The 144179-nt window shown below is 36.1% G+C and overlaps 1 protein-coding gene and 1 non-coding gene across 2 annotated transcripts; both read right to left on the minus strand.

The window, feature by feature from the left end:
* Positions 1-21224: 21224 nt before the first annotated feature.
* Positions 21225-91011, minus strand: LOC150097996 (xibalbin-1-like). Its single transcript, XM_090406373.1, has 4 exons — positions 91004-91011; positions 48624-48725; positions 38150-38210; positions 21225-21678 (listed from the first exon to the last, which is right to left on the minus strand). Exons 2-4 carry the CDS (start codon positions 48703-48705, stop codon positions 21540-21542), a joined length of 282 nt encoding a protein of 93 aa, XP_090262499.1. The 5' UTR covers positions 48706-48725; positions 91004-91011; the 3' UTR covers positions 21225-21539.
* On the minus strand, positions 32997-33078 carry TRNAS-GCU (transfer RNA serine (anticodon GCU)). Its single transcript has one exon. It is a non-coding gene; the product is annotated as a tRNA-Ser (tRNA).
* Positions 91012-144179: the final 53168 nt, after the last annotated feature.

Here is a 144179-nt window from a genome sequence, read left to right on the forward strand (position 1 = left end):
CAAGGTAAAAAACTTTCTACGCATATATATATATATATATATATATATATATATATATAAATCTATCTCTCCTTCCCCGTCTCCCCTCCAAGCTGTTATCATCCACTACTGCTGGAGTTGTGCCATAGAAAGGTTTGGAGAAATGTGATTCGAGGCCTCAGTAAATTTCCACCCTCTGTAATTGGGTTGACAGTTTTCTCTGGTGGCTGACATCATGTGTTAGTAAATGGCTGCCTCTCATTCAACTTCTCCAAACAGTGTAGTAGTCCCTTGGAGCTCACCTTTCTCCTGAACATAAATGATGTTCTCCCATTCACCCCTGATGCTATCCACAGCTTTTTTGATGCCAGTACACTTCATTCTTTGTACTTATTAGATAAACCATGTAGTTGTTAGACATCCCAAGTTTCAAGATCAACTGCTACCAGTGTCTTAAACACTAATGTGATTGCATCCTATCATGGGGTTAGGATAACGTCGTCACCTTCAATTCTCCCAAAAAGCAGTATTGTCATTTAGTTGTCAAGATGTGATCTGAGGTCACCTATTCTTTGACCACAGTGATATATAATTCACCAAGATAAGATATGCTGCTTTGAATGATTTATCTTACATCCCTTGGCATAAACATAACAGTAGCTTCCTCATCCCCCCCCCTTCTATAAACGGTATTGATTCCCATTCAAGATGCCATTTTTCATCTGCTCAAGTACCGATTTAATATAAATCCCAAACAACAGTTCGCACGTTTGGGCTAGCACACCAAAATTCTCCCTGAAAATTCACAATGCTGTCTACAGGAGATTTGGCCCATATACGAGCCCTCTTTGAGGAGCTACACTTCAGCTAATATCACTCAGATTATTTCAACTTTGGTTCTTTTATGGAGGTTCTTCCGTGAACACTGTTCCCTAAACTTGCAACTTTCCTTCATTTTTAAGTTGAGCCCGTTAATATAACCCAAAGCTCTATAACTTACTTTTGCGGCATAACTGCAAACACATCAAACCGCTTCTCCTCTTTCGCTTTTATTCCATCTACCTCACTTCTCTAGAACAGCCGTCCTTAAGAAGCATTTCAGCGCTGCTAACTTCAATTCTTCAAAAAAAAAAAAAAAAAAAAAAAAAAAAAAAAAAAAAAAAAAGAAGATTTTTTCTTTTGCAACTCACATACTCACACGCATGATGATGTGCTAGAGGTTTTCCTGTCTACTGTGTGTGTGTGTGTGTCTGTGTGTGTGTGTGTATATCAGGAGTTACATTCAACGTGTGCTAGGTGTGCAGTGCACACAGAATAGCAATATCATGAATATTATATTTTTGCATCTATTCCTGTTAAAAGTTCTCCCCGTTGTGTCCTGGCTTTGCATAATTCCTAAAATTAAACACAATACACTAATGCTTCATGAAGAGGACACTTTTCGAAGCGACATTTCATCACATTCGCGTTAATAGCCGAGTGTGCGGTCACAAATACGAACACCTTCGAACCCTTAGCGTTCCAGTGGTTTTAAAGCATCTAGAGGGCGAGGCAGGGCGTGCGCTATGACTATAGCACCCAGAAATCAGTGGCTGTGATTGGTTATTGTGTCAACCAATCCAATTGAACATTGTCGTTTATCATAAGTTGCTGTGTTGGTTTTTTGAGTTTCATCTGTTTTGTGTGCGTGAGGTGTGAACTGACGTGTTTAGGAAAACACGTCAGGTCACATATTTTTACCCATATTTATAATGGAAAATGTTGGCGATCTTCTGAATGTCTCATATTCTGTCAGAGCTTTCGCGGATTGCATGATTATAGTCGAAGGAGGTTGGAAGTTGTATATACATAAGAAAGTAAAACGAGTTAGTTCAGTTTTTCTTTGGTTCAGTCCGCAGAAATAATAATTTCCCAAGTGATTACTTTTTACGATTTCTGTGATTTATTGTATGGCTGTATGTAAATGTATCAAAATTCACATTATCCCTGTCTCACTTTAGTAGTATTTGCCAATGATAACCTAATCTCACCACGAATCATAAAAGTTATCCCGCAGTAATTGCATCGGACCAATTAAGATGAATGCTGATGAAGCTTTCATACGTCGATAAAAATGCAATCATGGGGCCAAATTGACGTGAATTTTGTAGCGCGGGTTGTGTAAGCACACAACCGCACACCTAACCTAAATGGGCATGAGACGTCCATACTTATATTCACACACACACACACACACACACACACACACACACACACACACACACACACACACACACACACACACACACACACACACACACACACACACACACACACACACACACACACACACACACACACACACGCGCGCGCGCGCGCGTTCATAGAAACCGCGTCACCTGACATTAATATAGTTTTTAGTAGTTAAAAGGTAATTTTCATTGGTTTATCATTAGATATTTCTTTGTATTGCATCATCTATCATTCCCACAGCTTTCTGTATAATGTATTAGTTGCTGCTGTTGTGTCAGAATTTTTTTTTTATGCTGTAAATAGACAGCAAGAGCCTGTGTAGCTCAGTGGATGTGACGTTTGCATACGGCGCTTGGCCGCACGAAGGAAGACTTGGTTTCGAGTCTAGTCGGCGACTAGAGGAAATGTTTCTAAGCCTTTCGACCGGTTCCCGAGTTAGTCGATCTCTGGCACGGGCAAGCGGGTTTTTCCTCCTGAAACTCGAGTTTTTCGTCCCGTAAACTCAAGAAAATCGACCGTAGAACCCACATTATTTCAGACATTAAATATATTGTGTTAGGGTTAAGGACCACGAGATGGCGGCACATTTGAGCCGTCTCTCTTCACTGTGTACCGCTTAATTAGTGATAGCCTTGGGCCATCTATCTCTGATTGGTACCAATGGAGATTAAACTGCCCACTCAGTCTCCAAAAGTTTGATAGGGTTAAATGGCGTCGCCTACTCCCATATACGGGAATAAAAATGCGTTAGCTGATGATTTGATTTGAAATAGACAGCAAGAGCTTTCATAGTTTCGTGCTGGGATTGCTATGGCTAGTTACATGCAGTTAACCTTGCAGAAAAAGTGTGATTCAAGCTTTGAATAGAGAAAGCTGTTCCTCTCGTGAAATTGTTAAAGGGGGTATCCTGTACTCAATGTACGCTTGCTGTCGAAAGTGAAGGAAACTGGATCTACTTTAAGAAAGAAGAGGACAGGACGAAAGTCAATGTTTACACCATATCAAGTTCGAGTTCAAAAGCTGCTCTGCCTGAAAAATAAGAAAAAATATCTTACTTCCACAGAAGAAGACTTCACTTAAAAAACAGAACTTAACTTCCTGAAAAACACCTTCTTAAATAATGGATATTCATCTCGTAACATCTCTAAACGTTTGAGACCATGCCAACAACCTCGCCAAGAAGATGAATCCAACCCCATCACTCACACATACAGTTACCATTTATTAGCTCTCTTACCCCAAAACTATCTAGGATTATGAAGAAATTCAACATAAAGACCGACTATACAACTCTGCCAAAACTTCGTTCTTTTCTGAGTCGACCGAAACCAAAACACTACCAACTGCATTTTCCTGGTGTTTATGAAGTTATGTGCGACTGTGGTCGACCTTATTTTGACCAGACAGATAAATCTATTTCACTACGTCTTGAGGAACATAGACGTGACATCTCCTACAGTAGAACACGAGCGAGCACCCTTTCCAGTCATGTTCTTTTCTCTGCCAACTCTAACCTCGAAGAACGTCAACACCAAGTTGATTGGGACCGCACAACCAATTTATATATATGTAAGGATGAATTTGAAAGACGAATTATAGAATCCAAAGAAATAGTTCGGGACCCTTCACACATGAACAGCAATCAGCAATCTGAGCTACAATTTGCCTGATTCCAATAGCGCAGTAATCCAGTACTGGTGCTCTAAAATTATCTGTCACACACATTCAACTCACAGTAACAATATCATGCGGTCCCCTATTCAAATAAGACTGTTACTATTCTTCTTCTTTTTATTAAGCTGGAAAATCCATGTTTATATTATATATATATATATATATATATATATATATATATATATATATACACAATTTAGAAACACATATTGCATTTATTGACTTTGAAAATAGAATGACCAAAAAAAAAAAGCACTTGCGATCCCTACTTTAAAAAAAGGTAGTAGAGATGACCCTAAAAATTATAGATGTATGAGTATTCTAAATTCCTGTTACAAAATATATACAGAATTTTAAATAACAAACTAATAAAATATTCTGAAAACTTTATTTTAGAAGTACAGAATGGATTTAGAAAAGTACTATCATGTATAGACCCGGCCTTTTATCTAAAATTAATAATAGAGAAAAGAAGAGTATACAATTTAGAAACACCTATTGCATTTATTGACTTTGAAAAAGTATTTGACAAAGTTAAAAGAGGCATTTTATTTAACATATTACTAGAAAGACAAATACCAAATAATATTCTAAAAGTTATCGTAAGTATATATGAAAATAATCAAATGCAAATAAGATTAAATTATGAACTATCATAATTTAATAGGGAAAGATAAGCCAAGGAGTCCGACACTCTTTTTAATATCTACTTAAATGAAATAATAATAAAATGGAATAAAAATTTCTATCAAGGTATTAAACTTTCTCCTGTGAACTTAAACACTCTCCTTTTTGCTGATGACCAAATAATAATTACAAATTCTGAAGATAACTTACAGAAAGATATTTTAAATTTAAATGAGATAGTCAAAGATTATGGAATGATAATATCAACAGAAAAATCAAGAACGATGGCTTTAAAGGACAAGATTTGAAATAGGCATTCAAATTTAATTATCAATTTTTAATTTCTCACGGGCAAGGTGTATCGTGCCATGTAGAGTCACATCTATGTAACCGGTATAAATTGGAGGAATATCCCAATTTACCAATGCAACTGTGTCGGGATGAAATGGCTTCGAGAACGGAATTAACGGAGTTTGAAAGAGACTTTGTGATAGGATGCCATGCTATGTCATGTTTCAGGCGTATTTCTCTGCACGTAGAATGCAGAGTTTCGTACACCCCTGGAACAAGAATCTGCAGAAAAGTATTCAGTGCAACTGTGTTCGAGTAGCAACCGAGTCTTAACACAGGTTTCCATGATAAGAACACAAAATGCAATAATCCAAATTATCAGAACCAACATGCAGTGTCATCTTCAGTAGTGCAAACAGCATGTACAGTTTGGAAAACTGTGGTATGGAGCAATGAATCGCGCTACACCCTCTACCGAGCAGATGGACAGGTATGGGTGTGGCGAATGCCTAGTGAACGTTTCTTACCAGAATGCGTAACTCCAACTATGAAATTTGTAGGTGGTGGCGGTGTGATGGTATGGTCATATTTTTCTTGGTTTGGTCTCGGATCTCTGTTTGTGGCGCCACATTGAACTCCGAGAGGTATGTGAACAAACATTCTGGACAACATTCCTACTTTGTGGCATTTCTGCTAAAATTTTCCAACTGAAAATTTCAGCAAGACAATTCACCATATAAGGCTGCTGCTGTAACTGCGTGGTTTGTGGACACGAACATCGTCACACTTGACTGGCCTCCACACAGCTCATCTCAATCCCACTGAACATTCGTGCGATGAACTGGATCATCGGATGAGGTCAAGGGACATTCGACCCATAACAGTCCATGACCTCATACATAACTACAGGAAGAATGGTCTCAAAATTCCCACTCATTGCTATCGTACGCTTATGGAAAATATGCCCCGTAGGATTGCTGCGGTCATCGCAGCGAAAGGATTTCCTACATCTCATTGAGCTCTCTTGCTGTCCTCACACTATGGTGTTCGTTGACTTCTTTCTAAACAGCATATATAAAGTGAGACAGAGGTGGAAGCATTGAAGTGAAGTTGTGTTGTCCAGATGAATAGCCTAAGTGAATGACTAACAAAATCTATTACCATTTGAGCAAGGAGGAGCAAGTTTTTTTTTTTTTTTTTTTTGGCATTTTGTACGTATAGAAAGTGTTTCGAATTTGTCGATTTCATTACAGACGTTAAGGATGAGAAGCCTGTGCAGAACTGACTAGAACGTTTTTCTAGACCTTTCTACAGATGGTTCACGAGTTAGTCGATCTTTTATGCAAACAATTATAGTTTTTAGACACTGGAAGTCGGGTTTTTCATCCCGCGCAATGAAGAAATTTGATAAAAGAATATACTATTTCAGACAAGAGTATGAATATTATAGTTTGGAGATGGCCGCATTTGTTTGCCATACTCTCTTTCTCTGTCTCTCCGAGATCGTATAAGTCATCAATAGTCCTGAACATAGTTATCAGGTGGAAACCTCAACTAGTTTCCAAAGAAAGTTATCTTTTCGAGAAAAATGTATATTTTTAATGGTTGGAATGGTATATTGAAAGTGGTATAGGTTAAGTGTGAAGCTGGAGATTTTGTTTAGTGCGATTTAAGATATGCTGAAATTTTATCTTGTACTAGCTTAGGGCAATTGAAGAAACTTGGCTTAAATTTCTCCAGCCTGGTTGGCCGAGTGGCTAGCGTATCCGCTCTCCATCCAAAAGGTGCAGGTTCGAATCTTGCCGTGGGGATCGATGTTTGTGATTGTCTGTGAAAATATTAGTGGTGGTGGTGGTGGTGGTCGATAGCTGGCGTTGGTGTATTTGCAGTTAGTAGTATGGGTGGCGGTTCTGACAAAATGCTTCCAGTGGGCGTGGCTTTTCCCTGAGGGTATATGTGTCAATGGCTTCAGCTCATAGTACGGGTGGCTCTTCTGACCAAATGCTTCCGGTGGGCGTGGCTTTTCCCTGAGGGTATATGTGTCAATGGCTTCAGCTCATAGTACGGGTGGCTCTTCTGACCAAATGCTTCGGTGGGCGTGGCTTCTTGACGTCATTGTGAGTGACGTCATGGGTGGCGGTTCTGACAAAATGCTTCCGGTGTGCGTGGCTTCCTGAGTCAGGAATTTCCCTGGGAGCATATGTGGTCAATGGCTTCAGTTCTTGTGTTTGGTTTCTTTGTAAATAAATGTCGTCATTTGTTATTTGTAAATAAGTGACGTTGTTGTTTTGAATGGAAAAGGGAGATATATTAGAGATAAGGATTCGTGTTGTGATTGGTGGGACAGTTTAAACCAAATGTTTCCGGTGTGCGTGGCTTCCTGAGTCAGGAATTTCCCTGGGAGCAAATGTGGTCAATGGCTTCAGTTCTTGTGTTTGGTTTGTTTGTAAATAAATGTCGTCATTTGTTATTTGTAAATAAGTGACGTTGTTGTTTTCCCCCCCCCCCCCCCACCCCCCCCCCCCCCCACCCCCCCCCCCCCCCACCCCCCCCCCCCCCCACCCCCCCCCCCCCCCACCCCCCCCCCCCCCCACCCCCCCCCCCCCCCACCCCCCCCCCCCCCCACCCCCCCCCCCCCCCACCCCCCCCCCCCCCCACCCCCCCCCCCCCCCACCCCCCCCCCCCCCCACCCCCCCCCCCCCCCACCCCCCCCCCCCCCCACCCCCCCCCCCCCCCACCCCCCCCCCCCCCCACCCCCCCCCCCCCCCACCCCCCCCCCCCCCCACCCCCCCCCCCCCCCACCCCCCCCCCCCCCCACCCCCCCCCCCCCCCACCCCCCCCCCCCCCCACCCCCCCCCCCCCCCACCCCCCCCCCCCCCCACCCCCCCCCCCCCCCACCCCCCCCCCCCCCCACCCCCCCCCCCCCCCACCCCCCCCCCCCCCCACCCCCCCCCCCCCCCACCCCCCCCCCCCCCCACCCCCCCCCCCCCCCACCCATAATATATCTCCCTTTTCCATTCAAAACAACAACGTCACTTATTTACAAATAACAAATGGCGACATTTATTTACAAACAAACCAAACACAAGAACTGAAGCCATTGACCACATATGCTCCCAGGGGAATTCCTGACTCAGGAAGCCACGCACACCAGAAGCATTTTGTCAGAACCGCCACCCATGACGTCACTCACAATGACGTCAAGAAGCCACACCCACCGAAGCATTTTGTCAGAACTGCCACCCCTACTATGAGCTGAAGCCATTGACACATATACCCTCAGGGAAAGCCACGCCCACCGGAAGCATTTTGTCAGAACCGCCACCCATACTACTGCAGTTCGTTGTAGTTGGTGAATTGAGTGGTGGAGACAGAGAGTTGCAGAGTAGATGCTCTCCCTCGATGAGTCTTTGGACTCCTGGGAATTGTCACGTAATAATAATAATAATAATAATAATAATAATAATAATTTTATGTACAGTTGGGAATTTAATCAAAGCATTAATTCCTGTAGGTATTATTTTAGTTATTCTGTTTGGTTGGATGAAAACTTTCAGTTTTTCTGTGTAACTCAGTGGAAGTGGCATATACATTCCTTAGAGCTTGGCCACCCAAAGAATGACCTAGGTTTGATTTTGGTTGCTGACTAGAAGAACTTTTTCCTAACCCTTTCATTGGCTAGTTACCGAGTTAATCAATGTTTGACACTGAAAAACCGGATTTTTCCCCCCCGGAAACTAACACAATATTTTTGATGTTTGGAAAATATTCTGCAGTCGATTTTCTTGAGTTTATGGGACAAGAAACTAGCTTGCCTATGCCAGAGATCGACTAAGTCAGGAACAAGTCGAAAAATCTTTGTAAAATTTCCTCCAAGAGGCGACTAGAATTGAATTACGACGCTCTTTCTTCAGGCGATGGACGGCACACGCCATTCCACTGAGCCACAGAGGCTTCTTAACTTAGCATAAATGCTGATAAAAATAATTATTCATGAATACGCTTCATTCCCTAGTGGTAGTATGTGAGGTAGTAGGGATTTATCCCCCCACTAACTTTAGAGAGTAGTCAGTAGCTGGCCGTTGCTCTCAGCAAATTGGCGAATTGCTCCGAAGACTATCAAGTGATTTTAGTTGGTCTTGGAAGGAGAGAAGTACAATTAACAAGTGCTTCCACCTAGTGGTCCAAACTCTAACTATGATATTCTCTGAAAAATAAACTGAAGAAAATCTACGGTAGATTTTCTTCAGTTTATTGAATGAAAAATCTGATCTGAGTTCCCAGCATGAAAAATCCCACTTTCACATGTTCAGAGATTAACGAACCCGGGAACCGGTCGAGAAAAAGGCTTAGAATAGATTCCTGTTGTTGACGACTTGAATCAAATTTAGAGCGTTTGGTTTTGCACCCATAGCACTAGGCGGCCCAAAGATATCATGTTCTGAGTTTGATTCTAGTCATTGACTGGAGGAATCTATTCCAAGTCTCTTTGCATCCATATGGAAATTGCTCACTAGTATAAATTGTCAAAATATTCTTAACTACAACGAAGAAGTAGGTGTCCATGTGGTTTGAGGAAGAGCTTCCGCTTCTGCTTCACTATACCTCCAGAAAAAAGTCAGTTATAATAGGTTCAACTCTAATTCCCTCTGAAAAGTAGTTTTTCTCCCCCCCCCCCGACAACTTGGTTTCCATCATGGCTTTTCATCAGCACAGCAAACTGTGCAACAGGTCCTCTCAAATTTTATTTTAACCAAGTCGGTAGTGATAGATGTTATGGATTCTTTATTCACATTTCACTCATCTGCTATTATTCTTAGTGTGAATAGCAGTCAATTATTAGTCATTTGAACACTTTGTCCATCAGAAATATTCAGTAGTCTACTTCGAGGATCGTCTAAGACTTAGTCAATGATCTCATCATCGAAATGTTCTTGCTTTGGACTGTCGCATCCTTACGAGCTGTTCGTATTGTAACCTACATAAAAATAATAATAATAATAACAATGTGAAAAGTAGGTGTTTGTATGCATCGTGGTGACGGTTCTGGTTCCCTTGCGCTATCCCTCCAAAAAAAAAAAAAAAAAAAAAAAAAAAAAAACACGTTATACCGTTCTAGGTCTTTCAGAAAAGAAAAAAAACCTTAAGGTTTAAGGATTGAATTACTAAGGTCGCAATTTTTGAATCTCCAGCAACCCTGCCCTGAAACGATAATCGTTCTCTGTAATACATGTAATTGAGGAACTTTAATGACTAGAATGCGTGAGATACGAAAATAGGAAAAGCTATTTATTTATTAAACGCTCAACTAATTTTGTCTTCTTAAGAAGACATTGGGTGCATAACATGAAAAAGAAATACAAAAAAACTTCTAATTAATTTAGCTCAATTAATTAATTGAGTCATATTAATTAATTAATGAGTGAAACTTAAATAATTTGAAAATTTGAAGCTTTAAAGTTAGAACAGTAAAAATCATCGGGATCTAAATTTACGCTCTCTCCGGATAAGATTATTATTAACAACTCCAGTTACCAACTTTCCATGTTCAAAAGGATATCCTTAATAAAGGGTTTATTTTGTTATGTCACCGAGATCTATTCCAAAGTAACTGTCTAACTTATTTAAAGTAAAGCGCCAATAGGCTTCATTTCGGCGATGTAAAACATTATTTAAATTAAGGGGATATTAAATCCCACATTGTTTTAAAACCGAATAAGAAACTCAAAGATCGGAATCAAAGAGTTTCATGCCGAATATAGTAACTATAAACGTATCTGCGACTACTAGCGTAAGCTAAAGCACGTAGTACAAACTAGGGAAACTCGTTGCAAAGGTGGAGAAAGTTCTGATCGCCATTCTTAGTATTTTCCATAATGTAAAACCCATCTCCTAGAAGATGTATGATGTTATACATTATGGTGGCGGTCACTACCCAGACCGGTTTCGATCTTTATTGAGATCTCATCAGTGAGTAGCTAGACCAAAGTATAATACTAAGGGGATAGCGAAAAGAACTTATATACTTTGCTATACGAGTTGTCAAAAATTTGCACCCATAAATTATTTAAAGTAAAGAGCCAATAGGCTTCATTTCGGCGTTGTAAAACATTATTTAAATTAAGGAGATATTAAATCCCTTAGTATTATACTTTGGTCTAGCTACTCACTGATGGGATCTCAATAAAGATCGAAACCGGTCTGGGTAGTGACCCCCACCATAATGTATAACATCATACATCTCCTAGGAGATGGGTTTTACATTATGGAAAATACTAAGAATAGCGATCAGAACTTTCTCTACCTTTGCAACGAGTTTCCCTAGTTTGTACTACGTGCTTTAGCTTACGCTAGTAGTCGCCGATACGTTTATAGTTACTATATTCGGCATGAAACTCTTTGATTCCGATCTTTGAGTTTCTTATTCGGTTTTAAAACAATGTGGGATTTAATATCCCCTTAATTTAAATAAACTGTCTAACTGTTACTACAAAAATAGAGAAAGCAAGTTCGTACCTTCCACCTAAAGAAGTTAATTAGCTTCATATGGAATCCATCTTCACGGTTAACAATGCAAAACCACCAATAGATAATGTTACTAGGGCAGAATGTGATGTGAAGCAATGCCATCAAACATCTACAGAAGATAACATAGGATATTATAATTCTGTCTGCAGACGAAGGTAGCTCGACTGTCATACTAGATACTGAAAAATACAACAAAATGTTACAACTGCTACAAACAGATACGTATTCAATTCTTGAACGGGATCAACTCATGAACTTCATAATCGTGTAACAACTCCTGACGACCACTTCAGAATTTCCTATCAAAAGAGAAATTAAGATTTTCTCTTCGTTCACTTCATCCTCCCATCCCTTAATTATATGGTTTGCTTAAAATACATAAAGAAAACGCTCCACTAAGACCCATCGTAGAAGGAATTGATTATCCCACATACATGCTTTCAAAGCATTTGGCCAAAGTTTTGAAAACTTTAACAGGCTCGACCATTCCTTTCTCAAGAATTCTGAACACTTTGTTTCGACTGTTAGCGGCATGCATCTTCTAATGTGCCTACAGAGGAGGTATTAATTATTTTAAAAGATAAGTTATCAAAAAAAAAGTTATGCCATTCCTAACCCATTGCATAAATTCTGGTTATTTTCTTTTTAAAAATACTATTTACAAACAGAACTTCGACGTGGCCATGGATAACTCATTATCTGATATATTATCAAATTTATTTAGAAACCTTTGAGGAAAAAGCAATCAGTTCCTTCCCATTAAAGCCAAGGTTATGGAGAGGTATATTTTCTTAATTTGGAGCTATGGACCAGGTTCCTTAAAGGAAATCCTGAATCATCTCAACAATCAACACCCAAGAATACAGTTTTAAGTTAAGGGGATAAAAAAAATCCCTCATTATTTTATTTTAAAGCCGGATACGAATCTCGGAGATCGAAATCTAAGAGTTTCATGCCGAAGAACTATCGGCGAGTCCAGGCGTAAGTGATCACCTGGGTAGTAAACACTAGGGCAACTCGCTGCAATGGTGGAGCAAGATACTTCACTATCCTTAATATTTTCTCATAATGTAAAACGCAGCTTCTAGGAGATTAGGAGATGTATTACTGTTTTGCATTATGAGGGGAGGTCACTACCCAGACCGGTTTCGACCTTTATTGAGGTCTCATCAGTGAGTAGGTAGACCTGGAATACCAAGGTTTGAGTGAACCGAACTTAACATATACCCCCACTAACGAATTGCCGGAGTGGTGTACATATATATTATTATTATATAATTATTACTACGTTAAAGAGCCAAAAGGCTATTTTTCTGGCGGCGTGAATTAAGTTACTCAGGTGATCACTTACGCCTGGACTCGCCGATAGTCTTCGGCATGAAACTCTTAGATTTCGATAGATTTCGATCCCCGAGTTTCGTATCCGGCTTTAAAATAAAACAATGAGTGATTTTATCTCCTTAACTTAATTTACCCCGCCGGAAAAATAGCCTCTTGGCTCTTTAACCCAAGAATACAGTTTACCTCAGAATTGGAAGCTAACGGTTCTCTCCCGTTTCCGGAGAGTTCCTGAAGATCTATATCTATAGAAAATCCCACACATACACAGCAACTTACATGCAGTGGTGCACCCAGAGGGGGACCAAGGGGCCCTGGAACCCTCAAAGAAAAAGGAAAAAAAAAACACTAGAAAATTTTCCAAAAATCTTTTCCTAATTAAAATAATTTTTTTTATTTATGTTATATCGTGTCTTCTATTTCTATACTTATGAATTAGCGGTCACATAAGGTGAGAATACTCTAGCTCTCAGGAATCACGGCTGCTGTGAACGCAAGGCGAACGAAGTAGTGCTCGGGACGATCGAGCGCTTCTTCGTTTGCCCGAGCTCAAGTTGTGGTATGAAATATTTGAAAAACCGTTTGCAATAGCTTCGTGAAAAAATGCCATTGATGAAGTTTCGAAGTGTGACAAAAGGATATATCCTAACATCTATAACTTATTAAAAATATTTGCAACTTTTCCGGTAACAACATGCGTCAGTGAAAGGTTCATTTTTTACCTTACACCTTTTAAAAACCTATTTCAGTCTACCGTGACACAATCAAGATTGAAATTACTGGCTTTGCTATATATACACAGAGAGAGATTAATGTAACCACGACTGAAGTAAATCAAGAGCTTTCTAAAAAGAAAAGAAAACTGGATTTTATTCTTTAAATAAATTTTTATAATCACCTAACGAATTTTATTGAATTTGCATTAAAGATATTTTCATCCGTTGAACTCGGCTTACCCCAAGATTACATCTGGAGTACACCATGCACAATCTCATAATTACCCTTCTCAAAAGCTTGGTATCATATCTACATTAATAAACGTACTCGCTCTCTCTTTTCTCAGCGAAGAAGAGATAACCAAAGAACTGTAGTTTCTTCTTACAAAGTTTCAGGATAACTGTTTTTTAGAAAAACAGTTATCCTAAACTGACTATTAGTAAGCTACCATTTAATCCACTAGGTCCGTTTTACCAAAGTTAGCTAAAATTCTCTAGAAATTTAAAATCAGCCATTCTTTCGCCCCTCTATCCAAATTCCATTCCTTATTCGGTACACTTAAACATGACAGCGTAAAGTATCCCGGACGTGTAACTGCGATGTTCCCTTATTATGGTCAGATGGAGAAATCCATCGGGTTGTGTATGGAAGAGCATGTGAGAGACATGACGTCTGGCAGAACTACAGCTAGCGCACTATCTTAATCACCTTCTTAATTCTGCTCTTCATAACAATAAAGATTCTATCACTCATTCAGTGATTTATACATATAGATTTTTTTTTCTAAGTTCGTACATCTGACATAAGCATCCGTGTGAAATTGCAAGCAATTCTATCAAGTAGTTTGTTTTATACAGCTGTCTGAAACAAACGTGTTGTCTGTATCCCTTGAAACCGATGAAATTGAGTATCGTGCGGTTATAAAATTCTTTGTAAAAGAAGGTGTAACGCCAAAAGAAATTCATTCGAAGTTCATAAAAGTTTATGGGCACTCTTCTCTTTCGTTTTTGACAATTAAGAATTGGACTTCCGAGTTTTTAAACGTGGCCGTACCAGTCTTGAAGATGATCCACGTGAAGGACGTCCAAAAAGTGTAACAACACCAGAACTCGTTGATCAAGTGCACGATATGGTATTGGATGACCGGCGAGTCAAAGTGCGTGAAATTGCTGAGACTATAGGCATTTCAAAAGAACGTGTAGGATATATTTTGCATGAAGAATTGCATATGAAAAAGCTTTGCTCAAGATGGGTGCTGTCTTGCTCACAGCAGATCAAAAACGCACTCGCATGAAAATCTCTGAACAGTGCTTGGAGCATTTTAACAAGAATAGAACTGATTTTGTGCTTCGATTTATTATTATGAATGAGACTTGGATTCACCATTACACACCAGAATCCAAACAGCAGTCAAAACAGTGGACAGAAGCCAGTTTTTCAGCGCCAAAGAAGACAAAGTCGGTTCCAATCAGCAGGAAAGGTCATGGCATCGGTGTTGTTGGTGTTGTTGTTGTTTATTAATTATCTTGAAAAGGGTAACACAATAACCGGGGAATATTATTCCGATCTTTTAACCAGACTAGACGAAAAAATTCTTGAGAAAAGACCCGGTTTGCAGAAGAAAAAAATCATCTTTGATCAGGATAATGTACTTGCCCACAAAATTGTTTTGGCAATGGGAAAATTAAGGGATCTGCACTATGAACTATTGGAACATCCACCCTATTCCCAAGATTTGGCTCCCTCTGACGTCTGTCTCTTCCCAAAACTAAACTCTTCCTCGCTGGCCAGCGTTTTTCTTCGAATCAAGAGGTGATTGCCGCTGTAGAGGGATATTCTGCAGATCTTACTGTGAACCACTACACGGAGGGGGGACAGTGGTGATGGCGCATCGCTGGAATAACTGTATTAGTCTTAAGGGAGATTATGTTGAAAAATAAAAATAATTTTTAAATTATAAATTCGTTTTTTTATTGTTAGGCGAGAACTTTTCAAACCACCCTCCTGTGTATATATATATATATATACACGAGGGTGGTTTGAATATATATATATATATATACACACACACTCAGAAATTAAATTTTAATAAATAAAAATATAAAAAGAAATTAATAAAACCGTCGTGTGTGTGTATATACTAGACGGCTTTATTAAATTATTATTATTTTTTACATTTTTACTTATTAAAATTTAATTTTAATAAGTAAAACTGCACTGTGCAAATAAAATGAATCCTCGAATGCCGTTTATTTCTCGGAGGAACTAGGGTAAAACTGTTTTAAACCTAAGTAATTTTAAAGAAATCGTTAGGCATTTAGTCTAACCTGTGATGGTCACCGATATTTGAATTCATGGTTACCAATAATTTAGAAGATCTCGGATGAGGGTGCGGAAAATAGTCGCCACTATCTCGTAGTTTTATGAGTCGATTTTTCTGAATTGCAGTGGTTAAAACCCGAGTTTCTAAGCAAACAAATGTGTACTTACCCGTGGCAAAGACTGACCTCAGGAAGCAAATGAAAAAAAAAAGAAAATGACCAGAATACGTTCTTTTAGGTGGTAACTAGAATCGAACATGTAACGATTATCATCATCTATCTACCTAGAAAAATTACTAACAAGGATGTGCACAAGCACCACTTTCACTAGTTGATAACATATATAATCAAGGGTTTTCCAGTCACTAATCCAGTGAAATCCGTATTGCAGAACTTCATTTCATTAAGAATTTCATTAACATTCGAATACCTTACTGAAAAATAAGTTTCGAAATATTTTCAAATTTTGAAATCATCGTTTAGAAATCCATTCAAAATATTTGAATTAAAATATTGATGTTAAGAGTCGTTGGTTAAGTCAAGAATACCATATGAAACGATATTACAAATATAATAAATTATTAATTCAGTGGGAAATTTACAGAACAAAAATCAAAGAAATTTAAATTCGTTTTTAATTTATAGCTTTTATTTTTGTTTATGTGCTTTATTTTTTAAAATAACAATCATCATAAGTGAAGTGAAACGATTATTATTATTGATTTTTTAAACAAAAATGTATGCATACGCTTGGTTTGGTTATAATTATGCTAATCTTTTTAAAAAATCAGCATACTGTGTAATACATATCAGTCATTATAAATGTTTATAATGACTGATTTTTTTTTTTTTTTTCTCGTAATTTGTGATTCAATCTTTGACCATCGCCTCGGATCATTGCTTTCCCCCCCCATCTCTTCATTCTAGGTGAGAATGGAACGGGTATACAACATACAATTTCCATCATCTTAGCATTTCTAATCCTAACTAGGAAATTCTTTGTCTGTCTATATGTATTAATAGCGTGCTCCATTCCATGATCGATTTTTCTTATATATATACAGGTATCCTTGCTTAACGCGGTTTTGCCTAACACTGGATTTGATCAACACGGGATTTGATTAACGCGGCGAAATTAATTGCGGTAATCCCTTGATATACGCGGCAAGAGTTTTGATTAACGCACCTTTAACCCTGCGGAGCTCGCAGCTGATCTGACAGATACATGCAAAATGTTTAATATAAATATCCTTACACATTCAGTGTATAGCTTGGAGGTCATGAGTAGCTGTGCATTCTTATGTTACGAGTGATATTCCGCACTATTTTTTGCTGTCAGTTTGGTTTAACACATTTTATGTAATGGTTGTGATATTTGACAATAAATTGTATCTGAGAGATACCGCGATCTACGATGTCAGTATAGTATGATTTAGTTTTTTTTATATTTTTTTATTCTTTGTTCAATAATTTCTAGATTGTAACTGAAAATAAATAAACCATCATGTATTACTGAAATAAAGAGCCAAAGGCTTATTTATCATACATGTCCTCTAGGAGATGCGCTTTACATTATGGAAAATACTAAGGAAAGTGATCTGGAACTTACTCCACCTTTACTACACGTTGCCCATAAGGTTGATTATGCTTGCATCCACCGAAACGTTTAGTTTCTATGTATTCAGCACGAAATTACACGAACTCTTGTAGTTTCTATATTCTATATTATTTCTATATTTCTATATTCGCCTTTGAAATAATGTTGGATTCAATATCCACTTAATTTGTACCATCATGTACTATAATTGCAGTGTTTTCTCTTTATGTTTTATTGCATTTTAGCACATACTAGTAATGAATGTATCTCTCAGATATACCCACGACCTACGCTGCAATTTTTACCACCGCGAGCTCCGGAGGGTTATATTTACCACGCAAAAACATGCAAGCCTAGTGGCGTGAGCATGATGACGTCATTCCTCCCACGCAGCCTCCTACGAATTATTAATACAGTAATCGATCATAGACGAATTGTAATATTTACCATTGATTATTGGATTTGATTAACGCGATTTTGATATACGCGGTATCATCAAGGGATTAATTAAAATTATATATCTGCGTCAAAGATAAACTAATTCGCGAACCTGCTGAAAAAAGGTCAAGAAAAAGTTCCTAGTTTTTATGAAAATTAAAAACAAGTTTTTAATGTTGATACTCTACTCAAGGATGGTGGTGTCCTGTTTTATATATCGGGAAATTGGCTGTCCTGTTTCGTAATTAACTGTTAAATTCTTATAAATTGAAAGTTTAATTTAAAGAATTGAATCTAAATTCTTTTAATTACATAATACTAATATACGTAATTAACTGATAAATTGTTTTAAAATTTGCTTGCTTACTTATTATTATTATTATTATTATTATTATTATTATTATTTGCATCTTTGGCATGGATAAACAGTACTTTTGTTTAATTTGTTTATATTGATCATTTGTGATTTTATGAACGTCTTCTTTCAATTTTTGAACACTTTAGGCGTTGTGAGCTTCCAAGTGACTGCTTACGGGACCTTCTACAACCTGATGTTCCTTTTTTTTTTTTTTTTTTTGTGCCGGGCACTGACTCAGCAGGCATTCAAGGACTAAGAAACGACTAACTTCAGGTGTCATTTACTGATTTTGTTCCTATTATGACTCTTTCTGTTAGAATTCTGACCTTATAATATTACAACGACTATCAGTATTAAACTATAAGTATTTCTCTCAAAATGGAAAAGTGCTATGCAGCCGCTGTAATAAGAACCTTCCTGTCCATGGCGATCACGTGCAACGTCTTGGCTGCAATGGCAATTTGCACTACGAGTGTTCTGGTGTATTCGAAAATACATGGAAAGCGAAATCTCTAAAATTTAAGTCTTATTGGCGCTACAGCTCCTGCAGAGAACGAACAAAACCAGCAAAGCAGAATAAGACCTAAAACCGGTGCGGATAAAGCACTGAATAAACGCTACTCTGCCGAAACACCTGATACAACAGAAATATCTAATAAAGAATTAAGCATAATTAGATCACTCCGAACTCAGGCAATCCACAGCAAAAGGAATCCAAACACTAAAAGAAATTTTCAACATGGACAAACAAGAAATAAAAGAACAGTTAGTGACGTATGAAGAATTCTTAATATTTTGCAACACTCGGTTAATGACATGAAAGAAAACACAAACGTGGCTAAATAAAGAAAATAACAAAATAAGAGCTGAATTAGCCGAAGTGAAGACAAAAGTTGAACAGTCTCACCAATGCATACAAATTGAAGGCACTCCGGAGGACAACGCAGTAGAAGTGTGAAATTAGAACTTACCAGTGAAGAAATAAAATCTAGCCACCGGATCCCAAACAGAAGAAAAGATTACCCAGCACATGTAGTCTCTCTTGCTTCCTAGCAAACACATTAATATATGTAGTATTAAAAAATATTGGTTGTTACTTCAGGCACATCTCAGTGAACACATAGCTTATATAGATACCATAACCATAATATTAACAGAAACTTCCTTAACCAACGAGGAGATTCCACTGTACAACATTAGCACCTTCCAAATGTACAGTTACTGTCGTGAAAAAAGAAAAGGTTGGGGAGAGATTAATGTTTACATTATATAGAAATACACAGTAAATAAGTTAAAAATGAAATTTCAGACAGCCGAAAATATTTGCCTAAAATTGTATTAACGGACACAGTTTCATACTGAACTCCGTTTATACACTACCACCAGATGAAAATCCTAAACTATTCCTAGACGAACTAGAAACCTCTCTAACAAAGCTAAACAACAATCTTAATCAACCTATAGTTAGTTTGATTATATATTATATTACCTAGAATCTTAATTAACCTAAACATCGAACCTAGCATAACTACAGCTTATTTAGATATACTAACCAACTTTGTCTTAACGGCAACTATTTTATCTTATATCAAAGAAGAAATGATAAATGAAAACACAGCGCAATCCTGTATAGATCATATGAACGTTCGTGTCAGAGATAACAAACTTTTAGGAAATAATTCTGAAGAATTGTATGATATCGATGTGACAAAAGTCATATCGATGTGTTGTATATACAAGAAAGTTACCCGGAAATTAAAGATTCGAAACAGTAAGGATTCACCTCCATGGCTAAGCGACGATATACTACTTAAAATACACAATAAAGATCATTTATGGCATTAACTCAAAAGAAATCCGTATAATTAGAGTTTATAAAGCGAATATACAGAAAACAGGAACAAATTCCAATCAGAAATACGCCGAAATAAACGTAATTGTTACACCAATAAAATAAAATTAAATGAAGGAAAAATTAAAGGAAGCACTCAATGAAACATCACCTCTTCCTCCTCCCTCAAAGACTATACTCCAGAACTTTGTTGAACACGGTTTAAGTTACAAGCAACTAGAGGGTAAATTTAATGATACTTTTAAGGAACAAATTAAATTTAAGGCGAATTATACCCGATCTTAGAAAATCAAACACCAACGCTATCCAGACAGGAAAAAGACTTCCTGAAAAACAGAACAAACATTACAAAAATAAATCGCACCTACAGTAACAGAACTGAGATTAATGGCATTCCTTAAGGGACAATTCTATCGCTGTCTTTTCAACATTTTTGTAAATGATTTCTCCAACCTACAATACGCATCACATCTATCACTACCCAGATGACAAACTACTCATATCCATGCACAAAACAGACTTCAGCATAATTACTGATTGATTCATGCGCAATTCTGTTGTAATAAACAGCAATAAATCTCAACTCATCATTAGAAACGCTCGGATGGCAACAGATCTCTTAGACATATCACTGAAGTATCATACGTCACATTGTCCAAAGAAAACTAAAACCTATCTTTGCCCTGCAGTCCAGAAAGTTACAAACACCGAATACTTATGTCTGCACTTTGATCACAATATGAGATGAAACAGACAAATTAATTGCATATACAAAAACTGCGGATATTGTTCTTTAAAATGCACTACTTACAAGACATAATATCTTCAAATACTAGGAAAATCATCTACAAATCTCTAGGCGAGTCTATAACTGATTTATCCAAAATTAAATTAAAATCATTGCTGATACTATATGTCTATGCATATGTAATATAAATGTATATGCAATGTAAATGTGTATGAATATATACGTAATTATATGCACAATCGTGGTCATGCACATGAATTTTTAGCTCTTTAAAATTCTTATTATACATATATGTTTATAAAAATTGAATGTACCAAATGTCTTAGTGAACAGAAAATGTAATATTTTATGGATGTATATAAATATGTATATAGTTGCTCCATACGCATGATGATGCTAATAATTATTATGTAGTATTATGCATATAACCTGTATCCATGTATGTACTTGTATACACATGCGTGCACATGTATATATTGTACATAGTATGTATGTATGAGCAATAAAAAATTTATTGAAAAAAATTATTATTATTATTATTTATTTTTCGGAAAGAATGCAGCAGTGTTTTAATCTCTCTCTCTCTCTCTCTCTCTCTCTCTCTCTCTCTCTCTCTTTCTCTCTCTCCCTTTTTTTTATTAAGCTTCAACAAGAAACACACAAAAGCGATAACAGTTTTGCTAGTTGTTTTGAATACAGTTAGGTTGGTGGACAAGAACGATCACAGAGATCTTTTCACATGATAACGTAGATTTAAATTTCTTTTCAATCATTCAGAGTTTTAGGCATTCAGAGAACCAAAAATAGTCATATTCATCAGTCAGAAATCCATCTTTCAGTTATTTTCCCCATTTCTGAAACAGTCCCATCCTTTGGCATCGACAGTTAGTTCCCCATAAATTACATCTGCACGAAGAATTGTAACAACAATCAGAGGGTCGTTGATCGCAACTTCCTCCACGTCGGATACAGCTCCTCCTATATCAGTTAAAAAACAAAACAACACTATAAATGTTTGTCATAAAAAAAACTTTATTTTATTTCAGTTTTAAACTATTAAATTTACATTTTATTTTTCACCCATATGTGAATTTGGGTTGAGATGAATAAAATTTCTCATTAAATTTAAATTTAAAGAGAAATAAAAGAGTGTCCAGAAGAGCGACTAATTTAACCAAGTTTCAGAAACCATTCTCAAAGAGATTTAATAAAAGGTTAGGTGTCATCATCTCGGTTTTAAGACAGAAAAATATATAATAGTAATAGACCTTGTAGCTTTTGTGAAGAAGGGGCATGTAGGATTCTCTTTTCGACTTGGTTTTCCATACTGGCTTGTATTTATTTATTTGGAGAAACCTATCAAATTCTTTTGTTTACTTTAGGACATGTAAAACTGTTTTTTTTTTTTTTTTTTTTTTCAGTTTGAGCTCAACAGTGTCCCGATTTAAACTCATGTGTAAAACATGCAGTTTTGTGCATTTTAATTTTAAATTATTATATAGATTTCTATGCATTTTATCGATCAAAATGCGCCGTATATTTTATCTATTTCAGTGCATGTAAACACTTGTATCGATAAAGTAACAACATCCTGTTTAGTTAAAGCTTCAGTCTTGCGCAAGTATTGTTACATTGTTTGGTATACTGGTGCGAGTGTTGTTGTTCTACTTTTGCAAATTAGTAATCCAGGGACTACACACCATACGACTATAAACTTTGAAGTCCGTTAGATATAGAACTAAAATATGCATTTTAAAGTCTAAGTCTCGGTCCGGATTTATTTCTCTGTAAGAAAATGCCTCTCTGTCTCGCTTTGCCGTGAAAGCTTGCAATGTGGGTTACTAAGAGTGTACAGGGCGAGGGACCTTACGATGCTTATTTATAGTTGTTCTCTTGGGGACAATAAAAAATTGTAGCCATGCCATTGGTAATAAGAAAGGACTTCATCCATATGTTCGTAACAATAAATGGCGAAGAAAATGTTTTATTTATTTATGTAGCAAAAGTAAGAAAATGTTGATACATTTTCTTACTTTTGGGATCACAAGTTTAGAGTAGTTTATTCATAGACGCCGCCTGGCGGAAACTCCTTAGTATAAATTCTACTTATATACTTATATCCTACTTATATCCTACTTAGTATAAATTCGGTAATGTAATTATAACAGATAAATCAAATCTCCAATACCAGCTTACAAAATTACAAGAAACCTGCAGAAATTATAATGATTATAAATTCAAATAAAACAAAGATAATGAAAATTGAAAGACACTCGGAAGTTATTCAGTTAACTCTTAATCAGGAAACCATCGAACAAGTTAATGCTTTTAATTACCTAGGAGTATATTTGACTTCGAATTGAAATGACAAAGCAACAATAAAACACAGATTCTCCATAGCATGGCCAAAGATAAATAAAGTTAATAAAGTCTGAAAAAACAACAAAATTCTTAAAACTCTAAAAATAAAATTATGCGAAAGTATAATACTGCCAACATCTTTATACGGAGCAGAACCCTAAACCTTAAAAAATAAACAGAGAAGAAATTGGCTTTCGAAAGGGTATACTTCAGGAAAATCACCTGGCATATAAGGGCACTATGGAGGGGTACAAGACCCAGGAGAAGACCAAAATTAACATGGCATAAAGTCCTTAGAACCGTATCGGACTTTCAAAGCTCTTGGCATATGAAAGAGTTTGCTTTGGACAGAAAACGGAGGAAGGCTCGTCCATGTGGGACTCAACCCTTCTTGAGGACGGAAGAGAAGAAGATAAATTCTATACAATGTTTTATTTATGTTTCAGCCATCTTACTGTAGATGTTGATTAGATTTTAACGATAAAGATGCGAACACAAATTGATAAGAAAATAACTATTCACTTAAATGCTAATATTTCGCTGGTATTATATCCAGCATCTTCAGAGCATACAAACAAAGTTTGTTACAGTAGCGAGACAACCGCAATCTGGTGTAACAGTGGGGTTAGCATGAGTAATTGTAGCGTGCAACACAAAGACGAAAGTCCTGATTAGGCGCCATCTACGTTATAAAAAAACAAAAAACAAAAAAAAAGGTAATTAATTCGGTCTTAGGATGACTGTCTCCCAAATCTTTGGTAGATTTATACAGCCACACTTGTTGAAGTTTGGAGTATGTTTCAGAGCTTCTGTTGATTCTAGGAACAACCTCTCTGACTTGTAAAAGCTTCTATGCAGTACTTTTGTTTTTTTAATTGATCCTGTGTGCAGGGGTATCAAAAACATGGTCTGCCAGACCCTACTTGACATAGCGAAAGTGCCGGATATATATATTTTGTGTTCACTGAGGCGGATGTCCACAGTTGAGTCTGTGTTGCACGCTACAATTACTCATACTAGTCCCACTGTTACACCGGATTGCGGTGGTCTCGCTACTGTAAGGAACTTTGTTTGTATGCTCTGAAGATGCTGGATATAATACCAGCAAAATATTAGCGTTTAAGTTAATAAATAGTTATTTTCTTATCAATGTTCGCATCTTTACCGTTAAAATCCAATCAACATGTGTGACGAACACATAACCCTTTCCACACGATATCACTGTAGAGTTTTGAGAAGCGTTTCTCGCATATTTTCATGAGCTTCTTCCCATCTGTGAAACTTAAACACACATCCTTGTTATATTCCCATGATTTTTCGACTATTTTTCTTAAAACGCAAATCTATTCCTAACATACCTATTTGCTACGAACCCAAATTATTCTTCCTCTAGTTTCTCTATCACAATTTTCTTAGCCTTGCTCAAAGCATGAGTGCATAAATCTTAACTAGAAGACTTCGTCGGATTACTCTTCTGTGATTCAATTTTATATCTTTTTTATTGATGAGAACCATAAGAACTCTACTCCAATCATTGTGAATTCGATTTTCTTAGCAGGCCTTCTGAATTATGCAGTGCAACAACTGCAGTACTCCTACACCTACAAACATGAACATTTCTTGTTGAGTATTATCTAATTCAACTGCCTTTCTATGTCAGAGATTTCTGATATTTTTTCTACTTCGAATATTGAAATTTAGTAATGAATATTCTGGATATTTTCTATTATGTTTTGTCCATTAAATGTTATCAAAACTCTTTTCAAGTAATTAGTCCAAACTATCTTCCATTTATAAGTCAACTTTATTCCTTGCAATTCCTGTAACTGTACACTTCCATTTCTCTGGTTTCTCAATTGCTCAAGAACTTAAAATTTGCTACATTCATTATATTTGTCTCCGATATATATTCTTCCCAGTGCTCCCTTAGCTTTTCTTTGAATACTTTTAGACACTGTTTATCTTCCTTCGGTTTCCCCCCCCCCCCCCTGTAAGGGAACATGCTCTAACTTACTTGACAAGAACTTTCAGTATCATTTCTTCTTTTCATTTGCAGACTCTTCAACTTCTTCTGTCCACCAAAAAGTTTCGATATTTCTGTCTTTCTTTCCAGACAACCTTAATACATGGAGGAATCAATCATTTCTGTTTTCAGATTCTCTGATTACATCTCTGTGGTTTGATTCTTGTTTCGAAATGTTTCATTTCCCCCAGTAATATTTGCATATTTGAGTATGCAGTTCACCTCTGAAACTCACTTCCTGTTTCGAATCCTGTTGTACTCTTGTGTTCTGAACAAGACAAAATATCACTATCAACAACAACACGATCAATACGACTTTTCTAATTTCTTTCTTTTTCCTCTCTTTCTTTTTTTCTACAAATGAAATAACACCACCTCCATGTTAGGAGGTGGTGTTATTTCATTTGTAGCTTTGCGCGTCTCTTCAAATATTCCCAAATCATTTCTTATGTCTGGCATTCATTTCCTAGTCCGCTGTTTATTTCGACAACAACCATCTTTTCCTTACTCTTTATGTCATCTGCCCATAATGACTCGAAAAACTGTAGAAAATTTCTTTCTTAGTTCTTTCTTGCGCACGAAGATACTTCATGCGCAAACTTTGTTTGCTTACGCTTGGGTAAGAAATTGAAACAAGAATATAATTTTTGTCCAGTATAATTTACTTTGCAACCAAGAGGAAAACCTTCTGCAATCTCCTTTTATCTAAAGTATTTTAATTACTTGTTGATATACCATTTTGCTACTTGTATATGAAACCTGCATTGACTTAAGCTACGTGTTTTCCTGGGATTAACTTACAGTTTAAGAACAGTTCTTCGAGGGAAAATTCGCTGAAAATTAATCACCAGAAAATTAATTCTTCATTCGACAGAAATATCAAAGAAAACTCTTCGCTAGAAAATTAATCGAAGGAAAAAATTCTTCTCAAGAAAATTCTTTACGGTGATTATTTTTCGCGAACTGATTCTTCTTCTCTATATCAATTTTAAGGCTGATATCGAAATTATTATTATTATTATTATTATTATTATTATTATTATTATTATTATTATTATTATTATCTCTAGACTCTGCTGAAGCTGTATATAATAATCTTAAACTTGCATTTAACAAAATATAACAAAGCATTAACAAAAATAAAAATACGCCCCCAAACGAAATAAAATCCATGGATAACAGACAACATACTAACACACATACAAAGAAAAGATGCCCTATGGAAACAACTTAAGAAGTCGCCAAACAATATAGCTTTAAAAGCTGAATACAAAAGAAAACGGAATCTCCTAACAACCCAGATTAGAACGGCAAAAAGAAACTATTACAGCAACAAATTAACAACAGCGCAGAATGACATAAAGGAAACCTGGCACCTGATTAATGAAATGCTGGACAATATACACAGAACCACTCCTTCAGAAACAATAAAACACAGCTTTTCCTGCGACCCCAAATCCTTCAAACAGTTGGCAAACAACTTTAATCAGCACTTCGTGAACTCTGTCCAAAAGCTACAAGAAACAACCTTTCCTCACACAAACAAACATTCTCCACTAGGTCCACGAGCAACCCAGTCGATGTGGTTCCCCACAGTAACAAAAGAAGAACTATCACTGGCAACTCAACAAATTAATCCTAACAAAGGACCGGGGATAGACGGAATCAGACCAAAAGACATCAAGAAACACTCAACCGACCTACTTCCAGTTATACAAAAACTGTTAAATAAAATCTTCGAAACGGGACACATACCTGAAACACTGAAGACTGCATTAATCACACCCATACACAAACAGGGAAAAAGAAACATAATAAGTAATTACAGACCTATCGTCACGCTGCCTGTAATCAACCAAATCATGGAGCGCATTGTACATCAGAAACTCTCCACATACGTTGAAAAATTTCAAATCATACCCAAAACACAATATGGCTTTCAAAAAAAATAAAGGAACAGCAACACTCCTGGAAGATTTCACAGATCTAATAAACGCTGCATTGGATAAAAACAGAATAACATTAGTGGTCTTCATTGACCTAACAAAAGCATTTAACACACTAATACATAAAACCTTGTTAACGAAACTTACCCATATTGGAATTGGAGGTCGTCTACTCCAGTGGTTTAAAGCATACACGAAAAAGAGAAAGCACATCACACGTACAGGATCAGCACACAGCAAAGAGGTACACGTAACCTGTGGAGTACCGCAAGGAGCTGTCCTATCTCCCATTCTATTTAACATATACACACACGACATAAGCCAACTCCCCCTAAAAGTAAAATCTTCCAGTATGCAGACGACACGGCCATAGTATCCATTCACAACAATGCAAATATCGCTTACAAAAATATGCAACACGACATCAATCAAATCACTAACTGGTTAACCGAAAATGGCATATATATAAACCCCTGGAAAAACAAAGCTAATGATATTCAAAAACCCCCAAACCCTGCCCATAGAAACTAAATATCTCACTATCAAACATTCATCCTCCTATACACAAAGTGCAGAACCTAAAATCACAACCATCACACAGGTGAAAACAACACGCTATCTTGGACTTCACTTCGATGCTGATCAAAGTTGGAATAGCCATAGAAACTACCTACATACCAAGCTTAGGATAATAGCAAGCAAACTATACAGATTAAAAGACATTGCCCCAACCTACATAAAAATACTAATCTATAAAGCATTATGTGAAAACATTTTAAGATATGCAATCACATCATACGCATTCTGCGCAGACCACAGACTTAACAGGCCACAATGGTTGCAAGATAAAATGATAAAACTGATATTCTGGGAACAACCCACTCTTATGCAGGAAGCACGGACAAAACACAAAATATTTAAGGTGAAACACTTACGCCACTACACAGTCATGTTAAAACACTACTACAGCCCAACATATAGAGTAACCAGAACAACATATCAAATAACAAGACCACAGTTAACAAACTACATAACATATAAGTACAACAATCACCACGGCAAAGCCACCCGAAACTTCTACGTACCTGACATGATAAACAAACTGCCGTTCGAAAACAGAAACCTAGGAACATACAGAGAGCTGAAACAGGCACTATATAAATATTATAGCGAGAATGAAAATTAGAGCAATTCCTGTCTCTCTCCCCCACCATATCCCCCACCACACATGCACACACACACACACAAACCTATGACAACCCCCCTCTCAAAAACTATCACTACAAGAACACAAAGAAACAAACACACCACGTCTAAATCCAACCCTATTTGCACACACAAAAAAAAGTTAAACAGTAATAGCAGTCGAAGTCTTTCAAGCACATACCAACAAACAGTAAAATCAACACCTGGCTTGTGACCAGTATAGGAACACAACCATGAAACCACCACCCTCTGTCATCTATTATTTTCCTCAGATAAGCTCTGCTAAGCTTCGAGGAAGAAAATTACTAACTTGCAAGAATCTGTTATACACACTTGTAATGCGTTATAAATATTATATATATATATATAATTACTACAGCAACTATGTATGCAATTCATCTGAGACATAAAAAAAAATAATGATAATAATAAATAAATGAATAAAATAAATAAATTATTATTATTATTATTATGTATATTCTAAAATCAAAAATTCTGTATAATCCTTATAGTAATTACTGTAAATATTATTATTGTATGTAACTTATACTGAGACATAATAAATTGTTTTTTTTTAAAAAATTATTACTATTATACTCAAGATAACTATTGTATATATGTATGTGTAAATATTTTAGCAGTGAACAAAAATATTGTTTATTTAAAAAAAATTATTATAATTTAAAAATATTAATAACTCGCCAGTATTTGTTATTCACAATTTTAATGCATTATAAATATTATGTATATATATATATATATATAAAACTATTGTTGTATCTATGTATGTAATTTATCTGAGACAATAAAATGTTTAAAAAAAAAAAAAATTAACAAACGTCCATGGAGAAGTCAAGTGACTGATCGCGGAGGTCCCTTTGCATATGTAAAACAAATGCAAAGCAAGAAATATTTTAGAAAAAGATATATTTCTTTTTGTATTATTGTTTATCTGCTTAGATTTAATTTAGTTTTTTTAATAATATTTTTATGGTGTATAAAGCGAAATTAATATGTTGTATTTTATTTATCGACGGGTTCTCTAATTTTTGCTTATTTCTTAAAATGTTGACCATTTTTTCTTACTTAGTACAATTTTATTACTTAAATACTTTGTATCGGAGGGATATTAGTTTTACAAAACTAGCATAGGGTGGTTAGGGAGTAAGGGAACCAAATTTAAGACTGTTCATTTTTTTTAACCCTTACTTATGACATTCATCCAGATATATTTTTAAACTAATTCGAAAGATGAAAGGTTTTCAATTACAGGATACGCTTATATTTTGGAATTAACTTCACTTTTTCTGCATTGTAAAAGAGATTTTAAAGGGGCTGTTATTGTTTTACAGAGCTAGTTTAAGGGTATACGCGCACCTTTGAGTAATTATATTAATGAAAATGACGGTAAACTTACATAAATCATTTCTTGATGTAAATCGGCTTATGCAAAATCCCCATCTACGGCTGAGCTACTAGTCTTCACTTTATTTCCAAATATTAGTTTTCGAAAATAAGTTGAAACGAGAAAAATATTAAAACTGATATTTGATAAATGTCTTCTTGACTGAAAAGCGAGGAAAAAAAAAAAAAGTAGAGGAGCATGTTTCCAAAGTGAGAGGCATGCACCTAGCGAGAAAGGCTCCTCCTGATTAGAGACGCTTTCGACATATCGTAAAAAGATTCGGCGCATCGTCAGTAATTATGGAAATGATTTACGACAACTTGCACATTTTTAAGATTGTTAATTATTGCTTTTTTCATTATGTTTTATTTTCCTTTTGAAATGCACTCTGACTATAAAGTCACGTATAAACATGCGACTTGATTTTAAAATTTTCAATTCTAATTTTTGTATATGTGCCTTTTAAGTTATTCTTATCTATCATTTCATCATTTATCGTCATAATTATAATTTTTTATTAAATTAAATACTTACGGGCTTACCATTTTTTTTTAATGAAAAACATGCCAGTGAATTTTTCTGCGATGAATTATTGGTGAAGAAGTTTCCGCGAAGAGTCGTGTGGGCACGAACTGATAAGCTTTTTTTTCCTTGCTCGAGTTAGTTTTTTAAAGTAATGGCAATTTTGCACAAAGCTCTACAGATAATCATCTTTATACACTAATCAATGAAATATCAGGTAGCAAGTTTTATATAAAAGCAACTATTTTTACTGGTGGTGTAAAATTGTTTCTATATCACAGGATTCTTTTAGTACTATGATTGAACTTTCCTATAACTATTTCTTATAACTAAACGTAAAGCTTTTAATTTTTTTTTTCTGTGATAAGGGTGTCAATTCCCTGAAATGTGCGAACTCTAGTAATTGAAATTTCAGCAAGTGAAGAGGCGAGAAAGTGACTTAGGTTTTAAAATAGATAGTAGGGGCTTATAAGATACTGCTTCATGCGGGGAAGGAAAAATACTTGGTTGTATTTAAAGATGTGGAAACCAGGTATAAATATAATCGAGGTTTTACATTCCGGGGGGGGGACATTAATTCCTGTAATAGTAGGATATCAAGTGAGAACAATGAAAATCGAGAGATTTTCAAGGGAATACAATATGTAGAAAGCAGCGAAAAAATCCTTATCCAGTCATTTTCAAAATGGGGTAAAATCAGTAATCCCTTGGGCGGCAAATGCCTCAAAGTTAAATGTTTCAGCTGTGTAGAAATCTGAAATATAACTAGAAGCGTTCCCAGATCTTCCATTTCAGTCTAGCAATGAGGCACTTGCAAAACTATACTAAGCAAAATCACAAAAAAGTGCGCGACAGCATCGATGGTTCTCAATACTTTGTTGACTTTACTGGCGACGAGAGTACCAGTAAATGTCATCAATTTATGTTCCTATCCATAACTGATGTTACTGTATGAAACAGCGCAAGTTTCGTATCAATTTTTCTGAGTTATAGGGTTAACAACCCAAATTTCTTCAAAAAAAAAAAGAAAAAGAAAAAAGAATCTCACCTAACCGCGTCAGTGATCAACTAACTCTAAACTGGGTTAGAAAAAAGTTCGCTTGTTGGTCAGTGATCTGCTTTCTGTGGTTTGATTTTAGTCATCGACTGAGGGGAGGTTTGTTTTCATTTTTCAATATGTATACCGTAAATAATATTACGGAGGATGACGCAAAAAGTACTTGTATAAATACAGGTATGATGCAGTAAAAGTCATATTTTTTTAAAGTGTTGTTTTAATTCTTTTAGATAATCATCTAAATGTATCTTTTTGACACAGGGAACTATCTCTTATGCGGTAATTAATGGCAGTATTGGTATATCATATAAGTTTTTGAGTTCGTCTTTTAGTCATTCTTTGTGTGTTCCAATAATAAAGTTGTTTTTTTCGTATAAAGCTGTTGCTTTATACTTAAAAAAATATTTATTATTTTTATTTTTAAAGCAACAGTTTTATACTGATTATTTTGTAATATTATTTCTAAAGTTCGTTGTCAGGTTCGATGGATGCATTCGTACATAAAGGAGATGTAGAATTTACAGCGTAGACACTCTAGAAACAGCTCTTCATTATGGTTCAGTATTATTTTCTGTCTATACAAGACATTATAGCAAATGCTGTTTGTAGAAAATGCCACGCATATCTCATTATATTTTACCGATGGCTATGATACTCGCACCATTTTTTCGAGAGTGAATTAGCAAAATTTATGTTATCTTATCTTCTCACCAAAGAAGGGATAGACTGCATCTCTTAACACACCAAGGAGAGTATAAAACGTCTGTAAGTCAGCCTATTTTGGAAATACTGTGTATATATTTTGTTGCGAGTTAGTACTGTCAATAACAAGAACAGCTCCTCTTCGGATTTTTAAATAAAGAAGAGAACGTGTTTGTTTATTTTGGATTTATGACGGAAGCAACTAAGGCTATGAGACCAGTGTTTCATAACTAAATACATGCGCTCTTGTTGCGGGTTTTCTTGTTTTGCGGGAGGAAAAACACTACCGCCTCCAATCTAGGTTAACTTATCTTTAACTGAAAAACAGTAAAGGTTTTTTGTATCCTAGACCGGATTCGGACCAATGCTTTTCAATCAAAAGGGCATTCAATACCGACTGAATTACCGAGGAGAGAAGAGAGAGCATTTAATGCTATTGAAAGTTTAAGAAGGATTATGGTTTTCGTGTTGGACACTTTTTTGTTTAATTTCATTTATATTCATTGTTATTTTAATGTAAATCACATCCACCAAAGTCTGCTAGACTATAGTACATTAGTATAAGTACTAGGCTGCTAAAAAGTTAAATGCTGTGGAAACTTTGTTCTCGAGACCATTTGAAGCCACTTCAGGCCTTCGATAAGCAGGATCGTAGTCTCACTCGGATCTCTGATATTCATGTATTATATGAAGATCACCTAAAGACATTACCATTACAATACAATAACGTCCTTCGTTATAAAGCATTACGTGTCATGTCGCTCCATTCCATGATAGAATCTGTTTAATCACAAGTTTTTTTTGTTTTTAGTTATTATTATTATTATTACGGGACACCTCCAGGGAGTCCAAAGACTCATTGAGAGAGGGCACCTACTCTACAACTTCACCACTCAATCCACAAAGTAAAACGAACCGCAACTACACCAGCGCCATCTACTGCCCACCAACACCACTAGTATTTTCAGAGAAAATCACAAACATCCATTCCCACGGCGGGATTCGAACCAGCAGACTTCTGGATGGAGAGCAGATACGCTAACTACTCGGCAACAAACAAAAAAAAAAAAACATCGACGAGGATGGGATTCGAACCCACGCGGGGAAACCCCAATGGATTAGCAGTCCATCGCCTTAACCACTCGGCCACCTCGTCTCATCGAAATCAATGCATCATAATTCATTATTTTAATAATGTAATTTCATCTCTTCACAGAGGTTTTAAAGTGATTTAATGAGTATAAATTTTGCCACAATGACATAATTTCAATGGACGTATTCATTTTAGAAAAATGCATGTGAATTGGTATGAGTTCTACATATTTTATATGATTTTAATAGTATACCAATATAATAGTCTATTGATAAATTGAGTTTAGAACACTAAATTTTCAAATGCTAAGTGATGCAACAGAGGCGTGTAAAGAATGAATATTATCAGTTCAAAAGCCATTCAATCTTACTCTGCCGTTTCTACATAAAGTCTTACTTACTACATAAATACTTAAATAATGCTGAAATGCTTATTACTAATAAGATCCTTATTATTATTATTATTATTATAATTATTATTATTGGGAAAATTTCTCCCATAGGAAAAGGCAATGTTCACAAATTAATTTAGCAACAGATAAAAACTCCTTTATATTCTTGCATAGAGAGATTACGCATTCTCAAAGGGAATTCTCAAAAAATTGATATTTTACAGAAATATAGTATTTCATAAAAAAAAGTTACTAATTACTTGTATTCTCATATTTCTTCTTTTATTTATTCAAATTTCATCCACAAAATATTAGAAGCCTATGGGCTAAGGTTTCAATAATATTGAAATTCACAGATATTTGGAAAAGTGTGTTTTTGGGAGACTTGTTGAAAGATCGGAAGGTAAGTACGCTACGAGATTGGCAGATGTTCCCATAATTAAATTGTATTCGTCTAATTTGCGTTATATACACATATTTACATGTCGTCATACTTTTATCACTATTACATCTTGCACCTATCCAGTATTTTATCACATGACATACACAATAGTAATAATGCATTACAGTTGTGCATAATATTCTCTCTCTCTCCTCTCTCTCTCTCTCTCTCACACACACACACACACACACGTATACCCAACCTATTCCCAAAAAGGAAGATATAACTCAGCCATCAAACTGTGGTCTCATACAATGGATAAAGTCATCTTCACAACCTAGAGGCTCGCCAATTAGTTAGTGATTAGCAGTATGGATTCCGCTTCTTTTATTACAAAGCATATCTTCAAAGCCAGCCTTACCCACTACTGAATATATGCTATGGAAAGGTTTGGAGAAATTTGTGTGTTGCCTAATTTCCCGGACATATCAATCAGATCTTGTAGAGAGGTCTTCTTACTAAGTTACAACATTATAGTCTGACTTCTTCCTTTTGTGAATTAATAGATGGTAGATGGCAACTGATGGCGTGTCATAGATGGTTTACTCTTTTCGTATGTCGCACTTTTCTCCTCATATGAATTTATCTTGCTATTACGCCTGGAACGTCTATCAGCTTTGCTAATAACGGTGCACTTTCTCTAACCAGGTATCTTAAACGTTGATCTCCTTCTCTTGTACAGTGATGATAACCTAGTGAATTTCAATTATAATAAAACACAGTCATGTCTTATTTATGGAAGCGAGACCTTAGTTTTTTCTCTCTCTCCAATACTTTTTATAATATTCAGTTCTCTAATCAAGATCGGAAATCTCTTCTTGCGCGGATTCACACATTTAGTCTTTTCCAGCATAAATACATCCGTCCGTAACCACCTCAGTCTACTAAAAATGTGTTCTCTTTTCTTCAATGCACCATTTCTGTACAACTCTTAATACTAAATAAATCCCAAATCAGCATATTTTAGCATAGCTTCTTATTTTTCTCAATGCATTTTTGCAAAAATCTTCCCGAGAATCGTTAAGGCTGTCCAGAAGAGGGCAACACTTTATAGATGTTGACTTCCGCAGACTTCCTCTTTGAGCTTTCTCATGGACGGTCGGTTTTTACAGTCTTTTCTATAGATATCCTTAACTCACTAATTAATTGTGTGTATCTCTTTCCTTCGGAACAGCCTTCCGTACAACTCACTACTGCAGCAGAAGAAAGAAAGAAGAAACCAAGATATTCTTCCCAACTACTTCGCTCATCGGAGAGCAAAAGGACTTCCAGAAAGATATTTTTAGCACTTAATATATGTTTATATAGAAGTAAACTACAAAGCATGAATTTGCACACACATCAGGTTTCCTACGACAAGCCCTAATGCACTTCCCGAATAATGAAGCCATAAACAACTTGCTGGAGATCATTAATGTAAATATAAATGGAATCATGCATGCCTTCTACGTATCTGTCTCGTCTCAGTGTTTTTATTGCCAAGAAGTAATGATATAAGGAAGAACTGTCCTTATACTTTCGGTGTGACATCAACAGATACTTCAACCCAGAGAACAGCCATCAGAAACAGACATGCTGCGCAAGGCAACGTTTTTTTCTTGTAATTTTTCTTGTAAGAAAAATCAAAGTGTGAAAAAAAAAACCCACCTCGAATGCTGACTTATAAACCTGAAACACAAAATCATGTACCGGAAAAGTATGACTGCACGATGAAGGCCTTTCATCTGAAGGAAAAGCAGGTCTGGCTATCAATGAAACTTCATAACATAATCTACCTGGCTGACTGCTTGTGAATATCGGGAAAGAGGAATTACTGAAACGCAACAATTAAACTCACGGGCTTAGAGCTCTAGAAGACTCAGAACTACAGCGGGTAAATAGTCCTGTGTTTAGTACAGCCTCACTTAACTTCATCAACTAAGGAAACTCAAAGGTTCCAGGTAATGAGAAAGAAATAATTCCTGTATATGACGGTCTAGAAGATGAAAAAAGTCTGAAGGCACATTAAACACTAATTCAAGAATGGTTATCCAAGCAAGAAACAACAGAAACGATGAAATCATGGTAACCAACCTGACATCATAACACTCTAAACGTTGACACAAATTTAATCATAAGATAGGTAAATAGAACAAATGATCATCCGACAACTCAAACAACTGCTCCAGCACCTCCCTGAAGAAAGCCTTGAATATCAATCCGCCCTCCAAGCCATACAAACAAGCACAATTAGAATTGCTTGCCAAAACTGCACTACTTAGATCATGGCACATAAATATAAACATCTCAGAGGCACCCATGGGAAAAAGTACGCCAGGCAGCAGCATCTCGGCTACCAGAATTCAGGGCAGTAGCGTTACAATGAAAGTGAAAGTGAAAGGAAGCTGTTTGAGACCTCATCGGTCTTCGATTAACTAGTTTGAGCATTTTAAATAACGAAAACTTGATCAAGAAAGAGCCTTTGACAAAAAACTTTCAAAGGATAAAGCAAGGATGCCCGCTCTCTGTACAATTGTACATGTTAGCCATTGAGCTAATCTTCACAAAAAATGCATAAATACTCTGTTCTGTAAACAAACCCACATACAAGACTTTCAGTTGAAGATCAGTATCCTAATATATGCTGATGACGTCAGAATCGTATACGCGACGAGGTAGAAATGAAAGCAATCCACACAACACGCAGACTATATGCACAAGCCTCTTGTGGAATATTAAACTCGCGGAAAACCATTCGCTTGTGAGCAGGCACATGAAAATCCAGAACTGGCACTCCTATCAAATGCAGGTGGTCAAGCGAAGGACAAAAGTACTTAGGGTTCTACTTCGGTACACCAAAATTTATAACATGCTCAACTGAACACAGTTGAAAAGCCATTTCAAAAACGAGATAGCTGTGTAGCTCAATTCAACGCTACATTGGAATCCAGTGTGTGCCATCTTTTAAAATGGAGAGGAGAAGATAATAAACTTTCTTATATAGACAAGAAGCCAATAAGAACTGCAGTGCACCCTCCTTATCGAGAGAGAGAGAGAGAGAGAGAGAGAGAGAGAGAGAAATTTATCCTTCCTGTCCTCTTTACTGGCAGTTACTATTTCATAATTCAAATTCTATGTTAATCTTTTTAATGCGTAATTTAAAAAAATGTAAATAGTTTGTTGGGTCTATTAGATTTGGAGTATTAGATTTAAAAATAATAAACATTTTTTAGTGGTTACCGTTTATAATTAACTATTTTATGGAGCCAACAGATAACGGACCATAGGACAAACTGAACAGACGTCTAAATACGTATTTTATTTTTATTACTGGTGATTCTTGGGCGAAGAAAGTTTCTTTTCCAACTATCTAAGTACGTACCTCATTTGTTTGGCAACACGAAAGAAGTTTCACATCTTTATACCAAGACTTTTGTTTTTATGAAACTGCATACCACTACAATATTTATCTTCCTTTAGTTCTCTTGGTTGACAGATATGAATAAAAATCGTAGGCACCAATTTCATTTTTTGTTGTCAAAGATTTGTGTTACGACCACTATTGGAAATACGTTATTCCTATTTTGTTTTTGGCTTCAGAATGAGGAAAACAATCTTCTGGTATTAAGAAAATGTGAACTTTGTGTCTCATGCGTCACCGGTTGGCCACAGAAAAAAAATAAAAGTATAGCGAACAATGAAAATCAATAAGAACCAGCTCATCTATGGAAAGCTCATCTTGCGCTTCTCACATATACACAACTCATATGAAAGGTAACAAATTTATCAGTGCCCTCACGGTCACCCGAATCTCGTTATGAGCAAAGAATGCGTTATTATATTGAATGCCAAAGGCTATAACAGTGGGTAGATAGCCACTTTAGGGATTCTTTTTTTTTTTTTTTTTTTTTTTTTTTTTTTATTCTTACGTGTTGTTTCGTCCGCACTCGGAACTGCCATCTACAGCAAAGGGGAAACGTTAATTTCACCACGAACAACAGCTGATTGGCTAGTTTTCTCTTTTATCAGGTGGGCAATGCCATGATTTGATTACAGGTCCGATATATTGAAGTTGGAAGGCGAAGTCCTAGTTTGAGAGCAAGTTGCTGCAATGATTCTATTGCGTGTTTTTATTTATTTAGTTTCTTTTACGTCTGAAAGAAAAAAATGTAAACATAAAGCTGCAATAAATTAAGTCAAAACATTTTTTTTTGGTAAAGACATCATTTGAAAAATATATTAAAGTCGAATAGAATAATACATTAAATAAAAGATTAACTTAAAACAGTGAGTCTTAAATAATCTCATTAACTGAAACTTACTTTCGAGTATAAGAAAGAAGGCGCGCAAGATTTTCGTTGTAGTCATCAGGAAGCTGGACGTCTGTAAAATATTCATTTAATTATATGAAATGTACACCCTAAAGGGAGATTGCATTAAAGTGTAACAGATAAAGATTTATGAATTCCAGTGAGTTTAGAATTATTATTATTATCATAATTTTTTTTTCAAATTCAACACTAGTCACCTGATACGTTTGTCCTTTCGCTACAAAACGTTTGAGAGAAAGGATCTGGAGGATCTCTTTACAGATATGGCATTTATGTATGTTTATGATAGAAATGTAATGTGCTAAATGTCTAATTCCAAAGGTGATATAAACATTCTCCAAATATATATATATATATATATATATATATTCTCTTCTTCTCTAAATATCCTTAAGGAGAATTAAATCTTTTCTAACACTCATTCATTTGGACGCCTTTCAGTATATATGATATCCTCAACACCCTTCTGTAACACCAATCTCAAAAACAGCTATCCTTTTCTTATCTGACTTCTTTAGGTTCCACGTCTCACATCCATAAGTCTCTGTTGAAAAAAAACTGCATCCAAATTCCTCAACTTTATTTCCATGGAGAAAGATCCATCCTTCCAAATGTTAGACGTCTCTGACTGTTGTTGTTTTAGCCATTCCTAACCTTTTTCTGACATCTTCTGAACAGCAATTCTTCACATTAATAATGTGAAGAATTGCAGCCAACAAACAGGGAAGCTCTTGAGAAACACGTGTACCTTAATGGAGAAAGAATTGAAGAAGTCAGCAAGTTTGAGTATCTGGGATTCATTATTATTATTATTATTATTATTATTATTATTATTATTATTATTATTATTATTATTATTATTATTATGCGACACCTCCAAGGAATCCAAAGAATCATCGAAGGAGGACACCTACTCTACATCTCTCTATCTCCACCAACTACAACTAACCGCACCTACCGAATCCCGCCTTGGGCATGGATGTTTGCGATTGTCTGTGGAAATACTAGTGGCGGTGGCGGGCGGTAAATGGCGTTAATGTAGGTGTGGTTAGTTGTAGTTGGTGGAGATAGAGAGATGTAGAGTAGGTGTCCTCATTCGATGAGTCTTTTGGACTCCCTGGAGGTGTCGTATAATAATAATAATAATAATAATAATAATAATAATAATAATAATAATAATAATAATAATAATAATAATAATAATAATAATAATAGTGAATCCCCGGTACTCAAACGTGCTGACTTCCTCAATTCTTTCTCCATTAAGGTACACTTGTTTCTCAAGAGCTTCCCTGTTTGTTGGGGAAAGTAATGGTGGATTACCCTGTAAAAATCTCACCAGGAATTCTTTGTGGACAATGCCTACAAAGTCATCTACGGCCGGAAACGGCTGAAAAGGAAAAACCAGTTGTCTTAGACCTGACTCGAATTCAGAGCTTTCAGGCGGAGTATAGACATAGAGGGAATGAACGAAAAAGGAAAAGAAGAAAAATATTTTACTTAAACTGTAAACTTGGGGGTGGCTGGCCACTTCACATGTGTTAACAGATTTAGAAACAGATTTATGCAGATGTATTTTACACATTACTTACGCAGCCTAAGTAATGTGTAAAATACTTGATCAAGTTCGTCATCACGTGTCCTAGAAAACTATTTAACAATGTTTCTGGTCAGTAACCGGCAATATTGTTGATCCTAATGGAAAAAACAAAAAATCTTTTGGAGTTCAACAAACGGCTTATTGTGGGTGCCCATCTGGCTGGAGCCATGATTTTGAAAACAGTAGAGCTGACTGATTTCTTAAAAGGTGAGAAATCCTGGGTGTATAATCAGTGGAAAAATAACCCACTTTGAAAAATAACCACTGTGGTCCTATGACAATCTGTCAGGAACGAGATAGCTATCCTCTGAGAAGGCTGGTACGGATAAACAGTACTTACTGTGTGCTGCAGTTGAACGAAGCATTTAATGAAGGTAGTTCCAGACCCATATCTCACCGAACTCTGCGCAGGGAATTGAAGAAGATCAATATTGACAGTGGCGTGCCTATACAGAAATCACCGAGTTCTGCGAAGAACCGGAAAGTTCCCCTACAGTGGTGTCAGGAACATCATAACTGGACACTGGAAGACTGGAAAAAAGTCATGTTGTCCGACGAGTCATGGCTAAACCTGTTCTGTACCGACGGTAGGCAGAGAGTTTGGAGGGAACCCCATGAAGCAATGAATCTAGCTTGCTTTGTAAACACAACTCAATGACTTGGAGATGTGTGGGCATGTTCTGTGGTATGGAACGGATCCCCTGATATTGCTGGAAGGTCGGCTGGCATCTACAACATACCCCTAGGAATATGTGAATGTTGTTGTCAATCAAGTCAATCCTGCAATGTTGACTTTTTATCTTGCAAATGAATGTTGTTTCATAGACGACTGCTACTATCCATGGCTCAAGAATTGTTCAGCGGTGGTTCAGCGAGCATGACAGCGACTTCCATCATCTTCTTTGGCCACCACAAATCCGGATTTAAACTCCATTAAGAATGTAGGACGAGACGTTAGAAAAACAGATCCGGGAGTAAAGTTTTCTTCCGTTAAAAACAGTTAAAGGACTGTTTTTGCAAACGCCTGAAATGTTGTAGATGCAATCCAACACCGTGTGGAATCACATATTTCAGCACATATGCCAATCGACATATCTGCTGAGATTCGGGATAATTTAGTGGCCAATATGTGTTGTATTACAGTCACAGGTCCCAACTCTAAACGGATTCAAGCCATCCAGTATTATTAGCAGCACCACCTTCTCTCCTATCCTGTCTGTCCTTCCTAAAATGCAATACCCTTTATATTCGATACCAGTTAGTATATATGCTTCTGACTGTCAGATCTCAGTAATGCCTATTGAGGTCCCAATGTATTAAACAAGGCAACAAACTCTGCACCTTTGTTTCTGATACTCATAGCATTCGTTTACAGACATACTACGCTACCTGCAAGCTTTTTTGGTACTCTCAATAACATAGTTGAACAACTTGCAGATCTCTGTTCTTTTCTAGTGTCTTATTTATGTAAACATCTTTGCACAGATTTTCACCATTTCTCCCATCATAATTTACTTTACTTAACTCTCTGTGTTGGATCTCATACCAATTAATAATTTTTCAAGACTTCTGATGCCAAACGCATTCAAATCTAGGCCGTCCCGATTATACAAATCCATTCTTCCATGAAACTCATTCCACACATCCAAAAACTCGCATTCCTTCTACGTATCCTGCTCACCGAATCGTTTGCAATTATAGCCTATCTTCTTAATTCATTTCTATCATATCTAGGTCATATACTTACGATTTTCACTTTCTACGTTTCACTCTTCACTTTATATTGAACTTCTTGCCACTTAAGTCGTTCGTACGTATTAGAATTACGACGATTTTAAATGTTTTTAATTTTCTCATACCTATTTATACGCAGATACATAACAACAGCGACAATTCAACAATGAAAACTTGATAAATATGCATACATTTTCATACAGCATACATAAAGTTTAATTAACTTGTTCTCCAGCCATAATAACTATCTAATTCTGTCTTAAAGTTACACAAATTCACTGCTTCTGTGATTCTATGAAGGCGATTCCCATATTTTTTTTATCAGAACAGTGAAAATTGAATTTTGTATATTTGTTCTAATTTTCTTGTTGACTTTATTTTTATTATATCTTCTAGTTCAACCAATTGGAGCAATGGGCCGCAATCAATCTGATATATTTTTCCTGAATTAACTTATAAACCGCAACTACATCTTCCTTTTGTCTCCTGTTATAGATAAATTCACCAGACTGTAACTAACCGACTGATTTTCGTAATTATCATACACAGACCTTCTATACACTTAATCAACGTTCTCTGATTGCAATCGATTTTGATGACATCTATTAAAAACTTTGGTGAGTAAAACTGGGAGCCATAATCCAATCTTCCTCTACCTAATGACTTATATAATGGTATTATTACTTCTCTTCTCCTAAAGGCGAAGCTTCTTTTAATTAATTCCAGTCTGATAAGCTTTACTAATTAAGATTCCAGAATTTAAATTCTCTATCAACCAAAATACCAAAATCTCCGTATTCATCAACTTTTTCTAGCGCCAATCCATCTAATATTATCTTCTTACCGAAATATTCTTTTATTTTTTCATGTTAATTTTTAAACTTCATGATTTTCTCCATTATCTCAATATTTTAAGATGTTCATGTAAAGAAATTTAGATCATTTGACTATTCTGTTCAACTTTACATCATTAGCAGAATGAGAAGATTTACTCTTAATATCTGAACTGAGATCATTTATCAATACACTAAACAAAAGGGAGGTATTAACACCGAACCCGTTGCATCCGCTCCTAACAACCTGGCCTTTTGAACACTCCAAGTCTCTTCTCTAATTACCACATCCTGTCAACTGATTTTCTACCCATCTCACATCAGTATCTATTTAGTGCATTTTAATCAGCAAGCTGTTATGTGGAATGCTATCAAAGGCTTTTCTGAAATCCAAATATCCCACCAGAGCCATTAAATTAAGCTATTTCCCTCGTGACCTCGTTATAAAGAGTGAGCTGATTTTTCTTAACCAATGTCCACCTTTATGAAATCACGCTGTGCCACTCTCAAGTGATTATTGTCAACATTATTGTGGATACGATTTCTAATTAATTTTTCCATTATTCTGTCTATTACACGAAGAAGACTTAGTGCTCTATAATTCTACGCTTTATGTGATGACACATCTTAATTCACCCTTACGAATTTCCAGTATCAGAAGGAACCATTCTGAATCTTAGCACTTACTAAAGATGATCAAAAGTGAACAAATTAATTATGACACAACTTTTTACTGTCAAGGGAGAGATATCATTTGTCATGTGATTAGAAATTGACATGAAATGATATTTCTCCCTCCTCTATCATGTATTCGGCAAATCTTGTCCTTCAAGCAGTGCTTTCTGTTCAAATTAATTCTTATTATTTATTAAATTATTAAAATATTTATATTAAACTATTTTGCATCCTCAGCTAATCATGCGAAGCTGTTCCAGATGAACTGGCTACACTCAACTCGTTAGTATTATTCTTCCGTTTTTTTTACATATCTGTAATGGGGTTAATCTAAGTAATCCCACCTGAAATGGTTCAGAGTTTGCTTGTAATCTTTAATTAATAGATTCATTAATTCTACTTATTGCTTATATCTTTCATTCATTCATACTGATATAACGGATAGGCACTCTCCATAGATTTTCTTATATTTCTTTAAGAGGTTAATTATTCCTTCAGATAAGTCCAGGTTGATTAGAAATTTTTACCTAAGAATAAATTTAAACATTAAATTATCAAGAAACTCATGGAATAAATTAAGATAACTTCTACAATTCATTAATAACATAACCGCATTTTAGCGCACTAATTTATTAAATAATGATCCAGAATTAAAATAAAAGTTAAAATTTTATAGGTTTGTGGTTTAATTCAAGCTTATGGATCACTTATATTGCATCGATTAAACCTAATTGATTCCCAAGATTAAATCTTTGAAATGAATGCTATTAATCTAAGGATTAAAACTATAGTATCAAATATAAATAGTCCTTTTACAAGTAAAAGTACGAAGAGCTCGCCTACTTCTTAATGTGTAATCATCCAAAACGGCACCAAAAATATATTATTATTATTATTTGACACCTCCAGAGAGTCCAAGGACTCATCGAAGGAGGGCGCCTACTTTACAACTCGGTCTCCACCACTCACAATCCACCAACTGACTACACCAACGCCATCTACCGCCGACCACTACCACTTCCACAGACAATCACAAACATCCATGCCCACAGCGGGATTCGAGCCCGCAGCCTTTTGGCTGGGGAGCGGATGCGCTAACCACTCGACCAAAATATAACAAAAATTCTCTCGCTGCGGGTAACAAATTTTAAATAGATTATAATAATTGCAGCTTGTGTGGTCCAAAATTGTTCACCAGAAAGTGTTTAGTAGAAATATTTCAAAGAAATGGTTTTTATTCCTCAATTACTTGATTTTCGAAAACCTATCATCTCCAGGATTATCAATATAGAATGAATGGTAGTTTAAATTTATTTCCTTAACTAATAATTTTTCGGAATTTCATCATGTGTATTATAGAAACCTTACGTAGCCCCTCGTACAACTGCTCACACGAAAAACTTGTCCTCTCTACTCCGCCTTGCTCCATTAGAGTATGCTACTTTTCTGATATAAGGGTTTCTAACTTTATAGATAAACTCTCTCTCTCTCTCTCTCTCTCTCTCTCTCATTCCTCCTAGTTGAAAGAGCAGCATAGCTACTATCACTGAGTTGATAAATGGTGTTCTTGACGAATGTGAAACGACTACCGTGTTTATCAGAGGCCTGGAAGGTGAGTTAGCTTGCTCCATACTTTCATCCTATTGCACTGCATATATGGAACACATATGTGCCATATGTGTCACTCTTTGCTGTTTTGAAATTACTGTCGACCTGCGCCTATTAATTGTCTGTTTCGCTATCTAACAACAGAGTTTAATTTACACGCTACAATTGCACTAAGTTAGTAAACTACAGTTTTACATTAAAACGGATTTTATGCAGTGTATTTTAGCATAGTTGCTGGTTTGTTGTTCCACTATATATCTTGTAAGTGGATGAATAATGCAGACTCATTTTCTATACGCGTAGCGAAGTATTATTAAACTCTTTAGGGACGGAAATGCATTAGCCACGAGACCAACACTAAATGGGAGTACTTGAGATTTAGATTATAGATAAATGTTTGTAAATGCATCATACCTTAATTTGAACATTGTGCTTCCAGAAACAGATCTCTCTATTCCAATAGCATATGCGTACATCTATACATAAAGAAGTGGTCGGATATCCATGGTTAGTTACCTCAAAATGATAGCACTTTTAATGGACAAGTGTCCATGTTTCATAAAATATTGCTGTTTCATGAGAGTGGGGTAGTCTAACTAATTACCGGAATTATGAGTTTAAAAATGCCAGATCGACAGAGTTTAATGTTAAGTGAGAAAAAGGTTTCAACCAAGTGAGACGTGAAGATGTTCTCTTGCCATTTCTTAAATAAGAATAGTGATGGTTTATAGATTTTGAGAACTTAAGTTCTCAAAATAATTAATAAAAAATTAGAAAAGGCCACATATTCATACACGTAAGAGGGACAGTTCTTTCGATGATATCTTAAATGATGTAATCGAAAAACTGGGATTGGATAGTTTAGAGGCGTTCCTCTCTATTTTTAGGGTATGTTAAAAGTAACAGTTGTAGAGATCATATCACCCTGTCGTGACAATGTTTTTTTTATTTTACTTTTTATTTTTCTTTGTATACTTCGTTAGGCACTGTCTGATGAAGACCAATCGAGAACGAAGGTGCCTGTAACTCCCCTCTGGAAAGGGAATCGAAGATTCTTTTCCTAGGTTTTATCAGTGAGCGGAGACTGGAAGTTAGAATCTCCAAAAAGAGAAGCTCAGAAAGCCGGGGATCGGCCAAGAGTTTGGAGTATACTAAGCAAAGGAAAGAGTCCAGAAGTGCTCTTTAAATTATGTGGGAATTATATAAAGGCATCCCTTACATTATTTGTACTATATTAATAATACTGTACTCATTATTATTCAGATTAAAACATGCTAAATTACAAAGCAGGAAATTATGACCAACTGAGGAGTGTTCCGAGTTCAACGTAATGGTGTCAATTGCTGGATGGGAAGAATAACGACAGTGTATGGGAAGCATTTAAAATACTTACATAATGCAATATCAGAATGTGTCCCGAGAGTTTGAAGAATAAATAGGGCAGGCGCCAAATGGATGTGTAATCTTATCAAGTATGATATTCGTAAGAAATGGAAGATGAGGAAGGAATATCGAGCGCATAAAGATGATGTCCATTATGAAAATTATAAGCAGCAGGCCAGAAGAGACGCAACTGTTGATCAGAAAGCTAGGTCTGAGTATGAAAAGAAACTGGCCCAGCAAGCTAAAGATAATCCCAGAGAATTCTATCGATATGCTGCAAGTAAATGAAAGAATGAATATGAAAGAATAACTTTACTGAATACAGATGGTGTGAGGGTGATAGATGCAGAAGGTTGTTCAGTTAATGAGTGTCCATTATGTTAAACGATATCAACCTGGTGTATGCAACATTGAACTCACTGGTACCTCTTCAATGGATGAAAAAACTTAGGTTTATACACCTGAGTTTCAAAGGTATAAGGAGGAGTATTAAAGCTGTTGCACAAATTGAATAAGAATTCAGCAATGGGATATCAGCACCGAATAGTCAGTTCAGCTGAACAAAGAGTGTTCAGCTGAACTAACTATTCCTTTATTTAGGCTATATAATTTAAGTCTCACAACAGAGAAGATTCCGCAGGAGTCGAAACAATGTATGGTAATCTCATTGCACAAGGGTGGTGCAAAGACCAGTATATCCAATTATTGAGCAATCAATATTTCAGGAGTGGTGGCGAAGATTTTGGAAAAGTTGGTTGGGGGCTCGCATTCAGAAATGTGTTGACAGAGAAACTACTTTGCAACGAACAGCATGGGTTTACTAAGGAAAAGTAATGTTTTAGCAACCTTGCTCACATTCTTTAATAATGTTATCATTGAGCTAGACAAGAGGAATGAATACCATGATACTTTTGGATTTTGCCAAGGCTTTGAAAAAATACAGCATGGAAGACTGTTGCATAAATTGGAGAATATGGGTTTGGGTTATACGTGTAGAATATTAGCCTGGGTTAGAGGATGACCTGACTGACAGATATCAAAAAGTGTTATACGGGGAATGTGAGTCTGCAAGGTTTAAGGTAACAAGTGGTGTACCAAAAGGATCAGTGCTTGGTCCACTGTTATTCAATCTGTACATTAATGATATTGGAACGCATATGACAGGCAACATACAGTGATTTGCTGATGATGAAAGAATAGGTAGGGTAATCAGGAATGCTGCTGATATGAAGTACTTGCAGAATAATTTGAATAGGCTGGAATTGTGGGCATGGGGAAATGGATGTTCAGTTCAATGTCAGTAAATGTAAAGTCATTCACTTCGGCGTGATTAGATATCCAATGTTGTATTATATTGGTAGAATTATTCTAGAAGAAACTGATCAGGCTAGGGATATTTGAATGTTAGTAGATAGGAAGTTGAAGTTCACCGGCCATCTAACAAAGATTACAAATACAACTCAAAAGATAATTGCAATGCTGAAACGAACTTTCACATGAAAAGATAAGATGTCATTTTGCCTCTTTACAAGGCCTTGATAAGACCTCATTTGGACTGTTTGCGCAGTTCTGGTCTCCTGGTTTCCGTTGTGATTCTGATACAGTGGAGAGAGAGAGAGAGAGAGAGAGAGAGAGAGAGAGAGAGAGAGAGAGCAACGGAGAGTGTTAAAATGATACCAGGATTGTGGAATATACTGAGTATGAAAGAAGAGTGATATAATTGAGCCTAAAAACTTCTGAAAGGGTCATACAGGATTTCAATTGATGGAAGTTTTCAATTTATGAGGATGGGAAAAGGACAAGAGGACATCCTTGGAAACTGAGAATGAATGCCGCTAAGAAGCAGGTAAGATCTATATTTTTCTCTCAGAGGGTGGTGCGTGATTGGAATGGATTGCCCTTAGATTTGTGAGTACAAGCATTGTGAATGGATTGAAGAACAAGTATGATAGCTGGTGTGCGTAGTATGTGGCCTCCCTTCATGAGTCGCTGACTCCCTGGATGTCTCTAATAATAATAATAATAATAATAATAATAATAATAATAATAATAATAATAATAATAATAACAAACGAAAATACGTGCCGTGTACAAAATGTGTGCGTGCGGTACTGAGGTGATGGCTGAAAATTCAGAGGGATTTCATTGTCATCAGCTAAGTGCATGATTCTAAATATCAGACAGCAAACAACCTTTATTCTTCGTTTTTTTTTTTAAATTTACATAGCGATGCATTTCAAGAAATATTCCTTATTTTTAGAGGAACAGAAAAATCAGTCGACAAATAATTGGTTGGAATCGTTTGAAAAATTTAATGTGCAAAATTGTGTAGAGCATTTTGATTTTGTCCCTCCCTCATATTCCACTCAGATATCGCGTAATTTAGGCAGCATCTACGTGGTTCCTAAATTCCAAATTTAGCCAATTGGGCTTGATAGAATAAATTATGGTCCTCCTGTCGAATAATGGTTGAACAGAAAATTAGAACTAGAGTTATAGCATACAGAACTGTAGCTTTAATGATTTTTAAAATAAGCTTAGTCAATGAATGTCTCTCTCTGTTTCTCTACAGCATGTTAAAAGTTGTTTCTCTGGCTTTAATATAAAATTGTAACTACGTAAAAATACTCACCTTCCACAATGTATTGAGAAACAACAAGCGAGTCAAGCAGCAGCATTAAACAGAAAACTGTCACAATTACGCAGTTCTTCATCTTGTTGTTGGTTTCACAATCTACGATAAAAAAGAAAAGATAATTGAAATTGCATTCTTGTGATAATTCCGTTTTTCTGACTAGTACTGCTTTCTAACAATAGACGACTGCGACAAAATCCCTTCATTTATATTTTTATGTGTTTTTTTCCGTTTCTTATCTAGGTTTCTTATATTTCATTTCATGTCGTTTCTTATAACGATACTCTTATATATGAATTCTGAGAGCGAGAGTAATTTTCCAAAAGTGAATCAAATTACGACGTCGAGAACCTACGGACAAATTAAGAGAAAATTGCTTTTGTAATTTTCAGATTCCTCAAGTCTACTGAAGTCTGTGAAAAGTCTGAAAAATGTAATTTCGACATTTCTCACATACTTTCCTTTACTCGGAATTTTGTTATTATTTTATATCACCGCACTTTAAAATATCTATTTTTTATGTACGATTCCACCAGCTGATTTTTATTATTTATTTACTTATTTGCTTATTTAATTAATTAATTTATTTATTTACTTATTTAATTATTATTTATTACTTATATATATATATATATATATATATATATATATATATATATATATATATATATATATATATATATATATAATAAGTAATAAATAATAATTAAATAAGTAAATAAATAAATTAATTAATATATATATATATATATATATATATATATATATATATATATATATATATATATATATATATATATGTGTGTGTGTGTGTGTGCCACTTTTCCGAGAGGAAAACCCTCCACTCTTCTTATGAGATTGGCTAACTCACCTTTAATTGAAAAGTCGTCATAAAAGTTCTCGTCCTCGACGGAATTCGACTCGGTCTTTTTAAACCACTGGGCGTCGACGATATGCAACGTATGTCGTTTATGTAGGTTTCCGATTATTTAAATTATGTGTGAACATGCATACATCGTTGTACGCTAGGGTGCTCTTCGTTTGGATGCTTCGCTGGCCATCTCTGGGAAGCACTTAAATAAATTCATGGTGAAATTAAAAAACATTTCCGAAGATTTTCAGCTTTTCTTTCTGTTTTGTCATAGCTTTATTTACAAGACACATTCTTGTGTATTCAGAGGAATGTGTCTTGGTTGAACGGATCGATGTAGTGATCTTATTTGGATCAAAGCAGCAAATGCTGTTATAATTTTATATTATTTAACGATCTTATCCAGTTTTTAGGAAAAATAATTAATATAGGAAAGAATACTAAAACCATTGACTTCTAAATCAATGGCGATACAATTAGTGCCTTAGTTGGTACGGAGTCTCGAGATGGTGTTTTCATTATAACCATTATAAATTATAGTCCTTTTGGCTAGTTATTCCTCATCAGTAATGACACGATAGGCTCTTGTCACCAGTGCCAACATGACGCCCAGTTTTTGAGGTTCATGATGGTGAGAAGGGATATGTAGATATTTTTCTCTACGGGGCTAACTTTCCGAGGATATTTTTAATTTACCAGATTGTTTAATTAGCTTTAAATCCAAAGAACAAAGCAAACTATTGGACTCTAATTCATAGGTGAATCTTACGTTGGAATGTTGGTTGCTAAGGTGGTTGAGAAAATCAAAAATTGACACTTTTCCGTGGCTCCAAATTAAGAAAAGAAGATCATCGATTTATCTCTTCCATATTTTTGGTTTCAGATGGTATTCTTCCAGGATCTTCGTTTTAAATTTCTCCATATAAAGCTTTGCTAATACAGAAGAAAGCGGGCTGTCCATGTCTAGTCCTGATGAATTTTATTTATATATGGTTTCATTGTACAGTTGAAATAGCCAGATGAGATGCAGTGTTTGAGAAGTGCCATGAGTTTCTCAGAGAAATTATTCTGTAGTAATACAAGTTAATCAGTCGGGACTATCGATGTTATAAAGAGTGTGTCTGTTTCTTACGATAAAGTACCAAAAAGACAAAGTTAAAAGACAACTGAAACATCTACTTTCAGATATAATTTTTGGAATTGCTAGACAACACTACGAATGTGGTCTAGAGATCATGAAATTATTCAAGCTAAATATATTGGAATCATTTTTAGGAGAAAATTGCCATGTTATGCATATTTATGTCTTGTTTACGTCTAAACCCGTTCAGTATATTGTGAGAAAAAAGTATTAGATAAAATTAGCAAAATGATCACCGAATGAACTAAGGCTAAGAAACATTCAGTGTGTCCTGAACTTAACTGTGTGTTTAATCGGTTTAATTGGACTTGATTGCCTGTTCGTCTGCAGTTTTCATGGAAGATAAAGATCTTCCTTCTTCTGAGATTGATTATCTACAGCTAAGTTAGAAATAGCTAAAATGTTTATCATGAAGATAGGATTCGAACCAATTTCCTTCTATCCAAGAGGTGTGCTCCATATCCACCAACCTCCCGCGTAATTACGATAAAGATGTGACATATACTCTTTGGTTAGAAAGCAAATCCTTTATAAGACGCCAAAACCTTTATAAGAGATTTTCAGTCGAAGGTGCGTTAGCTCGTCTCGTATGGTGGCAACTATAAGAGGTGCCAGTATATTATCTGCTAACGCAGTTAACAGACAGTATACTGGCCTTATTAATAAACCTAATAGAATCTGAAATGATGCCAAAGAATTTGGATTAGGAATAGTTACAATTATGCTGAAACATCCAAGAACAAGGCGATCTTTATTAATGACAAAGTTCAGTCACCTTGTCAATAATTAACTATACCACTCCAAAGCATATCTACAGGCTTTATCAAACTGCGGAGAAAATCAAGCAACAAAACAATATTCCTACCTGAGTTTAGCAATTGAGCGTACCTGACAAAGAAAAAAAAATGCTTAGCTGGGATATATGAAATACACGAGCTTATATTGTGATAAGCATCAAAACCTGTCATAATATTAGATAGAAACGGACCTGTCCTGAATTTTTCTTGGAAAATAAATGCTACTGAGGAAATTCCAAGGCTCTTCTTCGAATGATTGAAGAACATCCTTGTAATTTCTTAGCGGAAAGAATGGTTTTGGATTAGAGTTGATTACAGTTCTACAGAAACAGCAGAAGCTAGCATCTGTAATGAGATAAAACTTAAGTTTTTCGGATTGAAAAGCCCTCTCACCTCTGTATGAGATAGACAAATTCATGTGACTTCAGCTGATCTGTCTTTATAATGGTTCCTCTTGTCCTTGATGACTAAACTTCAATTCTGAAAGCCTTTCGAGAATTAGAATTAGAAATAGAACTCATTAGGATCAGGTGAAAATACAACATGAACACTTTTTTTTCATTCTTCCTTTTCATTCGTATTCAGGTGGGTAAAGTTTCCATTGCTTCCGCTTAGTATCACCATATACACGCTATTTAAAATGCCTTAAGTAGACAATAATGATCTGGAATAGGAGTAATATTTCTTATTGTACCTATCAATGATTTCCTTTGTGACTGCTTCCCTGATGAAAGTGCCTCATATTATGGGCCTCCTGACTCTTTTTTACTGCTACGTTTCTTGACTTATTGCAACAGGGATCGTATCCAGAATATTGCTGTTACCAAATATTCAATAAATATCAATTTTACGCTGTTTCTTGTCATGTAGCTTAGATGCTGAAAGCTTCTTTTTGATGGGAAGATGCGGTTGCCATAGTAACAATTTCGTCCGTAACCTCTCCACTCTCATCGATACACGTCTTTCCCATGGCAATTATGACATAATATGATTTTCTCGTATGGTTACTAGGAAGCTTTATACCTTTTGATTTACAAGCAGTCGAGAGGTTAGCAGGACTAGCGAAAGAGCAATATTATGACGGCAAATGAGAGTTTCACAATTTTTTTCAAGATAATGAAACTTGCAGCTGTCTTTTCATCTCATGCCACTGTGTCCATTCCTCTTGACACTAGCAGTAGTAGCCGCTGCCACGAAGTTATTATATATCTAACGACCTGTCTCACCGATAACACCCTCATATCTTTACTCCTAGCAGTGCTTATTCCGACTTAATGCTGTATGTCGACTGAGTAGTCAGCGAATGACAGATGTAATATATCCGAATATTTTTCAATCTGGAGTGAATGCGTGCAAACAAAAGATAATGCATCCTCGAGATACATATCAGGAGCGCCCATATTAAGTACACAGAGATTTGTTTTAAACCAGTTTTAAGTAGGAAGGCGCAGTAATCCAAACCCATCATTCGGAATTTAACTTGTACCGAAAAGCATCGAAATTCAGTTTGCTAAAATGCATATCATCTGTGTTGTGTGTTAGGATTAATGTTATGCTAATTCTCGATTCGAAAATGCAAGCACTGACTGTTAATTTAGAATTAAAGCACTTACGCAAACATTCATCTCCTAATACTTGGTCCTTTTTTCTTTGTTCAAAACTGTTTTCCAAACAATTCATGAAGCTAAACAATTTCCTTTCGTACGGTATACTTTACGCAGTTCACAAGTATGACTAAAACACCTTCAATATTCCGGGAAAAAGTTTTTATTTCATTAATTAATTAATTATTACTATTACTTCCATGGACGAACTGCTCCATCTTAGCTCTCCTAGCAGAAGATATACAAGACAAACAAAAGAGAATAATTTTATTTAAGTTTGTCAAAATATACTTTGAACAAAACCAAAAGAATCGTTTACATTTTTAAAATGTTATAACATATTAAGAACAAAAATGCATAGAAAAGAAATATTCCTTTGTTGTTACAAAGGAAATACTACAGTCCTCGGAGGCTTCATTACACGAGAAAGTTCCTGATGTCTGAAATCAGAAGATGCGTATCACTTGCGTTCTGTGAAAGGAGGTAGAATTTAGGCTCTTCACGGAGGTGAACTTCTACCAATAGTCGGTTGTTCACCTTCCTCTATATAAGCTGCATATGTGGCGTTTGCTGCGACTCAGTGATTGATATATATTTCTTTTACGTTTTTTATCAAATCTGCAAATAAGAACTTTAGCAGTGACGAAGAGAAAATTAAGCATGCTGTGTCGTCTCTGATTCGTGTGGGGAAGATAGTAGCGAGTTAGATTATAGATACTACACATAGTTCTTAGGAATTATGTGATGATCGCTTTCTTCACTGGACTCATCGACTATACGAGCTCAAAATTCTTTGGAATGTTGCAAATGAGGTAACGATTCGTCCTAGTCGATTTGTGGAGCTAAGTCGGGATAGATAAGATGTTAAGCAACAAGACACGCTGTATATTGTTGCTTAATATAAAATATGACACATATAAATGTATAAAGTATTTTACCTTGGGTATAATAAATGTTAAAGATACCAAGCTATTTTAAACCTGGTTTTACTCCATTTCTATTATATCTTTGTATTATATTGCCTTTAATACAAAGCATCATACATCTCCTCCAGGAGATGTGCTTTGCATTAAGGATAAATATTAAGGTTAGTGATCAGAGCTTATTCTACTTTTACCGTGAGTTGCCTTGGTCTTGCACTACGTACAGGATCAGCTGGACTTGCAACACTTGCAGGCGCAAACTTGACTTGTTTGTCTGTTTGCTTACTTGGGAAATGGAGTAAAACGAGGTTTAAAATAGATTGGTATCTTCACACACACACACACACATATATATATATATATATATATATATGACAAAAAATACAATAAAATTGAATATAACGAATTATCAAAGGTATTAAACTCTCTTACAGCATGAATAGGCATTCCGTTTTTTTTTTTTTTTTTTTTTTTTGCAAATGCCGAATTAATAATTGCTAATTTTGAAGATAAAGCTCAAAAAACTTAGTAACCAACCAATCAAATATTTCGGAATGATTATCTCAAAAGAAAAAAAAAACGAAATCACAGGTGTTTTGTATTTTTGACATTATCAGTGTTTGAAAGCAAAGTCGGAAATGCATTTCTCACTTTTTCCTTTCTCTTAGTAGAGATCATCACCTTGTTGCTCTCTGTACCTCTCTCTCTTTTTTTTTCTTTTCCTTTCGTGTTTTTTTAAACGTCTAAAATTTTTATCCATAACAAAGTAAGCGTGGAGTGAATCGTAAATGTCAAAGAATGACGCACATCTTACTGCGGTATGGCTAAAGGTAATTGCACTTTTTTAGGGAGAGATAGATATAGAGAAAAGAAACACGATTGCAACTCGTGACGGCTACATGGATTGCACCCGTAATATTCAGATGATTAGACAGCAATGTGGATGCTGAATGACGCAGACAGACCTCCTCCGGCGGCTTTGCGCTGATAAGATGAAGCACATTATCATATATCGACCAGATTCTCTTGTTTACAGAAAACCTCCCACGCTGTTCTTTAGTTATTTAGTTAATGGGGAAGTTTTTTGCTGCTTACGTGGGAAAGTGCTTTACAACGAATGCTAAGTCAAGTTTATTTTCTATTTGTAAGAGTCATTTACTATATCGTGATATTTTATGTATACATTCCCTCTGTGACATTCATTGTACTTTCTCCAAAGGCTCTTTCGGTGGTATTGTGGTGCTATGAGGTTAAATGCTAAAGATATTCAACAGGATTTCATACGACACACACACACACACACACACACACACACACACACACACACACACACACACACACACACACACACACACACACACACACACACACACACACACACACACACACACACACACACACACACACACACACACACACACACACACACACACACACTTTAAAGGTACAAAAATACACTATATTGACAAAAGTATTTGGACACCTTACTTGCCATATAAATTTGGGGTCCTGCCACATGAAAATATTCAGAGAGTGTACGCCTAAGTCTAGTAATAAAATGCGGGATGTGCTGCATGTTTTGCACTGTACTCGATGTCAAGATGCCGCTGAAGTGAGAGACTTCTAACGTGGGATGGTAGTTAGGTGTCACATCAGTGGTCTTTCTGTCCATGACATCGCTACCCGTCTCAGTATACCGAAATCCATCGTTGTATATGCCATTCGTAGATGGAAAGTTGATGGTGCTACCACAGCATGAAACTCTCCGGGCGGCCACCGAAGCTCATTAACGGAGATCATTGAGCTCTGTCTTGGAATGTGCGAGCATGTCCGCACACCAGCAGCGGACCTAGCAGTTAACCAGAAAAATGCTGCAGGAATATTGGTCAACACTAGAAGTGTCCCCCGAGAGTTACATGCCTTAAGTTACCACGGTAGAGCTGTTACGGTCCAGGAATGGTGTGGAAGACACCATTCCTGTATCGTAGATAATTGGAAAAGGGTTCTGTGGAGCGATGAATCATGCTTCCAAATGTTTCACTCTGATGTGTTTAGATCTGGAGATTACCCGGGGAACGGTTCCGGCAGGACCGCATCGTTCCATTGTCAAGTTTGGTGGAGGCTGGATAATGTTATGGGGGTGTTTCAGTTGATTGGGCTTGGTTCATTGGTGAACGTGTCCAAAACCATGACTTCTGATGGCTACCTGGAAATCATGGACAAGTTCATGCATCTGACGCTGTGGAAGTACTTCGGCAATGACCCTTTCATGTTCCAGCAACACAATGCCATACTGCACTGCACTACGCGTCCGAGACCGATTTCCACAAAACAACGTTGCAGTGTTGGACTGGCCGGTTTCCAGTCCAGACGTCAAAGCCATCGAAAATCTTTGGGACGAATTAGAACGCCGAATTCGCTCCAGAAGTCATTAGCATCAGCAATGGGAGAAGTTTTATGCGAAGAATGGAAGAATATTCCTGTTGCGACGTGTCAGAAATTGGTTGAAAGCATGTCTCGAAGGGTAGGTGCTGTCATTCAGGCCAAAGGTGGTCTCACTCGGTAATAGAAATGTAATTAAAACCCATTTTGTTATCACAACTAGGTATTCAAATACATTTAAGAATATAGTGTAATTTCCTCAACATTGGCATGGATTAGTGGAATCATCTCCTAATCAGATGAATAAGCTTTCCATAAAAAAACTAAACATCGAAACAACTTTGCATTTCTTTAATTTATTGCAGTAGCGCTTATAATTGTAGTTAGTAGAGGATACTTTGAGTGTAAAGGTTTGTTTAAACTAAGGAAAGCAACGGCTGTCTCAAACTATCCTTTTTAGATTATTGTAATCAACATTGGTGACCATTTTATAGCAGCCAACTGTAATTCTATTTTCAAACTGTAGCTTCTGCAGATCTACATCATTCCGCTGGCCTGTATTACTGTGTTATGTGGAAATTCATTATGACACATAATCCGATTAACTTTCTTATAGCGACGGAGACTTTGTTGCGTTACTTATGATATCGCAGGATTTCTTTTAAATGGTGGAGAAATTAGACAGGTATTTAGAGAAAATATGGTGCATTCGGAGTTTTTTATTATTAATTTATTTTTTTATTCGATTTTTTATTAAAAATCGTCAAAAAAAATCAGCGAACAGCTTTTTATTCCTTATATAGGGAGCAGGTGAGGCCTTTTAGCCCTATTTAACTTTTTGGAGACTGAGTGGGCAGTTCAATCTCCACTGGCAGCCAATCAGAGATAACTGGCCCAAGGCTATCTAATTAAGCGGCACGCAGTGAAGAGAGACGGCTCAACAAGTGCCACCATCTCGTGGCCCCTAACCCTAACACTCGTATTTAATGTCTGAAATAATGTGGGTTCTACGGTCGATTTTCTTGATTTTACGGGACGAAAAACCCGAGTTTCCGGGAGAAAAAAACCCGTTTGCCCGTGCCAGAGATGAACTAACTCGGGAACCGGTCGAAAAAAGGCTTAGGAAAATTACCACTAGTCGCCGACTAGATTCGAAACCAAGAAGTCTTCCTTCGTGCGGTCAAACGCCGTGGTGTACAAACGCCACATACACTAAGCTACACGGGCTCTTTTTTTTTTTTTTTTAAATTTAAAATCAGCTAATGCCTTTTTATTCCCGTATATAGGGAATAGACGCTGACGACGTCATTGTGACGTAAAACTGCTAAACTGAAAGAAATCAAACAGAATAATTGGTTTTGGTAGTGTAGTTCAGGGTAGTTCACCATTGCTTTCCCTAACCCACCCAATTTTATCCGAGCTCGGGACCTGCATATGGCTGAGACGTATTCGTGACTGTAATCCATGTGTGTCACGGGACCGATTTGCCTGTTCTGGGGGACGAAAAACCCGAGTTTCCAGTTACAAAAAAAACCCTAATTCACACTGGTTAACACACCTTTAGTCAAAAGAGACCAGATAAAGGCTCCTAACGTCATAGACAGGAATCGAACCTAGGCCATTCCTACTCTTCGTCTATGCTGACTACACTACTAAGGCTCTCAATGGTTTTAACAAGAAAGGAATGACTATCCGTAGTCATGAAAATGTGATTTGTAATGGCATTCTTGTACGGCGCCATCATTCATTATTATAACAGTTGACCAGTAGCTTATAGAATTACTTTTGCTTTACCTAATTTTGCCGTCAAACTGTTCCAAATGAAACGACTTGCCAAATTTTAATAGTGATCTTAAACACCAAATATCAGTGTCTTTCTCAAACTTGAATGTTTGCTTAACGATGAAAGTTACTGCCTTGTTGCACTGTACACACACATAAAGGCAATTGGGAAAGCAAAGCAAGCTCGGTTGTGTTTTATATTAACAGTAAAGTTTGAACATGTTCAGAATTTTCGATAGTTGATATATCCGTGGTTTTAAAAAAACAACCTATGAAAGATAATTCCACGATTTTTAAGCTGAACAACAATTTGGGAAAAATGAAACGCGTAAAAATCAGTAAATCACTGATTCGACAAACATTAAACATACTTTTATAAAACTGCAACACAAACATCAAAAATAAAACAATGGACGAAAAATTAACAAAATTAGTTAAGAAAACAAAAGATGACAGAATATATGTATAGAATGGTTCCAAAAATAATTGAAAAATTAGTGAAGAAAGGCCTGTGTAGCTCAGCGAAAGTGGCGCTATCGCCCTCTCCGCTTGGTTGCTCGAAGTCAGACTTAAGTTCAAGTCTAGTCATCGACTGGAGGAACTTTTTTCCAAGCCTTTCTTCGCCCGATTCTCGAGTAAGTCGATCTCTTGTACGGGCAAGCGGGTTTTTCCTCCTGGTGAATCGGGTTTTTATCCCGTAAACACAAGAAAATCGACTGCAGTACCCACATTATTTCAGACAGTAACATATCTTATTAGGGTTAGGTACCAAGACATGGCAGCACTTGTTTGCCAGCCTCTTCATCGGTGACTACCTGTAATTAGTGATAGACATGGGCTAGCTATCTCTGATTGGGTACCGGTGGAGATTGAACTGCCCATTCAGTCTCCAAAAGCTAGATAGAGTTAAAAGGCCCTCGCCTACTCCATATGAGGAATAAAAAAAAGGCGTTTAGATGATTTATTTTTGTATTTTATAATTAGTGAAGAATTGAATACTAAATACAAAAAATATCGAAGAACAAGCAGCAGCATAAGAAGAATAAGCTCGTTCTTCCAGACTACAGGGAGTTTGAGAGGATATTTTCAAAATATCAAAATTTTCATTAGTACACAACTAAATTAAAACCTGCTGCTCTCTACTGAGACTAATTACATGTGAAGTTACTGTGGCACTGATGAGTTACCCAATCAGTTTGCACTTCCAATTCATCGGTCTCTATGAGCTTGAAATAACGCAGTGGTCCAAAGTACTGCAAACTGAGTTATTCAAGAAGAATACCAATAAGTAATTTCTCATCATCATCATCGTCATCAAATTCCTGCCATGTACCCTCAAGGGGTGTACAGGATATGACAGTACCACATGAAAAAATTACATCATTACTAACTTCCTATCTACAATTTTCCTCCAAATCAGTCTGTTACTTGTCAAGACTCCAACATTATCAGATCTTATATTTCTATCGTCTAAGGCACTTTGTACCGTATCAATCCACCTATATCTTGGTCTTCCTCTGGGTCGTTTTCCTGCCAACCTGGCAGAGAACACTTGTTTTGCTAATCTTTCCTCTCCCATTCTGTTTAAGTGACCATACCACCTGAGATTAGCTCTGCTAACGCATTCCTGGATGCTGACAATGTCAAGTTCTTTCCTAATATCCTCGTTTTTTTAATATGATACTGCCATTGATGCCATCTGTTCACGCCTATAATCTTTCTCAGGACTCTCATATCTGCGGTCTCTAGTCTTTGGTCAAGTGTTTTACTTCTGACTAGGCTCTCAGATCCATAAGTTAAAATTGGTTTGAACACAGTCTTGTATACAGCTAATTTAGTGTTCCGACTAATTTCTTTCTTATTCCATATGAATTTATTCAATTGACTTCCCACAATACCAGCTTTGCTGATTCTGTTGTCTATTTCTATATTTAGTTTACCATCTTCAGTAAAAATTGTGCCTAAGTAGCTGAAATGTTTTACTTGTTCCACAGGTTCTCCATTCACAACACAGTTGACATTTTCAATGATTCTGCCTATTTTCATTGTCTTTGTCTTTTTATTGCTGACCTTCATACCATATCTATTACAACAGCTATTCAATTTAGTCAGAGAATCTTGCAGACTTGTAGCGGATTTATTTAGAAGTATAACATCATCCGCATAAAGCAAAGAGCTGACATTAACATCTCCAATTTTAATATCAGGTTTAATACCACATTCCTTCATAATGTGATCCATATAGATAATGAATAACAGAGGGGATAATGTACACCCTAGTCTCACACCAGATTTAACATTAAACCATCTTCCTGTACTTCCTTCAATTCTAACTGCTGAATCACAACTCAAATAAAGACTAAGTATTGCTTGATATAATGCCCCATTGACACCATATAACTGCAGCGTATTGAATAGCTTCTCTCTTGGCACCTTGTCATATGCCTTTTCCAAATCGACAAAACTTAAATACAGATCTTTGTTATATTCCCATGCTTTCTCGACTATTTGTCGTAAAGTGAAGATCTGATCCTGACAGCCTCTATTTGGCCTGAATCCAGCTTGTTCTTCACCAAGCTTTTCTTCCACAATTCTTCTCAACCGTTTCTCAAGTATACTTGCATAGATCTTGCCAGGAACACTCAGTAGGGAAATACCTCTGTAATTCTCACATTCAGTTTTATTTCTCTTTTTATATATGGGTACTATGAGAGCTCTACTCCAATCATCGGGAATTCGTCCCTCTGTCCAGGCTTTCTGAATACTATGCAGTGCAGCCACTGTAAGACTCTTATACCACCATACTTCAGCATTTCTGGTCGAATATCATCTACTCCTGCTGCCTTTCCACATTTCAAGCCTTTGATGGCTTTTTCTACTTCAAGTATGGATATGTATTCCTGACTGCATGCCTGGTCAGTGTTTTTTATCACTGTGCTGTCATCACTGCTTGTTTCATTTAGCAGTTTTTCAAAGTAATTACTCCATACTTCAAGGATATCTTTTTCTCCTGTTTTCATTTCGCCTTTATCATCTCTAATTCCTTTTACAGCACTCTTTCCTCCATTCCTAAGCTTCTTCAACAACCTCCAGAATATTTTGCCACCTTCTTGATATTTATTTTCTATATTCTTGCCAAAGTCCTCCCATGACTTTTGTTTAGCTAGTTTTACACACTGTTTAGCTTTCTTACATTTGTCTCTGTATTCTGTAAGAGTAAAAGCTGACTTATTTGCCAGGAACTTTTGATATGCTTTCTTCTTTTCCTTCACTGCCTCTTTAACTTCCTGTGTCCACCAGGGAGTTCTGATTTTTTTATCTTTGCACACAACCTCACCACATGCCTCTCTGGCAGAATCAATCAATGTTTCCTTCAGAGTTTGCCACTGAATCTCCAAGGTTTGATTCCTGTTCTCAAACTCTTTCATTTTCTTTTCAATAATATTTCTGTATTTTAGTCTACAGTTCACATCTGAGAACTGCTCAACTTTTATTCGCTTTAAAACTTTCTTACATGTTATTCTTTTCAATATGAAATTCAATTTTATCCTGCTCAAGACTAAATAGTGATCACTTCCAATTTCAAATCCTCTGTACACTCTGGTGTCCTGCACCAGGGAGAAAACATCACTATCAACAATAACATAGTCAATGAGACTTTTCTTATTCCTAGCCTCTTCTCTCCATGTGAATTTGTGCACATTTTTATGTTGGAACATGGTGTTAGTAATAACCAGTCCATGTCCTGAGCAGAAATCCAACAGATATTTGCCATTATTATTAGCTTTGTTCTTTTCTCCAAATTTTCCCAAAATATTTTTGTATGTCTCACAATCATTTCCTACTCTACTATTTAGATCCCCAACAAGGACCAACTTTTCCTTTTTCATTGTGTCAGTTGCTTTTTCTAAAGCCTCAAAAAATTCCTCCACTTCTACCTTAGTAGAACCTTCTGTGGGACCATAGGCACAAATAAGTCTCATTGTCTAGTTCCCCATTCTCATATTTGCCCACATTACTCTACTTGAGACTGACTGCCATTCAAGAAGATTAGCCTCGCATTTTGTGTTGAATACTATGGCTACTCCTTCTTTTCCTTGATTGTTATTGCCTGAATATAACATTTTGTATTTATTGCTCAGAAGGATCTCACCAGTTTTGGTCTTTTTTGTTTCAGTCACCCCTATTATGTCGATCTGGTACTTATCTAATTCCTCAGCTAGCTCCATTTCTTTGCCATTAAGGCTTCTTACATTGATAGTACCGATCTTTAACTCTGGTGATGTTAAGTTGGGGTTTATTTTCAGATTTGTTCCAGTAGCTGACTTTTCGCTGTTCGCCCTGGTTCCCTGGCGAAAACAACGGGGGCCTTGTTTAACCGGGCGACGCCCCAGCCGGCATGAAATTTTGTCATGTTGTACCATCATTTTTTATTTTGGTTTAACCAATAAGAATACAATTTGGTCGGCTAAATCTCAAATTGCCAGCCCATCCTCGTTCGTTCAGTATCAAAGTAGATACCCAACAGGGTGCACCACGAGAAGGTGAGGATTGGACATTAGGTCAGAAGCCCTGGTCGGTTCTCCGCATTCCTTTAAAGGCTATGTGGAGGTCTCCTCTCAGTTATACAGCTTCGACCCTTAAGCACCCCTAAGTAATTTCTTTCTCTCTAAAACCCTTCTCACGAGGTTGGTCTGAAATGATCTCGGCCTCGACCATAAATGGCAACACTATCGGAAAGATTTTTTTTTCTAAGTTGAAACATCTGTCAAAGGGTCCCTGCAGGGCCTCCCCTAGGAATTTTGCGCCCCGTGCAGTAGCATTTTTTCCTTCATTTTTTGTATAGTTTACGCCAACTTTGCAGCACCACAAAAATTTGCCGCCCCGAGCAAATGAACGTTCTGCACCGTCGGTAGAGCTGGCCCTGCGTCCCTGTGAAATTGCAAGTCATTCTATCAAGTAGTTTGTTTTATACAGCTGTCTGAAGCAAAAGTGTTGTCTGTATCCCTTGAAATGGATAAAATTGAGTATCGTGCGGTTAAAAAATTCTTTGTAAAAGAGGGTTTAACGCCAAAAGAAATTCATTCGAAGTTCCTAAAAGTTTATGGGCACTCATCCCCTTCGTTTTCGACAATTAAGAAATTGGTTGCCGAGTTTAAACGTGGCCGTACCAACCTTGAAGATGATCCACGTGATGGACATTCAAAAGTGTAACAACATCAGAAATTATTGATCAAGTGCACGATATGGTATTGCATGACCGGCGAATCAAAGTGCGTGAAATTGCCGAGACTATGGACATTTCAAAAGAAGGTGTAGGATATATTTTGCATGAAGAATTGCAAATGAAAAAGCTGTGCGCAAGATCGGTGCCGCGCTTGCTCACAGCAGATCAAAAACGCATTCGCATGAAAATCTTTGAACAGTGCTTGGGACCTTTTTAAAAAGAATAAAACTGATTTTATGCGTCTAGACGAAAAGATTGGTGAGAAAAGACCCGATTTGGGGAAGAAAAAAACATCTTTCATCGAGGCAATGCCCCTGCCCACAAAGGTGTTTTGGCAATGGGAAAATTAAGGGATCCGCATTATGAATTGTTAGAACATCCACCCTATTCCCCAGCTTTGGCTCCCTCTGACTTCTGTTTCTTCAGAAAACTAAAACTCATCTTCGCTGCTAGCGTTTTTCTTAGAATCAAGAGCATCGCTGGAATAAAAGTATTAGTCTTAAAGGAGATTATGTTGAAAAATAAAAACAAAAATTGAAATTATAAATTCATGTTTTCATTGTTAGGCCCTATATATAGTTCTATTGTTCCAATAACTATTATTTCAATATTATTCAGATAGCAATAGCGTGTTTCTAGCTAGTTAAATTGAGGAATATGATGCTATCAATTCAGCACAACTGTAGCCCGGTGAAATGGCTGACAGAAGGGAAATGATGGAGTTTGAAAGAGGAACTGTGATAGGATGCCATGTTGCCGGCTTATCTGTTCGGGAAACTGTTGACAAATTGGGCCATCCTGGTCAACGATCACTGATAGCATATTGAGATGGAAGTAGGTGTCAACTGCAAATGCTACCAGTAGTGGACAAACGACTGCACACACCGAACATGACCGTAGAGTGCTACGAAGGAAAATATTTAAAAAACCGCCATTCGATAGCCGACACGTTGAATACGGAGTTCCGGGCCTCGACTGGAAGAACAGGAATCTACACACAAAAACATTCAGAACCGAGGATCACAATATGGGTTTCTGCAAGCCCCAGGAAGCTAAAGGAAGAATGATCCAAAATTCCCTTTGATCGATATCGGACGCTCGTGGAAAGTTTTCCCCATAAGATTGCTGTAGCCATCGCAGAGAAAGAAATTAAGGTGAACGCCATGGCTGTTTGTTCCTCACACTATGGTGTCCGTTTACCTCTTTGCAAGCAGTGTGTATATAACTCTTCCATTTCTGTGATGCGTCTGCGCTTGGAACAATTTCAATAAACTGAAGATCGCACGCATTCGTGTAAGCTGCATACAGGAAAAGAGAGATCCTTTCCAGAGGATTTATAGCAATATTACAAACATACCGGGATTATTATTATAAAGACCAAAACTGTGATATCCTAAATACCAAATTCTAGTTCCGAAGCGTCGTCAAAATGCCAATTCAGAAACAAATTAATTTTTCTTTGGGCTACTTTGATAGAAATGCAAAAATTCTCTTTTCTAATCTCTAAAAGATGCCCTGGATTCCGGCTACTAATTCTTATTCAGGCTTAAACAGAAATCTCTTTAGAAATAGATAAATTACACACGAGGAGGATTCAAAAGATAGGGACGACAATAAGTTGAAATGATTAATGACAGGAAAAATCATTTAAATGAAATCTTGTAAGTGTGAAAGTCTGGAATCTTGCAATAGAAAAGTGGAACAATTTAGATATTCACGAGCGATGATTTCAAGCTGACCAAATTAATCAGAAATGCAGAATGGAGTATAGAACGGTTTTCAGGATTTTTATTCTTCCTCATCTACTGTATGTTGAAATTAAAAGCCATTCGTTGAAAAATAAGATACCAATATACCCATCAATAAGTTGTTCAAGAGTTACCAAGGTTGGGATGTCTTGATATTTGCTGGTAGGTGAATGATTTCACTATTTGAAAGCACGACTTGCTTTCAGGATTTGAAAGAAAATCCTTAGAAAATATTTGGTCTAGTCAATGATAGCAGTCGCTGGAGGACAAGATACAACCATATGTGTGGGTGGTTTAAAAAGGTCTCGGCCTCGACCATAAATGGCAACACTATCGGCGAGAATGTTTTTCTAAGTTGGTACATCTGTCATAAGCAACCATGTGAAATTGCAAGTCATTCTATCAAGTAGTTTGTTTTATACAGCTGTCCGAAGCAAAAGTGTTGTCCGCATCCCTTGAAATCGATAAAATTGAGTATCGTGCTGTTATAAATTCTTTGTAAAAGAGGATTTAACGCTAAAAGAAATTCATTGGAAGTTCACAAAAGTTTATGGGCACTCACCCTTCGTTTTCGACAATTAAGAAATGGGATACCGAGTTTAAATGGGGCCTACCAGCCTTGAAGATGATCCACATGAAGGACATCCAAAAAGTGTAACAACACCAGAAATCATTGATCAAGTGCATGATATGGTATTGGATGACCGGCGAGTCCAAGTGCATGAAATTGCTGAGATTATAGGCATTTCAAAAGAAGGTGTAGAATATATTTTGCATGAAGATATGCACATGAAAAAGCTTTGGCAAGATGGGTGCAGCGCTTGCTCACAGCTTATCAAAAACGTACTCGCATGAAAATCTCTGAACAGTGCTTGGAGCATTTTAACAAGAAGAAAACTGATTTTATGGGTCGATTTATTATTATGAATGAAACTTGGATTCACCATTACACACCAGAATCTAAGCAGCAGTCAAAACAGTGGACAGAAGCAGATTGTCCAGTGCCAAAGAAGACAAGGTCATGGCATCGGTGTTTTGGGATGCTAAGACATTTTGTTTATTAATTATCTTGAAAAGGGTAAAACAATAACCTGAGTATATTATTCCGATCTTTCAACCATACTAGATGAAAAATTCTGTGAGAAAAGACCCGATTTGCGGAAGAAAAATATCATCTTTCATCAGGACAATGCACCTGCCCACAAAGGTGTTTTGGAAATGAGAAAATTAAGAGATCTGCGCTATGAATTGTTGGAACATCCACCCGATTCCCCAGATGTGGCTCCCTCTGACTTCTCTCTCTTCCCAAAACTAAAACTCTTCCTCGCTAGTCAGCGTGTTTCTTCGAATGAAGAGGTGATTGCAGCTGTTGAGGGATATTCTGCAGATCTTACTGAGAACCACTACAGGGACGGGATAACGGCGCTTGAGCATCGCTGGAATAAATATATTAGTCTTAAGGGAGATTATGTTGAAGAATAAAAATAATTTTGAAATTATACATTTTTTTTCATTGTTAGGCCAAGACGTTTTCAGACGACCCACACATAACCGTGATTTTTTATGAACTCTACAAGAACCTACTGTCTCGTATTCAGCAAAGTTAAAAAAATTCAGTGGCAGGATGCGTTTCTACTTCCTCTCCTCAAGGATTAGGCATTTGTCTGTTGCGGCTTCACTGGTCTTTCTATCTTGTAGCTTCTCTCTCTCTCTCTCTCTCTCTCTCTTTTCCCCTCCCCTTAGTCTATATTTATTCCCTATTTTGGTAGCTGATATCTTTCCATGAAATGGAAAGATATCAGCTACCAAAATATATTTAGGATGCTCTTTCCATTTCCATGAAATGGAAAGAGCATCCTAAATAGATGTTCTTTCCATTTCTTCTTGTGTTTTTTGACCTTTTCATTCACGTTGTAAATATGTGATGTGTTCATTTGATGTGTTCATTTTTATACGGTCCAATTTTGTGCACCCTTTAATTGCTCTTAAAAATCTCATTTCTGCAGCTTGTATTTTACTTTGATCTTTCTTTTAAAAAGTTCTTGTTTCTGAGCCATATGACAGAGTGGCCATTACTTTGTAAAATTTCAGTTGAGTTTCTCGTCTTGTTTTTTTATTCAATGTCCTTTTAAATGTTTTGCAGAGTTTCTGAAATTTCTTTATTTTTCATCTATATCTTTATTTGTTAGATATGTTATTATGCAGCCTAAATAATTAAACTGTGTGCCAGTTTTATTATTTTATTTTCTATTACTAAAGAAGGGAGATTAAGGTTTTGGACAGGCACAGATAAATGAGATAAATTCAGGAGACAAATGTTTGATTTAAGCTGTAGGGTCATAGGAAGAGAAAACGAAGAGATGTATGTCGAAGTGAGACTTACCCAGGGGAACAAAGTGGAAATACTGTGCTTCATAGTACAGTATTTCCACCTCAATTCCTAAGACCATTTAGGTGAATCCTCAGTTAAATGAGTTTGATGCAATTATCTAAAATTTGTTATTCTTCTTTTTTACCTTAAAATACAATTCGTATTCTTCACTAGCAGAAAATGAATAATCTGAACATTATTTTGTCACTTATGTGACAAAATAATATTCAGATTATTAAAACGAAAAGCAGAATAGCTGTCAGACCAGTGAAAACCCCCAAGCCCAAATAAAAGGCAACTATATGGGCTCCTGGGCAGAGTCAGTATCTTTTAAGTAGTGCCAGTCCAAGGCAGTTCCTATGTCGAAGGTTATACTCGTATTCAAATAAACTTCCTGGAAAATTTCTAGACTTTTCAAGTTTCTACCTTGTCTGGATATACATCTACAGATTTCTAAGATCTATGGTTTATAATGTTTAGATTTATTAAGTTTAATTCTCGACTTATTTTGCTTTTCCATGCCTGGAACTTAATTGAAAGGATTTCGTGATGACCACTTTGCTTCGTAGAGTGTAAAAGCGGTGCGCATCGTTTTATGCATCTTCTTCAGTCATAGATTTATTTTTAAAGTGCACTGTAATCAAAACGAAGCTAAAGTTAAGAAAGGAATCCAATGGTTTATCGAGGCCGAAGTCTAAATAGCGGGAATACAGCGCACAATTCTGAGAATCAGGTAGCTTCTCATGTTGGAGGACAACCATGAGATTGTATTGGAAGTTATTTTATCGTTGTTATTATTTCTGGGTACTTTGGTATTTTAATAAATTGTTTTAGGTGTTTTGAGTATGTAGATACTGGGAAAGTCATTGTTAGATTTATTTATAGTAATATGATTCAAGTGGCTCATTTAATTCTGTTTCCCAGGAGTCTGTTGATGAAAAAGAAACTACTGTAGTAGGGTAAATTTCAGTAATCATCGTTTTCTGAGGAATGTCCAGGTACAAGAAACCACCAGTTTGATCAAAAAGAACCTTACAATACTGTATATTAAATGATAATCCACACCACACTGCAAGATCCGGTAAATTTTCATGACTTTCCCCTGTAATAAGTACGTACTGGACGTACTTATTACAGGGGAAACTCATGTTCTGCTAATAAGTACGTCCAGTACGTACTTATTAGCGGAAACGGCTAAAAATTTAACCCCGCGATAGGAATCATCTTCATTCAGATCGTACACTAATCTTGGGATGTAGCTTTTGAATTTGTGTGCGGAATTAAAATGCGGTGAATATTTTGATTCTTGTTTCATGAGTACTTTGTCGAACAGATTTCCGTAATCGTCCGGTCGCTGCTGCACCGTTTCTGATTTCCCGGGTCTCGTAGATGTTCGAGGACCTTGCTTAGAAACATTAGAAGTCCCCGATCACATTTCGAAGTATTAGCTTATGCATTCATCTAAGATCGAGCTTCTTGCCGTAGCGATTCGAAACCTAAGCATTGTTTAAGAGTCGATCAGACACAATCACCTTTTCGGGACATTATCATTATCTAAATCGTTAGTTAGTATTTATTTGATTTTATCAAATAAAGAACAATCTCGCTGTAAATCTTCCAGAGCTGAGTTAATTTGGAATCACTGCCGAAGCGATTAAGGGTACGAAATCCGTTTATTATGCCTGTTAATTGCTTGTTCTTCTCCGAAGTTTTGTGTTTTGTGGAATGAAAACCCCATCCTGGCATCTCCATACGAGACTGGCTTACTCACGTTTGGTTGGAAAGATCCTGCGAAAGTTCTTTTTATCTTATATACGGGATTCGATCCTTGGTCTTTTCAAACAAAGGGCAATGGTGGCTATACCGATTTAAACTACGGAGGATCATCCTTCAGAATTATCTTCAATCTTAATTAGTCGTTAATATTTGAATAAAACATGATATAAGGAAAATGAATTGTTATGAGAAATAATACTTTAAAACTTTACATGTTGTTGTTGTCATGTGGAATTCCCTCAATTTTCCTCATCCGTCCTTTAGGACCGGTTGAGCCCTCCAATGAGGGATTTTTAAGTATGTATTTTTGACTGTAGATCCGTGTGTGTTCACGGGTCAGTTTGTCTGTTTTGAGGGAAGAACAATCCTAGTTTCCAGGAGAAAAAAACCTCTAGAAAAACCTCTAAAATTTACATATGAATATAAATAGGCAAACGGCCATGTAATACAATATTACAATGAGACAAGTGAGTTTGAACCAAGTAGTTATGCCTGTCAACTATGTTCAAGCCGGTTTTGTATTTTAAGTTAAGCGGGAAGAAAAACTTTCAAGTTTCTGAGGGGAAAAATTCGCGAGTTGGAAAATATTTACAAGAGATTCCCGTGTGCCCTAGAGGGCAGACGGGAATCTCCTGTAAGTAGTTTTGTGAAAGGAGTGAATTCAATATTTTATAACGAAAAAACACACTCGTTCTTCTGACTGCGCTACGGAGCCATATCTTAATTGCTTTCACTTTAGTGCCAGATTTCGTTTAAGATTGGAACTCTTAACTGTAAGAGGTTTTAAAGCACAAGACGTTAGCTGAAAACTCATGTGTTTTTACAACAAAAGCAATAAATAAATAAATATATCAATACTTATAACATTTAGCAGTACTCCGACAATCATCTAATCTTTTAAAATCAGTAATACGTCCAATTTTAAGTTAATTAGTAGATGGAAAATTTACTTCTCTCAAAATCAGCCACTGTGGATAAGTTTCCTCATTTCTACACATACCTGCAACTGAATTGGAAACCTTTCTACAGATCTACGTAAATGTCACTTGCGCAGCGTATATGAAAAATACTTAGTCACTTGCGTCACCACGTGTTCTTGGCAACTACGTATTTAAGAATGATGTTGGTCAGTAATTAATAGTGTTGATCACAAAGGGTCTTTCGGAGTTCGATAAAGGGCTTATTGTGGGTGCCCTTTTGACTGGAGCCACGATTTTGAAAACAGCATAGCTTGACTAGTTTCTCAAAAGGTAAGAAACTAGTCAAGAATGTTTAATCAGTGCAAAAATAACCCACTTTACTTGTCTAACAGGCGTAACTGTGGTCCTAAGATAGTCAATCAGGAACGAGATCGCCGTCCTCTGACAAGGGTTGTACGGACAAACAGAACTTCCTGTGTGCTGCAATTGACTGAAGCATTTCATGAAAGCTGTTCCCGGATCCGACCCATATCTCAATCAAATATGCGGTGAGAATTGAAGAGGATTGGTATTGGCAAGCGCTAAAGGACGTCCGGCACGAAATTAAATAAAACTTTTTAATGCAATGGCCTGTATGTGTAGAATATATCTTTGCAATCATAAAACGCTGTTGGATATTGAAAGTCGTTTCCTGTACATGGTTCACGTTACCAAGCATTACATTAACAGTATCCTTCCTTTATTAGATGATTGTGCTGAATGTTTTGATTACAACAAATTCAAAACTAAATTGCATTTAATCAAACTGTGCCTGATATTTCCGAAGATAAAGATAGATCAGAGCCTCCATAGCACACCCGGTTGCAACATCTTTGGTGGGTAAGATCTGCAGCTGATCTCTGTTTGTAGTAAAAGTGATATTTTCAAGGAGTTTCAAATTTTTACAGACACCTTCAGACATAAAATTACATTTAAATATTAAAATAATTCGTGGCCGATAAATAACTACCATTGCTGGGATCACGGCAACAATATTTAGAATTACCCTTTGGGAATTTTTATCCTCAGTGCCTTCGTTGGACTCTTTGTCCATCCATCCATCCATATGGCCTGGATGCACGATATAGTAATTACGTGTCTGTTTCGACACATCTGTTTCTTGAGTGTCGCTACTACCATATAATAGTGTTGAAGCTTTGCTATCGCCAACACACAAAGTTAAGGTAATCCAACTGACTCTTATTAACTATTAGGAGAATTAATTGGAGTGTTTCCGCTTTTCATTGGGCAACATTCTCTTAGAATAAGCGATGAGGAATGACGAAGCATTTGGATGATAGTTAGTAAATTAGTTTTGACTAGGGAGAACAGACGTCTCCCGGTTTTTAACGGACTATTTCCTTTTTTAGACACTGATCCCATTGTCCCGAGAAAATACAAACGGGACGCCAAATGTCCTTTTTTTTTGTAAAGCGTCCTACTATTCTTATTTTTACAAGCCCATGCAATTTGTTGCAAATTAGTAAAGAGGTTTAAGCTATTTCCAGTAGATGGAACTATAATCTATTGAGATGTGATTTAGATGACTTTCACATAGTTTCCTCATGTGATATTATAAATGCACACGAGAGTCGACTTTTGTGTGCAGTACGGCCAATGCGATGAACAAGTGTGAATGAATTCTGGTATTTTCTTTAGTGTTTTTCAAAGTATTGATATGTTGTTGGTGGTATAAACTCTGTAACATTATTTGAATTCTTTATACTTAATTACAAATTCAGTTTGTTGAAAATAGGTCGTGAGATGCCCAAGCGAAAGTGTAGTTTCACGGACACGTTAAGACAAGAATTCTCTTTCTAACTGAAAGTCATAATGTTAACGGTAAAATTTTCTGCACTGTTTATTGAAGTTTCTATTGAACGTGAAGGTCCTTCTGATACAACACACTGCTAAAAAAGTCCAAAGAAAAAGCGAAAGCTGTAAACTTACCTCTTTCATGAAATGAAAATAGTGAATAGAAACGTCTCGCTGTACAAGTATTGCTAACTTTGCATAGGATCGCAAGTAGTATGGTAGGCGCTTTGAACCAGATCAAGATAAGATAAGGAATGGTGACGTGATTGGTTGTGGAGATGATGGCGTCATTGTGTGCGTGTGACGTCATGAGTTTGAAATGTTTGGAATTTCCATGGGAGTATATCAATGGCTTCAGTTCTTGTGTTTTGGTTCGTGTATGGAATTATGGGTGATGGTGGAGATAAAGATTCGTGTTGTGATTGGTGGGGCACTTCTGACCAGATCAAGATCAAGATAAGATAAGGAATCGTGACATGGTTGCGTGTTGTTATGAGATTTATATAAATGACGTAATTTGTTAGTTGTAAATAACTGACGTTATTGTTTTGAATGGAAAGTAAGATATATTAGTGGATAAGGAATCGTGTCATGATTGGTGGGACACTTCTGACCAGATCAAGATCAAGATAAGATAAGGAATCATGATGTGAATGTTTGTTATTATTAGATGTAGATAAGTGACGTAATTTTTATTTGTAAATAAGTGACGTTATTGTTTTGAATGGAAAAGGGAGATATATTAGTGGATTAGTGGGACACTATAAACCAAATAGGGGTAGGGTGAAAGGGAAAGTGACGTCAGGTCTTGGATGTATATTGTTACGAGTTGTAGATAAGTAAATGATTTGTGTATGGCATTATGGGTGATGGAGTGATAAGATAAATTTTGGAATGTTTGGAATTTCGCTGCCCCCCCACCTTTCTGTCAGGGACATCACGTGGTGTTGGGTTGTATAGTATTTGTAGATGATATTTAAAGATAAGAATCTTGACGTTATGTGTTTGGAAATTTCTGGGAAACACATGTCTCTCTGTGATATCACATGGTGTTTTGGTTTGCCTATGGAATTGTGGGCGATGTTTTTGAGATAAGATATCTTGGAATTTTCCCAGGGTGACACATATTCGTTATTAACACATAGAAATTAACAAAGTATATATATTACAGAGCTAATATTCATTTGAAATAAATTCCAGTTTCCTGGCTACACAAAATATAAACAAACAATAAGTGTATAAAATCTTTAATCAGGAATCAATAAGTTTATGATATGTCATCACAATCATATGAATGCTAATCACTTAGTCATATGTAAATGTTTGAGAAACATCCAACTGTGGGAAAATGATACCTTTCAAATAATACCGCAATTCATATATTACAGGATGTGATTAATATAAATAGACTAAAGTACAGACTAATACCGGAAATAAATGAGATTAACAGAAAGGCAAGCACTGAGTTTACTTTTCTTCGACGATGTCGGTAATCAGAGAACCGCCAGAAGCGTGAGAAAAAAAAAACATGGGAAATTATGCTTTATGAACGTCATCTAATACAGGATGTGATTAGTTGTATACAAAATGAGTAACTATAATTCCACGGTCTGAAAAGAGAACGGAAAACTAAGACCAGAAATTAATGAGTCATCTCCAAGAAAACGAACAGAACCAAACGGGTGGTAATCTAAACGATGTGTCAACTATATTTTCTGGTTATTTACAGAAATATCTTTCAACTCCTATGTTTTATGTGTTTTTGTGCTGTGAATATATGTTAGCCCCAGTAACTATAATGAAAAGTCAACTGCATTTTCAGCCTTGTGTTTGTGTTCTGTGATGTGAATGTATGTTAAAAATGAACAATTTGGAATATTCAGGAAACCTAGATAGTACCAAAATGTTCCCATTCTGGAAAGAAATGTAAGTTAATTTTTTTTTTAACTTAAACATAACAATTGATAATTGTAATTTCAATAATCACTGCTCGTATGTTTTGGTAAGCATAATTCTAATACTGAATAGTTTTTTTTTCATAAGAATAATAATAGGGTACATATATGAGAGTATCAACATGGATACATTAGCGACTTTTCATGTATAATGTGTGCATGTGTGTGTGTTTGAGGGCCACCAACATATAATTAAATTATTCAGAAAAGCCTAATCACTGCCACCATCATAACTCTACTCTAAGAATTCCCACCCTTTAACAGGAAAGAAATACCCCAAAATGTACTGGAATATCAGTACTGTCATCTATAGACAACCAAAGACAAAACATGATGACAATGACGGATGTGTGTCACCCTGGGAAAATTCCAAGATATCTTATCTCAAAAACATCCCACAATTCGATAGGCAAACCAAAACACCATGTGATATCAAAGAGAGACATATGTTCCCCAGAAATTTCCAAACACATAATATCACGATTATTATCTCTGAATAACACCTAGAATACTATACGCGAACCCAACATACCACGTGATGTCCCTGAAAGAAAAGGGGGGCACCAGCGAAATTCCAAACATTCCAAAATTTATCTTATCACTATCCATCACCCATAATGCCACACGCAAATCATTTACTTATCTACAACCCATAACAATACACATCCAAGACACTGACGTCGCTTTCCCTTTCACCCTACCCCTATTTGGTTCATAGTGTTCCCACCAATCACGACACGAATGCTTATCCACTAATATATAGCTCCCTTTTCCATTCAAAACAATAACGTCACTTATTTACAAATAACAATTAAGTCACTTATTTAAAACTAACAAATTGCGTCACTTATCTACATCTGATAATAACAAACATTCACTTCATGATTCCTTATCTTATCTTGATCTTGATCTGGTCAGAAGTGTCCCACCAATCACGACACGATTCCTTATCCACTAATATATCTTACTTTCCATTCAAAACAATAACGTCACTTATTTACAACTAACAAATTACGTCAATTATATACATCTCATACGAACACACACCCACGTCACGATTCTTTATCTTATCTTGATGTTGATCTGGTTAGAAGTGTCCCACCAATCACGACACGGATCCTTATCTCTACCATCACCCATAATTCCATATGCGAACCAAAACACAAGAACTGAAGCCATTGACACATATGCCCTCAGGGAAATTCCTAACATTCCAAACTCATGACGTCACACACACAATGATATCATCATCTCAACAACCAATCACGTCACGATTCTTTATCTTATCTTGATCTTGATCGGGTTCAAAGAGCCGACCATACTACTATCGCACATAACCATTCATGTAGATCAGAGGATTGCAATTTACCAGCATACGAAACTTATTCTAAAAAAAATTAACTTCTGCAAGAAAAAAATATAAACGTATTGTGGTGAATGTATTGACTCCTTTTGAATTTCGTGAAGTAATACGTGGTGGAACAAAATATGTATCTGTTACGGGTGATTCATCAAATCACTCAAGCCTGAAGGAGGTCCCAGTTTTGATGAGGTATTTTGGACCTACGAAAGGAAAAGTGAATTTGTTGGAATTCTAAAATCTCGTAGGAGAAATGTCTGAGCTAGTAGTGAATCACATTCTGCCTATATCGGAGAAATGTAAATTAATCGTGAAGATAATAGCATTTTGTGGGGACAAAAGCAACAGCAGTTTCGGTGGCATTGCGGTAAAAGGCAGTAATAATGTCTTTCATAAGTTAAGAAAGAACATGAAAATGAAGAGGATGTGCTCCAAACATCTGCATGATATATTTTGCCATCTGATCTGGAATTAATTATTAACAGTGTTTCAGCATTTTCGTTTTCACTAATTGAGTTTAAGACAATAAATCTTCTTCTGCATTTTTGTTGAAGTGGAACACGAGCAAGTTTTAAAAAATACGAAGACGAGATGGATTTCCACTTCTGTGGAAAGAGAAACGGTTGATGGTCGCAAGTCATATTTTCTATCGCGAGATAAAAGCCCCAAGCTCTTGAGGGATATTTTAAAGTAATTCACAGTTCCTTTCACTTCTCTGACTCAACTTTATTCACAGCCAACTTAAAATGTGTATTAACATGATCACAATAATTGAACGAGAGGATATTTGTGGCAGTGAAGGGGACACGAGAACTGTTTGCCCTGACAGAACAAATGCTTAATAGAAATGGGCGACATTTTTTTGCATCTGCTGTCCTGGATCAACTGATAGACGATGGTGTCATTAGAGATGTTGAATTTACTGAAATTGTCAACGATTTCTACGATACTTTCTTAGTATAAGTACCAAACTGGGCTATGCGACTTTAAATAGGTTTTATTAATTACCCCTCCATATACATCAACATACTAAAATTAGTAGAAGAAGAAGAAGAAGACGAACTAGTCGTGGAAGTGAATCTACGATCAACCATTGGAAGAAATGCGGCGTTACGACTACCGAGAGGCGAACTAAGACATTTCAGACAACGAAAAATGAGGACATTAAATTAAAGATACCAAGAAATTTTATACTTAGTTTAATGCTTTATCTAAGTGTAAGTAAAGAAAGTTTGGGCCTGAAGTATTTTCAGGATTATATATATATATATATATATATATATATATAATGTTATGCATTATGGGAAGGGTCACTACCCAGACCGGTTTCGACCTTTATTGAGTTCTCTTCAGTGGGAATCAGACCCAGAGGTGATTTGTATTAGGCATACCAGGCACAAATGCATCGTTAGAAAGGGCGTTTTCTTTAATAAACGCATTTTAGACCGATGGAAAAAAAACCCAGTTATTCATTGAAAACTGCACAGGATATTAATAACAACGACTCAGTAGTTTAAAGACATTTTTTGTATGGACTTTTATTAGAGTTTCATAAAGAAACTGCCAAAGCTTTTGGAAGAAATTCAGTCATCTAAAATATGACAGTTATTAGTAGTGTATCTTCTGGACCATTACTTTCTCTTTCAGTATTACGCAGACAATTTATTGAGGCAAAATAAATCGAGGATTCACAATTCACCTCATTCGAGGATCGCTGCAAATCAACTGCCACTAAGGTTAAGATGGCAATAGTCTTTAAATTTCTAGTCATTCATTCCCATTATTTTTCAGTCGAATTGCGAAGATCAGTTTCGATCAAGTTAGTGAACATCTGAAAAATGGCAAAGAGAATCTCTTTGTCCAGAATTGCATCACAACCCACGATGAAATTTTTATTGGACGATGTTGGGGAATAAAATACACTGACACAGGAGAAATCTTTTGTTATCATATTTATTGAATAATAAATAGTAATATTAGACACACGAGAATATGAACAACAATACCATCAACATAAAATAACTTTTCAGTTCGTATTAACACGTAATTCGTGTTTAGTTTTATTTCAATTTCTTATTTAGTTTCAGAATAATTATTCAGTTCCTAAAAATTCAGGTGCAAATTCTTTTCATTTTCCCTGCAATTTTTAGAAATGATTTAATGTTAGTTACTAAAATAAAAGAGCCAAAAGGCTTCATGTCGGCGATGGAAAAGTAAATCCAGCATTATTTCAAAGCCGAATACAGAAATTATACAAATTTTGTGCGATATTTGACCAGAGCAAATTCATTCTTCCCTATTCCTTCGTATTATCCACCTACTCTCGCCTTAGCCGTCCTCTTCTGTTCATACTGTCCATTCTACCAAGCATCAAGGGTTTTATCGTTCTGCTGCTATCCATCCTGCAGATATGCCCATAAAGCTTTAGTTTAATTCTAATTATTTTCAGCATTAGATTCTCTTTGCATTTCGCGTTTTTTGTGCAGTTCTTTATTTGTTTGCATCCATCCAATTCGTAGAATCTTTCTATAACATGTTTCAAAAGCCAACATTCGTTTCAGTCTTTGACCTTTACTTATGTCTCACAACCATAGAGAGTGCGCATGAAGATGTATGTTTCTCAGCTTTGTGGTGAGGCTCACTGATTTAATTTTCCATATCGTGTCCATTGCCTGTAAGAGTACCTCTCCTTTCGTTATCCGAGATCTTATCCCTTTTTAATAGTCTATATCGCACGTCGTGTTGCAATCCTAGGTACGTGAAGTTCCTAACCTCTCTTTTAGCTCATGTCAGTTAACCTTTTTCTCATCCTGTTTCTCTTCGCACATCATTGTTAGTTTTTTAAGTGTTGATTATCAACTCATATCTCCCTCCATCTTCACTTAACTTCAGAACTGGTGGATAAAATGTAGCCGAATAATTTCCAATATGGTGGATAAAATATTCATTCTTCTTGAGTTTATGAAACCGTTTTATTTTTTTAATCCTTAAAACCTATGTTATGAAGAAGAGCACGGTGTTTCTAAAACTGGAATAATTTCTGCTTGATATGTTTTGGACATATGCTTTTCTTCCATAACATAGATGGAGAGTTGTTCATTTTGCTTTGGATATCTTTATTCTTACTTATTCTTTCTTCATTGTTTATTATCTCGCATTCTTTAGAATAATAAATAAAAGACCATGTTCTACAACTTAAAAGAAATCCAGCTGTGTATCTGTGTTACAGACATATGTTCAAAAGAGAATTATCCATGCCAATGTAAAAGAAACGAGTAGAAAAGACCTACTAGCTTATTCAAGTTAAGGGACCTCCTTCATGTAGATAAGATATGACTAGCATCATCGGGCACGCATCGTTTATCTATCAGTGACTGTAAAGTTTTCAGTGGATCAATGTCTTAAGTGTGATCAATTTCATCACTCAGTGTGATCACCACTCCGATTGTTGAAGTCGTACAGAGGCTGAGAAATGAGATCCACGCTTTGTCTCTAAAATGGGATTCCAGAATCATTTAGTCCTTATGAAGGTAGTTTTCGGTATTGAGATCACATTGTAATATAAAGAGTTTATTAAAATTAAAACCCGACAAGTTTCGTGCGTCGTAAGCATTACATCATCAGGGGTAATGGTACATAAAAGTTTTACAGAACAAAAGCCTATTAACGATTAATTACATATATTAGATGCTTTTTATAACTTCACTACTGTTAAATTGATAAACCAGAATACAAATGATAAATTCTTACTGTATGCATGTTGAAGCATTGCTAGTTGTTGTTATCACGTTCTGTGGTATCACGCGTGCTATATTCTAGGTCCGTGGCAGTTAAATATTTGATGAAAGTAGACTATACTTGATGTAAAATCAAACCTTGCCTTTTATTACATTGTGAAGGGATCCTAAGCATTTGTTTGGCTTCTTTAAATTTTCTTGTGAAACAGTTATTTTCAATATATATAGCATTTTTGTTTGTTGCTAGAGTACGTGATGGCCAGTAGTCGTTGTGTGAGATGCCAGACCTGATTTATGCTCTCTTCTTTTTTCGACGTCTTTTACGTGTTCAGATATGCGGACCTCCCCGACCTCCCTGTCTAGCCTACATAACAAATGCCACATGAGCAATGAATCTCATAGAAGGCTGGTTTTTTCATGGGGTGATATGGACGTTTTGGTCGATGTAGGAATCTAGATGTTTTTTAAAGGTAAAAAAGCCACATTTATGTTGTACTCGCGGAACAACTCAGCCACTTTGTCCGTGATATTTTTGATGTAAAGCAGCGTGATTGCATTCTTGAAATCTTGTTAAAGTAAGGGAGTTTCAGGAGAAAATCATTAGGTGCAAGGTTCTGTGTCAGGTAGTGAAATTCTTCATTTCTCTTCATCGGTGCGCTACATATATTGTATGCTCTGTCTCTTAAAGTTTTAATTATAGGGTAAGGTTGCTCAAGTCGTACCACCGCCCAAGTCGTACCTCTTAAAGTTTGAATTTAATACCGCGACAACGGCACTTCTAGCTGCAAGAAGATGTACACTCGGCACTTCTAGCTGCAAGAAGATGTACACTTCAGTCAACCATATTGGTTCGAATAGTGAATGTCGTTCACCTACAGCGTACTAACAAATCCTTTCAATAAGTAAGTTTATTGTTGTTTTCTTATAATTTTCTGTGTATGTTTGGTAGTTTTTGTAACAAGCAAATTATTGATAAATCCACTTTACTGTTCAGTTATACATTCTGTAGTATTTAAATAGTTATTTATTCGAAATGAAATTTACCTGTCTTTTGCAATGGATGGTGATGTGATGCGGCATTTAAAAATCTTCCCGTTGTGGTAGGTTTTCTGTATACGGAGAAGGATAACCTTTATTGCACTTTGGCTACGTTCCGTCGATGATATTTTCGTCATTTGGTCGGGAACGGTGGATGAGCTGATTGCTTTCAAACAGCATCTGAACAACTTGCACCCTAATATAAAATTTACTATTGAACTAGAACAACACAAAAAATTACCTTTCCTTGATATCCTTGTATGAACTAATATGTACCATTACCCCTGATGATGAAAGTCTTACGACTCACGAAACTTGTCTGGTTTTAATTTGTTTATTTTTTATAAACATTTATTTTACAATGTGGTCTCAATACCGAAAGCTACCTACATAACGCCTTAACCACAGAAACCTACCTGTACATAGTTAGCCCTTAGTCTACTCCACGGCAACTCCGTGAACGTTTAGTCAATGCTCCCAAAGTTTCTACAGGTTGGCATATTTCTTGAGTAGGATTAACAAGAAATGTTAATGAGAGGCCGTAGCAATGTCACATTGCTACGGACTCTCATCGTACTGTGTATGGTACGTTTTTTTGTGGATATGCATGTACGTATATTGTGTTTGCATATGGATTTAAACACTGCACTGTTTAAAATCCTGATTTTATTGGCCCCGGTCGTCCATTCTGTGCTGAAATATTTTACTACAACAAGCTTTTCTTTGCTGATACGAAAGACAGATCTCAGTTTTCGGTTTGGCGAATCAAAAAGTACATTCACTTTTACTGATTCTTCTCCTGTACCAACTCCCTTCTCCTTCTTTCAAACTCAAACTCAAGTAATGAGGTAATTCCTTCTGCGTCAAGAAAGATAATCGATTATTCTTTCGTTCATGTAACTTTTCAATGAAATACATATTCTGATCTGGAAAACCATACCCAAATATTGACCTATTAAGATCTATGTCTACGAACGATAGTATAGTATAGTATAGTATAGTCTCATTTTCTCATTTGTTATCCTTAAAAACCAAAAAATAAGGAATTTATTTTTGAATCGCATATTTTTCAGGAACCCTTTCTATGTTAGATTAATGAGATAATAGGGAACTAAGTTTTTAAACAGTTGCTAGTGAAAGTCCCACCAGTTTTTCGATGAGAGTGTAGTTTCGTTGATCTTATAATTATATAAATACTAAAGAAAGTATCAAAAGGATGTTAGAAGTCTATTTCACAAGAGATTAGATGCAAAGGTTTTCTCGAGTTCTACGCCGTGTGAAAAGGAGGCAATTGCATGCCCATTGTGAAGATAAAAGTATTATTTTCAGATTAAAAGTATGAATTACATTTTATCAACATCTGGCTATGTTAATATCTCGATAATCTTGTCAACAGATTTCAGAATTACTTGATCTCTGACGCAGATAATTATGGTTTTTCTGTAGGAAGAAGTCGGGTTTTTAATTTTTCCACACCGCAAAATAGACCGCCGAACACACGCACGAAACATACAAACAAGTTTTTATTATTAAGAACATCTCGTCTTATGTAGCAGTCCGTGAGAAAGCAATCAACCGTGGCGATGATAAAAAGTAAAATTTACTTTTACTTTTTATCACCGGTCTGATATTCATCATCCGAACATTTCCGATTATCATCGGAAATGTTCGGTCTAATTTTGACTTACCTTGGAGAAAGCAAAGGAAAGCGTTAAAGGATTTAATTATTTTTAATATTTGGAAACTGCATTATAATCGCGCGCATTTGAACGAATTCACATTGTCTGAAATTTGAGTTGGATTTCACGAAATCAGAAAAAACTTAATGAAAAAAAAAAGACATGAAAAACGCTGATGCAAGCTTTCGGATACCAATATGTTCATTTAATAAGGTGCAGATCTATTGTAATGAAAAAAAGATCTGAAATGAGGTTACTGTATTTAGAAAAAGACGAGGTTACGCAGGATACATGAACTGATTGACTAATTTCATGTACTGAGTAGTTCTTTCTGCTTAATGCAGAGACAGTTTCAACACAGGCGTATAATATAATAATTGGTTCACGCAACTATAATGTGGCATGAACCAATTTGTAAACAAAGGACAGTATCAAAACAAGCACTGTTTCCAAATAAACAAATAACAGTTTCAACGAAAAGAAAGCTTACCTTCAGTGTGAAGTCCGATCAAAAGATAGAAGGTGTCTGGAAAGTCGCTGAAGAAAGTACGACCAGATGCTGGGAACTCAGGAAGTGAATGCCGTGGGAAGGAGGATCTGGCTACTACACTCTTCGGTTAAGTTCCGCATCTGCTGTAGATCAGGAAAGTAACAGATAACCTCACTGTCGGGCAGCTACTACTGTCTAGCTGTTGCTTTCGCTCATGCGTGTTGAGTTCAATCGATTGGATTCTAAACTGTCTTGTTCACAATGGCAGAGAGAAGATTTTGTGGCCTTTTCTTGATCTCCTCTTCACTTTTAAGCCCCATCAGTTTATTCTAAGAATGGCTTCTCATTCTTCTGTGAATAAAAGCCAACCGGCATTCACATTTTCCGTGGGATTTAGAATCGGTGGTTAATGTGATGGAACTCAACCGCACAGCTGGAAGCTCTTTCTTTCTCTGACATTACGAGATTTCAGTAAAACGACTAATGATTGTAAATTGGGTTTATTTACATTTATTAAGGTCTCCATTCACTGTACAATTGCCCAGCAGACTTAAGAAATGATATTAATGCCCCGTTTTCTGATAATATCTTACAGTATTTTTCTTGTTTCAATAGTTTTAACGAAACCAACAGAACAAATAAAGATGGACAAAACCAACAAAATAAACAAAGATATTAAATACAAAAAGAAAGATGGGAAACAAAACAAGCACTTTCATATAATCGAGTTACCATATCAAAATGGAAAATCTGGCCGTTTTCTGACTGCTCCATTTGTTGGGAAGTCATTTAGTGGCACGGATGGTTTCGTGTAATGTTTTGCTGTTCATCTTTTCGTAAGTATAAAAGTCGCCACTTCGCTGATGTTTACTTACGTGCGATATCCCGAGGCGAAACGAGTGACAAAATTTCCGTATCTCAGTTACTGAGATTGCCAAAATCAAACAGCTTGCAGATTTGTTTTTCTCTGCTTTGAGCGAAAGCGATCCTGCAATTCTACCGGAAAACTTAACGTTAGTTGAAGCGAGTCGATCCCTCGTTTGGAATGCCATTAATGCCATGCTGGTCGTATGGCATTAATATAAAAGATGATTCTCAATAAAAGGTAAACCAAGATTTTTTATTTAATTTTCTTGTGTCAGGCTAACTAGCAAATAATAGTGCTTATTTGCTCTGTAACGAAAATGTTACAGAGCAAATAAGTAGCTTTATAATAATATTGGAGCAAATAAAAAAAAAACGAGAAGCAGATGATAATATATTTTTTAGAATATTATCACCTGATTTAATTATGTCAAGTTTTAAGAATGGGAAGCGAAGAAGAATTTTTTTTTATTCTCGTTGCATGCATTACATTTTACAATTTTATTAACTTTTTAAATTCCTGTTTCAAAATATAGTGCGCAGTTTGCACTATATTTTGGGAATTGACGAATTCTAAGCAAATACCAAATATACAATGAAATCTGAAGGAATTACGGCAGCGGAAAAGTTCAACCTGAGTGGAACTTATGATCTCATTCTTCATAAAAAAATATAAGTTGGTTTTAAAGAACAGGAAAATTATCTTGATATATCGACCTAAAGGTGTAAATTGTATTTCAAATTGAACAATACGAAAATCGATTATTTATATACTGATTTTGTTTTAAAATTAACATAAAATAGTAAAATGGGCCTCGTTACATGACGGTATTCAATAAGACCCACTAAATTCGGTTTCCCGGCATGAAAAAAAAAACAAAACAAAACAAAGTGGCTTATATTACTCCAAAGAAGCTCAGCCTATGAGTTGAATGCGTGTTAATGTCTGTTAACTGTGTGGGTTCTTAAAGAACGTTTGATTGTTTTTCAGGTAGGAGAATACAGTATTTCCTTTTCTCTATGAAGCCAACTAACCCAGCTGCGATTAACAAACACTTATAAAGTGTTTTGCCAAACGGAATCGGACCTCCATTCCTTTCTAATTGAAATATATTGCCAATTTTTCGTATTCCAGGGAGACTTTATGATGCATTTCTTTAAATGCACAGTAGCAGCATGTAAATAAACAGTCGCTACATACGAAGTCACTGTTCTTGAAAATTAATGTTAATATGGTACATTCTGTGCATTATCACTCGGAGGACGCTAATCACTATCACGTGATTCAGTATTGCCCAAAGCGAACTAACATCATTATCTGTTGAATGTAAACAGCTTCAGCTGCTTCATTGCCAGGAGTCGAGATTCTTGCACTTCGGTTGAATGACCTGCGTCTAAGCTCGCATCGACGACACTGGGAATCTTTTATGGCTTTTTGGCTGATTCATTTTCTAGAAATAATAATATTGACTAACTTTTCTAATTAAAATAAAGCGCTGCTGTTTCCCAAGGATCGTATTACTGACTTTTGCTATCATTTTAATAGGTAAGTGCAATGGGGAACTGGTATTTTACTGCAGCGCCACATGGCATTGAAGTGCACTTTCGATGATTTATGGATTGACCAAAAATAATTTTCTAAAGTCATGAAAATTTAAGAAAAGTTAAGAAAATCCTTTCTTATTAAAAATCAAAGTACCTCAGGCGGTGAAGAGATAACAGATACTGCCATTGTATCTAAACAAAGTAAATTCAAATTTTGTCAAACCTGATCAGGTCAATTTAGAATAGTCCGAGTCTTAGTGACATCATATACAAACTGAAACGTACGGTATATGTTAACTTATATTCCTGAATACATTCGCAAAAATGACTGAACATTTGCTTTTCGGTTGGAAAGATTTGGAGGTTCTAATCTGATTAGGAGAGGGGAGGAGACCTTTATAAGAGTGTTTCAACTGAGGGTAAGTTATCCATTTCGGCGATGGATTTCAAAATCCCTCAAAAAAAGCTGGAAAACGTACTCTGTCAATAGTATACTGGCGTTATAATTTTGGTTGCACCAATCGTAATTTCAATGGTATGCAATAACATCTGCTAATTAAAGCTTTGAAGAAAAGCGCATAATAGATTTGGTGAGAATGAGAAAGAAATTGAACAAGGTCTTAAACACTTCCCTTCCTTCAGAGCACCCACGAGCATTATGCGAACTTCTGTTATTAAAAGCACCTTGATTGTGACCCTTGCGTATTCACTGGACCGTTTTTTGAAACGACTCAAGTTTACGAGAGGGTAAAAATCTTGCTGTATCCTGTTAGTTCAGTTTTCCTCTAAAAATACACTCTCTCGTTGCAGGAATGCGTCGATTTAAGAGACCTAAAGGAAGAAAGACTTGTACTCGTGAATGGAAAGACAAATGTTTGAGTCACGTGTTGGGGTGAGAATTCCTAGTAATTACAAGATCCTTTCAACAGTAATAAGGAAAGTGTTTTATTATGTCTGCAAAGTGTGTATTCTTCTAACGGTTTTCTCTTTTTGAAGGATGAAAAACCCGAGTTTCTGGAGAAAAAAAAATTCTCCACGTCCACATGAGACGGGCTAACTCGCCTTAAGTTGGAAAGTCACCATGAAAGTTATTCGCGTATTCGACAGGATTCGAACTCGGGTTTTTCCGACCGAGCTATGGGTGTTCTGATCATAAGAAGTTACTGGAATGTTTCCCCTCTGAGAATTTCGGGATTTTATTATCGGAACAAACAAACTTGAGAGCACACACAAGTAATCAACAGACATTATATTCTCGCTTCACGGCTTTAGTTGTCTAAACAGCAGTAGCAATAAATCAGACGAGCGACGGGTGAAGAGGTCGCTGAGTCACGAAGATGTCAGTGTAATAGATTATTTAGCTGCTCCTACTTATAGCAATAAGGCACAGTGAAAACGTGAACTGTTATCATAATTAAGGTCTGTCGTACAAGTTACTGTGCTACGATCAGAGGATCTAATTTTGGAACAAAAGTGAGTTTTTTTCCATCTATAGTTAGCAGATTCTACAATAATAAATTTCGTTCACCCTGCGGAAGCAGTTATATTACAGATAAATGGATGAACTGAAGGACAATGCAGTATTTTGGGATACGTGCCGGAAACTTCGCGATAATAACTATTAAAACATTAGCAGCAGTAATCCTTTAATATATTAAAAGAATTTTGTAAAAAGATTAACAAGAACACATCTTACGACGTTTTCTGAACAAGAAAAACAGTTACTTTCATCTGTGAAAACTAATTATTAATGAAACAGGAAATATTGGATATTGTTAAACGCCAAGTTCTGAAACGAAGTATTCATGTTATCTTTTTGTGGCAATCTCAAGTGTAAACATTAAAAAGACACAAGTGCTTCACCAGCCTACGTGAGCTGATTAACATATTCAGTGCCACCGTTTTAAAGCATCACTGGTATTTGTTGTGGCAACTGCCGCTTCTAAGCATTATAAGTCTGAATGCCCTGGGGACAGTGTCAGAAATGAGTAGCACGCAGCATGTTAAAACAAAACATAATACAAAAATAATGGTTATAACGTAATTCATTTAATATAAATTGAAGTAAAATCGTTTACAATTGAAGTAAAACGAAATGTTGGGCCTTTCTTGCATGCGTTAAATCAGTTGCATTATTGATAAAGTAATTGGCAATCATCGTGGGAAACTTGTAGCTAAGAATATCGCAGTCATGAATGAATCATCAAAACTTGTAAACCATAATTTTTACTGCCTCTGCTCCACTAATGAAGCAGTGCATCAAAGGGCTGCTTTTTGAATGATTAGAAACGTGATTTTGAATATCGTTCTAAGTTATAGTTCTTAAGTTCTAGTTTGAATCTAAGTTATTACTTTAAATAAAACGGGATCAGGGTTATTATGTCATTATATCATGTTCAAAAAACAGGATTATAAGTTTTTTTTTAAATGAAACTGAAGATGATGCAAACCTATAGTAGATTAGCAGCTTGGGCGGGTGGGTCCAGGGTTTTGTAAAATAATTTATTTAAGTTATTTTTTTTAAAGCATTTGTTTATACATGATGCGGAAATCAAAGCTCTAGAGACCGAACAAGGATTTTCAGCCATTTCAGAACCTCCACTAAGCAAGAGAGATGAAATTCATCCACAAACTAAAGACAATCACCGACATCCATGCCCACAGCGAGAATTAAACACGCTCAGCCTGTTCATTGGCGAGCGACGCTTAAGCACCCTGTCAACGTGAATGGCGAAAACAGTTATTGCTTAATAGTTTAATACCATGTGATTGGACTTCAATTCGCTTTCAAGAGAATCACTCATACGTAAGTGCAGGCAATCGCGGACGATTGTTGTTATGTTAATAAATATAATCTTTGATTAAGACAACAGTTTAAACCTGTTGCCGTTTTGACTTTTTTCATGTAGTTTTTTCATTAAACTCCATAGAGTTTAATGAAACAGTTCTGTAACTCAATGAAAATGGTTCAGTGGAAACCGGCTTGATCAGAGTAGACACTTTTTGGATTTTTTTTTTTTTTTTGCCAAATTTTGTCTCTGCAAATGGTCAGATTGAACGAAAATTATAACGGCACTGCAAAGATTTGTAAGGATTCTAAATACCAAATTCAAATATGAACGAAAGTCGTCCACAAAGGGCTGAGGAATAGTATCCGTAGGGACAGATAAAAGCAAGTGCGTATGCATTTTGCAAAACAGAACTAAAAACGGATATTTCATGTGGACCTTCTCCAAGTTGGCAGAAAGACATAAGAAATATGTAGTATCTAAGAGAGTGGGGGATGGCTGGGTATCTGTGTGTATGTCACGTTCTCCATGTCATACACGACAGCGGGATAACTAGACAGCTATCAGCACCCGTTATATGTCTGACAAAGAAAGATATGGAGTCACGTTAAAATTATCTATCACTTCTGTCAGATTACAGATAAATGGACGACATGACAGCGAAAATGTCAGCTGCTAGACGTCGCTTAATGTCTTTAGCTGCAGTACTTCAGCGGTGGTTAGGAGCGAGTTCACTCAGTGGAACTAAATCAGCAGTTTCGGTTCCGATATTTGGTGCAGCACTTGAAGTTATGTACTCTGTTTATGTATTGCTTCGTAAATCACTTCAGACAGGTTTAAAGCGTGTATTGCAGGCATCCATTATAAGCAACTGGGATATTAGCAGAGCTCGCAGGTAATCGCACGAAATACAGATAATACGCGCATAGGTCGAAAACTACTCCCAAGTACAATATAGGTGAAGCATACTAAACAGAGAGAAAGACCGGGTATTAAAAGTTTCAGGTTTGTTGTAATTCATCGGTTTACTTCAGAATGACACCTTTATTTGAACATGCATGTAGTTTATTAGACCTGCTACGCGTGGAAAAATTTCACACTCAAAGGTCTCTTCATTATATTTAATACCCTTAGTAGTTTCGTTCATAATTCACTGACATCATCAGGGTATCAAAAACAGTATTTATTAATTATAGCTTACACAATACTGTGATAGGAATAGAGGACTCATACTCTATGAAATTGTTTTATGATCTTTTTAACTGTAGGTTCCGAAAAAACTGTAACTCCTGCAAATGTATCGGTGCATAGGATTCCAGTTTGGAAGAACGCAGGCAAAGACTGATTTCATCTACGTCTAAAACGGAAATTAAAGGTCGGTCTGGTTCCTTTCAGGACGTCGACGTACGATTTTTATTGCTATAAAAAGCGGAAAGTAAAGAGTCCACGGAATAAATTTTTATAGCAATAAAAATCGTATGTAGACGTCGTGAAAGGAACCAGACTGACATTCTTTAATCCCCTTTTAAACATAGGTGAAATCAGTCTTTGCCTGCGTTCTTCCAAATCGAATTCATTACATGCTCGATACCTGTGCGCCCACACAAGAACACATCAGACAATCCCGTAAGAAATAAATTTTAAAATCTGCGTAAATCATTGTGAGTGAGATTATTATTGGTCTGAAGAGAGGGCTTTCTGATTTATTTATCGTCTATTCTATCCAGTTTTAGATGCTCTTTTAACTTTTAGGAGATCGGTAAATAATTCCAATGGAATCCTTGGCAATGTTAACACGTTATTCCTTGAGTCTTAGAGAGCGAAATAAGGAACTATAAAATGCTTTGTACATCATACTGAATGGATTATATGAAAAAGTAAAATGATGAAATAAAATTCATAGTGGAATAATAATTACTTATTGTTCGCTATAAATATATTAGTGGTCTGATTTTAGAGTCATGCAGCTTTAGGAGAAAACAGTCAAAATGTATGTTAATTTTGATCTTTTCAGAAACTGTATCATTGCAACTATTGAAGTAGTTTTGATTGCTTTTCGGAAGGTCAAGTCTAAAGAGATACTGCCTGTTCAGACGATTAGAAGCGAAGACTGTGAAGACGATATGGCTCCTTCATGTCTAACTCCACTGTACAACAAGTACATTAACAGTGTAAGCATTCTTCCCGTTCACTTTATTTGCCTAATCGTAGATAGATTTTTTTTTCGAGGATTTCCAAGTTGTATTTAAAGCACGTGTTATTCTAAGGCTAAACTTTTTATATAACAATGTTTCATCTTATTTTTTTTTCTGATTCTAAGCCTTGTACAACAGTATTGTGTAAAACAAATATTTTGAGACTGAAACTTCATGTATTTATCAGCAAATGATGCAAATGCAGCAAACATTTCAACCCATGTGATTTCTAAATTATTACTGAAAGTTTGACGAGAAGAGTGGTTGCTAAGTGGATCTCAGCATTTATTTTCAGTTTTCAGAACTGAAAATATTTGCATTGCATAATACTGTTGTACACGATCCAGGACAAAAAAAATCAGGTCAAATAGAAATGTCGTAAGAGGTTGAGTGACTTTTCATTCATTTTGCTTTTTTTTCCCTTGGAAAAACAAAACAAAACTAAGCAAAAACGTCATATTTATTTTTCTGCCTATATGAAATATATTTTTACTTTTAATTCTTCTTTCCCCGTTTTTATTTTAGTTTTATTTTATTATATTATTAAATTAATATAAAAATAGTATCATTGTATGAAATTAAAACAAAACAGTAAATATTATTAAAGTTGCCAAGAAATTATAATTTTGGTTTCATCCTTTATCCAAGTGTAAGCAAACAAAGTTTGCACGTGAAGTAACTTCACGACTTGGCTACTTGTATATAGAGGCTAATTACTTCACATCATTGGTTTAGTATCCCATAATGCAAAGCATACCCCTTTCAGAGGTGTATAATGCTGTGCATTATGGGAAGGGTGACGCAAGATCTTCCTCGAGAGAAAAAGATGGGAATGTCGTTTTTTAGCATGGAAGTTGACAAGGTTAGTCATTCCCTTGCTAGTAATTTGTGGAGATAAATGACTAGCAAGGAAATAAGCAATTAACAGTTTCAACCTTTTATATTAAAGGCTGAATTTTGAATCTTGACGATTATGATATTTGAACAATATGAATTTCAGTATATGGAGAGAATGGAATGTGCTGTGCATAGGATGTGAGGTCAGTGAGAGATCATTATGTATGAAGGAAGATATCTGAAGAGAAGAAACCATCTAACACACACACACACGCACGCGCGGGACGAATTAATTAGAGTTCGAAAAAGCCCTAGATTTGCTGCGTGACGTTGCCAAAGTAAGCAGAAATCTAAGAAATGATCTAAAAAGGGGAACACTAACTGCAGTGAGAGAACTAACGAAGGTATTTAATAAAATAAAAAATGCAACTAAAAGTATCGATAGAACAACAGACTACTATCAACAGAACAACAAGGGACAGGCTAACTTACCTGAGCCTACTCAGCTATACTCGCAACTCGTTAAAAACAACGCTAAAAACTAAGACGAATCCGAAAACAATCCTTGCTATAAATTAATAGTAAAACCGATAGCTCAACTAAACAGAGAAGAAACCAAAAATCTTATAAAAGAAAAACTAGACCCCAAGAAAAATAAAAATCGGAATCGCAAAAACGAAAAGTATTAATAACGGAGTAGTGTTAATTGAATCCAAAGAAAAGACTTATTTAGACTTGCTGCATAACGAAATATCTAAGGAATGCAAAGACACATTAGTAGCAAATCCCAGTAAGAAACATTTTGCAAGGCTGATAATATATGATATTCCCAGTGAAAGTCGCAATAGACTCAATCTGCATGCAGAACGAAGAACTCTTCATCGGCGACACAAAGATGATACAGAAATTTATCATGACAAAAAAAATACGAACAAAAGAAACCTGATTATTGAAGTAGATCCGACGGTGAAAATCAAACTGCTGAAAACCGGTGTTAAAATGCTATGAAGAATATGCCGTTGTGCAGATTACGTGAGCGTTCTCAGATGCTTTAACAGCCATAAATTTCACCATCATACACGAGATTGCAGGGGGAAAACCACCTGTCCATTCTGCTCCAAATTTCAGCCAGTGCACACGAAATAAGTCCGAGATGAATTGCATAAATTGCCAAAGTCACAACAAGCATTCCAAAACGAAAAACGACTACAAGCACATGGCATAAAGCAAAGATTGCCCAACATACAGCTACAGACAGCTGAAAATTCAAAACATAGATTATGGAAAGCAATAATAAAGTTTGTAGAAACCGCACTCTTCCCTAACATGTCTTCAAATAAATGTACAATGCTCTATCAAGGTTGTCAATAACTTAACAGAACTATCACAAATAGAAAAAATATATGACTGGCATTATTACAAGAACCCTACAACATCAACAACAAAATACGCGTCTTTCCAAGCAATTATAAAATATTTGACAAAGGATTAGAAAGAAAGAGAGCTGCTATACTCGGGTCAACCCTGAAGCCGAGGCAATATTAATTTCTCAGCACAGCAACGAGGACTCGGTACTTATTGCAATTACGTACAGAGGAATTAAAACTTTTGCTGCAAGTATGTATCTAAACTATCACACTGACATAAAATACGACTTAGGAAAAATGGGCAACATCGTGGATTTTAACATCAACCACGGCCTGATTATGGGAGTAGGTAGCAACGCTCATTCGGTTTTATGGTTTAACGAAAGCACAAAAAATAGAGGTAAAAATTTGGAAGAGTTCATAGCATCAAACTCCCTACACATACTAAACGACGACTGTAACACTCCATCATTTGAAAATACCAGAGGAAGCAGCTTCATTGATCTGACACTGGCAAACAGCGCTATTTTATCCCGGGGTTTCTGAATGGAAATACGAAGAAGGGGTAAAGCTGTTCTGATCATCGCATATTAAGTGTTAATATCAGTTAACAAAAAAATATAAACGGAATAAACAACACAAACCATCGCATTAACATCAAGTACTTCACCAATAAAACCAATCTAGAGATATTTGCTAAAGTATTAAAAAGCGAATTTTCATGCCTAATCTCAGAACATCACTTTAATGGGATCAACAAACAACAGCTCAGCTTAGACAAGAACCTAGCAATCTGGGCATCAGAACAAGCCGATATAGACTTCTTTGCTTATGTGCATTCATCAGGTCTGAAAAATTCCAGCGACCAAACACTCATAACAACTAAGAAGCTAAATATCGAAGGAAGAAAATCAGTACCATGGTGGAATGCCGAATAACAATCCTAAGAAAACGTGTTAACGCACTCAGACGACTATTAAAGAATATACAGTAACCAATATTTAAGAGAGAACAGAAGAGAGAACTACTATAAAGCCAAACACAGCTATCGGAACAAAATTACAAACGCGAAAACAGAATCATGGAAAACAAATTCTGTATTGTTTCAACCGTATCGAATCCTTGGAACTGTATATATATATATAAATTAGCAGCAAGCAAGAATAAGACAGCATCTATATTATCAACCATCAAGAAAACAGACGGCACCTACACTAAAAACGTAGCAGAAACTGCAGCTATTATGATAGAGAAGTTTATTCCCGATGACGATGAATCAACTGACGAAGAAATCACAAAACGTACAGACAAAGAATGAAAAACAGACATAGATACTCCTAACTACGACTTATTTACAACTAAAGAAATCGAGTCAGTATTAAGATCAATGGATCCAAGTAAAACTCCGGGAGAGGACGAAATAACCTGCGATATACTACTAAGAGCGTTTGTCGAATTTCCCGAATTCATGACAACAGTTTACAACGAATGCCTAAAAAGAGGGCGATTTCCTTTAAAATAGAAACGTTCTAAAATTATATCCGTAATAAAACCAGGAAAAGAAACATCCGACCAAATTAGCAAATACAGGGAAATCAGTCTCATAAACTTGCAAAGTGCTTGAAAAACTTCTGATGAACCGAATAATGCACAATGTCTACTCAAGAAACCAATTAAGCAGCAATCAATACGCATTTAGACCTCAATCCAGCACAGTAGACGCAATTACTGAGGTAAAAGGGTTCAGAGAAGACAGTCTACAGCAAACAATGAGATGTACTACTGATCTCACTCGACGTACGAGCCTTCGATGCTGCGAGGTGGCCAGCTATAATCAATCAATTAAGAGATTTAAAATGTCCAAAAAACTTACTCAATCTTACAAAAAATTATTTTACGGACAGAAGAGCACCATGCTATTAAAAACCACAGCTGTAACGAAAGAAGTCAAACGAGGCTGCCTCAAGGCTCCTGCTGTGGACCAGGCTTCTGGAACATCCAGTACGACTCACTATTAAGACTTCCTTTCACTACTGAAACAAAAGTCATAGCTTTCGCCGATGACACGATGATAATGATTCGGAGACGCGACGGCTTACAACTGTTTTATATTTTCAGCCATTTCAGTGATTCTTCGATGAACGGTACTATTTGAAAGACAAATCCTATCAAAAGATCTTTTTGCATTATCTCCGATCATAATTTCCGCTATTATTTTTGCTGCAGGCTTGACCAAAGTTTCACCAATGGTTTCCGCTGCACCACTTTTTGCTGTTAATAGCGACACACGATATGAAGCTTGTAAAGCCTTCATGTTTTCACCTCCTGACACGATCGACATCACTTTGAGATTCTTTTAAATTTTTTAGTTTATTTTGAAAAAATTCGACAGGTTTGTCCTTGCATTCATCATGTTTCTATTCAAAATGGCGATTTAAATTACATGCTTTCATTTTTTAAAGTTTCACCGCAAATTACACATAATGGAATAGGTTCCTCTTCATTTCCCGTCCATGAAAATCCACATTTCAAGTAATTTATATCGTACTTACGAAGTTTTCTCATCTTCTTCCTAGTTGGTTCTTTAGAGATGTCAGACGACACACACTTATCAATTTCACTTGATCCAGATACAATATCAACATTTTCTTGTTGCTGACAGCTACTTGTATCTACTATGTTCCTCTCGCTTGCGCATTCTAAAAATCCAGTCTTTTACCAGTGATCCATACTTAAGAATTTGAAAGCTAAAAAAAAAAATTACCGTATTTAACAAACAGTCCTTCAACAAATGGCTAGTGAAAGCAGAACTCGAAACAGACAGCAACGGTAGGCCAGTAGAGATAAAACAGCTATGAAGACGTCCATATGATTGGTGCGGTATTAACAAAAGATCGCGCTACTAATTGACAAAAGCAAGCCGACAGTTCAGTTGAAATGCTAATTCTCTTCAACCGAATTCCTTATATAATATCTAAAACATATTCACTATATATTTCTTAGTTTTAACACGTTCACTCAAACAAAACCACATGTTGCCGGTGTACCATATGGTTTTGATAGTCTACTATACATCATTTTATGTGGGAGGGGTCATGCGATTCATTAGTTCCGTTTTTACCCAGTTGTCTCTAATTGCACTATTTGTTGAGAAACATATTACACAGCCTGCAGATGTCTCTGTACCTTATTCAGTGATACAATAGGAACGTTTTACGATCTCAAACTTAAATTTTATCCCATGCGTTAATGATGCATAGCCGAAAATTGCCACGGACCCCCTGAAGACCTTTCGCTGACCCCCGGGGATCCGCGTACCACACTTTGAGAAACACTGCTATAGAGTATACGCCAGACACGAGTGGAAAACAGTGAAAGCTATATTGGGATAGCTTTAATTCTTAAGCACATATTTTGAGAAAGTTGAAAGGACTATTTGAAATATTCAATTACGAGGAGACAACTTGTTGGTACCACACTATTCAGAAGTTTTCTGATATTTTCCTATCAAAGACCAGCGGATGATTGCATTCGATTTGTTCTCGGTATAGTGAGGGGTGATTTGCCTTGGTTATCTAAACGGGATGAAAAAAATAAGAACGATATCAGAAGATCAAACTCATTTTTGGTGATGTTGCGAGGGCCAAAATCATGCTTCTATCTACTTATCCATATTTATACAGGAAAAGACATAAATGCATGAATAGGAAGAAGAAGTTGCATCCAGTAATCTTTGCAAATATCAGCAGGCACGACTACCGCTTGAAAATGAGGCAGGTTTTCTGCATTTCGACTTTACAAATTCCTGTTTGGATTCATTGATAATTTTCTTTTAGCTCTGCAAGCTGCATTGTAGCTAAGTGTAAAAGTGGAGTTCTTTCCACACTCAAGAAACCTCGCTGAATTTTTCACTCGGACACACTTGTCACGCTTGTAGAAGAACGATGGCTTGAGTATCCACTTGAGGTTGTATTAGAAATAGGAAGTCGAATTGAGACGCTTGTATCAATCCTACTTGCTTCGATTTATGATTTTTTAATTGTTTTTTTTATGATTTTGGACGATCAAAAAGTCCCTTTGAGGTTCCTTGATCGTCAGGGATACCATTTGTGATGCACTTCATGGTTTTAGACAAAGAAGAGTTTATTAAAGAGAATGCAGTAAAAGACTCGTGGAAATATCTCCCAAGCAGAAATCCCAATCCCTCTGACCTCAAAATTCATTTTCAAATACTAATTTAATTCCACATCCTCCAGGTCCTCGATCTATCTATTGGCCAGTTTGCGAATTCGCTCTACTGTTCTATCCGTCTATGTAAGAGGTTTTAGACCTCACGGTGTGTGTGTCTTGCATGGCCTTGAAGGGCGCACAGCACTATTTATAAAAGAGAGAGAAGGGGTGGAAACAGTAGACTTTGGTTTGGAAATAAAACATGGTAATAGCCACTTAAGGCCCCCAATAAATAGGCAATGACTGCTATTTCACAGGGAATAATGATCATTACATGGGATCCAGTCAAAGTCCGCATTTCCTTCAACTAAGGAATTTATTTTTTTATGCTCTGCCATTTGTGGAAGCAGACTATGCCACAGGAACGTTTAGCTAGTAAACGTTATGTTGAACATCACCAGCGTAATGGTCACTGTTTGGTCATTCGGAAACGTCTAGGAAGTGGCAAGTGACTTAAAAGCAAGACTGCAGGAGAATAATTTTGAGTATTTCTTCTCATAAAGTAGCTACGAAAGCATTCGATTTGTATATCTAAGAAGAGGAAGAGAGCACAAACAGTTTGAAGAAATTAGAAAATGACCCATACTTTCAGGAAGTAATTATTAGGAGCGTCAGATAAAACAATAGACTATGTTTTTAGTTCCTTGATTTCTTACAGTGTCATCCGGAAAAATGCAGCTTTCAAATGCATCTATCTATTCAGTTATGGATTGCAGTAACCTTCTAAAATGTCAAAATCTACGCCATCTTTTAGTGTTCTTTGCAGGAATGTAGATAGCCAAATACGTTACTCAAAAGTGGAACCTGTAACTTCGGAAGATCAAGAAATTTGACTTCATCCTTTGAAATGCCTTGCATTGCAGTGACAAACTCCACCATCTCTGAATTTCATTTAAATGTGTGGCCTGAAGCCGAACGATTGTGTAGTGATAACTGATTCAAGTAGGAAAGTATGAGTACTCTTTCTCCTTAGATAATCTCCTTTCTTTCCCCCCCACACCCCAGGATTTCTCCTTACGAATCTCAAACACTTCCGTGAAGTGAATACTGTTAAATTATGAAAAATTAATTTTTTTTGCTAATCTTACGGTGAATATTCCTCCTCACGAAGGGTAAGCGATGTTAATTAACAATATCATAAAACACAGATTAGTCCACAATGGCAGCAGCTTCAACTTTCTATTTCGAAATGAAGCAGTTCCTGATTTATTGTGCCATAATCTGCACAATCACGATAACTTTTATTTTGAGCTCTCTCTATCCTTTCTTTGAATATATTTATTCTTATTAAAGCGAACTTACATATTTTTCTAGGTATTGATTTGTTTAAATTTTATTAGAATTAGAATTTATGTACTATTTATGAGTCTATTTATGAAACATTATGTAGATACATTTAGACCAATTCACATACGAAATAAAATTAGATAATAATGTATTATAACGAGCATTAGCTTAAAATGCGAACGTTTTGTAAGGTCCGGTTACATTTGCTTATATAACTCCCATTTCATCGTTTTATTGGGAATCCAATTTACAGAGGTATTAGTGCCGTCGGTGGAACCAAGATTTGATAATCTGGAAGCGCTTCTACAGAGTTCCAGTTGGAACTTTCTGAAGCCTCAGACCACCAATTAGTAGATTGGTGATCTCACTCTGGAAGATGCAGTTCATCTGCCATCATCTAATAAAATGTTCTCATCCATTCCAGTGGGAAATGATGTATGGACTTATTTGTTAAGTTCTGACAATATATAAAAAAACTTACTTTTTAATCAAGTAGATTCCAACTGAACTAAACTTTTTTTGTGACTTTTGGACAAGTTTTAAATTTGAAACAAGATTTTTGAGTTTGGTTTGATACACACTGAGAGGAGTTGTGACATTTCGTGTGGTTTTGATATATAAAAAAGTGAAACGTATTTTTTAAATTTGGAAGTGCTGGAAACCTGATTCTGCTTTCTGGCGTATTTTTATTTGTTCACTTTCATCCCTCTCATCTCATGCGATGCAGTCTGGAGGTTTGAGCACACGAAATCGATCACTCTGATGTGCAAACCTGAGAGAAGATGGGAGATGCGAATACGACATTTTTCTTACCTACCTTACTTCTCTACTCCTGGTGTTAGTTAACCAAGAGTAGCAATCGGCATCGCGATGCTTTTGATCTCGAGATCAAAGAAGACTGCAAATAGCATTGATTTATTCATAAGCAGCGTGCTGCTCAACCACATCTAAGATTTACGGCACAAGAATTCCGATTTATGTGAGGATCCCATTTAATATCCAAAATACATTTCATTCCTTTTTTGAAAGATTTTTTTTAATCACTTAAGAGTAAACATTATAAAAAGTATCAGGAATCGACTATTTCTGTTGGATAGTTTCGATACACCATTAAAACACTTCAGTGCTCTCTTTCTTTTTTCACTGTACTCTCTGAACAGCATCAAATCACATCAGCAAATGGGTGAGTTATTCGATTTTAAGAAAGGTGGGTTGCTATAAAATATTGCAAATAATTACAACGTGGAATGTATTGCATACTACTAAAGTAAATTACACATTACTCAATGTAAAAGTAAATCGCATACTACTCAAGTGATTTTTTAATATCAATAATTTTTATTGATCTGTGAAATATTTACATATTAATCCTGAGTAACATTCCGACATGTTCTTTTTCAAAGTTTAGCTTCATGCGTAGTTCGTTTTCTACAATGATTTGATATTTTCGAAAACTTACTCTTTTTATGAATCTGATGTGTGATTTTTTTTATTTTGTTTAAGTAATTAAGGAAGTTAATCAAAGATTAATATTAATAATTCATGTTTTATATTATATACTACACGATTTTCTTAATTTTTATTGTATGAGAGGGTAAATTATGACATAAAATAAAGTAAAGGAAAGAAAAAGAAAAAAAACTCTTTACAGAAATTATTACGTAAAGAGTTTTAATGTAATTCTAATTCACGAAAGATTGTAAGGAAGGATCAAGGATCCTTCATCAAGGATCCTTGATCCTTCCTAACAATCTTTCGTGTTCACGGGGCCGGTTCGAGAAGACGAGGCCCTAGTCGCGCGCCTAATGCGCCTATTGGATAATCGGCGACTGGATATGGATGTCATATTTTGCTGTACTCAGCCTTGGATGCAGTTTCCACGTTCTTGTTTTAATGTTTTGTAACTGTTTAGATGTTTTAGACAGTGTGTGGAATTAGACGCTCCCTTACGGCTCTGTTTTCCCCTCAACCTACTGGTTGGCGGGGTAGCATACTACTTCAGTAGGAAATTAGAACAAAGTGGTTTTTCGTTGCCGTCTTTGTACAATAGTATTCGGCGGCTGAATGAGTGTTCTGGGACGATCTGTTTGTTTTCAGGGACGTAAAACTATCCACCACCACCATACGAGACTGGCTAACTCCCCCTTTGATTTGATAGCCCTGATGAAGGTTCTTTGCACCATAGACGGGATTCGAATCCAGGTCTTAACAACCAGAGGACTCCGTCGAAACCAGCTGAGCTAAGGAGGCCCGTATAAATTATTATAGCGCCTATTTGTGTAGAGGATTGCGACTGGTCGTCGTTTTGCGATAATTACCTCTTGTTATTACGGTATACTTTATTGAAGCAGTTTATTAGTAATAGTACGTTGTGTCTTAGATTTTTATGTACAGACCTTTGCGTTCTGCCATTAAGGAGTTGAAATGCTGACTGGTGTGTATTAACCCTCCAAAGCAAGCTGCTATTATTCTTCGGTGTATTTTTTTCTACATTAGGTCACCTATCACAGTTAGAAAAAAAGTGATTGGTTAATGCATTAGTATGTTTGACTGTATATCGTTAGTAATCTTGGGAACGATTCTTGGGTTCTTTATGGTTAGCATTTATGTTTCAGCGTAGTTTACTATTACTGAATTTTGGTAGAAGTAGGTAGATGCTTATTTTGCTTAGGTCTTATTGTGCTCTGGAGAGAGCAATGTTAATGTCTTTGTAGAATGTTAATAATCCGGTAACATCTGCTTATTGACATATTTAACTTTGCGTGGCCAAATCGCGATTGTAATTTATGTACATGTTGAAAGGAGCGGGTGACAAAATTTGCTTCTTGAGGGACTCCGTGTTGTATCTGTATTCTTTGGTTATGATTTGTGCCTATGTTTTTTACTTGTGTTCTATCTGCGAGATAATTCCTAAACTAAGAATGCAGTGTCCCTCTTATTCCCACTGAGTATAGTTTGGTCAGAGCAGTATTTCATGGTCAGAAGCTTCGGTCAGGACAAAAAAAATGTATAAGGATAAAAATGTGTTTTTTATCAAGTGCTTTATTTAGCGTATTTGTAATTCTTCTAGTAACAAAGGTGTAGGTTTCTTTTTATGTAAATCGTACTGTTTTTGTGAGATCATGTTCTATTTCTGTAAGTAGTTTTGGTAGTCTTGTGTGTATTACGTTTTCAAGAGGTTTATTGTTGTGGATTCTGTATCTACAGAATCCATAACAAATTTCGCTGTAGCATTATTTTATATACACAGACAAAGTTGTGAAATGCGATACGAGTATTTGTGTGTACAGAATCTTAAAGAAATATATATATTTTTTTCATTTCCAATTCTTTCTTTCTCTCATATGTCTGAATAACCCATTTGTAGTCCTTGCAGTCCTTGTCCACAACTCTCTCTTTTTTATGACTACTGTTAGAATGTCCGAGTGGTGGCGGCAGTGGAGGATGCAGGATTCTCCGACGAACATTTCGGATCCTTATTAAGGAGAGACTTCTTCTGTCGGCTTTAAAATTAATCGTTGGAGAGATGAGTTAGACATAAGAGAGAAATAAAAGCATGAAAAATAGTGCAGAAACACAGAAAGAAGAAATATAAATCGTATCACAACGGCTGAGGTAAAAACGTAGCAACGTAATTAAATTGTCAAGGGGAAACAAAAGATTGCGCTTGAAGACTCAAACAGGATTCTCTAAACTTAGTGGCTATCTCTGCTTTTGGAGGCGTAGAAGTTCTTGAGAAAATGCAAAACTGGTGTGATGTTTCAGTTGTGAATTTTATATCGTTATTTGTACTTTTTAAGATACAGTTATTGTTTTTGATTCATTGATAGTTCAATTTGCATGATTGCGGGAGAGTGGAAGAATATAGTTTAATCTCCATAAGAAGAAGGATAAAAAAAAACATAAAATGCCGATCTAAAATATTCAGAAGCGTGTGAATAGCGCTTTTCCGACAGCCTATGGGATTGGAATCCCACTCTAGAATATGCCTTTAGGTGTTAAATGAATTTCATGTCGGTGTAAACCACAAATTGAAGGAGTGACAAATTTCCTTAAAATTTTTCTAAACCCTTAGCTCAGCTACTATATCATTTAACGATAAGTTTGCCTTCATGACACACACACACACACACACACACACACACACACACACACACACACACACACACACACACACACACACACACACACACACACACACACACACACACACACACACACACACACACACACACACACACACACACACACACACACACACACACACACACACACACACACACACACACACACACACACACACACACACACACACACACACACACACACACACACACACATTGTTATACAGTATGAAACAAACAGTCTTAATCTAGTCAAAGTATTTTCGTTTATCCATCGGTTTAGAAGAAGAATTCATATAAAAAACCTCAGCTACAAGTTATTATTATAAAATGTAAATGTAATACAGAAATTAACTTTTTAATAATTTTCAAACAAAGAGAGAGGCACAGGTGAATACGATACACTAACTGAAATGTATTTCGAATGAATTAGTTATATCACAAAATAACAGTAGTATTGTACTTAAAGATGTGGTTTGTGAAGTTCCAGCTAGACAACATTACCTTGAACAATTCCACATTTAAGTTAGCTGCTCTTACAAGAGAGAAAATATTTTGCTCTTTCCGCTCATGCACTTCACAGTAATGCGTGTTTCTAATTACCAAATGGAAGAACGAACGAATAGAGGAGCATTCTTAAATTGTATTAATTGCATTAACATCTGTTAACTTGCATTAATTAAATCGTTTATCAGCAGAGGCCTTTGTGGCGTATGTTGACTCATAAAGGTTAAGATGCGAACATTCTAAGAAATTTTCGGTATTGTAGATATGTCTAGAAAATGGAATTTCTCGGCTTTGGACGCAGCAATCAAGTGTAGTTTGTTTTCTATACGAGAAATTACCTCAAGCACACTCTAGCAATAATCACAAATATATTCTCGTACCTGGTCTGCTACAAAATATCATTCTGAAGATAGTAGATGTGTTCCAACTTTATTCTTTTCGACACAGATTACCGGAGTATTATTTTTCAAGAGGAGTGCGAGAGAAATAACAGTTCTAGTTCAGTTTATGAGTTTTTGCTCGTTTCAAACGAGAGGGAGAGAGAGAGAGAGAGAGAGAGAGAGAGAGAGAGAGAGAGAGAGAGAGAGAGAGAGAGAGAGAGAGAATCGTTTGCAGCAGTTTCTCCAACCAGGTAGGAGATGAAGTGGCACCTTGCTATTTCTGTTTCAATAAATGGAATGCCATGCGAACCGCCTGCTACAAGTTAGGGACTCCAACAGTGTCGGTTGACTGCTTGTGTGATTTAGTAGCATGTTCTGGTTCATGACGTCTTTCTGGGAATATTAAAATATGAGAAACCCACCTTCGTCTTGAAATATGCCACTTTTAGCAAAAATATTCTTCTCTCCGCATTTATTTGAACAAGCAGAAGGAGTGAAGCGATCTGCTTCGTGTAATCCGAGAGACTGGAAGGAACGATCGAAAGACTTCTAATTTCGAGCCGCTTGAAGGACACTGCACGAGAAATAGTGAATTTTAATGCGGCACCAAATGTGTACTTAGTGGGATTAATTGAGTGACCAAACATAAATTTCATAACTTTTCATTCAAATTTCGAAACGACTCCTAAAATACCACACAAACAGAGCATATTTGACTGTCTATTTGTGGTTTATCGTGCACCACATATAACAGAAAGAGCTGTATTAACATAAATCAAGTTTGATTAAACAAATGCAGAAATACTGAACAGATGTGAAGCATTCTCTGTTCCGCTGAAGAATGGTATTTTAATCGCAAATGCGAATTGGTGATTAAGGTTAACTCTCGGAGTTAACATTCTAATATAAAAAACGGAATAAAGAATATTCGGCGCTTTTGCATTTTTATTTTATTTTATTTAAGTAATTATTCATTTATTGTTTTATTTTTTTTTTTGCTCATATTCGCACTTACCAGTCTTAAGTGGTACATGACCACGTGTTTTGTAGTTATTTGCATATTGTAATTCTGTCGAACTGAGAGAGATGATGAGATTTTTCCATATATCTTTAAGAACAATGCCCTGATTTCTATTTAAATTATTGCCTGTGCGTAATACCACAGTTGCTTCTTTTAAAGTTCTGTATCTGTAGTCATTCTCGATGTAAGGCATAGAACTGTTCTTCCAATCTATAACGTGATTTGATGTTGAGAAATGATGTGCTAAACCAGATGTGATGATTCTATTATGATTGCCATCCCCCACATGTTCCTTCTGTCTTATTTCAAAACTTCTAGAAGTCTGACCAATGTAAGAAAGGCCACACGTGCATGGAATTTCATACACTCCAGGACATCCTAGTGAAGAAAGAAGATAACAGTTTCCAACTGTCCATTTACAGGAAACCCACAGATACTGGTAGATATCTACATTATTCGTCCAACCATCATAGATCACAAAAATTTCAAAAGAAACATATGTGCAGAGAGAACTGTCACTAATAGCTAACACTCTATCTCTTAATGGATACCCTTCTGACATTTTAAACAAATGGCTATTTAAAGACAACCACCAACAACGTGTTACAGTACCCCAATATGTGTCCACAGCTGTCATTCCATATATTAATTCAGTTTCCACAAAATTGGCGAGAATGTTAAAAGCTTATAACATCAGAGTGGTTTTTAAACCAACTACCATGATCAGACATATCTTAGGATCACCTAAAGATGAGGTACCTTTCTTCAAATGTCCTGGAGTGTATGAAATTCCATGCACGTGTGGCCTTTCTTACATTGGTCAGACTTCTAGAAGTTTTGAAATAAGACGGAAGGAACATGTGGGGGATGTCAATCATAATTAAATCATCACATCTGGTTTAGCACATCATTTCTGAACATCAAATCACGTTATAGATTGGAAAAACAGTTCTATGCCTTACATCGAGAATGACTACAGATACAGAACTTTAAAAGAAGCAACGGTGGTATTACGCACAGGCAATAATTTAAATAGAAATCAGGGCATTGTTCATAAAGACATATGGAAAAATCTCATCATCTCTCTCAGTTCGACAGAATTACAATATGCAAATAACTACAAAACACGTGGTCATGTACCGGAATCTGACTGAAGCTTTCGAACACATGCACGCCTTCAAACAGAAGGAACAAATGTAACGGCCTAACAGTTACTAAAGTGTATGTTTGAAATGTAACTCAATGCATTTGTTTTTACACCAGTTCAGCCTTGAAAATGCTAGACAGTGGCTAGTGAAACTTGTTGGCTCTTTGTATATTTTATCATTTATCTTCTGGTCTTTTAATAATAAAAGTTATTTATTTTAATACATCAGACCAAATATGTACAATTTAAGTATCGGTGATTATTGGAATGATTCTTAGTTTATACGTAATCAGATTGCAAAAATCAGGGTGTGTTACGTTTTCTTTCAAAACAGAATTCATTTCGTTTTCAATTAAGTTCACACTTCTTAACGATTACATTCTGTTACCCAAATTAAACAAGTCAACAAGATTTTTGTAATCACGAAGCACGATCTCACTTTCATCAAAGCCGAATTCTTCGGCTGCTGAATAGAGAGAAATTTTATGATACCCATACAATTTCTTATGAGGATGCATTAAGAATATTGTCTTTCTCCTCCAAATTCGTGATGTAGAGAATATAAAGTTGCTGTAGCTAATTCAATTATCACTCAGGGCATGCTGAACCGAGTACGGAAAAAAATGAAGATGGTCTGGTGTTTGTTCAAATGACAGGCGGGCACGTATAAGAATCATTTGCAAACTCGGAGAGGTTTTTTAGCATTTTTAACAATCTTCTTTATTAGTCATCTTTTTCGCAAAAACAGAGTACATGCGTATTTTTTTTTCGATTAAGCGTGTGCATATCTCAGTCATCTTTTAGATTAAAAGATGACTGAGAATACAAATTGTTCGCAACACTGGAAATATGACGTAGTTATGAGTTAATTGAGGTGCAAGAAGTTAGGTCTTTAGACAACTGTTCATGCGCACACAGAGTAATTTGCATCTAAAAACAATGCGGATGAGATTAGCAAAATATAGAAGCCTCATAGTGAAAGGAAATCCAGTAAACAGCAGACAATGTAAACGTAGCAATCAGATGAGCAGTGAATTCTCTCAACTAGGAGTCCTGAGGTACCAGAGTTGAAGAGCCTTGTATCCTGGCATTGCGATACTAAACAATGCTCACTTTAACTTACGTGATGCAGACAGAGCCTTCCAAGATTACACAGGAGGTACAAAGTGGTAGCAGTATGAAGCAAAAAACCTCTGTATGAGTTCTTTATTTATACGGATGTGTTGTGCTTCACAACTCCCAAGAGAATGCTATTCACAGGAATGCATCTATCTGTCTATCTGTTTTATGTGTGGCAGTGGTTAATTTGGAGATATCACTCTTGGGCGAGGATTGCGTAATTTGGAGGTTGTAAACTGAACTTTATTCTAAGCATTTGAGTGTTGCATAAGTTATGACAAGTCTATGGAAATGACGCAGGTAAGTGTAAAAATTACAATACACATTAGCATACATCAAAGGCTCTGAAATATGGCTTAAGGAAATAGCAGTACAAAGCGAAAATGATTTGCCAGTAAAAACGCATATGTTCGTCTAAGTATCCACATTTAGCGAAAGTCTATCCATGAAAATGATTTTTGCAGTCTGCTTCACAATCTAGTTTACTAAGTTATTAATTATATGAAGAGCCAAAGAAAGGCTTCAATTCGGCGACATGAACTTATTTAAGTTAAGAGATATTACATCCCATATTGTTTCATGGCCGAATAAGAAACTCAAAGAGTTTCATGCCGAATATAGAAACTATGTAAAGTTCGGCGAGTCCAAGCGTAAGCAAATACCTGGATAGTGCAACATCTGACCCATTTGGTAGTGCTACACTGAGGCAACTCATAGTAAGGGTGTAGCAAGCTCCGATCACTATTCTTGGATCTGGCTTTGAGAGACTCCACTTGGAGGTAGGATTTTGCCTGTCTCTGAGTGAGGCCACTGCTGAGATTATGGCTCTGCTTGGTGGTGGGATGAGCCTGCCACTGGGTGGAGCCAATGCTGAGAAGTTCTTCTCGGTGACGGGGTGAGTGTAACAACGCTGAGTTTGGCGATCTTTCGGGATCGTCTTTTTTTAGAGCCCGCTCCACCTATACATAAGGGTGGAAACCGATGCTGGGAGGATCTGGGTTTGAGAGGCTCCGCTTGGAGGTAGGTTTTTGCCTGTCTCTGAGTGGGGTTACCGCTGAGATTACGCCAATGCTGAGAAGTTCTTCTCGGTGATAGGGTGAGCCTGTTACTGAGTGGAACAATGCTGAGTTGGACGATCTTTCGGGATCGTCTTATTTTTAGATCCCGCTTCACCTATACATTAGGTTGAAACCGGTCTGGGTAGTGACCTTCTCTCATAATGTAGAACTGTAATACAGCTCCCAGGAGCTGGGTTTCACATTATGGGTAAATACCAACAATAGTGATCGGATCTTGCTCCACCCTTACTATGAGTTGCCTCAGTGTAGCACTACCAAATGGGTCAGATGTTGCAATATCCAGGTATTTGCTTACGCTTTGACTCGCCGAACTTTATATACGGCATGAAACTCTTTGAGTTTCTTATTCGGCTATGAAACAATATGGGATGTAATATTCCTTAACTTAAAAAAAAATAGTTTAATAAGGCTTGTGAACAATCAGGTATGTCTCTAACCTGTTGATAGAATAAGTAATTCTCTTAAGCTTTTTAAGAAAAATAAATATTCCAAATACTAATTTGGAATATTTATTTTTCTTAAATATAAAATTATTTATTTTTCTTAAATATAAAATATTATATATATATATATATATATATCATGTAAATGAAAACCGTGTAAAAAAGAATACAACGCATATGAAAAAATGGAAGAATGGTTCCAGATGTGAAAACCGATACGACCATATACAAACCCGATATGCACCTGTTAAAGAAAATAGTGTGTCACTAATAAAACGGAAATTCGAAAAGGTCCAAATACACCCGCGTATATGGTTATTAGTTAAATTTTATTCGCCGTCACTTTCTGCCAGTAGCTGCATTCTTCTGTGTGAGACTGGAAAAAGTGTTTCAAGTGGTGGAATCCCTTCCACCACTTGAAACACTTTGGCCGTCCTGTTCATACTGCAATGGCGAAACGTTTTATTCAGTAAAAGGAACTAAATTAGCACTAATTTCCAATAATTCTGACGATTGATTTTTTTTTACCACGAATTTTGATTTTGTAATTAATCGTTGAAATCCTGTTTTGACGAGATCTTTCTCCGCGGTCTTAGAGATCGATTAATGAATAATGGTTTTAATATACCATCTCCTGAAGCATTACTGCAAAATAATAGTCACGCGATCCTTAGTTGCTTTAAAGCCACCAACACTTTTTTGTGATTTCGCTATTTGGCATTTGCCTACATTCTGTAGTAGAGTAATCCCTGATAGTTATAACATCGAGGGAGTTTCCCAAAAGTCAAGTTTAAGCACAATGTACCGTACTAGAAAATGATAATTATAATGGAAATACCCTTTTTAACAGAACTGAATTCAAATAGACATTTTAAGCCACTCATTAGGGGGGGAATAAAGGAAGGATGGGAAGGATAGGATAGAATAGGCTATATATATTGATGGTTGCACATGAACACATGACGGTTGTAGGTTCGAGAAGATCCAAGAGAAAAAAGAGCAATTAAAGTAGTAATATCCTTAAAATGAAGTTTAACGGAAGAGCAGATTGGGTCATCATCATGCGTATCAAGGATGTAGGCCTAGGATGGCCTGTTCCAGCCTTAGAAGTCATCGTTCAATCGTTTAAGAGGATGTCCTGGTTTTCTTTTTCCTAATGGCTTGTATTTTAAGGCTTATTTTGGAAATCTTTCTGTTTTCATTCTGCGAACGTGTTCTATCCATTTATGGTTATATTTTTTAATTTTTTCTATTACTTCTTGGTTTAATTCTTCCATAATTTCTTCGTTTCTTTCTTTTGTGATCAAATAGGGTATACTTTGCAGTTTTTCCCATCAACTTCATTTCTGCTGTTGTTAATCTTTGTTTGTCTTTTTTTGTTTTATTGTCCAGATTTCGCTTCCATACATTAAGACTGGTAGGGCTAATGTATTGTATACTTTTAGTCTGGTTTGTTTTTGAACTAGGTTTGGTTTAAATATAGAATTAATTACACCTGTTATTTTTAAATATTTTGCAATTTTTACGTTTATATCTTTTTCATTTTCATGTGTGATCATACATCCTAGGTAGTTAAATGAATTCACCTGTTCTGAGATCTTGTTATCTATTACTATTTTAGTTCTTCCTGGATCTTATCCTTTAAAGGCAATAGTTTTTGATTTTTCTGTTGATATTATCATACCATAATCTTTGCCTATCTCATTTAGATCTAAAATAGCTTTCTGTAAGTTATCTTCAGAATTTGTAATTATTATTTGGTTGTCGGCAAAAAGCAGAGTGTTTAAGTTCACTGTAGGAGAAAGTTTAATTCCTTGATGTAAATTTTTATTCCATTTTATTATTATTTCATTTAAGATATTAAAATGAGTTTCTGAGAGGGAACATCCCTGTCGGACCCCTTGGTTTATCTCTCTCGTATATGATAGCTCGTGATTTAATCTTATTTGTATTTGATTATTTTCATATATACTTGAGATAGCTTTTAGAATATTATTTGGTATTTGTCTTTCTTTTAATATGTTAAATAATGTTTCTTTTAACTTTGTCAAATGATTTTTCAAAGCCAATAAATGCAATATGTGTTTCTACATTGTATTCTCTTCTTTTCTCTATTATTAATTTTAGGCAAAAGGCGGGTCTATACATGATTGTCCTTTTCTATATCCATTCTCTACTTCTAAAATAAAGTTTTCGGAATATTTCACTAGTTTGCTATTTAGGATTCTGCTATATATTTTGTAACAGGAATTTAGTACACTGATACTTGCGATAGCTTTTAGAATATTATTTGGCATTTGTCTTTCTTTTAATATGTTAAATAATATGTTTCTTTTAACTTTGTCAAATGATTTTTCAAAGCCAATAAATGCAATGTTTCAAATTTTTCAGATTTTCAGATTTTTCAAGGCCAATGATACCTCTATAGTGTTTAGGGTCATCTCTATTACCTTTTTAAAAGATAGGAATCACAATTGCTTTTTTTCTATTGGGGGGATACCAGTTGAATAAATTTTATTAAAAAATAATAAGAGTCTTTCTTTGAATCTTGTTCCTGCGTATTTATATAGTTCTGAACCTAGCTTATCTTCTCCAGGTGATTTTCCGTTTCTTGTTTCTTTCAGGCTGATTTCTAATTCTTCTTTAGTTATTTCCTTTTCATTTTCATTAATTGTTTACCAGCCAGTTGTCTTTTTTAAAATATTTGTCTGTCCACAATTCTGTGTAGTAATTTAGAAATTTTTCTAATTTCAATTCGGTGTTTAATTTTATGTTTTCTTTGGTATCTGCATTTAAGTGTTTAAAAATCTTATATACATTGGGTCTTATTTTATATAAATCATGTTCTAAATTAGAAACAAATTTGTTCCATGATTCTCCATGGCTTTTTTTGACTTCTCTTTTAGCTATGGCTCTTATTCTTTTATATTCTATTTCATCTTCTAATCTTTTACTGCTTAACCATTTGTGATAGGCTTCTTTTTTCTTTTGATTGTATCATCCCAGATTTTCAGGTTTTTCCTTTTATTGAAGTTTTTGGACTTTCCTAAACTTTCATTTGCTTCTGCATTTAGTATCGTTTTTATATTATGCCATTCTATTTCTATTTCTTCATTTTGTTTTATTTTATCTAGATATTGGTTAATTCTTTGTTCATATAGCCATTGTACATTTGTGTCATTCAATAGTCTAGTTTTATAAACAAATGTTTCAATTTTTCTTTCTGTTCTTGTTGCTTGTAGCCATTTAGGTGGTAATCTTAATTTTATTTTAAAAAGGAACTGGTCACTGCTTATTTCATATCCTCTGTGAACTCTAACATATAGGGAAAATTTTATTGTCTTTTCATTTAATATAAAATAATCTAATATTGATTTCCATCTTCTTGCTGCCCAAGTATATTTATGTATGTCTTTATGTTTATAGAGGGTATTAATTATTTTTACGTTATTATAAACTACGAAGTCAATCAATATTTTACCATTACTGTTTAGAGTATGTTCTCCATGTATTCCTATATTATTATTAATTTTCGTGTTTCCAATTCTTGCATTTAAGCCTCCTGCTAAAAATACGTAATCATTTTTATTTATTTTATTATATATGTTTTGTAGCTGGTTATAAAAATCAATATTATCCTGTTCTCTTCCTTCTTCTGGAGCATATAAATCAATTATTGTTAAATGGCCTCTATCTGTTTTTATTGTAGCTTCTATTATTCTTTCATTCCATAATTCATAATGTTTTAACTGTTTTGAAAGGGTGTTATGAATCCGAATTACGACTCCTGCTTGTGCTCTTTGGGCTCTGTCGACTCCACTGTATATCACATTAAAATTTCCGGTTCTCATAGTTCCTTTTAATTTCTTTTTTTGTTTCAGTGATTACTGCTATTTTAAAATTTCTTTCATTTAATAGTTGGTCTAATTCTATTTCTTAAATGCTATTCCTCTTACATTCCAGTTTGCTATGTGTATTATATTTTGTCGTTTCCATTTTTGTTTTACCTTTTCCATTCCAGGGTCGTTTTCCATAGATTTAATCCGATTATCTTTTTCTGTCAGCTTACAAGTTGAATTATGTTCTGCATGTCAGGGCACTAGCCTGACGATGGAATAATTCAGTGGTAGTAGGGCTACTACCTTAAGGCTTCTGAACTAGCCTTCTTCCGAATTTAAACCCATAGGAGGAATAGGATATATTGAAGGGAGAGAAAGAGTAGATTATAGAAGAATTATAGTAAGGTTTATAGAGAGGGCATAGTTGTAAGGCCAGAAATGAAAAGATCCCATGGCTCTCGAGTACTCTAATAGCATAAGGATCATAAAATCAGAAGAATTGGCTGATAAGGCCTTATAGGAAAGATTAAAGTAAGTGGATCTTTCTCAAAGTAGAAGACGAAGAGGATAGATCCAGCTAGTGGTCCATGGAAGTGCCACGTCCCTTGCAATCAAGATGATTGTCCCTTATGGTCCTGTTGGTCCACGAGTCCTTATTCAGTATATTCGGACCACCCCACCATACACACATCCACGCACGCACATGGTGGGCTCCCCTATCAGCCACCCAGGGGACGCGCTCTCTAGGGGTTACAGGGTCCCCCCGAGAGAGCAGATTGGGTAAATAGAGAATTAACTGTAGAAGACATGGCTATGAAAAGGAAAATAAATATATCTTCTTCTAACACGTTTTCATTCTTCAAAGGGAGATGACATCTTTTAGTTCTAACATTTGGGATTCTGCATGTGATAATATACACCATGTTCTGGGGTTCCTTTTTCTGATATTTCAGGTTATAAACCCGAATTTCTTTCTGAGAAAACAAATAAACAAACAAATTTAACTGTGTTAGAGATCAATTAGCTGAGGAAGCGGCTACAAAAATAACTTTCTGAAGATGTTTTTCTAGTCGATGCGAAAACTCGAGTTTGGAACTTTTTCATGCAAGTTACTAACTGAGCTATGCCGATAATCGCAGATGATCATCGAGAAAAAAATTGCATTTTCTAACCAAATCAGGAACTCAAATTTTGAAGTTATAATTATCTGTTAGAAAAGAACAGCGTTTACCCATTTCTTGAATGAATATCATGGTAGATAGAGTTTACGCATGGGATCGTAAAAACTAAGTTTTGTACCAGTATTAAGTTCTGTTAATTAATGATATAACTCGGATACACATTTATTTTGAAGCACGAAAATGAAATATGCAAATTTCAGGCTTCTTTGTCATCATAGTGATAAACTAAATAAGCCATCAAGGATGACTGTGGGAGAGCGACCATTTTAAAAATCACCAATAAAGAAGTTTTTTGAACGATTATCATTAAAATAAAGGCGAAAGTGATTCTATTAATTATAAATAATTTATAATTTTTCCTTCCATGCTACTGAATTTTTTTAATTATAGATCAACTCAGACGACGACATTAGGTTAACCAGTGCACCTGAGTGAGATCACGTCTGGATGTGTCCCCAGAAAGGAATAACTTAGAAATAGTCTAGATTTTTTGCACCATACATGCTAGAGCTTAGTTGGTAGGGTTTAAAGAACATGACTTCGATAAGATAAATTAAAAACAAATTGTTCTAAGTGATTCTAAGTGAGAAGCACGAATCCCTTCTGTGGTTCGTGAAACTGAAATGGAGATTTGGAGCTAGTAAAAATTTAAACTTTTTAAATTGATATTCACCCTGACTTTTCAGATAATTACTTTAAGCCATGATTTACTTTTGTAACTGACGTATTTCTTTCATGCACATAAAAACAATTCTTATAATGATTCATGCGGTTTCAGTTCTACTGTAATTACATTTTGCATGTTTAGCCACTTGTAGCATTTTGTGTGGTGAATGCTATGCAAAACAGAAACCAAACATAACAAGAGTGCATATGAAACATTTACGACAAAGCGAGCATCAGTTCAATATACACTTCTAAAGTTTGTTTTTCGCTATTATTATTTTTGTTTCGTTACAGGTGAAAACAGACATTGAATCGTGGGCTGTTCAGTTCTCTCCTAATTGCCACTTTTTAAAGTTATATTTCTAGTTACATAATTTTTCCGAATTGACAGCAAGTAATTCTCGTGATAGTTTTAGTTCCATAAATTTAGAATTTATTTGTATCACACTCAATACAAATAAATGATACAAATAAACAAATAATTTGTATCAGTATTTGCATGCAAATGCTGGAAAGATGCGATATGAAAAATGTCCGCTCTCAAGGTTAGAAGAACAAGTGTTTCAAATTAAATTTTGAAGCATATCGATAGACACAACATCCGATAAATGCATCGAACCAACAAATGTTCCACGTAATCTATTCCAGCAGTTCTTAACGTTTAAACGGAAGATATCATCTGAAATCGCAGGAGGAATATTCGGTTACGGGCCATCCAGTTTGCTCGAAATACTGCCCTAAATCAATGCATTATCATTTCCAACACCACACCTCTTTTGGTTATTAATTTTTAAATCACGTATATAGCTAAGTCGACAACGACCGAAGCCTTTCGTTAGAAAGATCGCAGGTCCAATCTCATCCATTCGGACACGAAGAACTTTTTCGAGGGTTTTCAACTGTAGTTAGTCTGCCTCCAACGGAAGTGGCGCAAGGCTTTTCTTCCTGCAAATAGACAGATCTACTTGAGAATAAGAATATTCAGATATGATTCATCACACTCTCATAAACATTAGCGCTAATTAGGTTTGTACGAAAGTCAAAGGCTCTTGCCAATAAAACCGTTTGCTCTTAAGTGTCGATCCTACTCCACTAATTCGTCGAACAAAAAATTTCATTGTGTATTGCGTCATCCGTATCACTGTAGCAGTGTGCAAACATGTTGCCAGATCAGAATTTTTTTTTTCTAGCAATTTATGCTGTTCAGTAGAAGTGGAATCATTTAGTACATGGGTTATTTGTTTGGAATTATGGTTGAAGCAGTTAAGGCTAAAAAAAAAAGTAACTAAAGCTGTAAGGTCTGTGTATTAATGGCTATCAATTGCTTGTATTTCTGCTGATAGTATATTGCCTGTTTTGCGGTATTTAAAATTCACGTTTCCAGAAGGAAAAGCCCTGCCTCAGTATGAGACTTTTTGCTTCTTGAGAGTCCAAGTATTCAATACAAAGTAATATATTTTTAAAAAAAGTCAGTGATCATCGTTATACTGGAGAGACTTCTATCGTATCTTCGTAGCAATTGTTTGTGATTTTTTTTCTGACTATGGATTAATTCGCCCTTGTGATATTGAGGGATATTTTTATCATCAAAATGATTTTTCTACTATATCAACTATATAATTTATCGGTTATATGGTGAAAAAAATCAACTCGGTAAGTATCTTCTTATTTATTTGTAATGAAGGAGAAAAACCGCACAAGAAGGAGAAAACAATTTTAATAAATGGAAAACGCTAAATATAAATGTCGACAATCAGAATTTTTAAAAAAAATCTACAACAATAACTACAACTATACATCAAACTACATATTCATTCACTGTGAGAACGGCTTTGGGGCATCGGTTTTTTATCGCTCCTGCTGGGAATTAATAGCTCTCCGTGAACGCAATCCCGCTTTTGGAAAAGGCAATATTTTTGCCTTTTGCTTATGGAATAACAGCTATTAATAACGAATCTTAATATCAAACACGCCACAATTAATTAATAAATAGCAAAAGCATAATTCTAACCTGCCACATATATTTCCGAACATCTTTCGTAAAAAAAGTTAGAAAATATATATGTATATATATTTCCAAACGTATTTATGTAGCGGGGGTCAACAGTTCCAACGAATGAATAAAAGAATCAAGATAAATCATTATCAGAATGTAAATTTCATAATTAGACAAGAATAGACTTCATTTTTTCGGTTTGTTCCATTCCTTCTTGATCTCAATTGTATGAAACTGAATTGTATGGAACTGTAATGAGAAAATATGGCCATTAAGCTATGATAGATTGTTCGCACAGCAAACTATGTTATCGTACGAATATTTACTTTTGGTCAGTTTGAAATTCTAATGATGATTTGTTAACCACTTTCATTGTGACCGACTTTAGCACGTCTAATTGGAATTCTAGAAAATAATTTTTCTTAACGTCAAAAAATCATAAAATCGATAATGATGCTCAAGTATATTCAGAATTATTCACTTGACTGATTTATTTTATATTTATACTGTTTCTTTGCTTTCCACAAATGTTGCGTTGCGTTTCAACGCCATTGGATATTTGTGTGTACATACCAGACAACAGATGGCGCCACATTTAAAGTAAATTTCATGTTTCTAAATGAATAATCTTTGCATTTAATTTTTATGACATTATGTAATTTACTACACTCGTGTTTGTTTGTTTTTTTTTTCATCATATATGTTGGTTCATATAGCAGTTCCGCAAGACCTAAAACTTAAGAGTCTAAAACAGGTTTCATACTTTATAAAGTAATACTGCATTTTTTTTAAAGCTCGAACAAACAGCTGAAGAAGGAAAGAAGATTTGTACAGTATAAACACGATACTGAAATTTGCGACTTACAGATGAGAATTCCACTGAGAGGGCTTTATACCAGACCTTCTGTTTCACCGGATCACGTTCGTGGGGATTAGCAGCGAAACAACGATTGTTTTTACGACCTTAAGTAAACTGTGCACGCACACAGAATTAATCCATCTAGAAATTGAAAGTGTCGTGAGGCACTGCTGATTTTAATCAAGTAATAAGATACGTCTGCTGTCATATAGAAACAGAGAAACGAGGTTGTTTTGCCTTTTCATCTAAGGAGGGATGATTTAGTCTCCACTTTAACTATTCGTATCATAAGATGCCAAGTATTTTACTTAACTGAAGCATTATTCTAATTCACATATCATCATCATCATCAATTTGCAACCTCGTAATGTCCTGCATGCGTATTACGCATGTAGGACATTACGATAATTTACCACGTGAACCCTTTCGATGATAATTTCTTTTTATTTCAACGAATTCAACTTGGATAGGACATGCGAGATAAAACAAGTGCCATCCTGGAAGAGTCACCTTGAAGGGATGTATATGATCAGCCAAAATGAATAGGTAGTGAGTAGTCTTCATAATATAGTCTACGGGAATTCCACAAAATGTACAGGTAAACATTCTCATACCTTAATGTTGCCGAGGGTGATACCTCTCCCCAGTTTACACTTAACCCTCAATCTATCGTCTACACGTATAACTAGAAACGAGGTTCATTATAAAAAAGTTACTTTTATCCGTCTTCAGTGGTCCAGTGATATCTCTGTGGCAGCCCGTGAAGCTTTAAATGGGGGTGCTGCCTATACAAAATAATTTTTAAAAAATTCTTTTTTCTTGATTAGTAACCAATTTATGAATAAATAAATCTGTAGATTTATTTATTAAAAATTGGTTACTGATTAGGGAAAAAACATTTTTTTAAAAAATTATTTTGTATAGGCAGCACCCCCACTTAAAGCTTCACGGGCCGCCACTGGAGACTCTCTCGTATACAAAGCATAGAGTTAGTTGTCAATGACGGGTTCTTTGACTCCGAAATTGGAGGTCCATACGGAGGAGGAGAATACATTGGACTGTGGTCTGAGAAACACCCATTCTTCCAATAAGTTAAATTCCATGGTCAGCAAAGTCATAGATTTTCGTGTATATGGACTTGCCCAAGGAGGACAACCTACGTTTAATATGAGCATCGCTGAGGAGGGTACCCTTACCATTATCCTAGGGACTGCTCTTCTGTCCGTTGTAATTCCACTCTTGGAACACCTTCATTACATGACTCCGTAATCAGTCTACAATAATGGCACTTACCTAGCTACTGCCACCCATCAGAGGTTACCGTAGAGCTATGCCTCTTTTGGCAGTCCATGAGATCACGACCCTTAGCCATGTTGATCAGCAACTTCGAATGAACAGTATGCCGCACATCTCCAGTATCATGTATGCTGGTGGTACCTAGAGGTGGGAAAAGGCCGACTGTGATATAACGGATGTTCGTCATAGTATTTTGGCTGAATAGTGTTTTTTATTCTATAAAACACACCACTCAATTAAATTATAAATATCCAATTTAATTGAATTAATAGTCTGAAGATATAAGACGAAATAAAACAGGAGTTAGACTTTCTTGCGTTCAAAATGAACAAGAAAATTACATTTCTACTTCAGCTCCAAAGAACATCGATGCTTTTAGAAACATTAGTCTTCAATTTCTAAGCTTCCTGTTTGCTTAGTTCTTATAACGCGGATCATAGTCGATACAGATTCCAAGTATGTTTGCATTTGATCTCTCTAAGTGTGGAAATTCGTGTGTTTTTTTCTATCTGTTTTCCTGAAGAAAGCAATTCTATATTGAACTTTCTACTCATTTCTGAACCCTCGTTTCAAATCTCGTTTCAAAGAGAAAAATGTCATTACACTCAATTTCCGGAGTTTTCTGGACAGAAACTCTGAGAATGACCTCCAAGAAAGGAGGGAAAGATTTTACGATGCGATGATACTTGGAGTTTTTCTTTTTCATTTTACTACGTCACTCGGCAAGAATGTTTGGCATCCTAAGAGCAATATAAATTTTTCGCTGCAGAACCAAACATATCGTTGTGAATCCCAATGTTTCTTAGTGTTAGGCGGAAAAGAATGTCAGCATCACGGAAATGGAATGTCTGTTGCTTTTAGAATTTCAAACATTCATCTGCTGATACGATTCACCTCCTGTACAGTCCAGAGTACTTTAGGTGAAAAAATCAAAATTAACTGACATAAATATAAATTTAAACATAAGACAACGCACAAGAAATAACCTCAGAGGTGAACAGAATATCTGCGGACATTAAAACTTTAATTATTTAGAATCAAGCTCTTAATATTGTACTCAGCTCTTGCAACAAATCACACCTGATCAAACTGAATTCTTTTCCGTGTGGTCTGTTATTTCTAAACACAGTGAGCGTGTAAAGTAAAGGTCTCATAATCATTGACGAAATGTCAGGTAAACCCACCGATGAAATTTCTAATTTTATTTTAAAAGGTTAAGTTTTTTCCGCATGATTTTCAGTCTGCAAAGTGTATTGGTGCTGGTACTTACAGTTTCTTTTAAAATCTCACTTTCCACTTTAAGTGCAGGAAATTGTTTTTTTATTAAAAAAAATACGGCTTTTTAATTTAATTGGGAACAAGTTAATAGGTCTCAACCGGAGAGGGTAGTAATTTTAGCTGCAAAAATAGACAGACAGATAAGAGAACATTCGCAATTTACAGACAGTATTTTGCCCTCATGGTCTTTTTCCCTACGTAAGTGCACTGCATGGCAAGAAGTCAACGGACACCCCCATGAGCAAGGTGTATCGTCCACTATAACGAGTCACATGTTTGTAAAAATTGGAGAAATATGATGCTCCCAAGTCAGTGAAACTGCCTGGGCGAAATGTCTGCAAGAAGGGAACTAACAGAGTTTGAAAGAGATCTCGTGATAGGATGCCATGTCGCAGGCCTATCTATTCGGCAAAAGTTGACAAATTAAATCGAATGTCAACAATTAATGACACCATACTGAGGTGAAGCGCAGGGGGTCAATTGCAAGTGCTGCCTGCAGTGGACGACCTGCGACACTCACCGCATACGCTGAACACGGAGTCACTGGCATCGATTGGAACACGGAGCTGCACAAAAAACATTCAGAACGAAGGCTGACAACATGAGTTCCATGGCAAGACCGCAATATGCAAGTCCCAAATTACCTGAACCAACATGCAGCGTTGTCGTCACTGGTGTAAAGACCACGTACAGTGGGACGTGGAAGGTTGAAAATCTGTGTTACGGAGCGACGAATCGCCTGCACCCTGTACTGAGGCGATTTAATCGGCCACACCAGCAGATGGATGGCTGTTGGTGTGGCCGATGGCAGGTGATCGTCTCTTACTCTCTTTCCAGAGTGCGTGACCCTAACTATGAAATTCGGATGTGGCGGTGTGATGGGAACAAGAACAAGTTAATAGGTCTCAACCAGTCCTTTTTCTTGGTTTTGCCTTGGTTTTCTGAGTGATCACACTTGACTGGCGTCCACAGAACCCTGATCTCAACCATAATGAAAATCTGTGGGATGAATTGGGGTGTTGAGTGAGATCAAGGGACATCCGCTCCACAACAGTCCAGGAGTTCATTACATGCTTGGAGGAAGAAAGGTCCAAATTTCCCACTGATCGCCATCGTACTCTTGTGGGAAGTATGCCCGGTAGGATTGTTGCGATTATCGCAGCGAAAGGGGATCACATATTGTATTGAGGTGGTGCTATGGTTGTTTGTTCCTCACCGTATGTTGCCCGCTGACTTCTTTCCGAGCAGCGTATTTTTAAACATTCCCTATCCTAATGATTACGTAATGAAACTGCCATTCAGTTCTGTGCCAAACCCATTTTTCTTGGGAATTTTTCACCAAAATAACGACAAAACGAACAAAATTGATTCACAAAATATGCGTAAGAAATGTAAAAGAAACTGAGAAGTGGCATATAATAAAACGGTAAGATGAATATAAGAGGCAAATTTACTTCCTACCATGGAGAGGCTGCGGATTACATGATCCAGGAACCCTGCTCTAATAGACGAAACATGGTATTTTTCAAGCCGCTTTTGGTACCCAGTGGACAGAGCGGTGTTTTCACTCCAGTAATGAAATTCGTCCGCCACCTGAAGAGATTCACAAAACATCCCCGCGTGCAGTGAAGTTCGAACAGAGTTTATTTTCGCGAGCGAAAGTGCTACGCATTTGGCCAGTCAAACTGGAAATGATTTGATAAATCAGAGTACTGTGTGTATGTGTGTGTGTGTGTGTGTACTAATATTTTAGCGAGTTTTTGCTATAAATTGTTTAGTAAATTATTTGAATTTACGCGTTACAGCGTTGCACATCAGGAATTATTGTGGATATTTAATACGATAAGTAATAATATGCAACATTTAAAACTCTTCCGTCACTTTAGCATACTATTCGCACTAAAGGGTATGGCATAACAGGAACAAAGAAATTGTCAGTACAAGGATATGTGGTTTTGTTTCGTGATGCTCAAGCTTGAATTTACATTTTGAAGATTGTGAAGTCACTTCCACTTCCATGAAGAGTGTTGAGAACCGTCTTTAGAATTAGCTTGTGGATGAATGGAAAGCAGAATATTTTATTTCGGCTTACCTGGGAAGTGATTTCCAATGGTTTCCTATGGAAAAACCGAATGTAACTCTAGTCTATGTGCTGCATTCAGTTTGTGCACTGAACAAATACATTCTCTAGCATTCTCTCTATATATACTACGTGGATTGTACATATAGTTAAAGAGAAAAACAATTTTCCTCTTGTTTTAATTTAGAAAATTCTTACTCCCAATTTTTATCTGTAGATAAAATTACAAACACATTATCGCTTATTTTTTTCAGATATTGGTGATTTGTAACGTTTTAATTAGCCTTGACTTTCAGAATGAACATTCTCCTGGGGAAAGTTTTTTAATTGCTAAAGTTTGCAAGTGCGAATATGACAGCGAAGGTTGTGAATACGCAATTTTTAAAAACAAGAACAAAATATCGGGTAATCATTTATTCAATATAAGCATAAAGGACAGATTGTACCATGCATTCCTACATAATCCTGGGATGTGTTCCATATCCTAAGGATAAATAAATGACATTTGCGGAGTCATGAATTGCCGATAAAAGCTCATACAGCTTCCTAATTGGCCGATCGGATAGCATACCAAAAGGCCGCGGATTCGATTGTAACATGGCATGAATGTATTTGCAAGAATTTAAGCACTATATTAATTTCATCGTTCATCGTGAGACTACTGTCCCTCTTGTTAGAGATTTGTCAAATTTCCATGTTAACTCACTGGAGTTTTAACACATTGTTTCATGTTAACTCTCTAATCGATGTCCAATCTGCGATGTTTTGTGGGATTCACATAACAAATAGAAATACGAACCCATGAAGTTGTTTGTATCAAGAATATCGACGAGTGCATCCGAAAATTATAAATAATACAATTCAGACGACTTTATCGCAGCAAACCTAAACAACGTCCTAATCATACAGAAACGTGTTCGAAATTTATTTTACAAAGAAATTGTGAAGCCATCTAACCTCTGATATTATGCTGAATATACGGCAGAATACAAACACAACATGGGGAAATATATCTACACTGTAAAGTAGAACCCACACGAGGTTTTCAAAATATGTTCAACGCATACGCTGCAACGTAATAAAATTAAATTATTAATATACAATAAACAGTTGGACAGAAACATTTACATGACCTCTGGGTTAATGACAGTGATTGTAGTCAAAGTATAAATGCGGTTCCGTACTGCCTACGCATAATGCGGAGTTTTGACAGATTTACAAATGTTAAGAATCATCTCTTATTAAAACCAAAATGTACATATTTTCTGGTTTCATTGTTCAAGTTAGTAATTCCTGTAGTAATTCCGTAACTGGGAAGATTGCATATCTCCCTCCATAAAAGTTTAACGTGGATATTACCAGAGGTTATTCAAGGGAGGTATGCGTGCTCAATACAGTGGCAGGGTGTGCGATTTATTGATCTTGGAACCATTTCCGCGCTACTTTCAGATTATGAAAGAGGAAGAGGTTCCCAGTTGCTGCCAAATGGGGGTGCTACAGGTGAGTAAGTGAGCAGGGACGAATCCCCCCATTCCGAAATAACGATGATGTTCAAGTGAATTGTCCTATCAAAAGTTATGCGACATGTGTAGACATAAACAAACATCTTTTATTAACATAAACAGATATCATTTCGATCCTTTCCTAGTGATTATAAGTTATTACTTCAGTGCGTTGTGGAAGAATTTACTGCAATTTATGGTCGAAAACTAGCGAAAATGTGCTCGAGTATGCTTTTCTTTAAAGCATTACAAATTAAAATTAAGAGAATTTAAAGCATTCTCTAAATTCTGCGTTCCCCACAAATGTTTTATCGGCCATGTTGGATGGCCAAAATGTAAAATTGAAAAATAAACATTGCTCAAGTGTATACATAATTCTCCAAACTTTGAATGTCAGACACAGCGGTCAAACTGAGACGAGTGGGCCTCATCAATAAAGCACTTTATAGAAATCACAGCGCTGCCACCACCAAATTTCATCGCTAGACAATATACTCCAGCAAGAAGCTTTCGTGAAGAATTTTTGATACTTAAACGCGTCCATTAGACTGGAAGCACGTTTAGGATGCCCTATAATTCTCAGATTTTAGTAGACTCATTTCTACAACTCTATTATCTTGGCCCATTCCATTTCACTGTATTTAATTTTTTAAAATAAAGCCTTATGGATGAAGCTTTTTTTTTTTTTTGTGAAAATTCATCGCATACAGATCTCCGTGTATAACCAGGATACTGATCGGATTTTTTATGACTATTCTCATTACACTAACTACTTCACACACACACACACACACACACACACACACACACACACACACACACACACACACACACACACACACACACACACACACACACACACACACACACACACACACACACACACACGCACGCACGCACGCACGCACGCACGCACGCACGCACGCACACACACACACACACACACACACACACACACACACACACACACACACACACACACACACACACACACACACACACACACAGGTAAGTATCAGGTAAGTATGCAGTGATGAGTAGCTAGTTGAATAAATTTATAGGGAAGCTAACGTGGTTTAGTCGCTTATAATAAGAAATTTTAAAAATAACACATTTGACCTCAAACGGAGCAGAAAAATACCCAGAAGAGGACCAAAATCTAGATGCACAGATGGGGCCTCAGGCGAACTTCGATGTGAAGGCCTTAATGGTCCTAACTTATATTTCGATAGTGTGGAAGATGAAAAATTATTTAAAATCATTTTATTCTTTGGGAAATTCACCAATTTACATCATTTTTTAGTGCAGTTCATGCGTGGTCTTTGGTTGATATTTCGAGGAACTATATCGATACGCTTTAAGCCTAAGATCGTTTACTTTAATGTCACCACTCTGTCATCCATCATTTTCTTAGTCTGCTAATTGGCCTTTTTGTGTTTTAATTTCTTGCTAATTTAACTATTTTTTAATCCATTCTATTAATAGGTCTATTCCATTCTGATTACCCATTTGTTTACAGGGAACTAATATTCTCTATAAATATTTTCAATTTTTATTCTGTCAAATTTTATTATATTAATTGTTTTTCTAAATGTTTTCATTTAGCATAATGCTTTGATCTGTTGTGTCTTTGATTATTCTGTTCTTGTTTCAATACGCATAAGTTAAGATTGGTCAGATTAATTTATAGAGGCTTACTTACGACTTCTTTTGTTTGATCTTTATTTTCCATATAGATAAATTTAAATAACCTATTATTTAATTAGCTTTCAGAGATCGTCTGTGTTTTCATTGTTACCCGTTATTCTTATGTATTTAAATTTCATTGTTTCAATATTTTCCCATTTAGTTCCAAGTTAATTTTCATTTGATTGATTCTTTTCCAGTTACCATGGTTTTTGATTCCTGATGATATTTCCACGTAGACCATCTTCATTTTCCGAAAGTAAATCTATATCACCTGCATTCCGATTCAAATTTAGATTTTGCGTTTTAGTTTTTATTCCATTGAATTTCTGTTTCTGAAATTCTGTTATTATTTCTTCCATAATTACCTCGTTAATGTTAAATAACGACAGGAGCATTGTTTGATGCTTTCCTTGTACCGATGTTTTGCACATTTCTGTTGTGAGATTTTATTATACATTCACTTTCGGTGTATTCTTTGATCATTTGGGATGATATATTTTTCTTTCAGGGCATTTAATCTGATTCTATCGAAAGTCTTCGCTAAGTCAATCAAACACAAATATTCATTTGTTATATTCTGTTGCTTTTCCATTATTTGCTTCACACAAATTTAGCATCAGTATGTGATCCCCATTACGGAATATTTTCTGTTCATTTGTGTTTAAAATTTAGTCTGGATTCTAATTTCCCTTTGGTAGTTTTGTATTTTTCCTGCAGTGCACCATAAGTTTATTTCTCGATAGTTCTCAGGTTCAAATTTTATTCTCCCGTTGTTTAAAGAAAAATAACTGGTCATGTATTATTTATCCTCCATTCATTCGGAATCTGCCTTTTCTTAAAAGTTTAATTAAATTTCTTACGCTTCAGTCCTTTCTTATATCCATATTTTAGCATTTCATTATAAATGCAATCAATTCTGGCAGATTTCCCATTTTCCGTTTTGCAATGCCGAATTCTATTAACTTGTTCATTTTAATTTCCTTCGCGTTTTCTGGCTGCAATATTTCTGACGTTTGTTTTTCTACTTCATCTAATTTGGTAAACTAATTTTCGCATTGTTCTGTGTCTTTAAATGTATATTTATGTATTCGCATAGTTTTTTCTTCGATTTCAGATTATTCTCCTTAGTTCTGTGCTCCATAAAATTCATATTCAAGTTGTTTAGAATAATCTTTCCGATATTTTTTTGCTTTGTGTTTTATTTGGTGTTTATTTCATTTTTAATTATTTTATACTCATCGTCCCATCTCGTAAATGTTTATTAAACGCTATTTTGTGGATTTCGACTTTTAATTCTCCGATAGACTATGCCAACGGGTCCATTTTGTTTCGCATTTTCCAGCATTTAAAATTTTTCAAATGAGAGTCTTCTCCATTACTGATTACATTTTTTCGAAATTCGTCTTTTGGTATATCTTGTTAAAGTACTCTAATTCTATGTTACTGTAATATTTCAATCTTAAAATTTATTTCGTTGCATTTCCTTACTTTGCTTTTTCATTTTATTTATACAGCAATCTCTTGATTAGTGCGCCTAATGCGTTCTTTAAAACAGGCGCATTAATCGAAAACGCACTAATAGAATATAATAACCTATGGGGAAAATGTATAATTCGTTCCTCAGATTTCTTTTTTGACCCTTAATTTTTTTTTTATAAAAGAATTAGGGGTATGTCTTAGGGCCTAGTTAAAGGAAAACCATGAAGCTGAAAGACAATAAAACATTCAGAATATAAATTTAATTATTCTGCTTCTTAACAAAGAATTGAGCTAACGTAGTTTGGCGGGCATTCTGTTTCTTTTTTTCATACAACTGTATGAAAAAAAGTATGACGGTATGGCCCTATTGCCCCTTCTGCTAATTTTACTAGTTCTCTCTTCACCAGGGTCGGTCTCTAAGCATTGCTCCTTAATAACGTCGATTGTACGAAAACTATTTTCATATTGTTTCTGTGAAACCTCTTGGGGCTTGTCAGTGATTAAATTTTCTTCATATTCTTCGGGATCTTCCCTCTGTGCATCTAAATTTAGCAGGTTGGAATCACTCAACTTCTCAGAATGAGATTTAATTAACTCAGATCCATTTGAAAAGCCTCTAAAATCATTTGCACAATGTGGAACAATGTGCTTCCTAACGGCTCGCATATTGCTGGCAGTAATTTCATTCGACTCTGCGATTTTATAACCAGGCTGAGATTTCTCTGATTTGGCAAGAAAAGTCTCCGAAGTCATTCGCTTCCAAAAAAAGGCCGGTTTCATCGACAATAAATATTTGTTGATCGCAATAATCCCCTTCTTACACACTTTTCTTCAAAATCTCTGGATATCTCCTTATCTGCACTTGCAGCTTCTCCTATGATTAGAACATTATGTAGGCTATTTCTTTTTTTAAAACGCTCAAATCACCCAGCACTAGCGTGGAATTCTTCTTCTTTTCCATCATTGATAGCCGTTTCTTTCCAGGTTACAAAGAGACAATCCTTTTGATTTAATAAGGCCAGTGTTTAGCAGGATTCGTTTTTGGTTACAATCTTCGATCCATGTAAAAAGAAGTCTCTCTAATTCAATCATTATAATACTTTGATTTCGAGTGCATGCGTGATGAACTTGAAGCAGCCTTACCTTTCTCTTTGTATTCAGCAGTTGATTCACCCATTTTTGTGTTCTTGTTCTATCTCTGCTCTGGACTCGCCTTGTTCAGTTTTCTTTATTATTTCAAGTTCTTCTTCCAATCAGATTACTTTTCGAATCATTTTCACACTTCTATTTTTTGCTCACTAATTCATTTACTCATGATTAAAGGTTAGGAAAATAATTTAAAATAAAAAAGTAAGGAAAACAATTGCACGAGATGATCAGCAAAATGCTATGTAAAGCAGACGACATAAATTTTGGCGGTAAATTTGGAACATACCGTACATGGAAATAGTGTAGAATGCCATTAAAAAATAACTTTGTAAAATGTTTCAAATCGGTATCTAAATTATTTCATCCTGGTGAGTGATTTTTTAAATAGTTAGCCATAAAAAATGTATGGATAGAAAAATTTTAAAATCTGTAATATTTATTTTGAAAATGTATATTAGCGCACTAATCGAATTTTAGAGGCGCACTAATCGAATTTATGTATCGAAAAAAAATGACGTATTAATCGAAAACGCACTAATCGGGGACGCATTAATCCAGGGATTGGTGTATTTTGTTGGATTCTAGATTTTCCAGTCAATAATTCGTGATCATTTCCGATGTCGACAGATCTTAGAAAGCTGACATTCAATACTGATTATATTATTATATATTTTATTATATAATGTATGGTAGACATATGTCTTTATTATTTCTCCAGGTTATTTTGTGTCGATTCTTGCGTTTAAAAGTTAAATAATTCTTCTAAACTCGTTATATGTACAAAGCTGAATTGAGTTTTGTCTTGAAACTAATTTTAGAACTGTATTTTCTTTCTCGGGCAACATCTTGTATTTCTGCTGGCCCAGGAGGAATCTTCCTAAATTCAGGCTTTGATTCCTTGAGTGATTTTAAACAAAAATATTTATATTATGACTTCCGATTCCAGAGTGGGGCCGTACTGGCATTTTCGTTCTGCTTCCAGTAAGCGTAACGCTCAGTGTGTACGTGTTGGTTTTTCTGTGACCTCCTCTAGTTGTAGCAAGGATTTTTTGGAGCATGAAAATATCGGTTGACCGTATCAAACTCTCTCTCATCCCCTCGTTTTAATTGAGGAGGTGCCAGGTAAGCACACAGAAATTTTATGCAGAGTTCCCACGTTTTGGAATGAGATTCGCAATGTGGACACGTTTATGATTAAACGTACAACGAGTACTTTCATGCAAGAAATGTATTCTGCACGAAACGTGTGACGAAAGCTATTATAAGAAAAACTAAAAATTTGCCTTACAGAAAGGATACTTAATAACCATTAAGAACATCTTTCAATCTTTCTAACGCAGCCAGGAGAACCGAATAAGGAGAGCGTGTTGCCTTATCAGTACAGTGATGACTTCCTGCAGGAAGCAAATTGTATTTTGTGCTTTTATGAATCTAATCTGTAACTGCTGTTTGCAGATCTGGATTTATGTCACCACTGTTCACAGGTGCTGTCCAATCTCGATGACAAGAATGAAATAAGTCATTTGCCGTTACGATATCTGAAGACAGAGAGAGAGAAAGAGAGAGAGAGAGAGAGAGAGAGAGAGAGAGAGAGAGAGAGAGAGAGAGAGAGAGAGAGAGAGAGAGAGAGAGAGAGAGAGAAAGAGAAACAGCGCTCACGTTAATAATTGTTAAGCTTTGAAAGATAGATAAATCAGAAAGATAAAGATAAATAAATTTCATGTATTTATCTTTCTGATTTTTTTCCGTTTTTAGATAAATGTTTCCAAGTATAGGAATAATTTCCAATGGTCATGTACATCACTGTAGTTATATATTGTAAGTAGGCTGCGAAATGAATTCGAATATACATATGTTTATATCAGAAGTATCTCAAACCTTAGAGATTCTTAAACATTTTGGTTAATTTCCTTTGGCAAAATTACAGTTTCTCTTTAAACTAATTTCAGATGTTATGAGACAACAATTAATAATTTGTCAGCTTATTGCAATGATCCGACAGTTAGATCAAAAATGAAGGATTATGGGATGCTTTCGCATATCATCATTATCTGAATACTTTTTTTTAAATAACAGACAGATATTCTTAAACATTAAAACCAGTTTCCTTACGAAATATTTCCAGCATATATTTTGGACTGATATTGAATTCAGAGGAAAGTGCATCCGTGGCATATTCTTCTTCTTTAACAAGAAACCGCCGTTTCCATGGATTCTCTTTTCGCAAGCCAAAAAATAGAAGCCGTCATAGTAAGAGTGACAGAGTCCGTAACTGATCGATTCTGTTTGTTTTGTGTGAAAGGTCAACACGAAGTGCGAGGACTGACAAGCGCGAAAATTACAGCTGCCTCTAGACAGGCTGCTAATGTAGAAGAGCAAACACGTGAACGCAAGGAAAAAAATCGGACATTTTAAAACGCACCTGTCATCTCGAATCTGTTATGACGTACACAAACTCTAGAGAAATGCATGGTTCAGCAGCCCCAGCGCAAGGGCCAATTAGAGTAAGTACCTCAACCCCAAGTCTACTGCACATTATGACACTGAATATTGAAACATTTTCATCGCATGAAAGACTCTCCGTTGGATCCCCCGAGAGAACTTTATCAACTGGGAATATTTTAAATAAAGCTTGGAAAAGCGAGAAAAAACAGCGGGATTAGATTATCTTTGAAACTCTGGATAATGTGTCAAAACAGAAATCTTTCGAATGTTTTTATAGAAATCTTAACACCGTATTTACAGTTTATTCAGTGTTCAGTTTGAATTACTTTACTATCAATTTAAAATGGTATTCTTATTTGAAGTAGGATTTATGATATTTTTATGGATTTCCTTTCACATTCCATGAAATGTGAAATAAAAAAAGTTCATTCTTCCCATCTTCTTTGGAAAGAAGATGGGGGGGGAAGGGCTAATTAATTTTTTTACGCCTTTCTTGAAATAGAGAGAGAAAGTGCTAGTGTAGAAAACTCCACTTTTCTTTCGGGAAGGAAAAAATGTCAAAGATCAATGAGCAAGTGAGCAGAGGCTTAAATGAGATACTATTATGAAAGTTATTTTCATGTTACGTGAAAATAACTTTCATTCGAGGAATTACGTGGAAGATTCCTCGAATGAATCATTCAATCATTCAGAACTTTATATCTAAATATAAGAAGTGAAAAAAAAAGAGTCTAACAGAGCTGCGGATTTGGATAATCGTTATGTTTTCCAAGCGAGATGACTCAAATGAATAAAACTCATAAACGTCGTAAGTGAAACAAATGAACGTAAGCAGTTAGTTATTATATACAAAGAGTGTTTTATATTCCTCATCCTACAGGATAAAGGTTCGCGTGGTTAGTCTAGTGGCTTTGCGCTTCGCAACCATATGCCTGGGGAAGGATGTCCTAGGTTCGATTCCCGTCGGTGACGTGAGGAGCTGAAGGATCTTCCTTAGCCATAGCCACGTTAGCCGGACATGGGCGTGGAACAGCAGGAATTTTTCCACCAGTTTATCTGGGGTTTTTCATCCCTCAACAAGGATGAAACAAGGCCCCGTGAACACACACGCTACAGTCATAAATACTTACGGCAAGGAAGGCACCGCGAAACCACCTTGCGTCACTATCTCCTTAGTAATCAGCTGCAACCCTCTCAAAGAGAGGAAGCCACAGGAATAGAATAGGATAAAGAACACCTCCTTGTATTTCGCAATATATTCTTTCTATTATTGCACTGGCTTAAAATGTTCGATAGTTACGTAGTCTTTTGACAAATTCTTTTGAATTTGTTGCTTCTCAAATTCTAGTTTTATAATCGATGCTTCTACTGAAAGCATCGTGTTTTATGGGTTTTTTTTTTCATATTCTGCAAAGAGAGAAATGCTGCAGATACGAGGGAAAGCATTCCGTCTTCTTCAGGTAATTATTATCATTATGTTCATGTCTGATTAAATATATTTCTGAGATAAATAATCAGTATATTAAATCTTAAAAATATAGTTACAAAACTATTCACTCACAAAAAAAAAATTCCCAGAAAGGAAATCGTCGTAACCCTAATCGAGGATGGGATGCATTTGGCGTAAACAGGATGAAGCCCTATCCCCTGGTTGCGCAGTTGGGGTTCAACAGACTGGTAGAGGTAGTGTTATGGTCTGGGGAGCTTTTTCCTAGCATGCCGTTGATTTGTTGGTTATCATCCGATAAACACTGATTTTTGAACGCTACAGGGACCTGTTAGTCGACCATCTCCATTCCTATCTGGAGGAGGTCTACCACGACTACAGTGCCATCTTTCAACAGGAAAGCAGACCTTGTCATTAGTCTCGTATAACTACTGAGTGGTTGGAGGAACAGGACAACCAATTTGCCACATTGCATTCGCCTCCCCCCTCCCCAAAAAAACTCCCCTGACTGTAACCCAATTGAACATGTGTCGAATATGTTAAAACGGGGTGTGAGAACTGCTGATCATCCTCCACAGAATGAGCGTCAACTTAATTGCTGCAGCGGACATGTGTGGAGTTACGCATTGAGGATGTTTGACATTTATTTATGACTTATATATATATATATATATATATATATATATAAGTGAAGCATAACGTTCACCAGAAAATGGTTGAAAATGAAAAAGCTAAAATACTCTGGGATTTCAAAATCCAGACTGACAAAAGCTTGGAATGTAACACACCCGATATAACAGAGTGGTTGAAAAAAGTGAAAACAAGGGTGTTAAGTTTATCGAAATATCAATTCCAGGAGATAGTCGGATTGTTGACAAAGAAACTGAAAAAAATGACAAAGTATCGCGATTTGCAAGTCGAAGTTGAACGAATCTGGCAAAAGAAAACGAAAGTTGTTCCCATAATAATAGGTGCTTTAGGCGCCATCCCTAAAACATTGAAAAAACATCTAGAAGCACTCGAGTTAGATGGATTAAAAATTAGGCAGCTGCAAAAGGCCACTTTGTTCTGCACAGCTTTCATTTTCAGAAAGTATTTCCGCAGCTCATAGGCCCTTGGGTAGGGACTCGAATCTCTCTCTCTCTCTGTATATATATATATATATATATATATATATTATATATATTATATATATATTAGGATAACCAAGCAATTTTATATGCTTGGTTATTTTAGCTCCTAATCCCAAGTGTGCAAACAATTAAGTTTGCGCCTGAAACAAAGTTCAAGTCTAAAGATGGTACAACACCTGTGCAACTCATTGTAAAGGTGGGTAAAGCTCTGATCACTATTCTTAGTATTTTCCCGTAATGTAAAGCACATCTCACTAGAAGATGTATACTGCAATGCATTATGGGTGGGGTCACTACCCAGACCGGTTTCAACCTTTTTTGAGGTCTCCTCAGTGAGTAGCTAGACCTTAAATACCAAGGTTTTAGTAATACAGAGCGTTATCAACTTTACCTATATAAGTTGCAATAAGGTGTATTAAGCTTTAAGAAAAATCTCTGGAGGAGATATTGATGGGATATTAAAGCTTAATACACCTTATTGCAACTTATATAGGTAAAGTTGATAACGCTCTGTATTACTAAAACCTTGGTATTTAAGGTCTAGCTACTCACTGAGGAGACCTCAAAAAAGGTTGAAACCGGTCTGGGTAGTGACCCCACCCATAATGCATTGCAGTATACATCTTCTAGTGAGATGTGCTTTACATTACGGGAAAATACTAAGAATAGTGATCAGAGCTTTACCCACCTTTACAATGAGTTGCACAGGTGTTGTACCATCTTTAGACTTGAACTTTGTTTCAGGCGCAAACTTAATTGTTTGCACACTTGGGATTAGGAGCTAAAATAACCAAGCATATAAAATTGCTTGGTTATCCTAATATCCTAATAATATCCTAATATATCCTAATATACAATATAACCAAGTTAAAAATTTATTCCCATATATATATATATATATATAATTATATATATATATATATATATATATATATATATATATATATATATATATATATATATATATATATATAGAGAGAGAGAGAGAGAGAGAGAGAGAGAGAGAGAGAGAGAGAGAGAGAGAGAGAGAGAGAGAGAAGTCGAATGCTGTATTTATAATCTGATTCCTTTCTTCATATATATTTATGAATGATATCAGATTATAAATACAGGAATCGTTATTTCCACTCCTTTTTGGTATATGTTACTCAATATTTTGTCGTTATTAACAATTAACTAGTTTTTATTTAATCTCCAGGGATTAAGTAATAACTGGATGATGGTTCATAAATAAAAAATGAACCACAGCTTACAATACAATAGTAGCATAGCTTATTAAACTAGGCGTTGTTTTGATGTTTTTTGTTTTGATGTTTTGAGACTTTGCTGACTCTAATGAGTCATGCTGAATTTCGCCGTATGCTGTTTCCTGAAGACACGACATGTACATTTCCCCCATACGAACATCATCTCATTTCACGTTATGCTTCTAAGTTAACGAGGTCCATAACGGCAGCGGTAGAGTTTAGTGTCGACAAAGAAGCAATTAGAAATCACGAAAAAAAAAAACAATGTTCTATCAGAGCATTGTATTTTTTATTTTTTTAATTATCCGTTTTTTAATGATTAAGGTGAATCATAAAAATATTCGAGAGTATTTTTTGGAGATTATTCAACATGAGTTAAAAACGATTGCATGCACAACGGATCAATTTTTATAAGAGTGTTCAAAATATAGGAATGAATCTCAACCTGCCAGAAAACGAATGCAGTTTCTTTATTCTAGCAAATATCAAAGTTTATTTCTTTAAAATATAAAAATATCTTTTGTTTAGTTACCTGAGATTTAAGGTTTCAGTTTTTCAAGCTGGATAAGTGTTAGTAAAGATACTTATCACATGTTGCAGAACTTCTCATGTCAATTCTGCTGCGCAGCCATTTTCTCCTGCAAGTTTTTTTTTTTTTTTGTTATATCTGCATAAGACAATAATAAAGTAACCATACACAGTACAGGTATGGGATCTTCGACTATGCTGCCTTACCAGTTGCTAGCATAATAACTGTTGTCCTCATATTGATCAGTTATAATAAATCGCAGTACCATTCTACTCCTCCCCGTGAACGTTGTTGTTCTTGGAGACTTGTTCAGTGATGACCTTTTCTTACCAGAAAAAGATGCATAATTTCACTTGCGGTGTCTTGTTACCTTATCTTTTTGAAACACTTTCCCAGTATGTGAACATTCCCAGTGGGAGCCACATGAGTTAGAAAGACCTCCACATCATCTTTTAAGCAATGTAAAGGATGTCTGATTCCCACCTTCTCGTGGTGAACACCATTAACAGATATTTATCTGGATACTGAACGAGGATGGGCTGACAATTTCTGATGTAGCCGACCAAACTATAATAGCTTTTAGTTTGCGAATCTATGGTAATTGGATGCGAATCCAATGTAAATCTAAGCAGACGCAATTGCAGAATTTTTTTGTGAGAACCCCTGAATTTAATTTTTGTTTCAAAATGTGTGTTTTGTTGTGATTCATGTCACTCGTTCTTACAGAGCGAGCACACGCGACAGTACGTTGGTGGAGGATGGGTAAATAGACTTGTGCACACCGTGTGTATCACGTCGCTCTCTAACGGATCAGACTTCAGTAAATATTGCTAGTAGCTGCGCCGACACAGAGTCGCATTTTAATAATACACGATTAATATATTTTAATATGAACTCATAATACTTTTAAAATATAAAAACCGTTATGGACCGTTGATTGAAGACTGGAAACATAAAGAACAATGGTATTGAAAGACATGATAATGAGGATCATGGAAATGAAATCATTCCTCAAATTCATCCCAGAATGACTTTAAAAAAAAAAAAAAAAAAAAAAAAACCCGTAAAATTCCATTGGGGCGTCCAAATTCGCAGATGCTACTTAAAGCTATTTCGACTATTAGTGTGAAAATGAATATTAAAAGAGGAAATATAGTGAAGAGGTGTATTATATTATTTGGTTTTTCATTTTTTGGAGATGAATACCAGCCCCGCAATGTATCATTTGTGGAGACATGCTTGCTTACAGTAGTTTGAAACCATCAATTTTGGATCGTTACTTAGAAAATTGAAAATACGAAAATTACGCAGTAATTTAAGTTGGAAATCACAAGAACTCAAAACAAAGAATATTAATTCGTAATATATCACTCGGAAATGAAGACATTGAAAATGCACTCGAAGCATTTCACTTAGGAAAAGCTGGGGAAGCCGATATTATAGCGTGTTTGACAATCTGGTTAAAAACTGAGTAGGATACCGTAATGTCTCACAACTACATATTAATATGACGTTTAATGATTTTTACATATACCGCATATAACTAGTTTACTTGGTGTTGTTAAATTCATTATCTATAGTATTTTTTCTTTCATGCTCAAAGACGATTGAGAGAAATAAGTACCTGGCAATGATATGATATTATGATATGGTATAATTAGGAAATATCGCTTATAAAAACATGGTACTCGAAATATTTTATAATAGAAATCCAGAACTGATTAATAGTTAATGAAATAATAAAACAAAATATTCTGAAACCGGTTCGACACTCAGCAAAGATTGGGAACCGCTATTCCAAACATTCAATACGCAATTACCATACATCAGAGAGCAGAGTGCGGTAGGGACAGTTTGCGATGTTTAAATAGCACATTTGTAATTGACTGCAGTCACAAGATTAAAAAAAAAAACTGGATATATTTTATCGATTAAGTATATTCCAGCGACTTCAACGATTGGCAAGTAAATCATAACGTGGGTCTCTGAAATACAGAGCATTCCTGCACTTTCTGTTCTTTCCAGCTTCAAATGCAGAAGAAAGTGTGTAAAAATGCTGAAGCATTTTTTCCGAGTTTTCCACTATTTTAACGTTATATCGTTTATATTCCATGGCTGTGAGGAATTGAACGAACGCTACGAATCGCACTATAGTTTTATACTTCACAGATTTTGTCGTCTACGCAACGAAAACAATTCCTTTCTTACTACACAACGAATTTCCGTTCTCAATCTTCCTTGCATGTTAGAAACACACCTGTGTCCTACACTTTGATATCATTTCTGTGATCGTACTCATTGAAAGAATTTCTTCGTCCGCTATTCATTGAAAACATTCTTCTCACTCCTCCTTATTAAAAACATTCAGTATATCGAACACATCGAAAGCATTTCGTCATAGAAAGGATTACATTGCATTCTGCTCATTGAAAGGCATTGAAAACACTTCCTCCACACTTTGGAAGCATTTCATTATCCATTGCAAGTATACCTGTACACTACTTAATGAAGATGTTTACTATACGTCTACTAATTGAAAGCGTTTCCATACGTACAGAAATCACATCTCTGTCCCCTATCCATTGAAACAACTTCCTCTTCTCACTAATCACTGAAAGTTCCTCTGTCCGCTACTCATTCAAAGCAGTTATATTTTTCATAATCTTTGAAAGCATTTATGAACTGCTTTGAAAGAAGTCAACGGACACCCCCAGTGAGCGAGCCATGTAATGAGTCACTTGTTTGTAGCCAGTATGAATTGGAGGAATATGATTCTCTCAAGTCAGTGCAACTGTGTCCATGCGAAATGCCTGATCATTCTCGGACGCAACAGCGAGTGGTGGGATTTCTCTTTGTTTTAGATTATATTTTTGCGTTTTCTTATTGTTCACATTTGTAACCACTAACTTTGTTGTATTCTTATTTATTAGTTACTAACTTTACTAACCTGCTGGTAGCGTGTTTCACGCTACGGGATCTAAACCGAGTCATACGACTCCTAATTCTCTTTTTTTTAGACTCAGAGACAGACCATGAGCAATATGATCCCGTCCTTCAGAGGACTAGGACCCTAGTAGTCGACATATCAGAATTGGAGGAACCCGAGTGCTCACACGTCCTCAAGGAGTTAATAACATATACTCCTTCACCCCAACGGTGGAGGACGATTCTTAATTGTGGTGAAAAGCACAGCATCCAGAGACAAACGTTTAGAGGGTTTCTCTGTCCAGGGGAAGCATATGATCTCCACCATGGTAGTGTCACAAGTGAGACACCTTAAGATCTAGCGCTTCCCCATGGAGTGCATAGAAGCCGGTGAGGCTGTGCTCATACAAACATTTAGTAAGTGGGGGAAAGTGAAAGTGAGCAACATAAAGAAGAGCGTCCCGAAGGAAGACCCCGCATGGTACTCCGGTGAAGTCATATTCACCATGGACATGCGATTACCCGTGCCCAACCTTGTTAACATCAGTGCATCACGTGTCATGGTGAATTATCCCGGAGTACAAAGACAGTGCTCGCGATGCGGCTCAGTCGAACATCTAGGACATTACTGACCCCGAGCCAAGTGCTTCAAATGCGTCAGCGTCAGGCACATTTTCAGCCAATGCTCACACCCTGCCGAAAGTGCTCCAGTACTGAGTATAAAGTAATATCTTGTCCTCTGCGCACATTCGTAGAGCGGGAAGAGGTGCCGATATAGAACCACTGAACTCGCAACCTGCCATATCGTCTTCATCCCCGAGATCATCAGAGATCCAGCCTACATCAAGAACTGGAGACCCATCAGTCTGTCGAACATGGACAACAAGATCCTCGCCCATGTTCTCAATGATAGACTGAAGGTGGGGATGAAGTACATCATCAACAGTAGAAAACTGTATGGTGTTCCTGGCCGATTGAGAGTTTAATCTCATCCTAGTGAGAGAACTGTTATGTCTGGTCAACATCGAAAAGTATTCAATTGCATTGCTGTCATCGATATAAATAAACCGAGCGTTCGACAACGTCCGTCATTGCTTTCTGTTCGACATCCTGCAGAAAGTAGTGGTCAGTAGTGGACCACTCTCCATCATTAGAGGAGGCTACAACAACAACAGCTCCAACCGCCTCCTTATCAACGGACATCTCTCTCGGACCCCGTTAAAATCCAGAAAGAGGTCAAACAATGTTGTTCCCCTAAGTCCCCTACTTTTTGCATTAGTTCTTGAGCCATTTCTACAGGCAGTGAACAACGCACGTGCTGTTAGAGGGATTCCGTTACCTCTCATCACAAATGATTCCAAAGTAAAAGCCTACGACGATAACGTGTTGTGCACCTTCAGGGACAAAGATTCCATACGGAACTTCTTCAACATCTTAGAGGAGTTCAGAATGTCGGGATTCACATCCAACCTAAAAAAAAACAAGATTAAAACGCATTAAGTGTGGGACCCAAAGAACATCCCTATGGGTCTCATCCTTACCGAAGACCCCCTTACCATCTTGGGGGTAATATTTGAAGCACAGCCTGTACGCGACGTTGAATATTTTATAAGCAAAACCGTCTAGAGTGTCTCAAGGACTAGTCAAACGGACAGATGTCACTCTCCTCCAGGGAGACTGTCATTAAAACAATCGTGTGTCCAGCCTACCAGCAGGTCGTCAACATCACCAATATCAGTGAAGATCAAGAAGTTCGGCTATATAGGAAACCCCTGAAGTTCTTCTGGGGCAGTCTGCACAAGGAGGTTGATACCAAGAACCTTCAACTTCCAGAAAGCTGGAGGGCTTCGGCCTCCCCGTCCTCAACATCAGATACCTGAGTAATACCGAGTAATACTGAAAACCAACTATCCCTGCAGCTATCGTGTTCGATATTTCTTGGACTTTGGAATCACAAACCAGCAAGGTCCCAAAGTGGAGATTGTCCCAGAGGAATACAACAGACTCTGCCAGCTTACAGAACAACTCCACTAGTCAAGTATTAACACCGCCGAAATCCGGAACAGTAACACCTGGTACCTTCACTTCTTCAACATCGTTCGTACCGAAGTTCCGGATTTAGGGACCAACAATGCCATCCTGTTCGCGTTCCCAACATCGACTCTACCTGTAGAGAGAGGATCTCGCATGGAAGATAGCATTGTTACTCAGACAATGGTGTCCGTTGACTTCTTTTCAAGCAGTGTATGTCTCATATTTATTAATATATCTCTAATATCCCCTAATCATTGATAGGATTTCTCTCCTCTACTCATTGGAAGGATATCTACCTATTGAAAGCATAGAAAGCATTTCCGTGCCAGATACACACTGGAGTTTTCTGTACTCTGTTCTTTAAAAGTATTTCTGGTCTCCAATTTTTGAAAGCATTTCAGTGTCCCTGTTTTTGAAAGCATTTCTCTCCTACCCACTCATTAAACGTATATCCTGTGCCTTCCTACTAATTGAAGCTATTTCTTTGTCCTCACTTTTTGGAAGCATTTATTTGTCATCTCCTCAGTATTTCTTCACTGAAAGCATGCTATATTCACTAATTGAATGCTTTTCTCTGTCCCCTGTTCGTTAAAAATATATCTTCCCGATCCAACTTGAAGCATTTCTGTGTCTCTGTGAGTGCAAGCGTTTTCATGCGCTACTTATTCCATGCGTTTCTGTTTTTCTCACTCGAAGGGTTCTATCCTCCTATGAATTGAAAATGCTTCTTTGTACTTGAATGTTCCTGCTCGTCTTCTAAAGGATTTTTCTGTCTTATTTAATATATATATATATATATCTGTGAACCTACTCAATAATATTATGTTCTATTCCATCTGCTAATTAGAGGCATTTCTCTGCATGCTACACTTTGAAAGAATTTATATGTGCCGTACTCATTGAAAATATTTCTGTATCCTCATTGAAAGAATTTCCGTACCTTCCTACGGAGTGGAAGTGTGTTCTGTGCGTTGCAATTTGGAAACAAAATTATGTTCCATATGTGAATAAATAATATATATCAACAATAGCAAAACTGGGAAGCCGATATTTCAGCATATTCGAAATTTTTTAAAAAAATTGGGTATGACACAAGTTTCCAATAAGACAGTGTCTGACAAGTATATGTCTAAATATTTTAAATCCTTTATTATGGAAATTGTAAGAAAAACGTTTTATTTTAAGTGTTTTGTACCCATAAAAGCGTTTCCCCCCCTCTCATTGAGAATGTGTCTGTTCCCCCCTACTCATTATCATTTCAATGCCCTACTCATTCAATGCATTTCTGTGTTCGTTACCAATTGAAAGTTTTCTATGCCCGTATTCGAAAGACATTCGAAAACCTTTCTGTGCCCACCCATCCTCATTCAACGTGTTTCTGTACCCCTACAGATTGAAAACATACTATACCCCAAATTTTTTAAAGAATTTCTGCACTGTGACATGGAAAGCATGTTTCCCAATTACTGAAAATATTATATTACCTTCTGCTCATTCAAAGCAATTATGTCCCCTAATCTCTGTAAACATTTCCATCCCCTAAACGGGAATCATTTCTGAAACCTATGGTTTGAAAGTACTTTTGTTCCTTGAAAGTACTTCTGTGCTCTAACACTTTGAAAGCGTTTCTAAATCGGAACGCGTTGAAAGCATATTGTGCCCCAACTGGTTGAAAGCAATTCTATGCCCTACTCATTGAAAGCATTTCTGTGTTCCTACATATTCAAGTTATTTCTGTGCCTTTTCTCATTGTACGGATTATTGTGTCCCTACTCAGTGACATCATTCCTGTCCCCACTATTCATTGAAAGCATTTCTGTGCCCTACTCATTGAAAATGTTCACTTTTTGAAAGCATTTCTCGTTCCTTTCTCAAGAAAAATATTTCTGTGTCCCATTCTCAGAAAAAGAATTTCCATTATCTTCTCAGTGTAAGGATTTATGTGTCCCCTTCTCATAGAAAATAATTTTCTTTTCCTTTCCTCAGTGAAAGCATTTATGAAACCCTACTCCCTGAAATCATTCCTTTCTCATCTACTCCTGAAAATACTAATTGGAAGCATTTCTCTGTCTTGATTCCTTGATAAAATTTCTGTGCCCGCTTACAGAGTGAGTGATTTTGTTCTCCGTATTTAATAAAACCATTTGTGTGTCCATATAGTAATATGCGATCGGTGTACATCTTCCGCAAAAAAGACATTGAAAAGCCCTTGAAACATCATAGAAAAACAATAACATAAGCTGAGAAAGCCTGTATTTTAGTTTGTTTGAAGATGTGGTTAAAATTAGGTATGACACCATTATTCAATAACACAGAACCTCAGAGAAATCTCTAAAACGTTTTGAAAACATTATTATTGAAAGGGTTAGGAAAACAAGTTTTTTTATTAAGCCTTTGTGTCCCTGTTCATTGAAAGAATTTCTGTGCTTTATATTTTGGAATGCATCTCTCTGCCTCCTACATTGAAATTATATACTGTATTTCTCCTCTACTTCTGAAGATTATTTTCGATGCCCCAACCCATTGATATTTTTCTTCTTTCTATTCACTGAAAGTATTTCTGTGCATTTCACTCATAGCAATTCTGTGCTCTTTACCCATTTAAATCATTCACGTTTCCCTATTTATAGAAAACATTTCTGTGCTACAACACTTGGAAGGAATTTCTATGGACCAAAATCTGAAAGAATTTCCATGCCTGAACTTTTGAAAGAATTTCTGGACGCATTTCTTCATCCAGACTTCTATTCATCGTAAGCATTTATGGCTTCTGTTCTCTGAAACTGTTTCTGTGCCATAATTAGTAAAGGTATTTTCTGTACCCTTCCCTTGAAAGCAATTCTGTGATCCAACATTTTCATAAGCATTCCTGCTCCCCAACACTTCGTAAGCATTCCTTTGCCCCAACTATCTGAATTATTGTGCCTTAATTCTTTAAAATAATTTCTATGCCCTTACACTTTGAAAGCATTTCCGTGCCCCACAGTCGTAAGATTTTCTGTGCTCCTCATTCAAAGCATTTCTATATACTGTACACATTGAAATGGTTTCTTTGCCCGCATTCATTGAAAACCTGTGTCCTACTTTATTAAAGGCCTTGCTGTACATGTACTCATTGAGAGTATTCTGTGTCCCTATTCATTGAAAGCATTTGAATTCCCAAATTGTTTGAAACATTCAAAGATTTGGGCGTTGAGGCATTTTACAAACGGTCTCCACCCGTGTTCATTGAAACCTTTTTTTGTGTCCCAGCCTCATTGGAAGAGTTTCTGTACCCGTGATCATTAAACGGTTCCTGTGTTGTTCTCGTCGAAAGCATTTAAATGCCCGAAACCTTTGGAAGCACATCTATGCCCCAACAATTTGAAAGCATTTCCGTGTCTCTTCTCATTGAAAGCATTTGAATTCCCGGAATCTGTGAAAGTGTTTCTCTACCTGAACAATTTGAAGGCATTACTGTGTCCAACATTTTTAAAAGCATTCATGTGCGACATCACTTTTAAAGCATTTCTCTGCTCCTAGTCATTATAAGAGTTTCTATGCCCCTACAAAGCGTTTCCGATTTCTTTACATATTAAAACAGTTTCTCTGCCTGTATACATCAGAAACTTTCTGTGCCTTACCTTATTGAAGACCTTTGTGATGTACTAATTGAAAGGTTTCTGTGTCCCTTCTCACTGAAAGCATTTAAATGCTCGAAATCTTCAAGAGTATTTCTGTTCTCCAACAATTTGAAAGCATTTATGTGTCCCAACATTTTTAAAAGCATTCATGTCCTCCAACACTTTGAAAGCATTTCTGTGTCTCTAGTCATTGTAAGACCTTTTTCCATTTGGTTATACTATAAATTAAAAATACTAAGAAATTATATTCTTGGTTTCATCCTTTATCCAAGTGTACGCAAACAAAGTTTGTGCTTGAAGAATTTTCAGGAATGTGCAACTCGTATATTGAGGCTAATGCGTTTCTATTCAAAGCATTCGCATCACATCACTTGCCTTAGATAATAAGGCAAGTGATGTGAAATCATTAGCTTCTATATACGAGATGCCCAGTCCTGAAAATACTTCGGACGCAAATTTTGTTTTGCTTACACTTGAATAAAGGATAAAACCAAGAATATAATTTCTTGGCATCTTTAATTTATATTCATTGTAAGAGTTTCTGTGTTCTGCTCATTCAGAGCGTTTCTGTTTTTTTAAACATTGAAACAGTTATCTGTCCGTATTCAGAAATACAATCATTAGAGGCGGAGCACGCACGCACGCACGCACGCACACACACACACACACACACACACACACACACACACACACACACACACACACACACACACACACACACACACACACACACACACACACACACACACACACACACACACACACACACACACACACACAAATTTCTCTTTTTCTCTATTCTGTTTTATGTTCCCATATTCATCGATTTTCACATACTCATGAAACCTTTTGTGGGCCTAAATCATTGAAATAATTTCTGTCACAACTTCTTGAAAACATTTCACAGTCTGCTAATCAGCAAAGAATTTCTGTTCCTCCTACTCTTATAAAGTCTTTCTGTGCCATCTTCTCAAGAAGAATATATTCCGTGTCCTTGTTAATGATATCATTTTCTGTTCTTACCTGCTAATTAAAAGCATTTATTTGCTCGATACTCTTTGAAAATCTTTCTGCGTCTGCTACTTTTTTGAAAGCCCTAAAGGATTCTGTACTTCCGTACCCAGTGAGTGTTTTCTGTGTTTCAATAATTTGAAAGCATTTCTGTGTCCCAAGCTTTTGAAATCAAATCTGCACTCCAAATCTTTAAACACATTACTGTGTCCCTACTGTTTGAAATCATTTCCGCACGCCGACATAATATGAATTTGTTTTTCATTAATTGAACGCATTATATTGCATTTTGCTCATTGAACTCATTTATGTCCCATGCCCCCGAAAACATTTCCATCCAGAACTCTGAAAGGTTTTCTACTCTACAGAATAAACATATTTGCTGTATGTCTTCCCGTAAAAACATTTCTGTGCCTGTGCCACAGCAATTTTATGGCAGTTTTGTGCCCGAACACTTTCGAAATCATATCTGGGAACCTAATCATTGTAATCGTTTCTGTGCACCAACGTTTGGTACGATTTTTGTGCAGTAAGTTTTGGGAAGTAATAATGTGCCTAACTCTTTGAAAGCAGATTTGTCCCAACTTTGAGAGGTTTCTGTGCCTCAAGTAGTTGGAATTATTTTTATGCCCCTAATCTTAGAAAGCATTTCGGTGTCTCAATTCTTTGGAAGCATTTCTGTGCTCCAACTCTCTGAAAGAAAGTTCGCGCAAAGAAAATAAACAAAATAACTCCCAAAATCTCAGAAAAACAAAAGAAAAGATAGGGATCCGTTATATTAAAATGTTTGAAAATGTGTTTAAAAATTGTGTATAATACTATTTTTAAATAAAAAAAAGTCTCACAAATGCGCGTGAACATTTTGAATCCTTTATTATGAAAATGGTGGAGAAATTTTTATTTTTATTTTTAAGTATTTCTATGCCGATACTTAGTAGAGCACATGATGCCCATATGTTTGAAAGTATGTTCTCTGCCCCTAGCATAAGTAAGCGTTTCTCTAACCCTACTCACTCAAAGTATTTTTTTGTTCTATACTCTGAAAGGGTTTCTATCTCGATATTCATTGAAAGCATTTCTGTGTTCCTCCTAATTGAGAGTATTTCTGTATCTCCCTACTGAGTAAAAGTGATTTCTGCACCCCTAAATTTCTTTAGGAGACGTTTCTGTGCCCATATATCAATATTTTATATTCACGGCTTGGAAAGAAGTCAAGGAACACCATAAGGTGAGGAAGAAACAGCCATGGCGCCCACCTTAATAAGATGTAAGACCTTCGTTCGCTGCTATTACTGCAGAAATCATAGTGAGTACACTTTCCACAAACGTACGATAGCGATCAATGGAAATTTTGGACCATTCTTATGGTAGACATGTGAGGAAGTCCTGAACTGTCATGGATCTGAAGTATCCCTTGACCACACTCCACGATTCAGTTCATTCCCTAGATATTCAGTAGGATTGAGATTAGGGCTTTGGGAGGCCAGTCAAGTGTGGTGACGTTCATGTCCACAAACTACGCAGTTACTCCAGCAGCCTTATGACACGGTGCATTG

This window comes from Typopeltis vanoorti, chromosome 16, assembly GCF_054136105.1.
Source record: "Typopeltis vanoorti isolate ZY-2024b chromosome 16, IOZ_Tvanoo_1.0, whole genome shotgun sequence".
NCBI lineage: Eukaryota > Metazoa > Arthropoda > Arachnida > Uropygi > Thelyphonidae > Typopeltis > Typopeltis vanoorti.

Coding starts and splice junctions, on each gene's coding strand:
- LOC150097996 (XM_090406373.1), bottom strand. CDS start 48,705: ATGAAGAACTGCGTAATTGTGACAGTTTTCTGTTTAATGCTGCTGCTT. Junction 38,211..48,623: donor TTCTCAATACATTGTGGAAG/GTGAGTATTTTT, acceptor AATATTTTACAG/ACGTCCAGCTTCCTGATGAC. Junction 21,679..38,149: donor CTTCTTTCTTATACTCGAAA/GTAAGTTTCAGT, acceptor TAACTGATATAG/GAGGAGCTGTATCCGACGTG.